At 44.1% G+C, this 108,850-nt stretch overlaps 4 protein-coding genes across 8 annotated transcripts; 1 reads left to right on the forward strand and 3 right to left on the reverse strand.

Annotated features, from left to right (window-relative positions):
• Positions 1-1,368: 1,368 nt before the first annotated feature.
• LOC115131577 (transmembrane protein 65-like) lies at positions 1,369-17,023 on the reverse strand. The gene is made up of 7 exons (XM_029663388.2): positions 15,780-17,023; positions 8,226-8,270; positions 7,623-7,690; positions 7,374-7,428; positions 5,760-5,802; positions 5,421-5,526; positions 1,369-5,249 (listed from the first exon to the last, which is right to left on the reverse strand). The coding sequence occupies exons 1-7, from the start codon at positions 16,036-16,038 to the stop codon at positions 5,160-5,162; spliced, it is 666 nt and encodes a 221-aa protein (XP_029519248.1). The 5' UTR covers positions 16,039-17,023; the 3' UTR covers positions 1,369-5,159.
• A 2,693-nt stretch (positions 17,024-19,716) lies between these two features.
• On the reverse strand, positions 19,717-26,371 carry LOC115131578 (E3 ubiquitin-protein ligase RNF139-like). Its single transcript, XM_029663389.2, has 2 exons — positions 26,042-26,371; positions 19,717-22,013 (listed from the first exon to the last, which is right to left on the reverse strand). The coding sequence occupies exons 1-2, from the start codon at positions 26,202-26,204 to the stop codon at positions 20,161-20,163; spliced, it is 2,016 nt and encodes a 671-aa protein (XP_029519249.1). The 5' UTR covers positions 26,205-26,371; the 3' UTR covers positions 19,717-20,160.
• A 3,153-nt stretch (positions 26,372-29,524) lies between these two features.
• LOC115132571 (NADH dehydrogenase [ubiquinone] 1 beta subcomplex subunit 9-like) lies at positions 29,525-34,603 on the forward strand. Of its 5 annotated transcripts, none has more exons than XR_010464330.1 (5): positions 29,526-30,169; positions 30,669-32,235; positions 32,846-33,339; positions 33,556-33,663; positions 34,173-34,603. XR_010464330.1 is itself a non-coding variant. In XM_065020472.1 (5 exons), the coding sequence occupies exons 3-5, from the start codon at positions 33,023-33,025 to the stop codon at positions 34,416-34,418; spliced, it is 363 nt and encodes a 120-aa protein (XP_064876544.1). In that variant the 5' UTR covers positions 29,545-30,169; positions 30,669-32,235; positions 32,846-33,022; the 3' UTR covers positions 34,419-34,603. The 5 variants fall into 5 exon arrangements, 1 of the variants encoding a protein (XP_064876544.1); XR_010464331.1 differs by having other exon boundaries at positions 32,846-33,031; positions 33,176-33,663; XM_065020472.1 differs by having other exon boundaries at positions 29,545-30,169; positions 32,846-33,031.
• A 140-nt stretch (positions 34,604-34,743) lies between these two features.
• On the reverse strand, positions 34,744-98,016 carry LOC115131579 (protein MTSS 1-like). The gene is given in 17 exon segments (XM_065020473.1): positions 34,744-37,302; positions 37,586-37,742; positions 39,707-39,865; positions 40,177-40,313; positions 40,316-40,427; positions 40,818-40,949; positions 45,210-45,420; positions 45,973-46,070; positions 46,297-46,404; positions 46,994-47,151; positions 49,831-49,842; positions 66,775-66,849; positions 67,479-67,570; positions 67,840-67,924; positions 88,716-88,789; positions 90,825-90,886; positions 97,547-98,016. Coding segments are annotated over 17 exon segments (2,370 nt in total). The 5' UTR covers positions 97,619-98,016; the 3' UTR covers positions 34,744-36,676.
• Between the last annotated feature and the right edge of the window lie 10,834 nt (positions 98,017-108,850).

Genomic DNA, 108,850 nt, shown 5'->3' on the forward strand with positions numbered 1-108,850 from the left:
ACCTTGTCAGCTCGGGGATTGTGAACTTGCAACCTTTCGGTTACTAGTCCAACACTCTAACCACTAGGCTACCCTGCCGCCCCATGTACTGTTATAATCTCCACCCAGCACAGCCAGAAGAGGACTGGCCACCCCTCAGAGCCTGGTTCCTTTCTAGGGAGTTTTTCCTAACCACCATGCTTCTACATCTGCATTGCTTGCTGCTTGGGGTTTTAGGCTGTTTCTGTGTAGCGCTCTAACATCGGCTGATGTAAGAAGGGCTTTATAAATACATTTGATTGATTGATTGTGACTTTACACATTGCACTCTTTTAGAGGTAGTTATCAAACCAGGCCAAAGACCCCTCAGACACCAATACTCCTTAACCAATCCACACAAATGGAATGGTCTACCTTATCAAAAGCTAGTCAATAAATATAGCAGCACAACATTCCTTAGAGTCAAGGGCAGTTGTGACATCATTTAGGATCTTTAAAGTTGCAGTGACACATCCATAACCAGAGCAGAAACCAGATTGCATATCAGAGAGAATACTATAGACACCAAGAAAGCCAGTCAGTTGTTTGAGTTTTTCCAACACTTTTGATAAACAGGGCAAGATAGAAATTGGCCTATAACAATTAGGATCAAAGCTTGATCTCCCCTTACATTGTGTACAGTCATTTTATTCATGTGTATGACGTAGGTAGATTCTGGTAGATCTGGCCTCTGGTAGGTTGCTGGTAGTTGATTGGCAGTTCCCTCCAGACTGGTGTCGACGTCCCATTGGCAGTTTGGAAGAGTTCTTTGTCTTTGGAGTCCATCCCCAGGAGAGGGAATGAGTGTGTGTATGTGTGTGTGTTCCTTTCTTGGCAAGTTTGTGTGTCCTCGCAATGCGTGTGTGTATGTGTGTGCGTTCTTGTCTTGGCAAGTCAAGGCTGTGTGTCCTCGCAATGTGTGGGTGTATGTGTGTGCGTTCTTATCTAGGTGTCCTCACAGTGAGTGTGTGTATGTGTGTGTGCTGTGTGTGTGGGTGTGAGAGCTATCCTGTATGGGACCTAACATGTTTTACTGTGAAAATACGTTGTTATGTGTTGTCTCAGTTATAGCAATGTAATAGCAGTAAGCTGGTCATTTGCATAAGAAATAGCACTTCCTTACACACCTGTAAAATACTGTAGAGCATTCAGGGGGTGGCCCCAACCAGGACTAAGACTTAGGTCCAGCAACTCTCAACCCAACACGCCAAATGTTCCGTAACAAGATCACAAGGTGTTGGATTAAGGTAAGCATACCCCTTTAGCCTGCATTTGCACAGGCCACATGCACAAAGGAGGGATGGGGAGGAAGGACAGAACAGTTTTATAAAAAGTATTAGAACCGTAAAACATTGTTTGCATGTTTTATTAAATCATTGTTGCAAAATACAAGAGCAGTCAGTCTTTTTACACAAGTATTTTCTCTTCAATGGTACAAGTATACATTTTAAAATGCAAACATGGCAGCATAGATACATTTTATGCACATGGTAGTGGGGAAGAGCATTGGACGACAAGTCCATATTTGTTTAAATGAATGCCGGTAGCTTTCTCATTAGCATGAGACTTTCTTGCATGTTCATTAATGGGGACAAAGAAAAAACATGACACAAGGACGAGAGATGGAGAAGTCTACTGAGATATCATGGTGGCGCAATAACCAATAAGGGAGAGCGAAGAGTTGGAGAGCAAGGACGGGGGAGATGGCTATTCAGATAATTGATGGAAATCAGACAAAAACAAAGATTCCACGGGAGGGTAAATTGGTGCAACAAGCAAGACCAGAGAACGCCAGGAGGAATAGCAGTAAGGGGAATGAGCCGAGGCAGATACAAATGTTTCAGCCACCAGAGGGCAGAGGTGAGGAAATTGTGCATGGCGATTAGTGCTAAAGAGAAGGATGTAGAGAGATCAAGACCAAACTGCAGAAATACTACTCACCCACAACAACATTCATTGCTTTCAAACAAAACTATCAAACCATTTGTTACACCTTGGTGCACACTTTCTTATTAGTCTGGTTGTGCTGCAATGGTGTTTTTACATCCAAGTACATTGCTGACAACAAAACTGCATTTAGCAGTAATAGTTTAAATAATAAAGGGTCATTATGAACATTCATGAGGAAATACAGCAGTGTGGTGAGGGGCATTCCAGTTTAAGTTCTGCATTTATTGAAATCAAAAAAGGCAAACTGAGAAAACAAATACCGATATTCAAATAGACAGAAAACAAATAATTTCCTTTCACACAAATGACTAGTTTGATTACATCTATTTAAAACATCTGATTTTAGACCACCATAAGTAAATGGTTGTCTCAGATAAACAAATTCGTAGCTATCCTACAAAAAGTATATAATATTGGCAACAAAATAGGTGCAGTAATTGCATTTTAAGAAACATTGTATTGCTCGTCTTCTGTCCACATAAATCCAACCTGTTTTAGAACACATACTGTAGTGAGTGCAGTTTTACGCTTAATTGTTCAGCTTACTTCAGAAACGGTTTCCTTAATTTCTCCAAAATAAAGCAGATTAGCAAACATTTACATACTAAAAATGACGCTTTCAAACATGAAGTTAAATACTTTTTCACAAAATAAAAATCTGTGTGCTTGTGTTTAAAAAGGTCAAAAAAATTAATAAAAATACAACTTGAGGCACTTCAATTGTGAAAATAGGCTTTGCTAAAATAATTGTGAAGGCTAGTTAGCAACAGTTAGCCAATTCAAGATGTTGACATCCTAGGAACCCACGGCATTATGCATTCTCAATGTAGTGTGTGTATAGTACAGGTATGTTTGTAACTTCTGAAAAACTGGGTTGGTAGTGCTATAAACAGCATTCGTGACCTGATTGTCAAATGATAAAGTAATCCCCTTTTCCTTGTTGACAAAAAAATTAAAAATCAATCATATATTGTACAGAAATTCCTCAACAAAAGACATATCCTTTGAAAATATTCTATAATGTACAAGCTAGTTCAACCGGTTGATGTTTCAATCAGAACAAAAATAAAATACCATCGAGGTAACAGTTTACATTTTCCTTGGTTTTATCTTTTGCCAAAATTGTGAAACTTGAAGACTGACAACATTATTTGTGTTTTCATTTCAGCTTCCAACAACTCCATGATAAAATGTAAACCAATTGACTGCAGTGTAGTCCATCAGTGGGCCAACAGGGATGAGTCTATGAGTAACTTGCAATAACTCATGATAATCACATACACTACCTGTCAAAAGTTTTAGAACACCTACTCATTCAAGGGTTTTTCTTTGTTTTGACTCTTTTCTACATTGTAGAATAATAGTGAAGACATCAACACTATGAAATATGTAACAAAAAAAGTGTTAATTAAACAAATCAAAATATAGATTTTAGATTCTTCAAAGTAGCCACCCTTTTCCTTAATGACAGCTTTGCACACTTTTGGCATTCTCTCAACCAGCTTCATGAGGTTGTCACCTGGAATGCATTTAAATTAACAGGTGTGCCTTATTAAAAGTTAATTTGTGGAATTTCTTTCCTTAATGTGTTTGAGCTAATCACTTGTGTTGTGACAAGGTAGGTGGGTATACAGAAGATGGTCTTTTACCAAATAAGGCTAAGTCCATATTATGGCAAAAACAGCTCAAATAAGCAAAGAGAAATGACAGTCAATTACTTTAAGACATGGTCAGTCAATACAGAAAATGTCCAGAACAGAATGTTTCTTCTAGTGCAGTCGCAAAAACCCATCAAGAGCCATCATGAAACTGGCTCTCATGAGGACAGCCACAGGAATGGATGACCCAGAGTTACCTCTGCTGCAGAGGATAAGTTCATTAGAGTTACCAGCCTCAGAAATTGCAGCCCAAATAAATGCTTCACAGAGTTCAAGTAACAGACATCAACAGTTCAGAGGAAACTGTGTGAATCAGGCCTTCATGGTCAAATTGCTGCAAAGAAACCACTACTAAAGGACATCAATAAGAAGAAGAATTGCTTGGGCCAAGAAACACGAGCAATGGACATTAGACCGGTAGAAATTTGTCCTTTAGTCTGGAGTCTAAATTTGAGATGTTTGGTTCCAACCGCTGTGTGAGATGCGGTGTGGGTGAATGGATGATCTCCGCATGTGTATTTCCCACTGTAAAGCATGGAGGATGAGGTATTATAGTGTGTGTGGGGGGGGCTTTGCTGGTGACACTGTCAGTGATTTATTTACAATTCAAGGCACACTAAATCAGCATGGCTACCACAGCATTCTACAGCGATACGCCATTCCATCTGGTTTGGGCTTAGTGGGACTATCATTTGTTTTTCCAACAGGACAATGACCCAACACACCTCTAGGCTGTGTAAGGGTTATTTGACCAAGAACAAGAGTGATGGGAGTGCTGCATCAGATGACCAGGCCTCCACAATCCCCCGACCTAAACCACATTGAGATGGTTTGGGATGAGTCAGACTGCAGAGTGAAGGAAAAGCAGCCAACAAGTGCTCAGCACATGTGGGAACTCCTTCAAGACTGAAGTTGATTGAGAGAATGCCAAGAGTGTGCAAAGCTGTCATCAAGGCAAAGGGTGGCTACTTTGAAGAATCTCAAATGTAAAATATATAACACTTTTTTGGTTACCACATGATTCCATATGTTATTTCATAGTTTATGTCTTCACTATTATTCTACAATGTAGAAAATAGTAAAAAAATGTAATTAAAACCGTTGAATGAGTAGGTGCTCCAAAAACTTTCGACCGGTAGTGTACATTGGTTTAACTTAATCTCAAACAAATGTTCAACCCATCAACGAAATCCATCCTGCGAAAATACCTTGCCATCAAATGCAACTACTTTATAAGCCTAATGGCTCATAATATATTTTCAGAAGATTATCTGGTAGCTCAGTTGGTAGAGCATGGCGCTTGCAGTGCCATAATAGTGGGTTTGATTACCGGGACCATCCGTACGTAAAATGTATGCACCCATGACTAAGTCACTGGATAAAAGCGTCTGGTAAATGGCATATATAATGAAATAGAGAAGGTTTTCAGAGATAGAGATCAACTAAAATCATGCTGCTGATGCTTGTTGCAATTGACGCAAGACCAAAAAAATAGTTTACATGCTGTTAAGAGTTTGGGGTGTTTGTTTGTGCTTATTTTTTCTTGTGCTCATCTTCATCCCCTAGGAATAGCAGGGGGAACATTCCGAGAATGCATCCGATTGTGACTCCAATGCCTTTTCCCTGAGAATATTGCATGTCTATTAGGTTATCATAACTCTTTGAACATGGATAACTAGTAACCCAGCCATCCTCTAAATATCTCAATTTATATATGGCCAGTTTCTCATAACCAGATTAAGATTTTTAGTCCAGTACTAGGCCAGCCCATAAAGATAATTTCTAAACACTCACCATGTGCGAGCTAACCCTGGTCTGCCACATGTCTGCCTGCTTGGGGGTCAAGTCAGGAACCTGCATTCCTAGCCTGGAAGCTAGGATTTCCACGTATCCTGCAAGACTGCCCACAGAAGGACAATATAAGAAACCTAGCTATGGTAGTCATGTACATTTTTTATTACCCTTCCATTTCAAGGTCAAATTTGAATTTTCACAGAAAAGAAATTCACACACTCATTTCATAATCATACCAGTCTACCCAGTAACGTGTACCCCCGAAATACTTGCACAGCTTTGATAGGTCTAATATTTAGACTGTGATAGAACTAACGGAGGAGTGGTTGGTCCTCTTACCCAAGGCCAGCCAGGTCTGAAACCAGATTCCCAAGAGCTGCAGCTGAAACAGAAGGGGAATAACAGGGATTTATGCAGTCTCAACCAAACGATTCTCAAAATCAGTTCAATATTTTTCAATACAACTGCTCCTGTTCTTTGTTTAAACATGTAACAATGCTGAAAGGCTGTTGATACTTAAAATATATATATTTTTTAAGTTCAGCCACTGTCTCTACAGTTTGCAATTAGATCAGTGTACTGAATTGTATTATCACTCCATTTCATTAGCATCAGGGAGCTCTCAAAAGTCAGCCACAATATTGACCAGCCCAAGGAACTACTTAGATCTGGCTGCTTAAAACCTTGACAGCATCGTGAAAACGCTGCTTGTGCATCACACTGGGATAAGGAGCAACCATAAATTGCACTGAGGTGAGGATGTGTAGTGGCACTATATAATAGCACTTGGTAAATTATGGATGAGATGAGCCAATTTCAAGCACAATGAATTCAAGTAGATCGATGTGTATTAACATGAGCCAGCATTAGACAGCGCTGACTATGAGAATTGGATTTGGCAAGCATCTATATGTTCTTGTACTCACTGATTAAACCATTATTTCTTGGATAGTGGTGATAATGCAAAAGTGAACCCCAAGGTGCTAGAGTGGTCCAGGAATTCAGTTCCACACACTAGTGTTGCATCCCGAAATGTGTTTTTGTTTTAGTGCACTAAAATGTATTTTTGGGGAGCATAAGCAGAATGTGAGTATCTCAGTCTAACGAATCCAAAACCTTGCAAAAGCAGTTGTTTGGGACTGATCAGATGTGCTCAATCAGTTAAATACAGATTAATTTGGCATGAGGGAAACATAGTCTACTCTAAACAAAAGCATCCCACAATTCTCGGGAGATGCTTTAGCCCAATTGTAATAGCTGCCGTAGTCATCAATGGAAAAAGCAGATATCAAATAAACAAAATCATTTTTCTCAGTTGAATTCCATTCAGGGACAGTAGCCTACATGCTTCCAAAAAAGTAGCCTACAAAATCCATCAGCCACCATAGTGGAGGGTAAAATGAATGCCATCTGTCACAGGATATGGAATATACTAGACTGGGTATACCATCATCACCTTCCAAATCAGATGGTCGTCCCAATATGTACTTTTGGTTTCACTCTGAAATTAGGACTGGGGTATCTTTTGATGTGGTATCCATAGCAACAGTTAATGTACCCAATTGGTAAGAGGCTATCTAGACTTGTTTATTTTTCTCTTTTGGTTATACTGTAGGATAATTGACCCCTGTAAGGGTGTTTTTTTTAATGTTATTTAACCTTTATTTAACTAGGCAAGTCATTTAAAAACAAATTCTTATTTACAATGATGCCTACACCGGCCAAACCCGGACGATGCTGGGCCAATTGTGAGCCGCCCTATGGGACTCCCAATCACGTCCGGATGTGATACAGCCTGGATTCGAACCAGGGACAGAAGTGACGCTTCCTACACTGAGATGTAATGCCTTAGACCGCTGCACCACTCAGAATGTTGAAGTATTCCAAATCGACCAATGTCCATTGAGGGAGCTGCTGCTACATTTGAATGTTCCAGATCACAATCAATCTTACCTGCCATGGTCGATAGTCCAAAGGTGACCCCTATAGACAACTCAATCTGGGTTCCCTAAAAGTCAAAAGCAGAAATATTATAATTGTTTCTTGGTGTTAGATATTCATGTTGACTTCCAAAAACAAAACAAATCTCAATTCATCCTCCCATAGACCTTCTACAATGTGAAATACAAAATACATTTCAAATGCTAATTTAAAACTAAACTATATGTAAATTCAACCACCTAAAAAAGTCATACCACTTACTGCCGCAATCATGATGGCATTGTCCAGGAAGCCAAAACCAATGAAGGGGATTGCATTGTGTAGGAGCACTGCAAGCAAAATTGTAAAGGATATTAAAAATAAAAATATTCTTATAGTTTGCTGCTAAAATCAATCTGTCTTGGGAGTTGTCTCCATCATATGAATAGGAATGTTCCTGTTGAGTGATGCGAGTGACTGACACTTACCCTGTCACTAAGTGACTCACACATGCTTGTTTGTGCCTGCCTGTACTATATGTTTATGGAGGCAATGTACTACTGACAATTTCTATACTGTCAAACAGCTTGGCAAAAACTAGCTCAGTACCACTGTTTGAAAGCTGACACTGTCATTTTCAATGGCTGACTCAAAGATTTCCCCACACACACTATATTGTTGGTTATTTTGAGATAAATAGCACTAGAGTAGAGCGACTGGGAAACAAAGCTGATAAGACAATTAGAGACTCTTTTCCAAGATGTATAATGTGGCTATGGAAGGGACAACCTCTTTGATCCCCACTGTGAAAACTTTTGAGCTATAAATATCTCTATGGTACAAAAAACATTTTATTCATAATTTGAGTGACAGTTTTCATCTTACCGTATCGGATCTGAGCTTGAGTAAGCGGTGAAGTCTCTTGCGTCTCTGAAAGGCAAGAACATCAAAAACAAACATTTATATTTGCAAAATTATGTGCACTTGGGGAGATCTTTCAGATCCTAATCCACCCTCATTTTTTCTCTCCCAGAAAGCTTGGCACAGATGTGTTTCTGCAAACATTCCAGCATATTATTCACTGTATAGGCCTAACGTTGAATGAACTACTCCGCTCTAGCCAAGAGGTGCCAATATTCAATGGGAGAAAAAAAATCTTGGGTAGGATATTCAGTAAATGTGTTTCTGTGTTTAAGAAGTTATTGTACTACTAGTCAGTCAGCTGTTTTGTGGGAGTGAATGTGGACAGGCATGGACGTCTCCCATTACTCATCATATAACGGTAGTTTTCCCCCCCAATTCATTAGTAGTAGTCAGGTGTTGGAACCGGTTTAGGGAACAGAAAATAAAAATTATTAGAGGAACAGAATCAAAACTGTAAATTAAAGTCCCGTCCCCCCTAAAGGCTTAGACTTTCAGGTTAAAAAGGAACGACATAAATCAGGTACTTTTTGGGGGTTCCAACTGGTTCAGAACTTTATTTTGCTGGTCGGAACAGTGGAACAGAAAACAAAAAAATAAATAAATGGTACTGTTCAGAACGAAGCGATTGGAAAATTATTTTTGGTTCCAACCCCTGGTTGTGATAGTAGCAGCATGGGTCCAGAATTGAAAGGTGATTTATTTCCATGTCTCATAAAAGAAATTGAGTTTGCAATTCCAGTTTTAGATGCATTTGGTCACTAGAGCAGGTTGCACTCTGGGACGGTGGCCAGGTGCATCCTGGGTGAATTATGGGAGACAAATGCCTTTAGCCCCAATTGGGTCCTTCATTAAGAGTTCAGTTTTAAAAACAAACACACAAACCCCAGCACAGCGCTAAGCAGATTCACAACTCTAAATGTGACCGTGGTTGGAATAGGTCAAAGATGCTCCCTTGAGACAGAGGGGTTGGGGCGCTATTTCTGGAGGGGTAACACAAGACTAGGGTGAGGTGAACCCAACTGACGCAGTTAAATGGGGATGGAAATACAATTGATGTCATGAAATAGCCTACTTATTAAATCAAAAGCAGCAGGCCAGATTGCTCATGAGTGCACAGCCGCTCATAAAAGAGAATAAGTTTTCAGTGTGGACTATAGAAGCCACAAACTTATGTTGCAACTGAAAGAAAAGTGCTCGAGGGAGCGTGAAAAATGGGATGTGAATGTCCAGAGCTTTTTACCTTTGTCGCTCTAAAACCAATAATAAACATGTTGGTAGTGGCTGAGGAAACAACACCATCTGGCACAACAAAGGCTTATGGTTTGATTTCATTTCTGTTGACTCAAAGACTGGGCAGATGGGAAAATATCCCAAAACTTCTATGACTCCAAAATTGATATCTGTGCAATCTGCAGCCAGTAGATGTTCAATGAGAAATAGCATAAGGCTACATATGTCATCTGCCACTCCAATGTCCTCCACTTCATTCATTTCGGAGGAATCAGTGAGACCTAGACAACATCATTTTAGAGCGATATCAACACTGCATTCTAAATTGCCTTTCTGAACAACTGGCACAGCAGGCAGCAGTGCTGCGATGATAGGTTGTTTCCCTCAGAGCTTAGCTGGAGTGGTGCATCTGCCTCTGCCTAATTACAGAGCTGTCTATTCATCTCGTCTGTGGCAATCGTCACCATCTGCCAGCTGTCACAGTTCTGAGGAACTGGCACTTCTCAAGCAGCCAAAACATCAGATAAGAGTAGCTGTACCTGCTGCTAGGAACCAAATTGGAGAAGATGTGCATTTGTGTCTCGTCTCTGATGGCCAATTTAATCTCCATAAAAGCAGTGAAAGTAAATATATCCTAAATTAAATTGGAGAGGAAAAAAGGAAATATGTGCCAAGATGTTTTGTTTGCCAGTGAACAATGGGCAATGCAGCCAGATACCATAGAGATTGTAAAATGACTACATAGCTCAAAAAAGCCTGAAATCTGCTAAAACGATTTGACTGAAATTGGAGTTGCAGACAAGACTATTAATTGCTTTTTAATGGCTTCTAAGGGAGGGAAACTGCATTTATTCAACACACTTCTGACCACTCCAAATTAAAAATCAACTTATTGGTATATTTGCATAAAATGCTGAGACATGGACTTGCCATTACAGATTTGGTGCTGGGTGAACAGACAATCATCCCTTGATCTTTTCATTATGATGCTTGGCACATAGTTGCATTCTTGTTTGGATAACAGGGTTATCATTTCAAAGAGACCATTACTACAACGCCATACTGCGTTGATATTCAATGCAATTTCTGTGTTAAAAGCTGTTTAAGCTGATGTCGTAATCACAAGGCTTACAACTAGTGACAAGATTGTCAAAAAAAATACGAAAGTTATTTGAATCACTAAGCGACTCTCCTGGGGATTTCCTGTTGAACATGAAGACAGGGTGACATGGAACAAGGCAGCAGTATCCTACATTCACATCTCATGACAAGTGACTACAGTGCATTCAGAAACTATTCAGACCCCTTCCCTTTTCCACAGCCTTATTCTAAATTGGATTATATATATATATTTTTTAATACACACAATACCCCAAGATGGCGTAGCAGTGGGATGTCGGTTTTAATTGTCTTGTCCCATCTATCGTTTTTCTTCGAATACATTTTTTATATTTTTAATCTCAATTTCCATCTATGGACTGAACATACTCTCCTGCAACCCACCTCACCCAATGTGGTATGGATCTGCTATTTTTTTATAGTTTAGAATCGGAACCCCCTTCAGGAGCTAGCCAGCTAACTAGCTACTAGTCAGTTAGCCACTGCTAGCAGTCATCACCGTTAACTCAGACATCTGCCAGCCTCAGCCCGGTCAATTCCTGCCAGTCTGCACAGCACGATATCAACCCAGAGCATATCGGACTGCCTTTCTCTACCACATCTTCGGATTCCTACCGCAAGCTCTTAACCTTTACTCTGGATCATCGCAGCTAGCTAGCTGCTATCCGAGTGGCTACTCCTGGCTAACGTCTCTATCCCGAAGCAAGCACCAGTTAGCCTGGTGCTAGCCTGGAGCTAGGCCCATCTCCCGACGACCCGAAGAGAGCCATCAGACAATTCCTGGGCCTCAATAACTTTTGCAAATTGGCCTGGACACTTTGCTGCCGACATGGAGCCCCGCCGAGCTATCACGACTGGTCTGCCGACGTAACTGTCCGAGGGGGTTTCAACAGGCTCTCCCGTTGCGATGTCCCCCTGAGGCCCATCTGCTAGCTGTCAATCGCCGTGTCACCAGCTCGCCTAGCTACTCACTGGACCCTATGATCACTCGGCTACACATGCCTCTGCCTAATGTCAATATGCCTTGTCTATTGCTGTTTGGTTAGTGATTCCCTCCCCCCCTTTTTTCACTGTAGAGCCTCTAGCCCTGCTCAATATGCCTAAGCTAGCCCTTTTGCTCCACCCCCCCACACATGCGGTGACCTCAACGGGCTTAAATGGTGCCTCTAGAGACAAAACCTCTCATCGTCACTCAATGCCTAAGCTTACCTCCACTGTACTTACATCCTACCATACCCTTTGTCTGTACATTATGCCTTGAATCTATTCTTCCGCGCCCAGAAATCTGCTCCTTTTACTCTCTGTTCCGAAAGCACGAGATGACCAATTATTTTAGCCCTACTCTTATCCTACTCCTCCTCTGTTGATGTAGAGGTTAACCCAGGTCCTGCAGCCTCCTGCATCCCTCCCATTCACCAGGCACTCTCATTTGTTGACTTCTGTAACCGTAAAAACATTGGTTTCATGCATGTTAACATCAGAAGCCTCCTCCCTAAGTTTTTTTTATTCACTGCTTTAGCACAATCCGCCAACCCGGATGTCCTAGCCGTGTCTGAATCATGGCTTGGGAAGACCACCAAAAACCCTGAAATTTCCATTCCTAACTATAACATTTTCTGACAAGATAGAACTGCCAAAGGGGGCGGAGTTGCAATCTAATGCAAAGATAGCCTGCAGAGTTCTGTCATACTATCCAGGTCTGTGCCCAAACAAATCAAGCCTCTACTATTAAAAATCCACCTTTCCAGAAACAAGTCTCTCACCGTTGCCGCTTGTTATAGACCCCCTTCAGTCCCCAGCTGTGTCCGGGACACCATATGTGAATTGATCGCCCCCCCATCTATCTTCAGAGATCGTACTGTTAGGTGACCTAAACTGGGATATTCTTAACACCCCGGCCGTCCTACAATCTAAGCTAGATCCCCTCAATCTCACACAAATTATCAAGGAACCTATCAGGTACAACCCTGAATCTGTAACCAAGGGCACCCTCTTAGATATCATCCTGACCAACTTGCCCTCTAAATATACCTCTGCTGTCAGGATCTCAGCGATCACTGCCTGTGTGCGTAATGGGTCCGCGGTGAAACGACCACCCCTCATCACTGTCAAACGGTCCCCAAAACACTTCTGCGAGCAGGCCTTTCTAAATCGATCTGGCCCGAGTATCCTGTAAGGATATTGACCTTTTCCCGTCAGTAGAGGATGCCTGGTTGCTCTCCAAAAGTGCTTTCCTCTCCATCTTAAATAAGCATGCCCCATTCAAAAAATGTAGAACTAAGAACATTAGCATCGAATAGCCCCCGTGATATGGAACTTTTCAGGGAAGTCAGGAACCAATATACTCAGTCAGTTAGAAAAGCTAAGGCTAACTTTTCAAACAGAAATTTGCATCCTGTAGCACTAATTCCCCAAAGTTTTGGGATACTAAAGTCCATGGAGAATAAGAGCACCTCCTCCCAGCTGCCCACTGCACCGAGGATAGGAAACACTGTCACCACCAATAAATCTACGATAATCAATCATTTCAATAAGCATTTTTCTACGACGGACCATGCTTTCCACCTGGCTACCCATACCAACATCTCAGCACCCCCTGCAGCAACTTAAGCATGGGAAACAGTGTTTAACTAATACTATTAGCATTTAGCGTAGCGCATTTGCATTTCCAGAGCTCTAGATGGGACGCAAGCGTCTCAAGTAGGAGCAAGAGGTTAAACCCTTTACAATGAAAATCTGTGAAGTTATTAGATTTTTTTTACAAATGATCTTTGAAAGACAGGGTCCTGAAAAGGGTAAGTGTCTTTTTTTGCTGAGTTTATGTACTTTCCCGAAAACATAGCAAAACGACAATCTGTTTCAGTAACTATCATTAGTTAGCTAACTATATAGCTAGGTGTCATCTAAAATAACGCTAATTTATAAGAGTTCTTATTTGATTGACAATAAGGATTAGCCACAATAGTGAACGCTGCGGTTAGCCTTCAAAATAAAAGTATGGCATAATTCTATTTGTATTCATTTGTATCACTGTCAGTGACATACTTTTATCTTGAAGGCAAACCGCAAATTACACTATTGTCCCTAATCCTTATTGTGGCTAGGTTCACAACACATAACCCGAGCCTCACTAGCCAGATGAAGCTAGCTGGCTGCTTATAAGGTTAGCTTTGGGCAACAGGGTTAAGTAGCTGGCTAGCTATTTCTTTTCATGAACTGAAGTTCAATTTCAATAGGCGAACAACAAGTGGCAACCTAGCTAATACTTACTCACAAGGATTCCTAAATCATTGCGAAGAATAATGAAAATGACTGCAGTTTCTACTGGTCATTGTTTTCAGGCTGGTTGTATTGGTGCAAGCTAGGTACCACGCTAAAGCTAGCTACTCCAGAAGTTGCGGTCAAACAAATTATGCTTTATTACCAACGCGGTATCGTAAACACATAGTTCGTGGCCGGTGTTTACAGAGTTTCTTTGTACAACTTTGACAGTGCTACCGTATCTTTTTTGACACGCAAAGACCCAAACAGCATTCCATAGTATGTATGTTGTGAAGCTAATAGCAGTGACGCTATTACTGTAACTCCGGTAGGGCAACATCTGAAAAATTGTGTACCGGTGCTCGACCAGTCGGGCAAAAGCCAATATCACCCACGACAGAGAACGGTTGATTGTCAAGGGCAATGAATTCCATTATCTTGGCTTTAATGGATTTTGCCTTTGAGTTGTCTTGCAGAAATGTTCTTACTCTTTCAAATGACTGCTCGATTCACACAGCAGACATTGTGTGGGCTAGGTTAGGAATGCGGTGTTGCACATGTAGCGCAAAATTTTATGTGGCGTCATTACGTCATATAGGTATGCACGGTAGCTTTGACATCAGTTTTTAACATTGCAGTTAAACTAGACATTGGGCCGAAACCGATGTTGGCATTTTTAGCTAATATCGGCCGATTCCGATATGTTCACCGATATCATGCATCCCTAGTAGAAATGGCAAGATAAATTGGCATTCCACATGAGAAAGTTTGCAGACACCTCATGTAGCATTTTACCGGTATCTTCAGGAGAGTAATGGCAGAAACTGCGAAAGCCAGCAGGGGCGGGAGGAGAATAGTTGGGTTCTGGTTACGTTTTTTTTCTCTTCTGCTTATCTAGATCTCTGACACCCTCAAGGCATCAAACCGTAAGCTTAAAGCATCAGACAAGCTCAATGGATATAGTTGATTTTATTAAAACACATAGGGTGTGTCTTATGTGGAAAACTATGAGTACATTTGTTTTTGCAATCGATTGGTTGAAAGAATAAATTACTTTCGGTCAAACAAGTTGTTTTTTTAAAGTCGGGGACAGCCCTAGTATTGAATTGGTCAAAAGTTTGGTATATGGTCCCAAATTCTTATCACGCAATAATTACTCCAAGCTTGTTGGATGCATTTGCTTTTGTTTTGGTTGTGACACTGCGGAGCCGGCCGAGAGATAACACTCAGAAAACATACCTCAATCCAGACATGATAAATGCATTGTATTCTGAATAGTCACAATATACCAAATATTACACGAGAAGTACCGTCAATCTTATCTGTTTCACAGTTGGGGTACGTTTTCCAAGCCATATCTCACGCTGGCTCTACCGCATCTTAAATCTAAATCTGGAATCCTATTCATCCCCAGTGCAGCTGTAAGCAAGGGGTCTGAATCTATTCTGGCTATAGAAATGGGAGAGGGGGCAGGTTACAGGCAACGCCTTGGAAAGAGGTATGAATCATAAGTGGCCTCCACGCTGGTGTCTCCTAACCCCACCCAAACGCCTTGTGAAAATGTTGCGTTCTATTTGAAAAGGAGCAACACGCCCACCATGATTCTCTATATATTTTAAGTATGCTTAAAAGATTAACGTTTTGACTTCAATGGCCTTCTTTTAACCTTGTTTTAAATAAAAACAAATCATGTTCAATGGTGGGCGAGCGTTGCGCCTATTCCCTTTCAATGATTGAGTAGGGGTGCAGCCAAAAAATGCACTCTGGTTGGGCGCCCTCCACTTATTTCTACTCATCTCTGAACGATTTGGACTATAATTTATCTGAACCACATCCATTAGTGACCCTTGAAATTGGACATAATTTGATTACAATAACTGTTTTTTTATTTATTTTTTATCTTACCTTGTGCTATAGCTATGGACTCAAAGCTCTGCAGTTCTTTGAGTAAACATGTTCTTTCTTTGGGGTGAAGGCTGTAGATGAATTCTTTTGCTCTTTTTGGAGAGTTCAGGTGCTCCCGCTGCTCGTTGAGTCCGAGCGTTCCCATCCAACAGCTTTGCACGTGGGACACCTTCAAAACCTTTCCGGCAGTGACACTTTCCAGCACTGCTCTTGCTGAGACTGTGTATCCTAGAGTTCTCTGAAGACAAAGCTTGAACATTGTGGCAAAGGGGGCAAATGTGTTGTTCGTACAAATAAAAAATGGTGTATCCCAAAAGCCTTCAAATAAGATGGATAGGTTCTCCTCCAGTTTGACATTGAACAGCACCGCCAACCAGCCAATTCGAAAAACTAGCTAGCTTACTGTACCAAGGTGTTTGCTGTAGTAACGTAAGTAGCCAACATTGAACGCGTTAGCGTAATCATTTGAGAGCAGTCAAACTAGCCAAACCACACTAGCAAGTAAAGTTAAACTAGCTAGCTATTATTGCCAAGTTGCAACGTTACTTTATAGATAAAGTAATGCCCATGCAAAGTGAAAGTCCACTCTTCTATTATTTTGGAAATACTAATGTAGTTAGCAAACTGCAGTCGACTCCTGTTGCATTTCTGGAATAATATATTACTAAATGTGTTTGGCAAGACAGCAGTTCGCGAAAGGAAAACAATAGCTAGCTAGCCAACTTAAGCTAATTGCACAAAACCGCATGTCACCAAAGACTCTGGCATGCCTGCCAATATGAGTCGACGATCCGTAAAGAAAATATTGTGGCGTCGGGTCCACACTTTTTGGCTTGAGAAAAAAAGCAATTTCACTGCAAACGTCCCTGCAATTCCTCAGAAAGTCTTGATATGGCCCAAAAAACTGATCTCAATGTTATGAGCCGAGTCGTCGACTGGAAGCCTTCCTCGATTACTTCCACTTGCGACCCATGTAGTTGTTTTTCTCCCAAATACAGTGTGGTTTTTCTTCTCGTGTTCTTCCTCGATCATCATTTACTACATTGAGCTGATATATTCATCTAGCTAGATTAATTATTATTGCTACCACGTCTCCAGAGATATTTGTTGGTCCAAGTTTCATCATGACTGAGCTCCGCCTCGAGTAGTGGTAAACCACATCTCCCAAAATGCAACACAAAACGTATCAAATTTAAATGAATCAGTCATTACGAAATTAAAATGTCCAATGTACATACATTCGGCTAAATGGGTTATCAAATATCAAACAACTAGGGAATCATCCCATGCTGTCTGTTTGTAAAGCAAAGTTAATAAAAATGCTGTAATGTTACCACCTTGTGGTTTAAAACGGGATGCGCTACTCAATTTATTTCGAGGCATTATTACATGAGTAGCCATGTGTGATCAGAAGTACCTTTGTTTTGCCAAAGAATGTGTAATAATGGCTGCATTGTCAAGTATCTATGTGAGGATTCAGCATTTGGTTTGAATTTGATTTGTGTGTTGTAGGCAGAGTTGGAAAATGTCGATCCCTTATCCCTGCTAGTTCCTCCTAGGTACTTGTCAAAACAGCTCAAAGTTCATCACTGCTCATATCATGCTGTGATGAAAAGGGTGCATTTACTACAGTGTTTGAAGGTATTCTTGGGTACTTACTGACCAAACCACTTTAAAGCTATATTGAAAATAACATTGTAAACTTTAGTTTCTCCGGAAGCTGTTGCCATTTTTAAATAATGTAATTTTAGTTGTGTTTTAAAACTGCAATAGAGTGGATTTAAAGCCCATTTATGCTTGATCCGACCATGTGTTCGGAGGCCTGGTATGGAGGGTGTTACGCAATAGCCAATCATCTGGAGGCATGCAGAGGCCAAATCAAGCTCTGTACGGCATCGACAGACACCTCTCAAATTGTGTAACAATGCAGAGGGCTCCGTGTTGACATGATTGGTTGACCGTAGGTGGGGCGATACGTCCTGTATAAACACAAACTCTCTTCCTTGACAATAGCTCTCATCCGCTAAACGCAAGAAGTGAAGGGGTGCAGAAAAAATATTCTTGCCTGAGTTACGGACACTATATCGGTCCACTAGCACTCTTAAAGTGAACTGACAGTATTTTATATTAAAATCTGTTCACACCCCCAGGAAGAATGACACCTTTAAAAAAAATCTGACAAGCAAGCACGTAGATATGGTCATTTTCATAAATTCTTAGAATGTTTGGGAATGACGTACAGTAAGGCATTTGTGAAAAGTATACATCAATATAGAGCGGGAATGCGGCCCTGCGTTTGTACAATTAATAGACAGTTCAGTGAATAAAACATCTGTCTCGTCCAGAAGTCTACGCAGACCGGTCCACCATAGCAAATTAGAGCTACAATAGGCATTTACGTAAACAAGCTATTTGCCACACAGGCCTCCCATCATTCACTTTGAACTGGACTGTGTGTTTACAGGCAGTTGCAACAACGCAGCCTTTAGATTAGAATGCATTCACCACAAGCCACAAATACACCTGAATGGATTTCTGAAAATATGTAAATACCACGGGAGTCCTCTTAGATTTAGGAACTTTACAGTCTTACTGATCAAACAACCATGGAAATGTAGTCTCTCTCTCCCTCAGTTATGCACATCAACAACAAGATAAGGCTAAACCATCTCAAACTTTCAGCAAGTTGCCCGTCAAAATTGCACTGGTAAATGGGGAATTGTAGCCTACTCGTCTTTCTGCAGCTTGCCTGCCAATGCATGAATTCTTGTCCCAACCAAACTCCCACGCTAACTGTCTAAAGTTGGCTAACTTTCTAGCTACTTCCAGACACAAATGAAGGAACGCCTTACTCTGACCATTTTAATCGCCCTAGTAGAGCTGGTTTGGCTGTTTACATCTTAACTATTACTTTTTTTGCCTATGTTTACTGACACCGGTCATATCTAGCAGTTGTTGTGCGTTCGTAAATTCAGTTATTCTGCGCCCTGACACACAGACGAGAGCGCTCTGAAAATCAGTGTAGATAGATAGCCTGAGTGAATTTGCGAATGCAATAAATGTACTAACTGGATAACAGTTGTGCAAGTTCTTGCTAGCTAACCAAATGACATCTGCATCTCTAGCCATCGAAAAACGTTATGAGGGGAAAAAGTCAGTCACTCACCCACTCCTCCAATGGCATGACATCCTCCTAGCAGCTAGCTAGGCTCAGTGTTTTTAACTTGGTACATAAATTGACACACTAGTTTATTAGCCATGGTAATGACTGGCCTGTGATCATTGCCCTTCGTTACATTCGTCCGTTTTTGTCCAAAATATTGAGTCATTGAAACTGAAAGTGCATCCCGAATGGAGGTAGCAAACAATGTACCAGGCCAGCTGTGATTTACAACCTGATAGCAATATTTTGTGTACTATCAAGAAATGTATTGGTGAATTATATTAATCTGGCAGTCACCTCCATCCATCTATTCTGCCAACAATGCCTAAGTGTACATCATGGAATGTTGAGTAAAATAAAACCTATTTTTAAAACCTCTTAAAGTTGGTTTTATAGCATAAACTGGGATTTTTTTTTTTTTTTACTGATATTAAGGTTTTTCTATTTCATATCTGCAAAGTAGTTAAAACGCTGTCAGTTCAACTTTAAAGGTGCGGTGCACTGCTTTTGTAAGAAGAAAAAAAAAGGCAAAAAAATATTGTTTTAAAATGGTTTATATTCATATTTTTCAGGCGGTGCTGTAGCACCCTCAGCACCCCTACTTCCCGCGGCTATGGCTACAACTATTTGAAGTGAGCTAGTTGAAATGCAGAGATCATTTAATTAACACATGGTCTGATCAAAACATGGTGCAATTTCAGTTTCAAGGTATGACTCAAACATCTGTTGAAATCGAGTAAAGTACAGTCAAAACACTAATTTGAATACAACATATTTTCTAAGGGAACGTGTTTTTATTACATGTACAATAACGTACACAATTTAACCAAGGTCACACAAGAGACCAGTAGTAATGATAAGAGGTATATCAGTGATTACAGTAGCACGTCACGTTTTAATTAAACCTCTTCTTAGCGCGGCGCTGCGGAACCCCTCTCGGCTCCCAGCTTACCTTCTTTCAGCAAAACAGCAAACACATGACCAACGGCATCCCTACAAAACACGAGGAATGTGGGTCTCACACTGAACTGCACCTCTTGGGACACCCAACCACCTAGGCACACTCAGTCATAGCAATTACACCTCTGCAGCTAGCCCAAAGACAAACAAGAAAGGAAACAAATCTAAAAAGAGAAAATAAATGACATCCCTGATATTGAGAAAATTGTTTTTAACTTAAATATATATATATTTAATATATTTCTCTCTATATTCTGATCAGTCCCCATTAGAGTCTGTGTCATCATTAATATAGTCTTCCTCTATAGGCGTTTCCCTGTTCTGTGTCCCCCACTCATCCTCGTCATACTCAATACTGTCATTATCCTCCAGTAGTTCATTCTCAGGCTCAGCCCCACCTGCGGCTGCTTCGTCCTCTGCCCCGCCGGGTGCTGCAAACTGGCCTAGATCCCCGCCTGGCGCCACGTAGCCGTTGTTGTTGGAGAAGGGTGCCTTGTCCCGGACCTCCTCCTCAATATACACCTTCTGGTGGCACATGGGACATGTGTCCTGGATGTAGAGCCACTTACGGAGGCAGAGTGCGTGGAAGTAGTGTTGGCATGGGGTGATGCGCGCAGACGTGGCAAACTCCTGGTAGCATATAGCGCAGACGTCCTCAATGTCACGCAGCTGGTCGCCCTTCACCTCCGGCAGAGAGTTTATCTTCTTGACGGCCGTACGCCGGTTGATGAAGGTCTTCCAGCCGTTCTTAGCCTGCAGGTAGATGTTGAAGTAGGCGTGGAGGCACATCATGCAGGCGCGGATCTTGCTGCCCGCCTCAAACATCATGGTGTAGGCACCGTTGCCAAACATGATGACGCCAAAGACAAACTCGATGATGCTGCCCATGGAGCGCACGTAGTAGACATAGTCGTCCAGCTTCTCCCACAACACGTTGTAGTAGCCATCCACCATAAAGAGGCCGTAGACCGTCAGCGACACCACCACCTTGAGGCAGAGCTCCACGCAGAAGGCAGTGACGGCGAACAGCCAGGTGTTGAGGGCATAGTGGTGCCACAGGGCATAGCTGAGCACAACAGGCAGCACAAAGAGACAGAGCGACACCAGCAGAACCGGAAAGTGGCGGCGGAAGGAGGAGACGTGCGAGGCACTCAGCGACATGAGCACGGGGTCCGTCATGCCATGGATGAAGTGCAGGATGGCAGTCAGCAGAAGGCACATGTTGCGGCTGAGCCGTACCAGCCGTTCCTCTGGGTCCAGACCACTCAGGCCCGTTTGCAGGGCCAGGATGAAGAAGAGAACGGGTGCCACGAAGCCCAGCCGCTTGTCCTCCTCCTCGGTGGAGCCGATGAATGCTAGGATGCTAAGCCCCAGGTAGTGTGCGATGGAGGAGATGACGGCGCTCATGCCCAACACTGTCAGCATAGAGTCACAGCCGCTGATGATGAGGTTGCTGAACAGGTCCCAGAAAACGTCCCACGTCAGGTAGCTGTGGTCGCCGCTCTCGTGCCGCACCACCTTGACCACGTAGACTAGGATGATGGCCTGCACTGTCATGCGTGTGAGCCAGAAGACACGCAGCACGTCCGGGAAGCGGATCCTCTTCCAGGTGTCCTCCACCAGAAGTTGCAGCCCGTAGATGCGGTACATGTGACGCACCAGCAGGTAGACATAGCGGCAGGAGTAGTAGAACCACTTGAGCTTAAGGGCCAGGCACACAGCTGTGTTCAGAGCCAGTGCCAGGCCAGAGGCCACCGCTACCAGTTGCCGTACGTCCACGGGAAGCTCGATTATGAGCCCCAACAGTGGAATCATGATATCCAGGACCATAAGAGCAGCAAACACAGACTGAAGGTTTAGCAGCACCACATAGCCCATGCCAAAAAGGAGTTGCACCACAGCCATGCCCAGCCATAGGGTGGGCCCATTTCGTGGGAGGAGTCTGAAGCCCAGCGCTGCTTTGTAGTAGGCGCTGTAGAAGTCTATGTGAGATGTGGCGTAGTAGTTGATAAGAACGGCCGCCACTCCCAGGAGCACAGCGAAGAATAGTGTGTAGACCTTGAATAGGGCCTTCTGTGATAACACCAGGACCACACTGGAGACCGTGATACCTGAAACAAATTGAAACCATATTGTCAACATACAAATTGTTTCTGCAGTGCATGCAACAAAAATGTTTTACCTTCATGCCATCACAAGAAATAAACCCCCTACTGTATAACAAGTATTGATTTATGATAAGGTTTAGATCTACAGTTAGCTGGAGAGGAATCAGTCATTTGGCAGTATCTTACTGTTTAGGCAAACTATTTGCCAGAAAATACCGACCCTACCATTAATCTTCGATGTATCCGTGTGGATAAAGGTCTAATGGAGTACAGTGGCATATCCCATCAATGCATCGAAGTATGTTTTCCAACCCATATCTCTCGCCGGCTTCATGGTGTCTTAATGTAACCATGATTGCGTTCCTACCCCAGTGCAGCTCAGTGTAAACAACCACAATGGTAGGGTCGGATTCTTCTGGCAAGGCAAACTAAAAATGTGTCTGAAAAACATTACATAGGTCTAAATGACATGTTTGCAAGGAGGGAGTAGTATGGTACACTACATGGCCAAAGGTATGTGGACACCTACTAGAACATATCATTCCAAAATCATGGGCATTATTATGGAGTTGGTCCCCCTTTCGCTGCTATAACAGACTCCACTCTTCTGGGAAGGCTTTCCACTAGAAGTTAGAACATTGCTGTGGAGACTTTCTTCCATTCAGCTACAAGAGCATTAGTGAGGTCAGGCATCGATATAGGGCGATTAGGCCGGCTCGCAGTCGGTGTTCCAATTCATCCCAAAGGTGTTCGATGGGGTTGAGGTCAGGGCTCTGTGCAGGCCAGTCAAGTTCTTCCACACCGATCTCGACAAATCATTTCTGTATGGACCTCGCTTTGTGCACGAGGGGCATTGTCATGCTGAAACAGGAAAAGGTCTTCCCCAAACTTTTTCCACAAGGTTGAAAGCATTTCCCTTCACTGGAACTAAGTGGCCTAGCCCGAACCATGAAAAAAAGCACCAGACCATTATTCCTACTCTACCAAACGTCACAGCTGGCACTGTGCGCATTGGGGCAGGTAGCGTTCTCCTGGCATCCACCAAACCCATATTTGTCCGTGGGACTGCCAGATTGTGAAGGGTATTCATTACTCCAGAGAACGCATTTCCACTGCTCCAATGGTGGCGAGCTTTACACCACTCCAGTCGACACTTGGCAATGCGGCTGCTTGGCCTAGAAACCCATTTAATGAAGCTCCCAATTAACAGTTATTGTGCTCACGTTGCTTCCAGAGGCAGTTTGGAACTCAGTAGTGAGTGTTGCAACCGAGGAAAGACGATTTTTACACTGTACAGCACTCAGCAGTCCCGTTCTATGAGCTTGTGTGGCCTACCACTTCACGGCTGAGCCATTGTTACTCCTAAACGTTTGCACTTTACAATAACAGGCAGCTCTAGCAAGGCAGAAATTCAAAGAACTGACTTGATGGAAAGGTGGCATCCTATGACGATGCCACGTTGAAAGTCACTGAGCTCTTCAGTAAGGCCATTCTACTGCCAATGTTTGTCTATTATGGAATGCCGTTTGGATAAAGCTAGCTGGCTGCTTATAACGTTAGCGTTTGGCGGTCGAACAAATAATGACTTATTACCAATGCGGTATTGTAAACACATTGTTCGTGGCCAGTGTGTGCTTGTTTGCATACTTTTTTAGTACAGTTTGACAGTGGTGGCGCTTGGCTTGCACGTGCACTATTTGACGTGTCCAATAAGCTTGTTGACCAATCAGGACCTGGGTATGACTGCATGTCATAATAATTTAACACGTTCATTAATTTTGTACATAGTTATTACACAGTGATTACGCTCACTCGTATTTCATATGTCACAACGATTCATCGATATGTATGCTATGATGCTGGTAAAGTTGTCTAGCGCACCTGCCCTTCCCCAAGCTCTGGACAGTGCTGGTCGTAAAAAAAGCTAGCTAGCTGATAGATGCAAACAATGTTCTTCCCCAAAAACAACAATCTGTTTCAGTAGCTGTATAGTTAGCTAGCTAACTGTATAGCTAGGTGTCATCTAAAATAACCCTAATTTACAAGACAGTTCTTATTTGATTAATGGTGGTCGGACCCATCTATGTGAAGCTAGCCACAATAGTGGACTTTGCGGTTAGCCTTCAAAATTGACAGTGATGCAATTGAATACAAATAGAATTATGTCATAATTGATCATGTTAAACGAGGTTGGAATGTTATTTGAAATCAAAAGATAATTTGACAAAAATCACAAAAATGCACTGGGGCATACTTATTTCACTGGTACATTACATTTAAGTCATTTAGCAGACGCACTTATCCAGAGCGACTTACAAATTGGTGCGTTCACCTTATGACATCCAGTGGAACAGCCACTTTACAATAGTGCATCTAGATCTTTTAAGGGGGGGGGAAGAAGGATTACTTTATCCTATCCTAGGTATTCCTTAAAGAGGTGGGGTTTCAGGTGTCTCCGGAAGGTGGTGGTCATTACCTATGGATTGTGGATCAATGAAATGGGGTATTAGTCTACTCAGTGACACCCAGAGAACATTAGTGTCGTAGCTCTTATTGCAGGACTCTGAAACATCTCAATTGAGACACATTTATTGTGTATTGAACACTATTCCAGAGGAAAAACAATACTGTGTTGATGTTTTGAAGTCTGATAACTCTGAGGACGTTGGGAAAAAATATTGGGTGTTGAGTAGACTGACACCCCATTTCATTGATCCCCAATCCTTAGGTAAAGCTGTACAGTGCAATATGAATGTCAATACACACAATATGCTGACTAGGGAGCTGATTTCACAGTCACACGATAAGAACTACAACGCTAATATTTGCGTAAACTCTTCACAGTTGTGTTCTGAGGGTGTCACAGAGTAGACTGATACCCCATTTCATTGCTTCACATTCCAACCTTGTTTAACATCATATCGTCTAATGATTTCACCAATTGTAACCTTCTGCATCGCTTTCAAAAGAGGTACTTTTATTTTGAAGGCAAACCGCAAATTCCACTAATGTGCCTAATCCTTATTGGCTAGCTTCACAACACAACCCGGTCAGGTCGAGCCTCACTAGCCAGATGATGCTAGCTGGCTGCTTATAACGTTAGCGGTTGAACAAATAATGACTTATTACCAACGCGGTATTGTAAACACATTGTTCGTGGCCAGTGTGTGCTTGTTTGCAGACTTTTTTAGTACAGTTTGACAGTGGTGGCGCTTGGCTTGCACGTGCAAATTCAGAACATACAACAGAATTGTGTTATTTGACGTGTCAAATTAAAAGCTTATTTAACGCGTCAACGAGTGTTATTTGACATGCATCTAAAGACCCAAGCGGCGTTCCATAGTCTACGGAGACTACATGCATGTGTGCTCGACTTTATACACCTGTCAGCAACGGGTATGGTTGAAATAGCTAAATCCACTAATTTGAAGGAGTGTCCACATACTTTTCTATATATAGTGTAACTTGTATACTAGGTAGGTAGGCTGTTTGTCACGCAAACATTGTGTTGGAAAAAAAGGCACATTGAGTTCTGCAAGCTAGTTAGAGGTTTGTTTGACATCTAAACATGTTTGTCTGACAGTATTGACAAGACAAAATGAAGGCCACACAATGAACTATTTGTCCTTTATGGACAACTGGTTTAGCTTATTCTTCACAAGTTTACTAACTACTTGGCCATAAGTAAAATATCTTAGGACACCTGGCTGTCATTCATTTGTTTGATAGACAGGCATATGACAAATATTAGTTAACGCGTTACTTAGTTGGCTAGCTAACTGTACTAGGAAACATACAATTCGTTGGGGTAGAGTTATTAGCTACCTAGCTGGCTAACAACTGCGCAAAACAAGGTCTTCGAGTTGGTATCGCTGGTAAATCGGCTTTGGAAGGAGTGGACTGTAGTCGAGGCCCTTCGCCATTTACGTGACGCGGCTCAGCCACCCTGATGTGTACAATAGTAACTAACTAGCTGTCAAGAGGGTGGTACTTGCTCGCATGTAGGAGTCCAAAACGAATAATTATCTTACCCATGACTCGGATTAAAATCTTCCCCGCTGTCCCGGCCCATCCTGACCCAGGATCATAGTAAGAGTTAAAAATGGCGTCGATAATAAAGATGCAAGGGACGCGAAGTGCCACATCCAGCACCGTCAAAGCTTGTTGGCCGATCCGGACATTAGCTGATGCCATGGCTTACGATGTAAGTCCTTGGAGGACTCTGTCACTCCGTTTTAGAGTTTAAAAACCCCAACTTCTGTCTTTTTTCCGTTTCAACTTCCCACACGTTATTTAACTGGGTCCGTACAATCCGCCATCTTCGCCTGTTGCTATGCAAAGAACGCGGAAGTTGCTAATCTTTTTGAACCCTCTCGGACACAGATAGAACAATGAGACACATATTTCACCGGATGTACAAATTGTGAAGCATCCGGTTGGCGTTTCATTTCCCTAAGCCCAGTGGCCGCCTGTGGAAAAGATGGAGCAAGATGGATTTGGCGAACATGTAGCGAATTTTCTCATATATGAAACATTTGATCTCAATACAGTTTTCTGTTTTCAAAACTATAATATGTTAAGAACAGAGTGGACTAAGTGTTGTAGATTTTACCCTTTGCCAAAGTTTCTAAAAGTTGCGTTTTTTAGAAGGGGTGCAAAGGGCAAATTGAGTTATTGCACACACGAACGTCACAGAGTAGGCGTTCCCTAACGGAAATATGCAAATACGCCATAAAACGCGGCAATAGGCTTTCGCTAGCTCGTGCTTGGCTCTGCCCACCTCATTGCTTGTTCTTCCCCCTATGATTCATTTATCCCATTTGAAACGACAGGCCTTGGCCTATCTGGCGTCAGTTATAAAAAATCTTTGCCTCGGACGTGAAAAGGTGTGGCCTGTGACATTGTCGACATGCCGTTATGGCACTTTCAAGACAACAGGGAACTCCGGGAAAAACCGAGGTCAAATCATAACGTCAGTGATATTCAGGTCTGAACGTTGGAGATCTAGAAAGATCTGTCGTTCTGCCCATGAACAAGGCAGTTAACCCACTGTTCCTAGGCCGTCATTGTAAATAAGAATTTGTTCTTAACTTACTTGCCTAGTTTTTTTTTTAAATGAACCACAAGTTGGAGATTTCCGAGTTCCCAGATGTTTTGAATGATATATTACAGCTGTTGAATATCTGTCTTTCAGCAGCTTTCAGTAAATCACTAATAACATTTTAATGTATGTTTTTGCAATCGATGATGGTTCATTTCCAACTCTCCCTGGAACATAATTAAATGCATGAGGGGGTTCTTGCTCAATCTCAACACACACAGATCAGTCAAATGACACTTGGCATGTTAATTAATTTAGGGGCCGATTCAGACTTAGGAAATGTACACCTTTCCTACACACCTCTCAATATTTGATATTCAGATAACCTTATCCAGTCACATAATGTGCTTTGCAGGTGTGGCTACCTTGCGTGCTCTCATCAATTTCATTCAACCACTGAAAACCCTCCCACTTACTGGCCAACAGATTTTCTCGTGGAGTTTTCATTCAATAGAGGTTTCAGCTGGATAGTTGTTTTAGATTCCGTCTCTCACAGTTGAAGTGTACCTATGATAAAAATTACAGACCTCTACATGCTTTGTAAGTAGGAAAACCTGCAAAATCGGCAGTGTATAAAATACTTGTTCTCCCCACTATCTTAAGCCATCCCTTTAAATACATTACCTTTTAGTAAAAATGTTGTCGACAGGCTCACTAGAATATATTGAGAGAACTGGGTTCATATTAGGGATCAATGAAAGAAAACCATCCATCTATATGCATGTTCGTCTCTGTTTCATCAAATTTAAAAATACTCATCTTGTAGATTGTTTAGGAAAGTATTTATGAATCATAAAGAACAGGTTTGGAGGGCCTGTTGTGAAAATAAAGAAAACGGTGGTTTGATTCATTCTAAAAATGGCCACAATCAGTTCTTCAACCCATGGTTATGTTGGAAGGTTAGTGTACATAGAATTATAAGAGAGAATAGTGTACAATAGTAGGCTATACCCTTGTCTATTGCCTGCACTAACCATGGAACTGTGTGATAACACAGCCAAGTATTGCGCCATGCGTCGGGTTGAAACTGTTACAGCTTGGTCTTCGCTCCATAGTGATTTAATTAGCCTGTCTTTTTTTATACACTGCTCAAAAAAATAAAGGGAACACTTAAACAACACAATGTAACTCCAAGTCAATCACACTTCTGTGAAATCAAACTGTCCACTTAGGAAGCAACACTGACAATAAATTTCACATGCTGTTGTGCAAATGGAATAGACAACAGGTGGAAATTATAGGCAATAAGCAAGACACCCCCAATAAAGGAGTGGTTCTGCAGGTGGTGACCACAGACCACTTCTCAGTTCCTATGCTTCCTGGCTGATGTTTTGGTCACTTTTGAATGCTGGCGGTGCTTTCACTCTAGTGGTAGCATGAGCCGGAGTCTACAACCCACACAAGTGGCTCAGGTAGTGCAGCTCATCCAGGATGACACATCAATGCGAGCTGTGGCAAGAAGGTTTGCTGTGTCTGTCAGCGTAGTGTCCAGAGCATGGAGGCGCTTCCAGGAGACAGGCCAGTACATCAGGAGACGTGGAGGAGGCCGTAGGAGGGAAACAACCCAGCAGCAGGACCGCTACCTCCGCCTTTGTGCAAGGAGGAGCAGGAGGAGCACTACCAGAGCCCTGCAAAATGACCTCCAGCAGGCCACAAATGTGCATGTGTCTGCTCAAACGGTCAGAAACAGACTCTATGAGGGCCCGACGTCCACAGGTTGGGGTTGTGCTTACAGCCCAACACTGTGCAGGACGTTTGGCATTTGCCAGAGAACACCAAGATTGGCAAATTCGCCACTGGCGCCCTGTGCTCTTCACAGAGCAGGTTCACACTGAGCACATGTGACAGGTGACAGAGTCTGGAGGTATTTTGTTTTTTACATTTTCATTGTTGAACATAAGACTGTACAAACACCAGGAAATCAGCTCCAAGTGATTTTAATTTAGAACATCTGTTCCCAATTGTTCCCAATTATTCCCACGCATAATAGAGACATGGCCGTGTACAAATGTACGTTGCGTGCTTCTTGCCTTCAATTTGACATATTATTTTTAATTAGGTTGATTGAATCGAGTTAATTAAGTTATTTTACCTGAAATGCACAAGGCCCTCTACCCCGACAATTAATCCACACATTAAACGGCCAACCGAATCGTTTCTAGTCATCTCTCCTCCTTCCAGCCTTTTTCATAGTTTAATTTATATGGTGATCGCATCTAAACTTTCATTGTATTACCACGACTATCGGCAAAACAGTTCGACTTTCAGTCACCCGCGTGGGTATAACCAATGAGGAGTTGGCACGTGAGTAACTGCTTCTATAAACCAATGAGGAGATGGGAGAGGCAGGACTTTCAGCGCAATCTGCGTCAGAAATAGGAATGAGCTCTATTTTAGCCCTTGGCGTCGCAGACGCTCGCGAGCAGTGTGGGTGCAATAATTTAATAACATGGATTTCTTTGCGACGCTCGCGCACGCGACGTGTCCGGCCTGGTCAGCAAATTGCCAAATCGCAGACGTCCAATGTCCCACAATCCTCCTCGCCGCCGAAGGTGACAGCAGACAGTTTAAAAAATATAGTGACACTTCTTACCTTACTCACAATCAAAAAGTATTGAGGCACTTTGAATCATGGTGTATTTTTAGGTAAACCAAAGTTGTCGTCGTTGGGATGATGTTCAATGCTCGTATCGATTGCATGGAACCAACTAGAACCTAATTTACGAGACGTCCCCGTTTTCCGGGGACAGTCCCCGCCTGGAGCCGTCCCCGGACATGTCCCCGTTTTTAACCATGCGTTAAAAACGGACCTCAAAGTGAAATATTTTACTTGGCAAGAAAGACCGGGCAGCAGAGCCTACCGGTTGACGTCTCAATCGCATTGTGTTTGTTTTGTCCAGCAGAGGGGGCTGCTCGCCAAAGCATCTTTAATTCACTCTTCTTCTACTAACTACGTGCTCGAGAAAGTTATAGAGAGAACTGCTGCGGAAGACTCGTCCAGAAGCTAGCAAGTGTCAAGTGAATCCACAACATCACCACAAACGTCTTTTCAAGCCAGGTAAATTACACTCGTTTGAGATACTAGCTAGTGATGTTATAATGTCACAATTTATTATATAGATCGATGATCTGCTCTAGAAGGTTTTAAACGCGTTATGCTAGCTAACGTTAGCTATGTAGACTAGGTTAGTTAGTTAGGTTAGCTAGCTACTGTTATGGTTGCTAGGTTTAAAAAAACGTTCACATGTAAACATTCAGTGGACGGGCTATTTTGAAAATATGATATTAAATGAATGCACAATTAATTACGAGAATATTTTTTGTATATTACAATTTTAATGGTTTGGCATTATAATAAGTAGTGTGAAAATATATTTAGAAATGTTCATGGATAACATTAGCAGTTGAGATAGGAGGAAAGGTAACGATATGGTTACAAAGCCTGCCAATTTATTATTCCAAACAATGTTTTTAAGATGAAATACAAAAATGAGGCAAGTAATGGGAATCTGTTAACCAAAATATGTTATCTAATTGTATGCTATTTATTAATACAGATTGGAGAGGAAGGAGAAGGAAAAATTAAGGGAGTAAAAAGAGTGAAGCAAGGAGAGTTTAGAAGAGTGAGGTGGAAAGGTGAAGAGAAGGAAGAAAAGAGGAGACTGATCAGGAAGACGATTGGAGAAGAAAAGTTGAGAGTAAGAAGAGTGACACAAGGAGAGTGAAGAAGAGCAGACAGAGGAGATACAATGACTCTTTCCAAGAAACGGAAATGCACTTATGAAAAACATGAGAGAATTTCCATTTATACGCTCAGGTCAAGACGATAGAATGGTTCACTGCACCCTTTGTAATTCCTCTCTTTCAATTGGCAGCCGGAGAAGAACGGCAGTGTAAAGTCATCCCAAAATGTAACCTGGAAAACATTCTTCTCTGCCGACAACAAATACCAACTTTGGAGGACTGAATAGGCTGGGGAGGGTCAATGTCCATACCAAAGTAAAACATTCTCTGCAGCGGGAGGTGATTGGCTTAGGTGGTCCTGCCCACATCATTCATAACACGGCCAGAACAGCTTTGGATATGATGTTGAGTACCTGCTCACAAAGATATTTGGATATGTTCATATTTTCACTGTCAGAGTAGAGAGACTTGAAAGCCTTTTGTGAGTTTGTTGGCCAGGAGTACCATAACATTTTAGGACACAGCAATGTTCGCTGGCTGTCCATGCTCCCTGCTCTAGAAAGAGTGCTGAAAAGGTATGTGCCATTGAAATCCTTTTTTCTTTCTGAAGACAAATGCCCTGTTGTCCTGCAAACAATGTTCGAAGATCCACTGACTGAACTTTAGCTGGCCTTTGTCCATGGAAACCTGACCGTATTCAGTGGCACGATCAAGATGCTTGAAGGCCAGGACCACTGTGCGGTGGAGTCAGCTACAATTCTGAGAAACGTTGAGGCAAAATTGACTGTAAGACGTGATGACAACTTCATTCCAGTTTGTCAGAGGACTTCTGAGAGAGCTAGAGGAAAATGGAGCCATGTCTAAAGAGAGCTTTCTCAAAACATCCCAATCGTTCTTCACTACGGCTGTGAACTACTTGCAAGCATGGGGAAAGCACACAGATAATCTAAAAGATTTACATCGTCTCCTTTTAAAAAGGCAACCTCAGCGTGAAGAGATCCAGAAGGCAGCAGGCACACTGCAGGAAAAATACCCCAATGTGACCATCAATGAGGAGGCCTTGTGTGACGAGGTTACTGGCCTGCAAGAGTTCCTAAAGGGGGGATCGCTTGAAGAATGGAAAACGTCTGAGACACCGCTTAGTCAGAGATGGAGCACGGTGGTTACCCACTTCAAAGAGAATGACATCCCGCACCCTAACCTGGCTAGATTAGCGTCTGTTGACATGTGCTGGAAGTAATGCACCAGTCGAGAGAGTGTTCTCCCAAATAAATGCTCTATGGACAGCAGCAAGAAATAGGTTCACTGTTCCTACCATCAAGGCCATGCTTATTGTGAAGACAAACTTCAACCTCCCCTGCCAGGAGTTCATGGAGAAGCTGGCCAAAGACAGAAGCAATCCTGAAGAAAATGCATTCTTCTGAGAAATATACATATTAGGTTGGTATAAGTATATTATGTAGTTACCAATCTCATCAGCATCTTATTTCTTTATTACATTGTAAAGCATTTCACATAGACTATTGTCTGTTTTTTCAATTTTCCTCATGATCTCTTCTGCTCTTAGTCTTCCCAGACTACCAGGACCACTGAATGGCTGTTCAGATCGGACAGTTCTGTCTTGTCTGTAGTGTTTCTGTAATATAGTTGTTTTCTCTATCACAGTGTGCCTGTTAGACTAAATACACGAAACCGGAATTGTCCCCCTTTTTTATCTCATAGATGATAACATTGGATATTTTAATTATATATTGACCGCCGTACTGGAAATGTCCCAGGTTTTAATTTCAGAAATCTGGTCAACTTAACCTAACTACAATAGCTAACTAGGTAGGTCACCCTCTGTTTTCCTGTGTGATTAATGTTACACTCGCTGACATGCCATCCAGCTGCTGGACAAACAAAAGTAGCTAACTATCTGTTCAAATCGGTGCTCTGTAACGGTACTCTTGATAGTGTGTCTAACGTTAGTATACACAACTGACTGAGTGTAGTAGCCTGTTATTGTTGACACTAACCGCGGTACTACCCTTACTTATTTGGTTTCCAGAGATAAAAAACGCTTCTACGCGAGATTGTGAAGGGCCCACTTCGACAAGGCCAAGGATGAGAAGGACATGGTCAAAGCCACTATGATGCAGGAGAGGAGGAAATCTGGTCTAACCAACACACGCAGCCTTACCTCTTCCCTGACTCTCCAGGAGGAACTTCCTATGAAAGATATGAAATGTACAAGGTAGCTAACTAAATTAGGATGTCCATTGTGCGTTGCGGATACATACAACTGATTCTCAAATATACCCCCAGCATGTTATTGCACCAACCTCGTGAAAGTGACAGGCACGTTTTAATTTTTGTCAAAAACAACTTTATATTGAAGGAGTGCCTTTGATTTGACGGCCTGCACATGCGCAGTTCGGTGCGAGAGACCGTTAGACCCTAGGATGTGTTTCTGTGCATGAGTTGTGCAACGCCCCCATGACATTGCCTACCAGCGTGAACTGGGATTTCTGTTGGAGAAGTAGTGTCTGTGATCTTCATACGGTACGATCTTTGCTTATACTGAAAAAAAAGAAAAGTGCCTAGTATAGTACCATACTATGATTTCTGCCAAAGGTCTGGACCTTATGGCACAGGAGGTAGTGTGCTTGCTCTAATTACTGGGCTGCTGATTCAATCCTCTTTGCTGTTGACCCTCAAATGCTACAATAGTGAAGCCATGCATTGTCTGTTTCTGATTTCTTGTAATTGTTTTTGCAGGTCCCTGAATGGTGTCTAGATCACTGGCATCCCTCAGACGGCCATGTATCCTACTTTGCCAAGAGGGAGCAGTGGAAGAACCTGCGAGAACAGAGCTGGGACAGAGAGGTAGGTCAGGCTACAGTCCTTTTTCCATAAACGGAATTCTGTCCATTCTTATATGTTCTTGTGAAAGTAACATTTTCTGTGCTAAACCAAGCATCAAAGTTAAAGAATGCATGGTTTGATTGTTCACAATTTTTTAAAACATTTACATTTTAGTCATTTAGCAGCTCTTATACAGCGGGACTTAGTGCATTCATATATCTTTGTATATGCTGACAAGTACACTCACCAATAACCTACATCCTCCAAAAAGTGCCTGAGTGGGAAGTCTGGGAACATTTAGATTTTATGCAATGTTCTTTCAAGTCATAATCAGGCTCTTGGCATATTTTCTTTTGAAGTTCTTCAATTACTCCCTTCCTGTTGGATTATAAATATGACAGATTAACAATGTTCATATTTAATGAAATAACCCAATGAATCAATTGAGTATACTCGCGTCAGATTGCCTTATTAATCAATCTACATGAATTGTTGAAATTTGCACTGTTGGTGGTGTCATCTCGATTCAGGTCCAGGAGCTGCAGGGAGTGACCCCTGCCATTGGGCCAAGTCGGAGGCCTTACCCCCAGTCCGCAAGAACTGCGACCTGCCCCCTCTGTGGTGGCAGTACGCCACCCGCCCCAGGGAGCGCCCCGTCTTTCAGCCCCCGGATGACACTACCTGGTAATAACAGCAAATGGCAGCTCACCACAGTACCTTCTACCACACAACAGCATGCAGATTCCCCTCCTTGTGAATTTACTGTCCCTCTGTAAAGATATTGATATAATGGAATAGTTTTGGAAGAGGTTGCAGTAAGCTTTGTCAGAAGGTATTCCACCCTGCCTGAATTGACAGTAATTATTTGGTTGTAAAAGCAGGTGACTTTCAAATGTACTGTAGCTGTTATTTTCCCTGTACAAGGACCTCTGTTTAAATAAATGAATATAATTTTGGGAAATGCTTGATGTCTCTTTATGCATTGTGGCGTATCTTGAGCAAGTGATACCGATTTTATGATCTCCATTCATTTTCAGGAAATCGTACGACAACAAATAAGACATTTAGAATGCAGAAAATCCCAAACACTTTTAGAACCTTTTTCAACAGACTTACATTCTGCTACATCTTTATTTTTAGCTGAAACAACTGTTACATAGAAAATAGGAGACAGAATTCAGGAACTGAACAATTATCTTAGAACGCCAGTGGCACAGAAAGAGGTCAACTCTGTCCAAACATGTTTCTAGGTCAACAACAGACTTGCAAGGCTAGAGTACTAAAGTGTATGTCAATCTATCCCAATCTGCATCCCAACGCTCCCTCCTTTCATTGCCTCTTTTCCCTCGTGTCAATGAACTTCAAGATGAACAGTTTACATGATATATATGACAGGTAAAAGTAAGAAGTAGGCCAAGACCTCTTGCATCTGGCCATGAAGGAAAGGAAACTGTTGCAGACCATTGGGACAAAACCTTGTATTTACAAGGAGTGAGTCTTTTACCATGACCAAAAACAAACGTATTACTTTGAACCATTTAGCAACGTATCGCTACATCAACGGGGGAACTACAGTATATTACATGGACTATCAGACCATTGTATAGAATAATTGAGTCAGGAGCTATACAGGATTTTCAGCGTCATGAGCATATTGTTGCATCGGCCACACTAGTTTCCCCTGTCTTGAATGGAATAATAATCAGGCTTCAGTCTTTATGCAGAAAGTCCAACTGCTCTTAAATGGGGGAAATGTGTTGGGATAAATAGGTAGGTTCAGTATAAAAACGAGCTTTGACACTTAAGAGTAAAAAATGTAAAATAACATGCATTACTCTATTTAGTTTAATGGGTTGTCTTGAAATTATGTTTGACAATACCCCTGTGCTACAGCTTACACACCACTAACTAAAGTATGGCGTTCGTGAAAAATAGTGGGAAAAAGAACGTTTTGGATGTCTACATATTAGGCCATGTCATCTTGTGAAATACTTTAGGTAGTCGTAAAAGTGAATTCTGACTTCATTCAGCTGACTGTGCTGAACACAAGCTAACACAAACTTGACTTTGTAACCTTTCCAACTCTTTTTATTTTATTTGTATTTTTTTACATTTACTAATACGATTAGTTTATTGTGATCGAATGAGTTGTAGTTACCAGTGATCACCACTAGAATAGCTTTCACAGAGTACTAGTATTTTCACAGCAGGACGAGCACTTTTTACGTTTTCCATTTACATTTGCGTATGAATCCTCTGTATGACATTTAGCACAGCATCACTTATATTGAAATAAATGATCAATCTAATTATAGAGAAAAACATGAAATTAAAGACTTCTATTCTATAACCACCAATCAATGAGTGCTTCCACTGACACCTGAGTTGCATTCAAGGTAGAAGCCTGTGCAACATATTACTATTGACAAATGTCACACCCGTTGACAACCACTGAGTAGATTAAGGATTGCAGGTCCTTGTGTCCTTTGTTGACTAAGAAGCTTCCAATTGATAGTGGGATGTATTTAAACGTATTTGTTCTCATTCTTCTCTATTACAGAAAAGTAAAATACCGCTTTCCATTGTGGTTATTTTCTTATGTACTACTTTCCTGCACACAATCTTACCTTTGTATGTATTTCTATCTCCATGAATGTTTGTTGTTGTTGCTATACCTTCTATGTGTTTTCACAGAAATTATTAACCCTATTCAGTAAAATAAAGTAATTTAAGTTAATTCAGCTCGAAGGCTTTTGGCACCTTTCATGACAATGTACTAAGAGGAGCATCAAACGCAAAACATACAAACGCATCAAAATATAAATATGTACATACAAATAAAAGATTTGATATTTTTCGTCATTTGAAAATAGTCAAAGCAGTTGTCAGTCCGTTCCCTCCTCCCTTCCTTTTGTGCATATTTTCACGCATCCAGACTTCCACCCTTTTCTTAAACCTATAGGGTGAAGACACTGAGTTACTGTATGTAGGTGATTCAATCTGCTACATTGAGCGGAAGCCCGACCTCGCACTCTCACACTATTCGTGGCGCTGACCGGTCGTTGGACATAGTCTTCTTCAGCTTGACCCCTCGCCGTATGGCCAAGAGCACATCTTCCCCCTCACCGCAGCCAGGCTCCTCCTCCTGAACCTCCGGCAGGGCCTCACGGTCCCACTCTGACAACCTGCTACCAGGCTGAGGTGGGGGAGTGGGTGGATCGGAGGAGGCCTGAGCATCCCAGGGTGCCTTGGGAGACACCAAGCTGTTGTCCCCCGCTGAAGAGAGTGGGCTCAGCGGTCCCCCTCCCTCGCCCTCTCCTCTGAAGAACAACCCGGGGTGCTCGGGAACAGTGGGCGTCTTGACAGGGATCATGGGGGGCTTGATGGGGATGGGGCCCAGACCCAGGCCCCCGGAAGAACGCCGCAGGTTGGGCTTGGAGGAGGGCGTGCGGCGGATGGTGGCCACCCCGGGGGTGACAATACTGCCGGGGGAGGGGGCTGTGGGGGGGATGCCCGCTGTGGAGGCCGGCCGCTTGGCCTGGAACATGCGGCGGTAGGACTGGCTGATGTCACTGTTGCGGGGGATGGTGGAGAACTTGTTGAAGTCGGGTTGGTCCGTCTCCTGGTCGCCACCCACGGAGAAGTAGTCATAGTCGGACACTGGTGAGATGATATGAGGATCATTGTCACTTACACTTTTAACATGCAGTACACTTCAAATGCACATTTTTCCTCTGTATAGACGCTGATAACAAAATGCCATTAGACAGAGGTTCAGATCCTGAAGTCAAAACATGACTATTACCTACTATTGCTCACTATAATTCAAAGTGAGTGGATCCCTATCAAATATCCCATACATTGACTTTATACTGTATATATTAAGAACTGATGTTGATTACCCCTAACATGAGGTGGGACACACACATACACACTACAGTACCTTGTGAGGGTATGGTGTCCTCAGAGCAGCAGGGTGTGGTGTTCTGGGTGCTGTAGCCACTGGAGCACTGCAGGGAGTCCCTGCTGGAGTGCTGGATATCTAGCTGCAACCCGCGGGCCAGAGCCAGGGCCAGCTCCTCATGGGCCTCCGCCTCCTCCTGCTGACACACATACATTAAGACATATAGCTTATACATGCAATATGGGCCCTATTCAGACTTGAGAGAAGTTGCCTTAAAAGAACAATTCCGCCACTTTTCAACCTCATGTTCATAATCTCTAACACCATACCACTGTCTACATTTCTGAAAACAGCGCGTTTCTATGATCTGTGGTTAAAAAGTTTAACTTTTAATGATGTCATCGGATAGAACTTTTTAACTTCAAACTTAGAAATATGCCATTTTCACATATGTAGACAATGGTATTTTGCAGGAGATAACAGACTTAAATAAAAACATATATATATAATAATAATTTAAATTATGTACAGTAAGTCCATGTTTTATTGACTTAAGTCCATGTTCAATCTACTTCTCATGTCAGAATTCAACCCTATATAAATTCACATAACAGCAAGCATACAGCAATATACAGTGCATTCGGAAAGTATTCAGAGCCCTTGACTTATCCACATTTTGTTACGTTACAGCCTTATTAGAGCATGTCAGGGCAAAAACCGAGACGGGATTGTGTCGAGGCACAGGCCTGGGGAAGGGTATCAAAAATGTCTGCAGCATGAAGGTCCCCAAGAACAGTGGCTCCATCATTCTTAAATGGAAGAAGTTTGTAACCACCAAGACTCTTCCTAGAGTTGGCCGCCCGGCCAAACTGAGCAATTGGGGGAAAGGGCCTTGGTCGGGGAGGTGACAAGGAACCCGATGGTCACTCTGACAGACCTCCAGAGTTCCTCTGTGGAGATGGGAGAACCTTCCAGAAGGACAACCGTCTCTGCAGCACTCCACCAATCAGGCTGTCATGTTAGAGTGGCCAGACATAAGCCACTCCTCAGGAAAAGGCACATGACAGCCCGCTTTGAGTTTGCCGAAAGGCACCTAAATACTCTCAGACCATGAGAAACAAGATTGAACTCTTTGGCCTGAATGCCAAGCGTCATCTCTGAAGGAAACCTGCACCATCCCTACGGTGAAGCATGGTGGTGGCAGCATCATGCTGTGGGGATGTTTTACAGCGGCAGAGACTGGGAGACTATTCAGGATTGAGGGAAAGATGAACGGAGCAAAGTACAGAGAAATCCTTGATGAAAACCTGCTCCAGAACGCTAAAGACTTCAGACTGGGGGCGAAGGTTCACCTTCCAACAGGACAATGACACTAAGCACACAGCCAAGACGATGCAGGTGTGGCTTTGGGACAAGTCTCTGAATGTCCTTGAGTGGCCCAACCAGAGCCCGGACTTGAAACCGATCAAACATCTCTGGAGAGATCTGAAAATAGCTGCGAAGCGACTCTTCCCATCCAACCTGACAGAGCTTGAGAAGATTTGTAGAGAAGAATGGGAGCAACTCATTGTGTGCCAAGCTTGTCGCTTCATACCAAAGAAGACTCAAGGCTGTAATCGCTGCCAAATGTGCTTCAACAAAGTACTGAGTAAAGGGTATGAATACTTATGTAAATGTGATATATCTGTGTTTATTTTTAATACATTTGCAAAAATGTCTAAAAATCTGTTTTTGCTTTGTCATTCTGGAGTATTGTGTGTAAATTGCTGAGGGAAAAAAATGATATAATCCATTTTAGAATGGATGTGGAAAAAGTCAAGGGGTCTGAAAACTTTCTGAATGCACTGTATATACTAAAAGCATATTTCACACCATATAGACAACTGCATTTAACAGTACAATAGACCTGGGTTAAATACTACATGAATACTATGTAAATATATTTTTAAAACTTAAGCTGTGCTTGATTGAGTTTTTCCTATAGTATACAGTAAATATTTGACATGTATAGAGCCCAGGTCTGTTGTACAATATAAACACATATATCGCATTCTAATGAAACATGGTCATATATACTGTACAGCTCTACATTTGGGGTATTGGTATTAGTATCCACATGTATCTGAAATTATGGGTGTAGCTATATTTTGTATATTTTACCTTGGCTGTTGTGACTGCGTTGGTTCCCTTGGCTCTCTGGGGCTCGTCCCCTGGTGTGGTGGCCTGGGGGCTGCTGGGATTTGGAGTCTCCCTCTTCTCCTTGGTCCTCCTCAGGGTGTTCACCATGGGCTGGTCATAGGGCCCTGGCTTGGCCCAGTCCTGCACAACACAGAAAGACAAAGCTCTTGAGCAAAGCCTACAAAGAATAGCTCTGCTCTGTTGTGTTCATTAAGCAGAAAACTGAAGAAAAAGGACAAACTGATTGTATAGCATTCATGCCTTTATGAATGACATATGACTTTATGCTGTATGACTGACTCCACATATAAATACTAGCATAATGTTACCAGAGTGTTTGCATTCTCTCTGTGATTCGAAACGTGTATCAGTGTCTGATCACCCACAGGGGAGACTGGAAGAGGAGAAAAAGAAGGAGAAAGAGGAGGCGGTTGATGATAGAATGGACGCACCTTCCAGGTGGGGACCTTGGAGGAGGGGATCATGCCCGGACCCAGGGCGCAATAGGGGGGGTAGTCGACCAGGAGGGCAGAACCTGGTCTCGACCATGCCCACACGGGGGAAGTGGGAGAGTAGGAGGGCGAGGCGAGGGGGTGGAGGGGGAGGATGGAGGGAGGTCGGGGTAGACCTCCTGCATGCCCCCGCCTGACAGATAGAGGGCGGTGGATGGCCCGTGATGTTGATGATCGTGCCCGTTTGACAGCTGAATGTGAATGGAGGACAAAGTGACACAACAATGAGAAATGATAATTCAAAGGGGCGGCTGCTGGGTATTAAACAATAAGGTGAAAATAATGCACACGTCTGAAATCAGATGGAATATAATTATAATATCAAATCATGGTAGCAGACACCTGTGTCACGTTCAGTAGGCACATTTTGAACCAAAGTGAAACGGAGAAGGTAGGCTACTACCTGAACTTAACCAATAAGAATGCTCCCGTGTTTAAGGCCGACTGAACATGACCCTGTTGTCTATGTGACAGGAATGAGGGAGGTTTGATCAACCAGCAAAACAGTGTACTTAATAATACTGCTCATGTTTAGGGGAGTATGTACGTATCTGAGTGTCTAAGCGTGTGTGTGTGTTCACCTGTTCCACCCTAGTGCTGGAGCAGGTCTCCTTAGAGGAGGCAGGTGAGGAGGAGGACGAGGAGGAGGAACAGCTGCCCTCACTGACAGGCTGGCAAGTCTCAGAGGCGGCCGAGGATGAAGAGCCAGAGGTCTACAGCAAAGCCGTGCAGCAGGAAAGAGAGGGACACACACACACACACACAATATATAAAGAAGCAGTTCAAAACAGACCAGCCACGAAGAGACGCGTAAAAAAGACAAGATGCACAGACAGAAGGACAGAGAAAAAAAGAACAGAAGAAAAACATTATGGATTTGCAACCTCAACAAGAAGGAAAACATATCATACTGTATCATATAAAAACTATAAGCACTACAGCAAAGCATGAAAGTTCTGCATATAAGTGTGACTTGTTACACACTAAACGGCTAACAATATGCAGATGCAGAGATTACTATTATTAATAAAGTCCATTGTATAGTCATAGGTGCTTAGCAATGTTCCCTCCAAGCTGAGCAGTTGCGCCGAGACTCCCGAGCAGCTTCCCCAGGACTGCTGCACAGGAGAGAAGCACGTGACTGAACTTCACTGAACTTTTCCCCTGTTAGTTAACACTATCAACGGTTCCCTTTACTGTGGCAATTGTGATCGAATGAACGCAATATTTGCCACTTTCAATAAAACATACCGAAACAAAACAAACTATGCAAGAGATGTTGTAGACAGAACACATCGGAGTAGGATTCTATTACATTGACGGCATAAGCTATCAGAGCTGCAGTAGACCTATATGCAAATAGACCATTGACCTACAGTTGAAGTCGGAAGTTTACATACACTTAGGTTGGAGTCATTAACACTAGTTTTTCAACCACTCCACAAATTTCTTGTTAACAAACTACAGTTTTGGCTAGTCGGTTAGGACATCTACTTTGTGCATGACACAAGTAATTAGTCCAACAATTGTTTACAGACAGAGTATTTTACTTATAATTCACTGTATGACAATTCCAGTGGGTCAGAAGTTTACATACACTAAGTTGCTGGAGGAAACAGGTACAAAATTATCTATATCCACAGTAAAACAGGTCCTGTATCAAAATAACCTGAAAGTCCGCTCAGCAAGGAAGAAGCCACTGCTCCAAAACCACCATAAAAAAGCCAGACTACGGTTTGCAACTGCACATGGGGACAAAGATCCAACTTTTTGGAGAAATGTCCTCTGGTCTGATGAAACAAAAATAGAACTGTTTGGCCATAATGACCATCGTTATGTTTGGAGGAAAAAGGGGAGGCTTGCAAGCCAAAGAACACCATCCCATCCGTGAAGCACAGGGATGGCAACATCATGTTGTGCGGGTGCTTTGCTGCAGGAGGGATTTTTCAAAATGTTATGGGATGCATTTTCTCCATTGTTTTTGATGGCAGGCCACTCTGGTAGGCCTACATTATAATCAAATAGCCACAGTATTCGACTTGACCACTGTTTAAACTGTCACTTAAAACAACAACTGCGCTTTTCAGCCATTAAAAGCCTTCCACATAGCACAGCATTTTAATGGTAATTAGAACTACATAGGGCATTGTTTGAGTTGAGCAGCTACAAAGCAGGCATATCTCCAGCCACCTGAGACCACACAAGCCTGACCTAACACTGTAGTTGTCATACAGGTATACAGTACATAAGGCCTTTACATGATCTATGTACAGTGATTAAACACACTTTGTGTGTGTGTGTGTGTGTGTGTGTGTGTGTGTGTGTGTGTGTGTGTGTGTGTGTAATCAATCAGACCCAGCTGTCTGTTGGGCTAGCTCCCAGCTGCTCACCCCTGTGGCTCAACTGGTCTAATGTAATGTAATGGGGGTGTGACTGAGGATGACTCATCGAGATCTATCTGCACAGTCTCTCACAGCGACGCCACCACTGCTGTCTCTAATGATCCCCGTTACCTAGCAACCTGGGAGGATTCTCTCTGACCAGTAACAAAGCCCAGGTGGAGAGAGTGAAGTGTCGGATGGAATACAATGTCTCTGTTACAGTCTGTGTGTGTGTGCATATATGTTTTAGTTCATATGTTACTTCTTCAGAGTGGGTTTGGGGTTTCTGTAATATGTCTGTTTGAGGGGTGTAGATAAAGCAGTCATAACATCAAAATTAGGGTCGACCACACCCCCATTCACATCGACGGGGCTGAAGTGGAGCGGGTCGAGAGTTTCAAGTTCCTTGGTGTCCACCTCACCAACAAACTATCATGGTCCAAAAACACCAAGAAAGTTGTGAAGAGAGCATGACAATGCCTATTCCCCCTCAGGAGACTGAAAAGATCCTCAAAATGTTCTACAGCTGCACCATCGAGAGCATCCTGACCGGTTGCGTCACCGCCTGGTATGGCAACTGCTCCGCATCCGACCGCAAGGCTCTACAGAGGGTAGTGCGTACGGCCCAGTACATCACTGGGGTTAAGCTTCCTGACATCCAGGACCTATATTCTAGGGGATGTCAGACGAAGGCCTAAAAAATTGTCAAAGACACTAGTCACCAAAGTCATAAACTGTTCTCTCTGCTATCGCAAGGCAAGCGGTACCAGAGCGTCAAGTCTAGGTCCAAAAGGCTCCTTAACAGCTTCTACCCCCAAGCTATAAGACCGCTGAACAATTAATCAAATGGCCACCCGGACTATATACATTGACCCTCCCCTTTGTTTTTACACTGCTGCTATTCGCTGTTTATTATCTATGCATGATCACTTTACCCCTACCTTCATGAACAAATTACCTCAACTAACCGGTACCCCCTGTATATAGCCTCGTTATTGTTATTTTATTGTGTTACTTAATTTAAAAAAAAAATATGAGTAAATATTTTCTTTACTCTATTTCTTGAACTGCATTGTTGGTTAACCTTTTTGGGATAGGGGGCAGCATTTTCACTTTTGGATGAATAGCGGGCCCAGAGTGAACTGCCTCCTACTCTGTCCCAGATGCTAATATATGCATATTTTTATTAGTATTGGATAGAAAACACTCTGAAGTTTCTAAAACTGTTTGAATGATGTCTGTGAATATAACATAACTCATACGGCAGGCGAAAACCTGCCAGGAAGTGGGACATTTGAGGTTTGTAGTTTTTCAAAGCTTGGCCTACCGAATACACATTGAGATATGGATAAAGTTGCACTTCCTACGGCTTCCACTAGATGTCAACCGTCTTTAGAAACTTGAATGAGGATTCTACTATAAAGGAGGTGCTCATGAGACCTTTTTGAGTCAGTGGTCTGGCAGAGAGCCTTGGTCTCATGACGCACGCTCCCGACAGAGTTACCTCTCGTTCCAGTGCTTTTCTGAAGACAAAGGAATTCTCCGGTTGGAACATTATTGATGTTTTATGTTAAACACATCCTAAAGATTGATTCCATACATTGTTTGACATGTTTCTAAAGGACTGTAATGGAACATTTCGAGTTTTTGTCTGGACGAAGTGCCTGCGCATCATGAAGATGGATTACTGGGCTGAACACGCTAACAACAAGTGGTTATTTGGACATAAATTATGGAACTTTATGGAACAAATCAGTCCTTTATTGTTGAGCTGGGATTCCTGGGAGTGCAGTCTGATGAAGATCATCAAAGGTAAGTGAATATTTATGGTGTTGTTTCTAACTTTGTTGACTCCAAAATGGCGGATATTCCTCTGGCTGTTTTGGGTTCTGAGCGCCGTTCTCAGATTATGCTTTTTCCGTCATGTTTTTTAAAAATCTGACACAGCGGTTGCATTAAAGAGAAGTCTATCTTTAATTCTGTGAATAACACTTGTATCTTTTATCAATGTTTATTATGGATGCTTTGGAATCAAAACATTACTGCACGTAAGGCGTCAACGTAAACTGAGATTTTTGGATATAAATATGCACATTATCGAACAAAACATACATGTATTGTGTAACATGATGTCCTATGAGTGTCATCTGATGAAGATCATCAGAGGTTAGTGATTCATTTTATCTATATTTCTGCTTTTTGTGACTCCTATCTTTGGCTGGGAAAATGGATGTGTGTTTTTTCAACTTGGCTATGACCTAACATAATCATATGTTGTGCTTTTGCTGTAAAGCATTTTTTAAATCAGATATGATGGATAGATTAACAAGATCTTTATCTTTCATTTGCTGTATTGGACTTGTTAATGTGTGAAAGTTACATATTTCAAAAAAATATTTTTGAATTTCGCGCACTGCCTTTTCAGCGGAATGTTGTCGAGGGGTTCCGCCCTAGAAAGGTTAAGGGCTTGTAAGTAAGCTTTTCACGGTACGTTCTACACCTGTAGAAAAATACAATTTGATTTGAATATGACCAGAGCCATAATTATTGTCACCATAAGTTCCTGTTCTTAGGCTCGTCTCTCTGTAGTACCTGTGGGTTGGTGTCAGAGGGCATGGGCGAGGGAGACTTGGACTGATAGGCATCCTGGGAGATGAAGCCAGAGTCATGGGAGGAGACACTGGAGAGGCGGGCGGGGCCTTGCTGAGGGAGGGCGGAGCTCCGGTAGCGGTAGTGGGAGGTGGGGGAGTGGCAGTGAGAGCCGCTGGAGCGAGAGTCGCTGCTGTTGACGCTGTTCAGACTACTGTGAGAGATGAGGAGAGAACACAGTCATTTGGTTACTACAGATATTGGTAACTGGTTCTCAACTGTCTTAACTAAGTAAATAGATAAATAAATATTGAGTCAAAACAATATTTACGGCTTTCCGTTTTTTTATCCGTTTACAAACCAGCTAAAATGTATCCAACCTTCCAGGAGAGCCAATGGTTTTCTACTGAAAGACTGTTACTAGGCACATTGCAAACAGCTACCATTTGAATATGTTACAGCGCCAGTCACAAGCAGAGGTTGCTAACAAGCTTGCCTGGAAAACAAATTGGATGGTCTCTCTGGCCCTAGTGCCTCACACAACAGGCCTCCTCGAAAATCATTGATCATTAACTCGTTCATTTCGGAGAGGCCACTGCGGCCTCACATTTGTAAACATCCCAATTATGGCAATAATGCCAAAGCTGCAGTTCCAGCTCCGATCCATCAGATGACGGAGGAGGACTGATGATAGGCGTCACTCCCAGTCATTACTATCAGGGGAGAGGTTTTGGTGTAGTGGTGATTATTGGGCATGCTCACTAACCTGCACATGCTGGACTTCCTGGATGCTATGGTGCTGGGGGAGGAAGGAGGGGTATGGTAGGACCAGCTGCTCTCAGATCCCTTCAGGTCCAGAATGACCTGGGAGGAAGAATGTCACAACAAGACAATTTATAAACCAAACATCTTGTAAAAAAAAGAGCAATTGGCAGCCCTATTTCTACAGGGAAATAGAGGTATTTACCAATGCACCTCCAATCATGTGAATCAGTAACACAGGAACACTTACAGATATCCAGAACACGAGTGTAACATGCAAAAAGAGGACTATTAGCCCTGTCCTGAGAGTGCGGACCAAATCACTGACCTGCTCGCTGGCGGGGGGCAGCTTGTGGGGGTCCATGGTCAGAGCCTTCAGGTCGTCAGTGAGGGTCTGCAGGTGAGTGATCTCCCCCAACATGGACATCTCCTCTTCCTGATGAACAAGAAAGGCGGGTTGGTGTAAGGGCTTGTGCTAACTTATAATTGTGGTATACACTTCAAATTTGAGCTTGTTCTCCATCGACTCAATAGTTCTACTTTTAGACTTCAGTGAATTGAAGCAGGTCATCCCTCTAATGGGATTGTTCTGAATCTCTTTGGAGAGCAATATTCAATGGCAATAGAACAACTTAAAATAGATTACATTAATCACGTTCACAGGTGCAGAGGAGAAGTAAACTGACCAGCATGGACTAGCACATATTGTGTATACTTACAGAATAAACATTTACTAACAAATGCAACACTTGGGTACACAAACACCTTCATTAAAAAAAATCTCCAAATAGTTCACTTTAAAAGGATGAGATGGTTGTTTGGACCGTCGAAGTGCACTGTATATTAACATCCATAACAAAGATGCTATTGGCTGGAACTCATTTGTTAGAACAACATGATTGGTTAGAATGTGTTGAAACAATTGTGTTCGCAGATTCTACTTAATTTCTACATATCTTCTTCGGCCCAGCAAACCCTAACAAATGACCTGTGTTTGACAACACAGGCTGTTGGTGGGGACTCACCACGACGGGCCTCAGCATGGAGACAAAGGTGCAGAAGCGGCTCCGCTCCTCCACCAGGGCCTTCCTGACCGCCTGCTTCTCTGTCTCCTCCAGAAGCAGGTACTTATCACTGATGTCCTGCATGGCATTGTCCAGCTGGGGCTGGATGTCCCCCCGGCCTGCGGCACGCACGCGCACACACACACACACACACACACACCACCTTTGTTAGTTTGATCCTAATTTAGGGTTAAGACAAGGTCTATCTGAGTACACAGCAAAATAAACTATTTTCAGTCTCAAGCCAGATGTTTATGACCGAAAGAATTCTGAGGTGAAAACAGGACGAAAAGTCACCAATGTCTCTTATAGATATGTTTTAATTCAATTGTTGTGGTTTTCAGTTGTCACCATCATCCTTAGATATATAGTTATATAGATATAACCATCACCACAGTCCCAACCATCTTTGTAATTACAATTCCAACCAATCCCTTGTACTACATCACGCTTAATCTTTTGATCACTAATTTATATCTATGAGCGCAATCCTCACAGTGCTATCTCAAGCACCAATCAAATCATGCTGTGGAACCGGTTGGTGTTTACATCAGGGTCACACCCTCACAATATTACACAAGCTCAGCATTCAGGAACACAGTGAAGAACCACAGCCCTAGGCAATGTACACAGAGTTAAAGCAGGATATTGTCCCCCCCCCCATTGAAGTGCACGCAAAACAGTGCATTGTTCTGAGTTTGGGCATTTTACCCTTTCAAAATCAACCACTTAATTGTATCAAAACTGTCTTTGGTTTTACTGACATTCTAAAATCTAGATGAGTCATATCAATGAATAAAAAAAGTGTTGGAATTCTCTTTCTTATTGGTCTATTAACTAATGTACAACGCACAATCAATGTAGATTAAGTATCACGGTGTGCTAAAATAATACAACTGTTGTCTGAACTGGTAAAGAAACGTTCAGTAATCTCCTCTGTAGGTTTTAGGGACGTAAACATGCAATTAAAATGTAACATTTCTCAGAAGAGCCAGTACTAGTTATGTGGTTAAGGCTAGATAGATGGAGGCTCTTCTTATTTTCCAGGGAAAGCACTGCAACGGAATTCCTTAAAGGGACACAGAACCTGAAGAATTTGGATCACATTCGGCATGTTGATGCTCTCCATTGCTCTCATTACACTCATAGGAATGCACTGGGGGAGTTTCCCTGCACCATATAATAGGCTAAGGAGACTATTGGACCAGAGTGCTCTGACCACATTTGAGGTTCCTCAGGGGTCAGTTCTCGGTCCTGTTTGTTTTGTCTTACGGGCGGGTTTGAAGGTGGAAATCAAACTATTTTGACGGTCAGGATAATATGGTCTTGTATACAATCATAACAGACATTTTATGCAACTAAAACAGACTGGTTCATGAGGCAGATGTCTCGTTTTTTCATGTGTATGGTGAATGCACGCCAGGGAGTACCATTCATAATGTTTTAGCATTCTATCACATTGAATATAACAACATTGGAAACCTCTACAAACATGAATGATATATGTCTAAAATCTACAAATTCTGTAAACAGGTATATCACAATACAAGCTGTACTTGGTTTCATAACAGGCAGAACATGGTGAGGGTGAGACATAGTGCAGGAGTCAGATCAAAACATTACTCTAAACAACAAGAGGTTGAAAAGTGCTCACAAGTCTATATCATATCAGAGCTGTCAGAGAAAAGGCCCTGATTGTTGGCTGTGACTGTGCAATACAGAAATGGCTCCTTTAAAAGTGGTTTTAGTGGAGATCTACAGGTAACTTCCAAAATAAACACTTGAGTAAATGAGGGACACAAAGTATATTGAAAGCAGGTGCTCCCAAACAGGTGTGGCTCCTGAGGTAATTAAGCAATTAACATCCCATCATGCTTAGGGTGTATAAAAATGCTCAGTTGCCCATTATTTTGGCTAGCATGGCTAGAAGAAGAGATCTCAGAGACTTTGAAAGAGGGGTCTCAAAGGAGCATACGTAGCAGGAAATATGTCTGGAATTTTCCAAAGGTCTTCTGGATTTCAATTAGATGTAAACACACCACCACCAATGTGCTGTAGCATATAAACACTGCTCACTATGTAAGATAGTGAGCGAAGGACAGTTTTGAGAGTGTGTGTGTGTGTGTGTGTGTCAGTCACCAGATCTCAACCCAATTGAACCCTTATGCAATATTCTGGAGCTGTGCCTTAGACATTTTTTCCACCACCATCAACAAAACCCCAAATGATGGAATTTCTCATGAAAGAATGGTGTCGCATCCCTCCAATAGAGTTCCAGACACTTGTAGAGTCTTTGCCAATGTGCATTGACGCTGTTTAGGCAGCTTGTGGTGGCCCAACGCCCTATTAAGACACTATGTTGGTGTTTCCTTTATTTTGGCAGTTACCTGTATGTTGGAGCCAGACAGATAATGAATTCCACAATTATTTAGTGATGCTGCCCCATTCCCGATCTCCCCTGATGATACAAAATTAAGCTGCAGCGAAAAGCCAAAGGGAGTCAGTGAGGTATATTTGGAAGCAGACCAAACTCATGACACAGTGAGGGTTGTGGGTGGGGGAGGGGACCTCAGGGGAGACTGGAAGAAGAAGAGAAGCAGGGACGAGGAACTATTTTGGGCATTCAGGAGATTTTTAACCCTTGAGTGAGGAATGTGACCTCACAATATGAAACAGACCAGTAGACAATGTGACAGGGAACGGTGACGAGACCACACACAGGTGGGAAAGGTCAACGGCGGTCAACAGGTCCACAGAGAACCGTGACACAAAGGGAGCTACAGGGGGCAGCGACTTACCGAACACGTCAGCTGGAAAGAACAGGGGCGTGATCAGATGCAACAATGGCAGTTGGAGTAGAAAGGAAAAATCTCAGTCAGTTTAGACCCAGGAAAAGGAGACCTGTTGTTAAATAGCTACAGGTTGCAGAATTGACACATATCCTTATTAACTTATGCATTGCGGAATATATTATATGTTTGGCCCAAAATCGTAAAGATATAAGGTCTGTAATAAAATCCAATGGATTGTTATTTGCACAATATAGTCCCATCTTAAATCCAGACAGATAACTTCCCAAAAATAACTGTCTCTTCTGCCTCTCATCCCATAACTATTCTGACCCTTTGCCATGTCACCTGGGACAGTATGAGATGTGTCTTGGTAGAATTCAGTATCAACGCTTTTGTCTCCTCCCTCCACCACCAAATCGGATTTACCTTCAAAGTCAAAGTCACAGAGAGCCTGGTTCCAGTCATAAGCAGTCCAAACCAGACACCAGGCATCGTCATAGTCACCATAAGCAGTCCAGACCAGACACCAGGCATCCTCAGAGTCACCATAAGCAGTCCAAACCAGACACCAGGCATCCTCATAGTCACCATAAGCAGTCCAAACCAGACACCAGGCATCCTCAGTCACCATAAGCAGTCCAAACCAGACACCAGGCATCCTCAGTCACCATAAGCAGTCCAAACCAGACACCAGGCATCCTCAGTCACCATAAGCAGTCCAAACCAGACACCAGGCATCCTCAGTCACCATAAGCAGTCCAAACCAGACACCAGGCATCCTCAGTCACCATAAGCAGTCCAAACCAGACACCAGGCATCCTCAGTCACCATAAGCAGTCCAAACCAGACACCAGGCATCCTCAGTCACCATAAGCAGTCCAAACCAGACACCAGGCATCCTCAGTCACCAGACACCAGGCAGTCCAAACCAGACACCAGGCATCCTCAGTCACCATAAGCAGTCCAAACCAGACACCAGGCATCCTCAGTCACCATAAGCAGTCCAAACCAGACACCAGGCATCCTCAGTCACAGGCATCCAAACCAGACACCAGGCATCCTCAGTCACCATAAGCAGTCCAAACCAGACACCAGGCATCCTCACCATAGTCAAACCAGACACCAGGCATCCTCAGTCACCATAAGCAGTCCAAACCAGACACCAGGCATCCTCAGTCACCATAAGCAGTCAAACCAGACACCAGGCATCCTCAACCATAAGCAGTCCAAACCAGACACCAGGCATCCTCAGTCACCATAAGCAGTCCAAACCAGACACCAGGCATCCTCAGTCACCATAAGCAGTCCAAACCAGACACCAGGCATCCTCAGTCACCATAAGCAGTCCAAACCAGACACCAGGCATCCTCAGTCACCATAAGCAGTCCAAACCAGACACCAGGCATCCTCAGTCACCATAAGCAGTCCAAACCAGACACCAGGCATCCTCAGTCACCATAAGCAGTCCAAACCAGACACCAGGCATCCTCAGAGTCACCATAAGCAGTCCAAACCAGACACCAGGCATCCTCAGTCACCATAAGCAGTCCAAACCAGACACCAGGCATCCTCAGAGTCACCATAAGCAGTCCAAACCAGACACCAGGCATCCTCAGAGTCACCATAAGCAGTCCAAACCAGACACCAGGCATCCTCAGTCACCATAAGCAGTCCAAACCAGACACCAGGCATCCTCAGTCACCATAAGCAGTCCAAACCAGACACCAGGCATCCTCAGTCACCATAAGTCAAACCATAAGCAGTCCAAACCAGACACCAGGCATCCTCAGTCACCATAAGCAGTCCAAACCAGACACCAGGCACCCTCATAGTCACCATAAGCAGTCCAAACCAGACACCAGGCATCCTCAGTCACCATAAGCAGTCCAAACCAGACACCAGGCATCCTCAGTCACCATAAGCAGTCCAAACCAGACACCAGGCATCCTCAGTCACCATAAGCAGTCCAAACCAGACACCAGGCATCCTCAGTCACCATAAGCAGTCCAAACCAGACACCAGGCATCCTCAGTCACCATAAACAGTCAAACCAGACACCAGGCATCCTCAGTCACCATAAGCAGTCCAAACCAGACACCAGGCATCCTCATAGTCACCATAAGCAGTCCAAACCAGACACCAGGCATCCTCAGTCACCATAAGCAGTCCAAACCAGACACCAGGCATCCTCAGTCACCATAAGCAGTCCAAACCAGACACCAGGCATCCTCAGTCACCATAAGCAGTCCAAACCAGACACCAGGCATCCTCAGTCACCATAAGCAGTCCAAACCAGACACCAGGCATCCTCAGTCACCATAAGCAGTCCAAACCAGACACCAGGCATCCCTCAGTCCAAACCAGACACCAGGCATCCTCACACCATAAGCAGTCCAAACCAGACACCAGGCATCCTCAGTCACCATAAGCAGTCCAAACCAGACACCAGGCATCCTCAGTCACCATAAGCAGTCCAAACCAGACACCAGGCATCCTCAGTCACCATAAGCAGTCCAAACCAGACACCAGGCATCCTCAGTCACCATAAGCAGTCCAAACCAGGCATCCTCAGTCACCATAAGCAGTCAAACCAGACACCAGCATCCTCAGTCACCATAAGCAGTCCAAACCAGACACCAGGCATCCTCAGTCACCATAAGCAGTCCAAACCAGACACCAGGCATCCTCAGTCACCATAAGCAGTCCAAACCAGACACCAGGCACCCAAAACCAGACACCAGGCATCCTCACACCATAAGCAGTCCAAACCAGACACCAGGCATCCTCATAGTCACCATAAGCAGTCCAAACCAGACACCAGGCATCCTCAGTCACCATAAACAGTCACCATAAGCCAAACCAGACACCAGGCATCCTCAGTCACCATAAGCAGTCCAAACCAGACACCAGGCATCCTCAGAGTCACCATAAGCAGTCCAAACCAGACACCAGGCATCCTCAGTCACCATAAGCAGTCCAAACCAGACACCAGGCATCCTCAGTCACCATAAGCAGTCCAAACCAGACACCAGGCATCCTCAGTCACCATAAGCAGTCCAAACCAGACACCAGGCATCCTCAGTCACCATAAGCAGTCCAAACCAGACACCAGGCATCCTCAGTCACCATAAGCAGTCCAAACCAGACACCAGGCATCCTCAGTCACCATAAGCAGTCCAAACCAGACACCAGGCATCCTCAGTCACCATAAGTCAAACCAGACACCAGGCATCCTCAGTCACCATAAGCAGTCCAAACCAGACACCAGGCATCCTCAGAGTCACCATAAGCAGTCCAAACCAGACACCAGGCATCCTCAGTCACCATAAGCAGTCCAAACCAGACACCAGGCATCCTCAGAGTCACCATAAGCAGTCCAAACCAGACACCAGGCATCCTCAGAGTCACCATAAGTCAGTCAAACCAGACACCAGGCATAACCATAAGCAGTCCAAACCAGACACCAGGCATCCTCAGTCACCATAAGCAGTCCAAACCAGACACCAGGCATCCTCAGTCACCATAAGCAGTCCAAACCAGACACCAGGCATCCTCAGTCACCATAAGCAGTCCAAACCAGACACCAGGCATCCTCAGTCACCATAAGCAGTCCAAACCAGACACCAGGCATCCTCAGTCACCATAAGCAGTCCAAACCAGACACCAGGCATCCTCAGTCACCATAAGCAGTCCAAACCAGACACCAGGCATCCTCAGTCACCATAAGCAGTCCAAACCAGACACCAGGCATCCTCAGTCACCATAAGCAGTCCAAACCAGACACCAGGCATCCTCATAGTCACCATAAGCAGTCCAAACCAGACACCAGGCATCCTCAGTCACCATAAGCAGTCCAAACCAGACACCAGGCATCCTCAGAGTCACCATAAGCAGTCCAAACCAGACACAAGGCATCCTCAGTCACCATAAGTCAAACCAGACACCAGGCATCCTCAGTCACCATAAGCAGTCCAAACCAGACACCAGGCATCCTCAGTCACCATAAGCAGTCCAAACCAGACACCAGGCATCCTCAGTCACCATAAGCAGTCCAAACCAGACACCAGGCATCCTCAGTCACCATAAGCAGTCCAAACCAGACACCAGGCATCCTCAGTCACCATAAGCAGTCCAAACCAGACACCAGGCATCCTCAGTCACCATAAGCAGTCCAAACCAGACACCAGGCATCCTCAGTCACCATAAGCAGTCCAAACCAGACACCAGGCATCCTCAGTCACCATAAGCAGTCCAAACCAGACACCAGGCATCCTCAGTCACCATAAGCAGTCCAAACCAGACACCAGGCATCCTCAGTCACCATAAGCAGTCCAAACCAGACACCAGGCATCCTCAGAGTCACCATAAGCAGTCCAAACCAGACACCAGGCATCCTCAGTCACCATAAGCAGTCCAAACCAGACACCAGGCATCCTCAGTCACCATAAGCAGTCCAAACCAGACACCAGGCATCCTCAGTCACCATAAGCAGTCCAAACCAGACACCAGGCATCCTCAGTCACCATAAGCAGTCCAAACCAGACACCAGGCATCCTCAGTCACCATAAGCAGTCCAAACCAGACACCAGGCATCCTCAGTCACCATAAGCAGTCCAAACCAGACACCAGGCATCCTCATAGTCACCATAAGCAGTCCAAACCAGACACCAGGCATCCTCAGTCACCATAAGCAGTCCAAACCAGACACCAGGCATCCTCAGAGTCACCATAAGCAGTCCCAGAACCAGACACCAGGCAAACCAGACACCAGGCATCCTCAGTCACCATAAGCAGTCCAAACCAGACACCAGGCATCCTCAGTCACCATAAGCAGTCCAAACCAGACACCAGGCATCCTCCGTCACCATAAGCAGTCCAAACCAGACACCAGGCATCCTCAGTCACCATAAGCAGTCCAAACCAGACACCAGGCATCCTCAGTCACCAGGCACCCTAAGTCACCATAGTCCAAACCAGACACCAGGCATCCTCAGTCACCATAAGCAGTCCAAACCAGACACCAGGCATCCTCAGTCACCATAAGCAGTCCAAACCAGACACCAGGCATCCTCAGAGTCACCATAAGCAGTCCAAACCAGACACCAGGCATCCTCAGAGTCACCATAAGCAGTCCAAACCAGACACCAGGCATCCTCAGTCACCATAAGCAGTCCAAACCAGACACCAGGCATCCTCAGTCACCATAAGCAGTCCAAACCAGACACCAGGCATCCTCAGTCACCATAAGCAGTCCAAACCAGACACCAGGCATCCTCAGTCACCATAAGCAGTCCAAACCAGACACCAGGCATCCTCAGTCACCATAAGCAGTCCAAACCAGACACCAGGCATCCTCAGTCACCATAAGCAGTCCAAACCAGACACCAGGCATCCTCAGAGTCACCATAAGCAGTCCAAACCAGACACCAGGCATCCTCAGTCACCATAAGCAGTCCAAACCAGACACCAGGCATCCTCAGTCACCATAAGCAGTCCAAACCAGACACCAGGCATCCTCAGTCACCATAAGCAGTCCAAACCAGACACCAGGCATCCTCAGTCACCATAAGCAGTCCAAACCAGACACCAGGCATCCTCAGTCACCATAAACAGTCCAAACCAGACACCAGGCATCCTCAGTCACCATAAGCAGTCCAAACCAGACACCAGGCATCCTCAAACCAGTCACCATAAGCAGTCCAAACCAGACACCAGGCATCATCAGTCACCATAAGCAGTCCAAACCAGACACCAGGCATCCTCAGTCACCATAAGCAGTCCAAACCAGACACCAGGCACCCTCATAGTCACCATAAGCAGTCCAAACCAGACACCAGGCATCCTCAGTCACCATAAGCAGTCCAAACCAGACACCAGGCATCCTCAGAGTCACCATAAGCAGTCCAAACCAGACACCAGGCATCCTCAGAGTCACCATAAGCAGTCCAAACCAGACACCAGGCATCCTCAGTCACCATAAGCAGTCCAAACCAGACACCAGGCATCCTCCGTCACCATAAGCAGTTCAAACCAGACACCAGGTATCCTCATTGTCACCATAAGCAGTCCAAACCAGAACTAGGCATCCTCAGTCACCATAAGCAGTCCAAACCAGACACCAGGCACCCTCATAGTCACCATAAGCAGTCCAAACCAGACACCAGGCATCCTCAGTCACCATAAGCAGTCCAAACCAGACACCAGGCATCCTCATAGTCACCATAAGCAGTCCAAACCAGACACCAGGCATCCTCAGTCACCATAAGCAGTCCAAACCAGACACCAGGCATCCTCAGTCAGAAACCAGTCACCATAAGCAGTCCAAACCAGACACCAGGCATCCTCAGAGTCACCATAAGCAGTCCAAACCAGACACCAGGCATCCTCAGTCACCATAAGCAGTCCAAACCAGACACCAGGCATCCTCCGTCACCATAAGCAGTCCAAACCAGACACCAGGCATCCTCAGTCACCATAAACAGTCCAAACCAGACACAAGGCATCATCAGTCACCATAAGCAGTCCAAACCAGACACCAGGCATCCTCAGTCACCATAAGCAGTCCAAACCAGACACCAGGCATCCTCAGTCACCATAAGCAGTCCAAACCAGACACCAGGCATCCTCAGTCACCATAAGCAGTCCAAACCAGACACCAGGCATCCTCAGTCACCATAAGCAGTCCAAACCAGACACCAGGCATCCTCAGAGTCACCATAAGCAGTCCAAACCAGACACCAGGCATCCTCAGAGTCACCATAAGCAGTCCAAACCAGACACCAGGCATCCTCAGAGTCACCATAAGCAGTCCAAACCAGACACCAGGCATCCTCAGTCACCAAACCAGACAAGGCATCCTCAGTCACAGTCCAAACCAGACACCAGGCATCCTCCGTCACCATAAGCAGTTCAAACCAGACACCAGGCATCCTCATTGTCACCATAAGCAGTCCAAACCAGAACTAGGCATCCTCAGTCACCATAAGCAGTCCAAACCAGACACCAGGCACCTCATAGTCACCATAAGCAGTCCAAACCAGACACCAGGCATCCTCAGTCACCATAAGCAGTCCAAACCAGACACCAGGCATCCTCATAGTCACCATAAGCAGTCCAAACCAGACACCAGGCATCCTGAGTCACCATAAGCAGTCCAAACCAGACACCAGGCATCTTCAGAGTCACCATAAGCAGTCCAAACCAGACACCAGGCATCCTCAGAGTCACCATAAGCAGTCCAAACCAGACACCAGGCATCCTCAGTCACCATAAGCAGTCCAAACCAGACACCAGGCATCCTCAGTCACCATAAGCAGTCCAAACCAGACACCAGGCATCCTCAGAGTCACCATAAGCAGTCCAAACCAGACACCAGGCATCCTCAGTCACCATAAGCAGTCCAAACCAGACACCAGGCATCCTCAGAGTCACCATAAGCAGTCCAAACCAGACACCAGGCATCCTCAGTCACCATAAGCAGTCCAAACCAGACACCAGGCATCCTCAGTCACCATAAGCAGTCCAAACCAGACACCAGGCATCCTCAGTCACCATAAACAGTCCAAACCAGACACCAGGCATCCTCAGTCACCATAAGCAGTCAAACCAGACACCAGGCATCCTCAGTCACCATAAGCAGTCCAAACCAGACACCAGGCATCATCAGTCACCATAAGCAGTCCAAACCAGACACCAGGCATCCTCAGTCACCATAAGCAGTCCAAACCAGACACCAGGCACCCTCATAGTCACCATAAGCAGTCCAAACCAGACACCAGGCATCCTCAGTCACCATAAGCAGTCCAAACCAGACACCAGGCATCCTCAGAGTCACCATAAGCAGTCCAAACCAGACACCAGGCATCCTCAGAGTCACCATAAGCAGTCCAAACCAGACACCAGGCATCCTCAGTCACCATAAGCAGTCCAAACCAGACACCAGGCATCCTCCGTCACCATAAGCAGTTCAAACCAGACACCAGGTATCCTCATTGTCACCATAAGCAGTCCAAACCAGAACTAGGCATCCTCAGTCACCATAAGCAGTCCAAACCAGACACCAGGCACCCTCATAGTCACCATAAGCAGTCCAAACCAGACACCAGGCATCCTCAGTCACCATAAGCAGTCCAAACCAGACACCAGGCATCCTCATAGTCACCATAAGCAGTCCAAACCAGACACCAGGCATCCTGAGTCACCATAAGCAGTCCAAACCAGACACCAGGCATCCTCAGAGTCACCATAAGCAGTCCAAACCAGACACCAGGCATCCTCAGAGTCACCATAAGCAGTCCAAACCAGAAACACCAGGCATCCTCAGTCACCATAAGCAGTCCAAACCAGACACCAGGCATCCTCCGTCACCATAAGCAGTCCAAACCAGACACCAGGCATCCTCAGTCACCATAAACAGTCCAAACCAGACACCAGGCATCCTCAGTCACCATAAGCAGTCCAAACCAGACACCAGGCATCCTCAGTCACCATAAGCAGTCCAAACCAGACACCAGGCATCCTCAGTCACCATAAGCAGTCCAAACCAGACACCAGGCACCCTCATAGTCACCATAAGCAGTCCAAACCAGACACCAGGCATCCTCAGTCACCATAAGCAGTCCAAACCAGACACCAGGCATCCTCAGAGTCACCATAAGCAGTCCAAACCAGACACCAGGCATCCTCAGAGTCATCATAAGCAGTCCAAACCAGACACCAGGCATCCTCAGAGTCACCATAAGCAGTCCAAACCAGACACCAGGCATCCTCAGTCACCATAAGCAGTCCAAACCAGACACCAGGCATCCTCCGTCACCATAAGCAGTTCAAACCAGACACCAGGTATCCTCATTGTCACCATAAGCAGTCCAAACCAGAACTAGGCATCCTCAGTCACCATAAGCAGTCCAAACCAGACACCAGGCACCCTCATAGTCACCATAAGCAGTCCAAACCAGACACCAGGCATCCTCAGTCACCATAAGCAGTCCAAACCAGACACCAGGCATCCTCAGTCACCATAAGCAGTCCAAACCAGACACCAGGCATCCTCAGTCACCATAAGCAGTCCAAACCAGACACCAGGCATCCTCAGTCACCATAAGCAGTCCAAACCAGACACCAGGCATCCTCAGTCACCATAAGCAGTCCAAACCAGACACCAGGCATCCTCAGTCACCATAAGCAGTCCAAACCAGACACCAGGCATCCTCAGAGTCACCATAAGCAGTCCAAACCAGACACCAGGCATCCTCAGAGTCACCATAAGCAGTCCAAACCAGACACCAGGCATCCTCAGTCACCATAAGCAGTCCAAACCAGACACCAGGCATCCTCAGTCACCATAAGCAGTCCTCAAACCAGACACCAGGTATCCTCATTGTCACCATAAGCAGTCCAAACCAGAACTAGGCATCCTCAGTCACCATAAGCAGTCCAAACCAGACACCAGGCACCCAGTCATAGTCACCATAAGCAGTCCAAACCAGACACCAGGCATCCTCAGTCACCATAAGCAGTCCAAACCAGACACCAGGCACCCTCATAGTCACCATAAGCAGTCCAAACCAGACACCAGGCATCCTGAGTCACCATAAGCAGTCCAAACCAGACACCAGGCATCTTCAGAGTCACCATAAGCAGTCCAAACCAGACACCAGGCATCCTCAGAGTCACCATAAGCAGTCCAAACCAGACACCAGGCATCCTCAGTCACCATAAGCAGTCCAAACCAGACACCAGGCATCCTCCGTCACCATAAGCAGTCCAAACCAGACACCAGGCATCCTCAGTCACCATAAACAGTCCAAACCAGACACAAGGCATCATCAGTCACCATAAGCAGTCCAAACCAGACACCAGGCATCCTCAGTCACCATAAGCAGTCCAAACCAGACACCAGGCATCCTCAGTCACCATAAGCAGTCCAAACCAGACACCAGGCACCCTCATAGTCACCATAAGCAGTCCAAACCAGACACCAGGCATCCTCAGTCACCATAAGCAGTCCAAACCAGACACCAGGCATCCTCAGAGTCACCATAAGCAGTCCAAACCAGACACCAGGCATCCTCAGAGTCATCATAAGCAGTCCAAACCAGACACCAGGCATCCTCAGAGTCACCATAAGCAGTCCAAACCAGACACCAGGCATCCTCAGTCACCATAAGCAGTCCAAACCAGACACCAGGCATCCTCCGTCACCATAAGCAGTTCAAACCAGACACCAGGTATCCTCATTGTCACCATAAGCAGTCCAAACCAGAACTAGGCATCCTCAGTCACCATAAGCAGTCCAAACCAGACACCAGGCACCCTCAGTCACCATAAGCAGTCCAAACCAGACACCAGGCATCCTCAGTCACCATAAGCAGTCCAAACCAGACACCAGGCACCCTCATAGTCACCATAAGCAGTCCAAACCAGACACCAGGCATCCTGAGTCACCATAAGCAGTCCAAACCAGACACCAGGCATCTTCAGAGTCACCATAAGCAGTCCAAACCAGACACCAGGCATCCTCAGAGTCACCATAAGCAGTCCAAACCAGACACCAGGCATCCTCAGTCACCATAAGCAGTCCAAACCAGACACCAGGCATCCTCCGTCACCATAAGCAGTCCAAACCAGACACCAGGCATCCTCAGTCACCATAAACAGTCCAAACCAGACACAAGGCATCATCAGTCACCATAAGCAGTCCAAACCAGACACCAGGCATCCTCAGTCACCATAAGCAGTCCAAACCAGACACCAGGCATCCTCAGTCACCATAAGCAGTCCAAACCAGACACCAGGCACCCTCATAAGCAGTCCAAACCAGACACCAGGCATCCTCAGTCACCATAAGCAGTCCAAACCAGACACCAGGCATCCTCAGAGTCACCATAAGCAGTCCAAACCAGACACCAGGCATCCTCAGAGTCATCATAAGCAGTCCAAACCAGACACCAGGCATCCTCAGAGTCACCATAAGCAGTCCAAACCAGACACCAGGCATCCTCAGTCACCATAAGCAGTCCAAACCAGACACCAGGCATCCTCAGTCACCATAAGCAGTCCAAACCAGACACCAGGCATCCTCAGTCACCATAAACAGTCCAAACCAGACACCAGGCATCCTCAGTCACCATAAGCAGTCCAAACCAGACACCAGGCATCCTCAGTCACCATAAGCAGTCCAAACCAGACACCAGGCATCATCAGTCACCATAAGCAGTCCAAACCAGACACCAGGCATCCTCAGTCACCATAAGCAGTCCAAACCAGACACCAGGCACCCTCATAGTCACCATAAGCAGTCCAAACCAGACACCAGGCATCCTCAGTCACCATAAGCAGTCCAAACCAGACACCAGGCATCCTCAGAGTCACCATAAGCAGTCCAAACCAGACACCAGGCATCCTCAGAGTCACCATAAGCAGTCCAAACCAGACACCAGGCATCCTCAGTCACCATAAGCAGTCCAAACCAGACACCAGGCATCCTCCGTCACCATAAGCAGTTCAAACCAGACACCAGGTATCCTCATTGTCACCATAAGCAGTCCAAACCAGAACTAGGCATCCTCAGTCACCATAAGCAGTCCAAACCAGACACCAGGCACCCTCATAGTCACCATAAGCAGTCCAAACCAGACACCAGGCATCCTCAGTCACCATAAGCAGTCCAAACCAGACACCAGGCATCCTCAGTCACCATAAGCAGTCCAAACCAGACACCAGGCACCCTCATAGTCACCATAAGCAGTCCAAACCAGACACCAGGCATCCTCAGTCACCATAAGCAGTCCAAACCAGACACCAGGCATCTTCAGAGTCACCATAAGCAGTCCAAACCAGACACCAGGCATCCTCAGAGTCACCATAAGCAGTCCAAACCAGACACCAGGCATCCTCAGTCACCATAAGCAGTCCAAACCAGACACCAGGCATCCTCCGTCACCATAAGCAGTCCAAACCAGACACCAGGCATCCTCAGTCACCATAAACAGTCCAAACCAGACACAAGGCATCATCAGTCATCATAAGCAGTCCAAACCAGACACCAGGCATCCTCAGTCACCATAAGCAGTCCAAACCAGACACCAGGCATCCTCAGTCACCATAAGCAGTCCAAACCAGACACCAGGCACCCTCATAGTCACCATAAGCAGTCCAAACCAGACACCAGGCATCCTCAGTCACCATAAGCAGTCCAAACCAGACACCAGGCATCCTCAGAGTCACCATAAGCAGTCCAAACCAGACACCAGGCATCCTCAGAGTCATCATAAGCAGTCCAAACCAGACACCAGGCATCCTCAGTCACCATAAGCAGTCCAAACCAGACACCAGGCATCCTCAGAGTCACCATAAGCAGTCCAAACCAGACACCAGGCATCCTCAGTCACCATAAGCAGTCCAAACCAGACACCAGGCATCCTCAGTCACCATAAGCAGTCCAAACCAGACACCAGGCATCCTCAGAGTCACCATAAGCAGTGCAAACCAGACACCAGGCATCCTCAGTCAGCATAAGCAGTCCAAACCAGACACCAGGCATCCTCAGTCACCATAAACAGTCCAAACCAGACACCAGGCATCCTCAGTCACCATAAGCAGTCCAAACCAGACACCAGGCATCCTCAGTCACCATAAGCAGTCCAAACCAGACACCAGGCACCCTCATAGTCACCATAAGCAGTCCAAACCAGACACCAGGCATCCTCAGTCAACATAAGCAGTCCAAACCAGACACCAGGCATCCTCAGTCACCATAAACAGTCCAAACCAGACACCAGGCATCCTCAGTCACCATAAGCAGTCCAAACCAGACACCAGGCATCCTCAGTCACCATAAGCAGTCCAAACCAGACACCAGGCATCCTCAGTCACCATAAGCAGTCCAAACCAGACACCAGGCATCCTCAGAGTCACCATAAGCAGTCCAAACCAGACACCAGGCATCCTCAGTCACCATAAGCAGTCCAAACCAGACACCAGGCATCCTCCGTCACCATAAGCAGTCCAAACCAGACACCAGGCATCTTCAGAGTCACCATAAGCAGTCCAAACCAGACACCAGGCATCCTCAGAGTCACCATAAGCAGTCCAAACCAGACACCAGGCATCCTCAGTCACCATAAGCAGTCCAAACCAGACACCAGGCATCCTCCGTCACCATAAGCAGTCCAAACCAGACACCAGGCATCCTCAGTCACCATAAACAGTCCAAACCAGACACAAGGCATCATCAGTCACCATAAGCAGTCCAAACCAGACACCAGGCATCCTCAGTCACCATAAGCAGTCCAAACCAGACACCAGGCATCCTCAGTCACCATAAGCAGTCCAAACCAGACACCAGGCACCCTCATAGTCACCATAAGCAGTCCAAACCAGACACCAGGCATCCTCAGTCACCATAAGCAGTCCAAACCAGACACCAGGCATCCTCAGAGTCACCATAAGCAGTCCAAACCAGACACCAGGCATCCTCAGAGTCATCATAAGCAGTCCAAACCAGACACCAGGCATCCTCAGAGTCACCATAAGCAGTCCAAACCAGACACCAGGCATCCTCAGTCACCATAAGCAGTCCAAACCAGACACCAGGCATCCTCCGTCACCATAAGCAGTTCAAACCAGACACCAGGTATCCTCATTGTCACCATAAGCAGTCCAAACCAGAACTAGGCATCCTCAGTCACCATAAGCAGTCCAAACCAGACACCAGGCACCCTCATAGTCACCATAAGCAGTCCAAACCAGACACCAGGCATCCTCAGTCACCATAAGCAGTCCAAACCAGACACCAGGCACCCTCATAGTCACCATAAGCAGTCCAAACCAGACACCAGGCATCCTGAGTCACCATAAGCAGTCCAAACCAGACACCAGGCATCTTCAGAGTCACCATAAGCAGTCCAAACCAGACACCAGGCATCCTCAGAGTCACCATAAGCAGTCCAAACCAGACACCAGGCATCCTCAGTCACCATAAGCAGTCCAAACCAGACACCAGGCATCCTCCGTCACCATAAGCAGTCCAAACCAGACACCAGGCATCCTCAGTCACCATAAACAGTCCAAACCAGACACAAGGCATCATCAGTCACCATAAGCAGTCCAAACCAGACACCAGGCATCCTCAGTCACCATAAGCAGTCCAAACCAGACACCAGGCATCCTCAGTCACCATAAGCAGTCCAAACCAGACACCAGGCACCCTCATAGTCACCATAAGCAGTCCAAACCAGACACCAGGCATCCTCAGTCACCATAAGCAGTCCAAACCAGACACCAGGCATCCTCAGAGTCACCATAAGCAGTCCAAACCAGACACCAGGCATCCTCAGAGTCATCATAAGCAGTCCAAACCAGACACCAGGCATCCTCAGAGTCACCATAAGCAGTCCAAACCAGACACCAGGCATCCTCAGTCACCATAAGCAGTCCAAACCAGACACCAGGCATCCTCAGTCACCATAAGCAGTCCAAACCAGACACCAGGCATCCTCAGTCACCATAAACAGTCCAAACCAGACACCAGGCATCCTCAGTCACCATAAGCAGTCCAAACCAGACACCAGGCATCCTCAGTCACCATAAGCAGTCCAAACCAGACACCAGGCATCATCAGTCACCATAAGCAGTCCAAACCAGACACCAGGCATCCTCAGTCACCATAAGCAGTCCAAACCAGACACCAGGCACCCTCATAGTCACCATAAGCAGTCCAAACCAGACACCAGGCATCCTCAGTCACCATAAGCAGTCCAAAGCAGACACCAGGCATCCTCAGAGTCACCATAAGCAGTCCAAACCAGACACCAGGCATCCTCAGAGTCACCATAAGCAGTCCAAACCAGACACCAGGCATCCTCAGTCACCATAAGCAGTCCAAACCAGACACCAGGCATCCTCCGTCACCATAAGCAGTTCAAACCAGACACCAGGTATCCTCATTGTCACCATAAGCAGTCCAAACCAGAACTAGGCATCCTCAGTCACCATAAGCAGTCCAAACCAGACACCAGGCACCCTCATAGTCACCATAAGCAGTCCAAACCAGACACCAGGCATCCTCAGTCACCATAAGCAGTCCAAACCAGACACCAGGCATCCTCAGTCACCATAAGCAGTCCAAACCAGACACCAGGCACCCTCATAGTCACCATAAGCAGTCCAAACCAGACACCAGGCATCCTGAGTCACCATAAGCAGTCCAAACCAGACACCAGGCATCTTCAGAGTCACCATAAGCAGTCCAAACCAGACACCAGGCATCCTCAGAGTCACCATAAGCAGTCCAAACCAGACACCAGGCATCCTCAGTCACCATAAGCAGTCCAAACCAGACACCAGGCATCCTCCGTCACCATAAGCAGTCCAAACCAGACACCAGGCATCCTCAGTCACCATAAACAGTCCAAACCAGACACAAGGCATCATCAGTCATCATAAGCAGTCCAAACCAGACACCAGGCATCCTCAGTCACCATAAGCAGTCCAAACCAGACACCAGGCATCCTCAGTCACCATAAGCAGTCCAAACCAGACACCAGGCACCCTCATAGTCACCATAAGCAGTCCAAACCAGACACCAGGCATCCTCAGTCACCATAAGCAGTCCAAACCAGACACCAGGCATCCTCAGAGTCACCATAAGCAGTCCAAACCAGACACCAGGCATCCTCAGAGTCATCATAAGCAGTCCAAACCAGACACCAGGCATCCTCAGTCACCATAAGCAGTCCAAACCAGACACCAGGCATCCTCAGAGTCACCATAAGCAGTCCAAACCAGACACCAGGCATCCTCAGTCACCATAAGCAGTCCAAACCAGACACCAGGCATCCTCAGTCACCATAAGCAGTCCAAACCAGACACCAGGCATCCTCAGAGTCACCATAAGCAGTGCAAACCAGACACCAGGCATCCTCAGTCAGCATAAGCAGTCCAAACCAGACACCAGGCATCCTCAGTCACCATAAGCAGTCCAAACCAGACACCAGGCATCCTCAGTCACCATAAGCAGTCCAAACCAGACACCAGGCATCCTCAGTCACCATAAGCAGTCCAAACCAGACACCAGGCACCCTCATAGTCACCATAAGCAGTCCAAACCAGACACCAGGCATCCTCAGTCAACATAAGCAGTCCAAACCAGACACCAGGCATCCTCAGTCACCATAAACAGTCCAAACCAGACACCAGGCATCCTCAGTCACCATAAGCAGTCCAAACCAGACACCAGGCATCCTCATAGTCACCATAAGCAGTCCAAACCAGACACCAGGCATCCTCAGTCACCATAAGCAGTCCAAACCAGACACCAGGCATCCTCAGAGTCACCATAAGCAGTCCAAACCAGACACCAGGCATCCTCAGTCACCATAAGCAGTCCAAACCAGACACCAGGCATCCTCCGTCACCATAAGCAGTCCAAACCAGACACCAGGTATCCTCATTGTCACCATAAGCAGTCCAAACCAGAACTAGGCATCCTCAGTCACCATAAGCAGTCCAAACCAGACACGAGGCACCCTCATAGTCACCATAAGCAGTCCAAACCAGACACCAGGCATCCTCAGTCACCATAAGCAGTGCAAACCAGACACCAGGCATCCTCAGTCACCATAAGCAGTCCAAACCAGACACCAGGCATCCTCAGTCACCATAAGCAGTCCAAACCAGACACCAGGCATCCTCCGTCACCATAAGCAGTCCAAACCAGACACCAGGTATCCTCATTGTCACCATAAGCAGTCCAAACCAGAACTAGGCATCCTCAGTCACCATAAGCAGTCCAAACCAGACACCAGGCATCCTCAGAGTCATCATAAGCAGTCCAAACCAGACACCAGGCATCCTCAGAGCACCATAAGCAGTCCAAACCAGACACCAGGCATCCTCAGTCACCATAAGCAGTCCAAACCAGACACCAGGCATCCTCAGTCACCCTACCTTTCTTTGCCTTCTTCTGCAGCTTGAGAGTGTCGGAGGATTTCTTTTTGATCTCCTGACGGGCTTTCTTGTACTCTGTGGAAGGAAGGGAAACACCGTGGACACAACGTGTCGCACATTGCCATTGTCAGTGCTTTGAAGTGCGGCGAACAACCGAAACGATGGCGACTCCTTAAAAAAAAAAAAAACATCTCATTGATCTTTGTTCTGAGGGACTCGCTTCCTGTCGTAACATCAGTATGACAAGTGGTGACTGGAATCAAACCCTGCAACGAGGGACTGCTCTTTTTTTTCTCTACGGGGGAGAACTGAACTCCCAGGTTGGGTATTATTCAGCGGAGAGGGGGATTGGGTTTGAAGTGGTTAGTCGAAGCATATAAAAGCACTGTTGAACTACAGACTAAGTAAAGTAATTCCTTTAAACACAAGGGAGTATGAAGTGCGATATCTAGCTAACCAGAGTGCTACTGCAGTAGATGGAGGTGATGAGTGTATGCAAATTATACTGTACGACTGCAGGCAATAATGGGGTGAAGGAATAGAGTGTAGTGTGGAGAGGTTTGAGAAAGTGTATGTGGTAGAGGTAGTTTACTGTGTGTGTGTGTGTGTGTGTGTGTGTGTGTGTGTGTGTGTGTGTGTGTGTGTGTGTGTGTGTGTGTGTGTGTGTGTGTGTGTGTGTGTGTGTGTGTGTGTGTAGCCCCTACCTTTGGCGTGGTCCTTGTCCAGCGTGTTGGCCACTCTCTTCCACTCCTCCATCTGGTCTTGCAGAGGGTTAATCAAGCAGTCGATGAAAACCCTTGGGGTGGGGATTACAACTCAAATCAAACAGAGTGGAGAATAACGATCCTTAGCAGAGATAATGTACAAAAGACATTTTTGGGGTTGTGTTCCTCTAGGCGTCTGGTGTGTGTAGGCACTGTAAAGCAATTTAATCTCCTCATTTCACTCTGCTTATTTTATTTCACTCTCTGCACAATATGAGCTAATGAGCGCATTCAGACAGATAGAAGGATGGAATAGAGAGAGAAAAGGCAGAACGGAGAGGCGGAGATGACGGTGACTCACATGGAGAACTGCCTGAGCTTGGCCTCGATGCTCCGGTGCCTCATACACATCCTGGTGAGGGCTGAACCGATGTCTCTGGTGCCGCCTGAAACCAGACCAACAACACAATCTGTCAGACAGAGATGGTTGAAGAGGGATCTCATCTCACGTTATGGTTTGTAATGATTTGCTATTCCCTAGACAAATGATTGAAGGTTGTTGTCGTTATTGAACAGGTTCACAAATGTATCCATGAGCAAAATCACAAACATTCAGAGGATGCGTAGAAGTGCTTTCATATTAAACTATGATATCACTGATATGAACATTTTACAGCCGATTCCATTGTCAATCGCTTTGTGTTACAGCTTCAAAGAACTGATAGAGATGTAAGAGCGCAACAGTGAAAACTGCAGTAAGCAAAATACTACAAGTATCTCATATGCTTTATCCCCGAGGACAACATCTATGACTCATAGTGTCCTTATATGTAAATGAACAGGAGAGTTAGTTTCACAGTGGAGGGCTGAAGCAACAGAGGTCCTTTTGACAGGGGTCAAAAGACAGGCAGAGCACATCACTTAGCTGACATGGTGGTTTCTCAAAATGATACTACTTTTAACACACCCGTCCCATTTGGCCTGGTCTGTCTAAGTCTAGGACTATCAGGAGCTTGCTGGGGGAAAAGGTAGGACACGGTTCATTGCGTCACTCACTGACACACACACAGAGCTCTAATCACTTAAGTGTGACCGTTCGTGTTTTTTGTGAAAAGCAAACAAAGCCTATGACCTCACCTCTCCGGATAAAAAGGAGAGAGTAGAGGAGGAGGGTGTGAAGTGTTGAACGATTCCTCGCCAGAAGAAAAAGTAATGTCATCTTCCACAAAGCCCCTCTGGTTTCCCTTGACAGTAAAAAAAGCCCCACCTCTTCTCAACCCCCCCTGTACTGACTGACTAGGACTCAACAGTAGCAGACTAGTAGTAGCTAATAGCTATACAGGAACCATGGGACAGATGGCCACTCTCTCCCCCAGACAGAGACTCCCTCCTGGGTTATTGTTCCACAGATTCAGGCCTTACCCAGGCTGCTCTATGGGAGGAGGAAGTTCTTCAAAAACATTCCATTATAACAAGTGGGTGTGTGATTCAATGGTGCAGTGGACAATGGAATGGCCAGATACACTGTAGCTAATTTATTGAGTTCTGCATTGTATTGCTGCACTTGCTGATGGACATCATTTCAAACCGTGGGCAATGCAGAAAATAGCTTGTGCATTTAGTCATTACTGTAAAATAAAATAGTTTTTCAACAGTATTTTACCCAATTCAGTACATGCTCTTATGATGTTTCTCAAACCAAATACATTTCATACTCGAAATACATTTCAGCGGACTGTCACTGATCGCCTAGGAAGTACCGTGATATATTTCAATATCCATAGCTTGGGTTTAAGTCGATGAATTATTAAAACACCATTCATGTCTATTCATCCAACCATGAACTGGTGCTCACAATCATTAGTGGCCATGGTTCACATTCTAAGCTCCTTTCCATATCTTCCTCATCTATCATTCAGTAGGTTTCTGTGTATTGGTTGTCTGACTGTCGTCACTCTGTTTGCATGACCACTCCATCATCCATCTACTATTGCATTAACAGAACTGTAATAATGTGCTGTGGTTTGATATTTCCATATGTTATTGTATGGTGTGGTATTTCTTACCGATATTTCCATCTGCCGAGATTGGCCATGTAAAGCTATTAAAAATGAATGGGGGAGTTACATCTTTTAAGGGGGTTGCGATATTGTGTTACTGTAATGAACACGAGGGGAGACAGAGAGCTGGTTTCAAGCGCAGGGCGCAGCAGGTGTTTATTGCAAAAGACCACAGGAGGAGGCAGGTAGCTGGGTCTAAGGGCAGGCAGAAGGTCATACACAGGGGGTCCAAAGGGCAACAGTACAGGCAGGGAAAAGGCTAGTAACAGAGTCCGGGAGATCAGGCAATAGCTAGATAACAGGAAATCCGACAGGCTAAAGTACAGGCAGGGAAAAGGCAAAAGGCGTCGTTAGTGAGGCAGGCGAAAAACATCATACACGGGAGGAGTACATCACAGGGAAAACAGAGCTCCGAAAGACGTGTCACAAAACAAACAATACCTCACAGTGATGGGGTGCGAAGAACAGAAAAGTGTGAGATAATGACATACAGGTGTGTGAACAGGTGATTAGAATTCAGGCGATTGGGATCTGGAGAGTGAGCTTCGTTCAGGGGATCTGGGTGTTTGGGAGTGTGAACTGCGTTCCGGGGATCTGCGTGTGTGTGGGTGTGAGTTGGAAGCAGATGTTACAGTATTATGTAAAGATAGGATCTTAATTTGATCCCCCTGTTGCAGGATAACTTTTAAAACATGTAGTGTATTTGAGGTTTAAACCACTTCTGAAGATTGTAATTTCCACTTCGAAATGTCAGACTTGATTTCCCCTTACGAAAGAATGAATCAACGCCTATAAAAACGTCCATGAATTATAATCCACATAATAATTCACATTTCTTGTTGCTGCAGGATTATTTTCCTGCTGTAGCAAACTGGCTCAAATTAGGATCCTACATCTGTAAAGTGCTCCTTCAGTTCAACAACTGTTCGGGGGATAATGACTCCTGTCCTATTATGTATCTGTGTGTAACATGGAGCTCTTTATTTTCAAGTACCCACTGGACATCCAGATCTATAACTGTAAGTTTTGTCTCTTATAGGAGCGTATGATGCCAAACTCAGAAGTTAGCTGCAGATGGATTAATACAGTTGTATCCTATCCTATCACTCGCTCCACTGCCATTCAAATCTCTGCATTTCTGTAGAAGCAGTGAAAAGTTATGTTTTTCTAACATGAGCTCTTCAGTGCCTTGTCAATATGACAGGTCTCCAGCAAAAGGCCAGACAGCAACGACGGGGAAAAATAAAATTTTCCACCCCAGGATGCTCGAGGGTTGCCATGGAGACCGCGGCAGTAAACATAAATCTCTCTCCATCTCACTCCTTATCGCTCTCTACATACAGAACAAATGTATCGGACTTCCTCTGCTGAACAGCATCCATCTGTAATAAAGCTCCAGCTCCTCCCTAATGCATTATACCACAGTTCTGACCATTCAACTCTTTCTCAACACAGTCTTTCGCTCACAATCTTACATAGTGAGCAGTGTTTATATGCTACAGTACTTTGGGTGGTGGTGTGTTTACATCTAATTGAAATCCAGAAGACCTTTGGAAAATTCCGGACATATTTCCTGCTCCACGCACACAAAACACACACACACATGGGCATGCAGCCCCCCCCATCTCCTCACATCCCCTCCACACACGCACATACTGTCTCCTACTCCTAGTATGTGAAGTCCTGCCCCTACACTACCAGTCTCAGAAAAATCTCCTGACCCCCAAATCTATAAATAACCTGGTTGGTTGGCGCGGGGGCTCTGGTTGCCAGGATCCCTCATGAATAGCTGATGTATGGAATAGCACTCCTTATTAATAGCTGTGACATGGGGGCCCTGTGGCATGATGAGCACTGCATTGCAGCAACACCTTCCTTCTTTCTCACCCTCTCCTCACGCCCTCTCTCACCCCCCCCTTCCCTCTCCCCTTCTCTCACCTTCAGTGAGTTACCTCTTCTCTCCTCCTCTCTCCTCTCCTCCTCTTTGATGCAGGAGGAAGATTGCATCTGATGTCTCCATCTGTCAGTATGGTCGTTGTAGTATGACAGAGCATTTCAGTAGAAACATATAGACATAGCCTATTCATATTGAAGACAACTAGTACCTGTCTATGCTGATGTATCATTTGTAGATGACAAATTATTCACTGAGTGCTAATGAACTTGGTCGACAGACACTAACAACACTAACACTAACACAAATCCTTTTTATGAGCTTTGTCGTAAAATATCTACAAGGGTTTGGATCTAGTTGCGGAACAATCGGCCCAGAATAGTTTGAAAGGGACCTACAGAAAGCATGACTCCAATATACTACAAACCAGAAAGGAACCTACATAGCTAGCTACAGCATAGGCTCTCAGAGTGCTTGAAATATACAGAGCAATGGAAGCTGGTAGGGTTTGTGTGAAATGGCACCCTATTTTCTATATAGTGCACTACTTTTGACCAGAGCCCTGTGGAAAGTAGTGCACTATATAGGGAATAGGGTGCCATTTAGGATGTAGTTTAGTGCTGCCACGCTGTGCTGACTTTGCAGGCTGGCCAACGCCCTCTGGCCAAACAGGCCACATCTGACACACACGTATTGATCACAGCAGAGTTGGTGGCATTTTATTGACAATCAGCCTGATCGATTCACCTCTTTGTCCAGACCAGAGCCAACAGTTTAGTGTGTTTACCAACCTGTGTCGCCATAATTCTGTCTGGTCCAGACAAGACAGCCAAATGTAGATGTCAATGTATGTTTTTGGCCCAGGGACCAAAGTCGTTAAGCGCAATAGTTAGCTAACTGTGTCCGTAAAGATATGTATAGAGATTCAGAACTTTTGTGAAACAGCTGAGTTACAAATATATGACAAATCAAAATTGGACGGTCTTCAGAGATAGATGGGAGGGTTTGAGGGTAGCTGAAGAATGGGATTAAAAACAAACAAAAGATAACTATTGTAAAAGGCATTGTGTCCGTAAAATATATATAGTATGTATAGCTGGAAGTAGAAGCCTAAGTGTTATTGTCCATTAGTTCACTACAATTAGGGGATGGGTGGTAATGTGAGGGAAAAAATAAAAAATAATTGAACAAAATCTACATAGTATGTCACTGACTACTATATCAAGATCAGTGGGACAATCAGAGAGTGATGCTTTACGGCACATTCTTCTTCTAGCTATTTCGAATGTTGTTCTATCTGCTGTGTATTTCCTTAGGTTACTCTGAAAGCCCATTCAACCACCTGCCTCTATATTTCAGTGCATCAGCCTCCTCCTGAGTAGCTAACAGGAACGGAGCTGTTCTTTCCCTCTCCCACTGACGCTCACACAACGTGACAGGGCATGAGGAATGTGTGGTGTCTCTCAAGGATGCTGTGGTGTGGAGTGTGTGTGTGTGTGTGTGTGGCCTGGGATGGGCAAGGCAGGGCCGCAAACAAGCACAGACCGCAGGCATGAATACTCACCACACTGCTACTGGTAGTCAGACGCCTACTCAGGGAGGAAAATACAAACTGGAGATGAGAAACAGTCGTGTAGACTTTGTTTTGTCTGTGGTTTGTTTTGAATGGATTGTTGTGGGTGTAAATGTGGGAAGGCTCTGATGGGAGGGAAACTGAAACTGAGACTAAATTAACCCTAGCTCGGCTGAGCACCATATTTAAGCTACCAACAACCCAGCTTTTCTTGATCGTGAAACACAACACTGTCTATATATCTGCTTAGATACAGCAGTGTCCTACAATGGCCCTTTCATAAGACGGGAGTCTGGGAAGGCAGGCGGAACTGTCCCTGTCCCTCTGTGTTAGCCTGTGTTAACGTGTGACGCTACGCTAGTGCTAGCGCCATCCCAGCCTCGGCGCCGCAGGGGACTATAGCGGAGGCAGAGAACTGGGACGGGGAATTGGAGCAGATGAGGACATGGCCGAGGCTGAGAGATGGGGCCAGACGGAGCCATAGACCCCATGCTTACAACGGAAATGATGAGGATGGTACAACGTGGCAGTGGTTTCATTCAGTTCACCACCATGAAGCTAACTCTTTTAGATTTGATGTGTCTGGGCTTTGGCTTTGTTTTTTAAATCGAGGCAATTGTCATGAGGCCTATTGTAGCCAGGGAAATGGATAGAGCAATGTGGTACTAATCCCTTCCTCCACCAAATCTGACATTTTATTAACTTTATTAAGAAAGTAAGGAGTATAAGCCGCTGCCTTGAAATAGAGAAAAGTCACCCAAGGTCCGATGTTTTTAGCTAAACAGAACTATTTTTCACATTTCCTCACATTTGAGGAAAAGGTTGTGGTTAAAGTTTGCAAATTCTACTGCAAAATCGCCAGCGACACCACTATGCTAACAGTCGTGACAACCTGTGAAGTCAACAAAAACACCTAATTGTGATCATGTCACAATTACTGCTGAGGAAGCTCTGATTGGCTGAGAGACGATGGCCAGGTCCAATCATGACACAGTGGAATATCTGAAAGCTGTCAATATCAAATCCCTCTGACAGTCTTGGATGGTGTTACGTCAGTTCGTTACAGGCGACAAGGTCATCTTAACTCCTTTTAAAAATTCCTCACCCGTAGTGTTCCTCATCAAGACAGTGAGGGCGGAAACTAATGAACCGCACATTCCGAATAGCTTCAAGGGTGGGGGTACAGTCTTCACATTCCTCCAAGATTCTTTAAATAAGATCCCAAAGAACCCCCTAACCTCCTTCCCTCCCACTCATCATATCACCCCATTAGCCCAGTTTATAGCCCTGTAGAGCCCAGTCAACCTTCATACCATAGCAGGTGGTGTCTGTATGACTGTGCAGACTCTACAAGATAGACTGCAGTGCAGTCTGTATCAGACCTGGGTTCAAATAATATAAATATTATTTCAAATACTTAAGCTGAGCTTTTAAGCTGAGCTTGATTGAGCTCACCTGGCACAAGGGAACCAATGGTACTTAGTCCCAAAAGTGCAAAATTGCAAACCATGCCCGCAGGTTCAATCAAATCCTAAACGTATTTGAAACGAAAACAAATATTAGGCTATTTGAACCCAGGTTTTGGTCTCTATGCAACTGTGCAGACTATCAGATTGAAGAAGGCTCTCCCTTCTATATTAGGTACATTGGCACCTGGTGGTCCTGTAGCTGCCTGGGGCTGGGGGGGGCATAGAGACTGGACTACTTACTGACAGCTGAGAGTAGGGATGGTAGACAGGACGGCTATAGGAATGCAGGCAGACATAAAGCCCTAGAGGACGGGTAGGGCTGGCTGGGCCAAGGAGTTCGAAGAGACATCACAGCCTCTTGGTATTTCCTCATAAGGGCTTTTGAGGATGGCTCTATTTACTAAGAGACGACTGGGAGAGAGAAAGTGTCTCGCAAACTGTGAGGGTAAGACAAACTGAGGGCACATCTTGTGAAAACCAAAGCAGGCCACATGGAAGACTGTGGGACTAATATGAAATTCAACTGATGTTAAGTGCAGCAGTTAGGGTGTGGTTTCAAATAACATTCAGTTTGACAGGATTCTGTTTTCTTTTTCTTAATTGCAGTATAACTATGCAGGTCAACCAATCAAGACAACATTATGTATTAATCCAGTACATCCCTCCCATCATTGTATTCCACTCCAGGGTTGTATTAACTACGCATCAAATAGAAGAAAACGGACTGAAACAGGGAGGGACTACCTGAACTTGCCCAATAAGAAAGACTAGTTTTTGTTTTGTTTTCTGTTGCAAAAATGTTTTGCTACGGTGTGGCCAGATGAATATGACCCAGTTCTTGTCACTAGTCTCTAACCAAAATCAATTCCCTCATTGGAGCAGTAATCTGTAGCTAAAGCCACCAGTGAGGAAAGGAAAACACTTTTCCACTGGCAGCCTCAGTCACTACTACCCATTGGCATTACACTCATGGCTCTGTTTCCTGTGTGTGTACTGCAGCTGAATGCTAAAAGAATAAGCCCCAGAGTATCCATCACACACACACACACACACACACACACACACACACACACACACACACACACACACACACACACACACACTCTCTCTTCAATCTCTTCATTTGGTTCTCACTCCATTTGTCGTCTTCCAGCCCCCTGCCACAGAGGCCTAGTTCTCTTCTTTTCATCCCTCAGTCTTTGACACACATATCTGGGTCCGGGTCTGGGATTATTCACCGGACTTAATGAGCGACAATGTGACACCGTCTAGTCCTAGTTGCGAGATGACCCGGACCGCGGCTGAAAGACATCTAGGGCTAAAATAAATGTGGTCCTAATCCCCATTTTACTCATGTCTTTTATGGCCTACCCACATAACCAGGCCAAATCTGAACAAGAAGGGACACCGTTATGATGATAAGCCTATGTTGAGCTATCGTCAGGTAAAAGTTAATGGGCAGGAGAAAACAGAGCCATGATGAAATGAAGGACAAAATAAAGCGTCTACAACCTTGACGACCAGGGAGTAATGGAGGTTTGAAAGGAGAGCACTTAAAACGTAGGTTGTTCTTCTTAAAACCTAGACAATTCCACTGCACTGTACCTAGCCTTCGTAATCAGCTGTGATTAGCATAGTTATTTGGTGAGGCGCCGCTCGCTTTGTTACCCACCTTATCTCCCCATACGAGGGGCTGGTGCGTGGCACGCTTATTTTGGGTAGACGGTTAATTGGTGTTTATTCACTTTGAAACGCGAGTGAGGCGGTGGGGGTAACGTTACCGACGGGAACGCTTCCCGTACCCCACTCGCCTTTAATTAGCTTTCATTTATTGAAAAAACATTGATGTAATTCTTAGAGAGGTAGAAATGAAAAGGCCCTCCGACACAATGAAGACAACAGCCAACTCGTTTCACGCCAAAAATGATCCCAATGGAAACGGTTATATTAGAGGATCCTTTGAATGTGTCACTGTCCTCGTCCTCCTAGTTCCCTCCTTCATCCTCTAGTGCAGCAAGATATCATCCGGTCTGTTTCATTAATTCTGTTGGGGCTTTGAAATTAGACAGAGAAGCAGGATGGAGGAGGATGTAGGTCACATCCTGCTATCCAGTGTGCTTGCTTGCGCTCACTCACTCTCACTCACTCACTCTCACTCAGCCCTGCTAGATTCCTAATCAGTTCCTGCGCTATCGTCATGTCTTTTCCCATACACATGCATGTCTGATATGGAAATATCAGGCTAGCGCATCGGGGTTGATCGTGCATTGTGATCGTGCCCTCAGGGTAGCATAGATTTAATGAGGCCCAATTTCCGGAGCGGGACTGAACTCTTCTGACCGGCTGGCTTCTGGATCCCTGGCTAGCCTCGAAAGCAAAACGCCTACTAAACAAACCAGCCATGAATTCATCATATCAGACCAGAGAGAGAGAGAGGGGTGTTTTGTATTCAAGTTATTTTATGTCTATTAAGAGAATTGGGCCACAGCCAAAGTGTGCGTGGTCTGCATGGTTGAAGCCTGTTGAGGCCATGCTCTATAACACTTTAATAAACAGTGGATACAACTTGGAAATGAAGAACATTGGGAGTATGACAGTGCAACATCTACGCCCTGATAGGTACGGCTACTCCCAGGATCAAATGAACTCAGTTACTCCTCTTTAGAAGTACCCAATTCATCCCACTACAGTGTTTCTGAAGCAATAGAACATGTTTCCCTATATGTAGTCCCATCAAAGAAGAAAACTAAATGCATACAAAGTAACTCAACTGATTTCTGAATTCCCAGCAACCAGAGAAAGCACTTAATATAATACTAACGCACACGTCTTCATTGACTGTCCCAGAATGTGCACACTGTGATTCATATCACCGTTCCATCATGTTTACCACACAGAGCCTGCTTCAGGCACAACGCCACTCTATGTTTGGGCCTCCGCTGCCTAACCTGTGGCTTTGATCTGACGATAGCATCTAGTATAGCGTTCTATCTATCTAGTATATATTGGATCTAGGGCAATCTGCAGTATCTTTGGAATTATGCTCTCTCTAGCTAGCTGCCTGAAGGCTTGCCAACATGTGAGTGGCGCTGTTTGTGGAAATTGTGTCGGACGAGGTGTGTGTTGTTTGTGCACCACGAAAGCAGTGATGGATGTATTCTAACTGTGGTGTGCAACAAAGCACTGAGAAAAGGTTGTCAGACAACCCTACCCCCTTCCATACAGTAACCGTGTCCCTTCCTGAGGTACTCTCATTTTAAAATACTATGCTGCAGTGTTCTAGGAACATTGTATATTTAGGCTAATGTGAGACAACAACAGTGCATTTATGGAAATGGTACACCGTGAGAGTTAACACAAACACTACCGAGTTTACTGTAAACTGTCACAATGCGGGATTCGAATCCCACATATTCTAAATGGAACATAGTGTTTCTGAGGTAGAAGAGGTTAGCTGCTCTCTTTTACACTCCACCCAAGCACTATGTTCTGTTGCTACCAGCATTGTCTAGCCGAGCATCCGGTTCATGTTCAATGACAACATGTTTTGGCAAAAAGATAGGTGAAACTGGGAGTCGATCAAGAGATCAGTGACCTATCAACTTTGTTTTGACCTAAATTCAACGTTATTTTTTATTTGAATCCCGCAACTCAAAAGTCACAACCCAAGTGTGAATGATTGAATTATTGAGTGTGAATTATTGAAGAGCTATTCAACCTTTACTAGATGCTCTGTTCCCCTGGTGACCACTAAACTCTCCCTGGCATCTCTTCTCCCTGTGGGCTCTCACCAGACAACATGCTTCAGACAATGGACAATAGTGTATAAACAAGTAGAGTAGTATCTCATAACGTGGGCTTCACATTTCATGACAATGACAAGTGCCCTTGGCGATTGAAAGATCTTGTAGAGAGTTGAGAGCATCTTGTCGGGCTGTATCACCGCCTGGTATGGCAACTGCACTGCCCACAACCACAAGGCTCTCCAGAGGGTGGTGCGGTATGCACAACCCGTCCCCGGGGACAAATGACCTGCCCTCCAGGACACCTACAGCACCAGATGTCACAGGAAGGCCAAAAATATCATCAAGGACAACAACCACCCGAGCCACTGCCTTTTCACTCCGCTACCATCCGGAAGTCAAGGTCAGTACAGGTGCATCAAAGCTGGGACCGAGGGACTGAAAAACAGCTTCTATCTCAAGGCCATCAGACTGTGAAACAGCCATCACCAGCACAGAGAGGCTGCTGCCTACATACAGACTTGAAATCATTTGTCACTTTAATACATGGATCACTAGTCACTTTAATAATGCCACTTTAATAATGTTTACATATCTTGCATTAGTCATATATATATATATATATATATATACTGTATTTTATACGATCTATTGCATCTTGCCTATGCCGCCCAGTCATCCCTCATCCATATCTTTAAATGTATATATTCTTATTCCATCCCCTTACTTAGATTTGTCTGTATTAGTTGTTGTGGAATTGTTAGATTACTGTTACTGCACTGTTGGAACTAGAAGCACAAGCATTTCACTACACTCACAATAACATCTGCTAATCATGTGTATGTGACAAATAAAACAAATATTTTTTATTTGATTCTTAGGAGGTTTTTACCATGGAGCTCCTCATACATCTACACCTCTAACCACAGATCAGATTCCCCTACACCAACCTTGACCATTAGGAAGCAAAATACAATATCTGACCCTGGACCAGTTCTATCACCAACTTCTACCATCTACTCCATTGTGGCTACACAACTACCGGGCTATACTGGGCCTTGGTAACAGACCAACATTTTTACATTTACATTTGAGTCATTTACCAGATGCTCTTATTCTATCTGAAGATAGCTAAGTGAGACAACCACATCACATTCATAGTAAATACATTTTTATAGTAGATATCAACAGACGTAAGGTCGGTAAATTATGCTGTTTGATTCACACTAACGAGCAGAGGCGAGCAGGGCTTCATAACTAATTAAACGGGGGTGGGGGTGATGTGAAGTACATGAAAGAACACAGAGACTCACCTGCTGGGTGATCCTAGTTAATAATTCAAGCATGTACTCTGGCTGTACGGTCAGCTGGGGGAGAACATAGCCAAACACGCTACAGGAGAAAGGGCAACGTGGATAGTTGGATGCAGGTATTCAGCTATTTTCACGATCATCTTGGTAACAAAAAATGACAGTCGCTGTTTTATTACATCGATTGAGCGTGCTTCGCCAGCTACCCAGCTATCACACACTGCTTGCATGAGAATTAGATAGCAAAATGTTTGAGGATGCCACAATTGAGGGTGTTGAATGATAACAACTGGATTAAACAAAATGCATGCATGGATGAGAGAGAGAGAAAGTGTATGTGTGTGAGAGAGATAGATAGAGAGAGAGAGAGAGAGAGAGAGAGAGATGCGAAAGGAGAGTGCGAAAGGAGTCGTTATACCACCTTCTTACAGTATATCATATGGTGCCATAAGCTATGGGTTTATGTCAACACTTCTATCTTTCATACAGGCTACCACTGACCACTTCACACATCACAAGCAGTCTGAGAATACTTGTCATTTATGCCTCAGATCCTTCTACTAGCCTAGCCAACCATGTAAATTGCATCACACACATAGCACTGAATCTGCGGGAGGCATTTCATGTATGCATCTAGAGAAGCAGAGCACATTCCCTCCCCTCCAAACATACTGACAGTTGATCAAGTGCTCAGTGACGTCAGGAACTCCGCCTGCTGTTGCTATGCTACAGCCCACATCAGCCTGCTTGTATTTACATTATTACACACTCAATTAATGCCAGTATAATCTATATGGAGGGGGACAGGTGGGGCTTGTTGCCCTATCAACTCTGCCAGACCACACACATTGGAACACATTCGACTTTCCTTTCCTCATGTCCTTTCATTCGTGGCCTCCGACATGTGAATGCATGGAATATGATTTTGCCTTGATACATTCCCCTATGAAGTCTTTTCAGACCAGTAGGTGTGAAGGATGGGAGATGACGGAAGGAGGATATTTGAGACAAGTCCTTTCAGATCAGTGGAAGTAGAGGAAAGGAGACAAGGGTAGGAGGACATTTGAGACCGTTCGGGAACAAGTCCTTTCAGATCAGTGGCACTGAAGGAGAAGAGATGAGGTTAGGAGGATATGAGATTGTTGGAACGTGGCCACTGAGTTGAGCGTAGAGTAGATACATAGTGGTCTCCTGTTTCCCAGAGTACATTATGGGACATGGGTTCAGGGGTGAACGAGCCAGCCATGACACTATAGGGCAGTTTAGGCACGCAACAGGAAGAGACCTGGCCACACCATTGCCACAAACCGACTTTTCCGTGAACTGCAGGGAGAATACACTTTTAGGTCGAGTGCAACGCCTAGGATTTATCCCTCAACCATTACTTCATTATCTAATGGAATCTACTGAGGTTTCTCTAATTTAATCATTTATGATCTTGTGGCAAACAACTCATGTAAAATTATTCGGAAGAAACATACCCTTTGCTGTAGATTTCACCCACAGGGTAGCGGTGGGTGGGTCGGGAGTAGAGCTTCATAGAGCTACAAAGATTTGAGGTGAAGCTGTGGGCTTAGAAAGAGAGACTGCAGGGACTACAGGGAGGTTTACTTTGAGGGTGAGCTGCTAGGTTGAATGTTGTTAAAATTGGACAGTGGCCAAAACTGCCAGGTAAGTCTGTCAGGCTTAGCTACTAAGGAAAGTAGATTCAGCAAAATCAACCCAAAAATTGAATTAATTAACAAAATGTGATTTACTAAACTCAGCAAAAAAAGAAATGCCCCTTCTTCAGGACCCTGTCTTTCAAAGATAATTAGTAAAAATCCAAATAACTTCACAGATCTTCATTGTAAAGGGTTTAAACACTGTTTCCCATGCTTGTTCAATGAACCATAAACAATTAATGAACATGCACCTTAAGACACTAACAGTTATCAGACGGTAGGCAATTAAGGTCACAGTTATGAAAACTTAGGACACTAAAGAGGCCTTTCTACTGACTCTGAAAAACACAAAAAGAAAGATGACCAGGGTCCCTGCTCATCTGCGTGAACATGCCTTAGGCATGCTGCAAGGAGGCATGAGGACTGCAGATGTGGCCAGGGCAATAAATTGCAATGTCCGTACTGTGAGACGCCTAAGACAGTGCTACAGGGAGACAGGAGGGACAGCTGATCGTCCTCGCGGTGGCATACCACGTGTAACAACACCTGCACAGGATTGGCACATCCGAACATCACACCTGCGGGACAGGTACAGGATGGCAACAACAACTGCTCGAGTTACACCAGGAATGCACAATCCCTCCATCAGTGCTCAGAATGTCTGCAATAGGCTGAGAGAGGCTGGACTGAGGGCTTATAGGCCTGTTGTAAGGCAGGTCCTCACCAGACATTACCGGCAACAAACCCACGGTCAATGGACCAGACAGGAATGGCAAGAAGTGCTCTTCACTGACGAGTCGCGGTTTTGTCTCACCAGGGGTGATGGTCGGATTCGCATTTATCGTCGAAGGAATGAGCGTTACACCGAGGCCTGTACTCTGGAGCGGAATCGATTTGGAGGTGGAGGGTCCGTCATGGTCTGGGGCGGTGTGTCACAGCATCATCGGACTGAGCTTGTTGTCATTGCAGGCAATCTCAACGCTGTGCGTTACAGGGAAGACATCCTCCTCCCTCAAGTGGTACCCTTCCTGCTGGCTCATCCTGACATGACCCTCCAGCATGACAATGCCACCAGCCATACTGCTCATTCTGTGCGTGATTTCTTGCACGACAAGAATGTCAGTGTTCTACCATGGCCAGCGAAGAGCCCTGATCTCAATACCATTGAGCACATCTGGGACCTGTTGGATCGGAGGGTGAGGGCTAGGGCCATTCCCCCTAGAAATGTCCGGGAACTTGCAGGTGCCTTGGTGGAAGAGTGGGGTAACATCTCACAGCAAGACCTGGCAAATCTGGTGCAGTCTATGAGGAGGAGATGCACTGCAGTACTTAATGCAGCTGGTGGCCACACCAGATACTGACTGTTACTTTTGATTTTGACCCCCCTTTGTTCAGGGACACATTATTCCATTTCAGTTTGTCACATGTCTGTGGAACTTGTTCAGTTTATGTCTCAGTTGTTGAATCTTGTTATGTTCATACAAATATTTACACATGTTAAGTTTGCTGAAAATAAACGCACTTGACAGTGAGAGGACGTTTCTTTTTTTTGCTAAGTTTAGTATGTGATTTACCTGGTCAAAATTTGCACTGATATTTTCAAAAGGGCCTAAAAAAAACGAACAAAAACAAAGCACAAAGCTAAAACATGAGGTTGCCTCTACTTACATTTTACCTTTAGGTCTCCGGCATCCCCTTAGTAAGCCTTTGATATTATCGTAAACCCTTTGATTAACCCTTTGGAAAATAATTGGTTCTACCTTTGCACTAGCACAAATAATTCAACAAATCTACCCCTTTACAGTGAACATTTGCAATGGAAATCTCTTGAGATTATAACAATGCTTTGTCTTTCGCGATGCAGTGAATTTGATCTCTCTCTTTTGCAGAGATGAAATCATAAAAGCAGAAGCTGCCAAAGGAGTCCATCTGTACTGTTGACGACACCGAGGCCTTTCGTACTGACTGGCATGCCTGTCCTTCTGTCTGTGTGGGGACCACTCACTGTGCATCCTCCGGTGATCTGCCCACTTGCATGTCCTCCAGGGGACATAAACAAAAAGGCCTTGGCCGGCCACATCAAATCAGCTTATGGGCCGGTGTTGAAACTGTGGTCCACCAATTAATCTACATAATAACTACATATCATCTGTCTGAAGGTTTTATGTATGTTGTAGTACATTTTACAATCATCAATTAGGGCCTAGCATATGGTTTGATGTGGATATTCACATTTTCATATTCTCAGTAGGCCTTGTTTTTCAATTACCATTTTTGACGGTTGTCTCTAAACCTAAGGAGGTGGAACTCCATTCCCTTCAAATTTAACCACTGCATGTGACGTTGATGCAAGTCCTGCTGCAACAGTAATTTCTCCACTACATATCTTAGTGAATCATCAAACCTTTTCACCTCTCTCACTAAAATTCAAAAAAGTGGCAATAATGGATATTAACTGAAAATGATTTTATGTAGTTTCTTGTGATAGCCCTCTGTGACTTGAAAGAATATTTCTCAAAACTGTGATTCCTAAAATATGTGTCCCGAGATTTGGTCAAGTCTGTCAGATTTGTCTACAATCCTAAATGAATCAGGAATGAGCAGGGTCAACTATACCATAAAGACCCCTTATTCATGTCCTCATTACATGTAGTGCAACAAGACCACTCATGGTCTGTAAAGTTCTCTAGCTTTGATAGATTTAAACAAACAATTTTGAAATCACCGTGGTCACAATCCTAAACTGTCTGCCTGATAGAATATTAATTTTGGTTAAGATATGTTACTTTTAATTACGTTTTAGAGCCACAAAGCAATTCAACTGCTACTGTGTATACCACTTGAATGAAGAAGGAAACAGACATTTTTGTCTCCATAAAACATCAACTCTGTCAGATTTTTGTCTAACGTCAACTCCATCAGAGTGCTGAAAGATTTGATAAAATGGTTGTGTTTTTATTGGGGATTTTCAAATGAATAATTGGTGAATAATTTCCCATATTTTACAAATGTTTGTATTGCACTTTTATTTTTGGAGTAAAAAAATGTCTGTTTTCCATATCTGTTGTCAACTGATGGACTCAAAATATTGTAACCACTGTCCTGCAACATTTGCTTAAACAATTTGCTATGCTAGACCTAAGGGATAATGTTTGCTTTGTAAATGTTGTTTTATGTTCTAAATGTAACTAGCCCTGTAACATTTAGAGTGCTATAAAATAAAAATATGTTTGGAGATTTCTATTACTTATTTCAATCATCTCATTTTAGAATTAAACAATCAAGACCTTTAAACACTTGTTGGACCATTATGTTCAAAATGAAATGACTTTCATGGTGTCTGCCGGAGTTGACAAAAATCCAGTTAGTTGCGATTGATGAAAAATGTATAATAATTAGGAGGTTGTTCCTTTACATGGTGTGATAGACCAAAGTATAAGCTATCAAAATATATAATTTTACATTTTGTTAATACTAAGACTAATATTTGTGGGGGAAATGTTGAGATTGTTCCATCTTTCAAGGATCTCTAAGCTCTAAAACAGCAACATTTTCTCTCAGCCTCAGGGCAAAATGTGTAAAATAGCATGAAATAATCTATAATACTTCACAGTTTTTTCTCTGCCCCATGGGGGGCCTTCCTCGGACCTTGCAGGGAGCCATGCGAAACTGCGCTACGCCACTGTCTTTGTGCTGTCTTGGCCACTCCTAGTCTTTTTCACATGTATGAGCTGTCAAGGCAGCAGAAACAGATCTGGGACCAGGCTAGCCTTTTTACCTGCATGATCTAAACCTCTCAAAGGCAACACAGAATGGTTGCTGACATCTGGCGCGGCTGCTGCCACAACACCCCGAGCCTTTCAAGAAAGGAATCCTTCCTGGCAGTGGGGCGCCATGGCAACCACACCCACACAGTACATAGCAAATAGGTGGATATAGAAATAGAGCAGGCAGAATGACTGTGTCTCCAGATTTTCATATAAAGGCATTAGCAGTGCTGCGTCAGAGGAAGTAGGATAGATTTAGCTGTTGAATGCTTGTTGCATGCAAACTGAAATTTCAAATGTGAGTGTGCTAGAGTAGCAAACATGTGTTTAATACTTGCTTTTGGAAGTGATGACTGTTCTGTAACTTCTAGTTCTATGGTGCACTTAGCATTAGATTTGAGTGCCAAATGTCCATTAAATAACACAAAGGGCTTATTACATGATCTGGTGCAAGAAATCATCACCTTCACAAACATTGGTGTTCAGATCCATTGGAAATCGAAATCACATTTCCATCACACTGAAGGGCTCATCAACATAAACAAAGTCCTATGTCAGGTGTCATAACACACTTATGTCATACACTACACTTCATAATGGTCTACTTCTATTGCTTATGCTGCATCCCACTGCTGAGCAGCTAAGTACTCCTGCAGCATGGCTCCAGAGGTGGGACCAGCCCTCCTGATTTCCATACTTGTTGCCATGAGCACCGGTCTGGCTGTGACTAGCTGCTGTGTGGATGGACAGGACAGGAGCCAAGCAGATATGGCCACCCGCTCGTGACGGCCTCTTTGAGACGCAGATAGATATGAAAATGAGTTTGGGGCATAGCGTAGCTTACTAAAGGAGTCGTTCATCCTGGATTAAGGATAAAGGATAGAGGTGTGGACTTGAGTAGTGTGACTGTTTAAACTGGTAGTTTATAGACCATCTGGGCTGGGCACTGACAATTGTAGGCCTATCCTTTAGGAACCTTATAGTTACTCAAAGGCTGTGTGACTGCATAAGTGGATAATGGGTAACACGCATTGGAGCAAATGACCTTGTAAGACCCATAAGGCACAAACAAAGGGCACAAAGAAGACAAACATTAGTGGCCCTGTGTGTCCCATCAACAAAGCCCTGACTGGACGTTGTGTTGGGCCCTGACCGCGGTCACCACCCTGACCGTACGTGGTCATAATACGGCCTGTCTCACACCACACCCAGGCAGTCAGACCGAGTAATAAAAAAAGAAGGAGGGCAAGGCTCTGCTATTTTAGGTGTACTCCACTTTAGATTGAAAAATGTCCCTCCCTACACTCAGTCTATCTCCCCCGTCTAGGGACTCGCACACAAAGACAGCCAATGGTTAATCACGGTGCAGTGTGACGCATCTATGGAACCTGCCATAATGACGTTTTCATGTCTATGTGACAATGCCTGTTGACATGGAGCAAAGACAGACCTATCGCACAACAAAGACATCTGTAAACATACACATGCTGACTACACATTTGGACTACTCTGTGGCAGACAATCTCATCCCACTGGTTTTGCCTCGGGACCCAAATTGAACCAGGTTGTCTCAGTTGCGACCCAAAGTTCGCGTCGCGAAAAAGAATCGCCGAAATGCAATCTGGAAAACAATTCTTTATGCTATATTGGTATTATATGACAAGGGAACAACATCCCCACCTCTCATTGTCAATAATACAATTTTGCCCATATTCTTGACGAAGAACGTTAATAAACCACAAAGACCACAAAATCACCCAAAACACAGTGCTGCTAATACAATAGCTCTATTTTGAAATTGTTCAGAGATTAAATTATTTAAAAAACGTAAGTTACATTTCTACACACATCCTACCTAGTTTATGTCAATTCTTTACTCAGACAACCATGACATGTTCAAAACTTTTTTTTGAGCCACCAGTTCAGATTCTCTCTCCTAGGCAATACTACATAATAGATTTACAATAGCCTATTAAAAAATTGGTTTTGAAAGAAATCACATTGACAAACTGGATTGAGGTGCTCCGTGTAAGAAAATGCTTTATTCATTACTGCTGGCTATTTCCGCTGTGACTCCTCCCTGCGCTGGGTTGATATCCCCGTACACCTACACAGTTGAAAGGTATTGTCAGATGTTGACCTTTCATCCTCTGTGTTGAAAGGCCTTCAACTGTGGCTTTTGACTTGTGAGCGTCTAACTGACTGGCTGTGATAATACACAGTTAGAGGATATGAATACGTGGACATGTATTAATAGGGTTATGTAGCTTATGTAGGATTAAACTAAATCTATAGCAGCCAGAACCAATAAACATTATAGGACTGAATAAAGTGAGTGAGGTATTGAAAAGCGTGTATTTGGATCGGAAGGGATGAGATCATATTACAGAAGAATCAGAGGGGTTTTAATAATGAAATGATTTCTTTTACATATTGATACTAAAGGCCAATGCATTTCCTTTGTTATGGCCTAAAACTTTACTAATCGCTGCGGGTATGAGTCTGTCTACATGTTATTGAAACAGCCTGGACTCTTGACAGAGAAAGGAGGGAGAAAAAGGAGGAGAGGAGTGGAAAAGGAGGTCACCATTCACACTTCACTCTGTCCATTGTCGTGTATCCCACCTTACCACTTAAAGTGACAAAAGTCTCCAAAGGAGGAGTCCATTCTATTCAGGACATGCACTCTCTGTCGACTTCAACTGTAAACCCTCTCTTGAGGCGCTCAGTATCAACACATAAAAGTGGTCTCAAAACAAACCTGCACCTGAAGCGACGACAACCACAGTTCGCGGTCGTGTTTTTGTACCATCTTCTCGTGTTTACACTGGAAAAAGTTAAAGTGTTTGAGGGAACATGACAGTTCTAGGCACCAATTTAAAATGTGACACCCTTCACATTACATGACAATGCTCCACTGACCTACTGGCCCTTAAATTAGCTAAGTGATGAGTGACTGCCTGATTGTGGCTCGCTTTGTCACTGTGACAGTCAGTGATCATGACAGGGCTCTGTAGTGGGCAGACAGACCAACCCTGACCTAGCCACAAACCACCCCTTCCTGCATGTTACAACCACTCTGTCAACCACCTTATAACCACCAATACTGCTGATGGAAGCTTGACAGTTCAGGCTACTCCTTAAGAAGACATTCATAAAGCATTCGTAAGGCTGTCATAAATGTAATACGCTCACTATTACCACATAAAAGTGGGTATGGCCAAAATATTCACCACATCGTCAGTTAGGTAGTATCATGCCTTCAGAAATGACAAGGCAGCTCCAGTTATGTTGACATTTAGCTGTTTGTTGACATAGTGTATTAGGATACTCGGTATGTACACATCTGTTTCCAAGACCTGGATATACTGTACATGCATCCATCAATGATGTGGACACCTCAGGGTTCAAGTGTCTGCCAGCATGTCAGGTTAGAGGTTAAGAGGTTAATAGGAGGGTGAGTGAGCATGACTCTTAGTGGCTCTTTGAAGTCCAAATGAAAGGCCAAGTAGAGAGCTGGCTAAAGAGGGACATGGATCTTGTGATGTGGATCTTTGGAAATCATTCTAAATGATCAAGACAACCAGACTCATGTATAGAACATGAAAGACTACAACAGCAACACGGAGAAAACATGATTTCCTCTGGCAACACGTGTCCTTGGCATCACAACCAGACCCCACAATACCTCACTGCCATTCACCCTCCAAACCACACACACTTCATTGCCCCCCGGCTATGATGCACATCTGCTTACCTCTGCTGCCGGTTGCCAGATCAGCCACTTTCTGAAAGGCGTCCAGGAAGGTGGCTACCGCGACAACTGTCGTCCTGGAAGATGACATAGACACAGCTGGTCACCATTCTGATTGTTATTGACAGCAGAACATACCATATGTACAATATAGGCCAACAACCATACAACACTCATATTTACCACGGTTTGAATCACTTCACTAGTAGCCCCATATGCTCAGGGAAAGGGTTAGTAGGCTGGTCATGGTTGGGTCAGTGTTTCCCCTATAATTGTATAGGTGGGGTGGGTCCTTCCATCTAGCTCTGTTGCCCCCCCCCCCCCCCCCCATCCCCATATTTACACAATTTCAAACCCCCTTAGGTGGTAACCAAAAGCAACCACACTGCATGGGGGGACAAAAGTGTGGAGAAAGGGGTCACGATAGATTTAACCTAGATTATTGTTGGGGCCTTTTTACCTCTATGCTCTTGCATTTCTGTATTTTGAGATTATCATGCAGCCAGAGAAACAAATCCATTAGTAAATTGTCTGTTCCAGACCTTGAAATTGTATCAAGTAGAGACTGACCTTTGTTGACAAGAAACTAAGCTGAAATTGAATTCAGTAGGTAGGCAAGGTATCATCATCCAATTTGATGTCATAAATCATTTCAGGAAATGCAACTGAGCCACATGCTGCAGGATGGTACTCTTTTGTACAATGTGCAATCGAAAGGTTGCTTTTCTCTCATTCTTAATGAAGTAATGACTCATTTGAGCTCAGAAAAACACAAGGCTAAGTGGAGGCATGCATTCTTAGTTATTTAAAGCAGAGCACGGTAACCTAAAGAGTAGGCTTGTATATTCTACATTCAGATGAGGTACTTAAAAAATCATTTAGGTTTTATTTACACCCAATTAAAATTGTTGATGTTGTAGAAGGGTCCAGGCACTTGTTTTTGAGAAACTAAAAAGGACATATGTGGGTGTTTTTGGAGCATTTATTCATGTTTTTTCAGAACCCCCGTACTGCACAACGAGGATGAGGAAGTGAATCGCTAAAAAAAAGGGTCTGGACCCTTTTATAAGATGCCATTTAAAAAAGCTAAATTCTCCTTTAAAGCGATGTTAGGAAAACACCCAGACTAGATTGCACACAATTGGAACTGCAGAGGGTTTGGACATCTGCCCTTTGGCACACCGGAACTCACTTCCTTTCACATGCAGTTGGTGCACTGCTACTGTTTTAGATTGCAGAGGTGGGTGTCACGTAAGCACGTACATGCATGGTGCAGTACACAGATGCAAAGAAATGGCTTCACACAGAAGCTATTTTAGACACACCATTTTTGGGCTCCCGAGTGGCGCAGCGGTCTAAGGCACTGCATCTCAGTGCAAGAGGCGTCACTACAGTCACTGGTTCGAATCCAGGCTGTACACACCTGGCCGTGATTGGGAGTCCCACAATTGACGCAGCGTCGTCCGGGTTTGGCCAGGGTAGGCCGTCATTGTAAATAAGAATTTGTTCTTAACTGCCTTGCCTAGTTAAATAAAAAAATAAAAAAATAAAAGTGTACCATGTGGTTAAGAATATTCAACTAGAAAAATGCATGTACTGTTATTTTGCTCTACCTGTGGAGAGTAAATGGTAGGATTTCTCAGGAACACTTTTTTCCCACAACACCTCAGCGGGACGACGAAGTAGAGACGTTTTTCAGCGGGTTAACCCAGTGTAACCCTGGGTTGTAATAAAAGCTTCTGGCGCGCTGCGCTGATCTCGCGTGCCGAGATAATGACTTTATGATTTGATCATTAATCTAAGTTGATGAAAGGTTAATTTATTTTTTCTCTCGCATGACCTTCAGCTGTGACTGTGCACAACTGTAAGCCGGTGCCAAGCCCAATGATCCAGAAACACGCAGACAAGACCATGCCAGGGTGTGTGTGACAATCTTCTAGACAGATAACGAAGAACATTTGAAGAGGGATTAGGTTTTTTATGAGGAGGTTGAGTAAATGGAGGGTGTGTGTGCATGCGTGTGTGTATTCTGCTAAATGACTTAAATGTAAATGTAAATGTATTCGGAAAAATAGAGACACACAGTATGTGTGTGTTTGTTTGTTTGTTTACCTGAGCTGTGATTGTAGCTTCCCGGCCTTGCTGATGAAGTCATCCCACACTGGGTAACTGCTCTGAGGAGATAAAAGGAGAAAGTGTGAGGATGAAGTGTACACACACAAACATACTTATAATGCAACATGTCCGCAAGCTCATATCTGATCAAATCTCAGATAAAAGAGCAACAATGGGAGAGATCAATAAAGTGAATCCATAGACCCATACTGAGATTGTAGACCCCACTCTCACTCCATGTAAACAATAGCCCACATGCATATGATACAGTAAGGATCAAATTGGGTTCAATTGAAAGTCCCAGTACTGCATTGCGGTATCTCTGTTGAGAATGTAGGCTACCATGAGCAAAGTTGAACTACTGTAAACCGAAGAGTTCTAAAAAGTGGAATAGACTTCAAACATCATAAGAAGCCTTCAAGACGCTTCTCTTAGTTTTTCATCATCACAGAGGTTGACAGTAGGTTAGCCTGCCTGTTTAAAGACCTGTTGGCCTCCGGTTGAAGCACATAGTCCTCTCTTCCCAGGCCTCTAACATCTAAATGCAGGGCTGTGGTGGTTAAAGGCCAGAGCGGTCGCTAGCCAGCTATGGTCTGGGGGGCCATGTAGAAAACATCTCACCAGGGCAGTCTGGGTCTAGGTAAACAAGGCCTCACTACAGCTGGAAGGCTAGAGGCTGTGGAGGTCAACAGGTAACGAACGACCTCTATCTGGAAGTGACATGCTCGCTGAGTGGGCAAACACAAGTGTCTTCTTAGGTGTGTGTGTGTGCGTGCGCACGCACGTATGTGTGTCCATGACTGATGAAGAGATCTGCACAGGACGACAGGGGTTAAACCACTTAGGTGGGTTAATTCAATTCCAGCTCAATTTCCTCCAATCTTTGAGTAATATATGAACGTGGCATATTTTACATTCAAGATCAGCATTTCAATTCATTTTCTGAATTATTCAAATAACTGCCCCCAACCCTACTGTTTTAAACATAGAAAACACAGTAGGTAATGCTTACTATAGGCCTTTTTACTGTGATCGGACAGGATAGCAAACATGAGTTGATAATGGGGCCAAACAATCAGATTATGGGGCGGTGGGGTTAACCAGATAGAACACCGTCAGACTTGTCATTGTCAAGGTGATATTTCTTGAGTGATTGATTAGTGGCCGAGCCCAACCCCCCGGAGAGGAGTAATACGTGTGACGTGCGCCCCACTCGGGCCCCTTTTGTTCCTCCACAGCACTAGCCCTCCACTGTGGTTACCGTGACAACAGGACGGAGGCAATGACGCTGCACTTCAATCTCCCTGGCACCTGCCGACATCATTTACATCACCGGGCGAGGAATACCATGAAATACGCACTGCATGAATTCACCATGCCACCCACTTAATATGGCTTCTACAGTATGTGTTGATTTCCTACTGAGAGATCATTTTAGCATTGCATATGACATTTCAGATTCAATGCAAGGACTGTATAAACGCAGTGAATTTAAACGCATGAATCATGCAAACAAAAAGATCAGGCTTTGATTCAGGCACTTCTGATGCATGGTGCTCATCTCAGAAATGGGTAGAAAGAACATGGCTCCATATTCAACAAGACTTCTCATGGATCCATCAATTTATGGTCATAAACCCTAGAGCTCTGCTTTGTATCTCTTCTATCCATTTCCGTTCTATGGTTCATCTAGTAATCCCCCCCCCCCCAGTGAGAGGATTATTTTAGCCAGAGTGATTATGATGACCCGTCAAATACTGATTAATAAACCAAAGTAGGCCTTCATCCAATGCTTTCAATAGCATTACCTTCAACCTCGAGCCAACAGATTAATAATGTAATGGTGCTCAAACATGTATACACTGAATGGGTAATAGAGAATAAAACATTTTGAGCTGCTGCCCTCCGGAAGGAGATTAAGGGTCCCCACTGTTCAGTAAGAATAGGAGCAGGGCAAGTTTCATTCCATCAGGCTGCTGAACAGTGGGACATAGGACAGATGTTGACCCAATGCACAGTTGGACAGTATGCTGCAGAGACTTTGAATATGTGGAAATTTTTGTGTGTGACTTGTGTATTAACTTTCTAGTTTTCCATACTGCATGTACGTATTTGCAAGTGTATTTGTACGCTGACGTCCAAAAATAAATGTCCATGTAAATGGACAATAAAGTATATTGTATCGTATCATATCATATTATGGGCTGGTTTCCCAGACACGTTTTAAATCTAGTCCTAGACTAAAAATAGACTCTCCATTGAGTAGCGTATGTATTTTAGTCATGGAATAGGCTTAATTTGTGTCCAGAAACCAGCCCATGTTCATATAACTCACGAATAAAACATAAATGTCAACCTTTATAGAACTTTTATATTCTGACATTATTCAATTAGCACTGAATTCCATGATTTTTGTCATTCATACTGCAGTTTTTATACTCTGTTTAAAATACGCTTGGAGCTCAGAAAAAGCATGGGAAATTGGTTCCAGTTTACCAAATGAATGGTAATATGTCTGCTTACACAAAGAGATGTGTTAACAGTATCTAAATTATGTATTAACACTCACACACACACCAACCAGCACGCTGATTCAATTTAAGCACAAATATTGGCGAGCAAATATAGGCACACAGACAATCCCCACCCACACATGTAAACATGAGCCAGTAGACAAGAGTGTAATTCATGGTGCCCTTTGGAAAAGCCCTCCACCCACGAAAATGGTTTATTACACAGGTCCAGAGAAACATGTCTGAAATGGCTGTATAAGGCTATCATGAATGAACATACAGTGCATTAAGGAAAAGTATTCAGACACCTTGACTTTTTACACATTTTGTTACATATTCTTATTCTAAAATGGTTTCAATAGTTTTTTCCCCCCTCAATCTACACACAATACCCAATAAGGACAAAGCAAAAACAGTTTATTTTATTAGAGCAAATGTATAAAAAATGTCAAACTGAAATATCACATTTACATAAGTATTCAGACCCTTTACTCTGTACTTTGTTGAAGCACCTTCGGCAGTGATTACAGCCTTGAGTCATCTTGGGTATGACGCTACAAGCTTGGCACACCTGTATTTGGGGAGTATCTCCCATTCTTCTCTTCAGATCCTCTCAAGCTCTGTCAGGTTGGATGGGGAGCGTCGCTGCACACCTATTTTCAGGTCTATCCAGAGATGTTCGATCAGGTTTTTTTATTTTTTTTATTTCACCTTTATTTAACCAGATAGGCTAGTTGAGAACAAGTTCTCATTTGCAACTGCGACCTGGCCAAGATAAAGCGTAGCAATTCGACACATACAACAACACAGAGTTACACATGGAATAAACAAAACATACAGTCAATAATACAGTAGAACAAAAGAAAACAAAAAGTCTATATACAGTGAGTGCAAATGAGGTAAGCTAAGGAAATAAATAGGCCATGGTGGTGAAGTAATTACAATATAGCAATTAAACACTGGAATGGTAGATCGGCAGAAGGTGAATGTGCAGGTAGAGATACTGGGGTGCAAAGGAGCAAAATAAATAAATAAATACCAATATGGGGATGAGGTAGGTAGATAGATGGGCTGTTTACAGATGGGCTATGTACAGGTGCAGGGATCTGTAAGCTGCTCTGACAGCTGGTGCTTAAAGCTAGTGAGGGAGATGTGAGTCTCCAGCTTCAGAGATTTTTGCAGTTCGTTCCAGTCATGGGCAGCAGAGAACTGGAAGGAAAGACGACCAAAGGAGGAATTGGCTTTGGGGGTGACCAGTGAGATATACCTGCTGGAGCGCGTGCTACGAGTGGGTGCTGCTATGGTGACCAGTGAGCTGAGATAAGGCGGGGCTTTACCTAGCAGAGACTTGTAGATAACCTGTAGCCAGTGGGTTTGGCGACGAGTATGAAGCGAGGGCCAACCAACGAGAGCGTACAGGTCGCAATGGTGGGTAGTGTATGGGGCTTTGGTGACAAAACGGATGGCACTGTGATAGACTGCATCCAGTTTGTTGAGTAGAGTGTTGGAGGCTATTTTATAGATGACATCACCGAAGTCAAGGATCGGTAGGACGGTCAGTTTTACGAGGGTATGTTTGGCAGCATGAGTGAAGGATGCTTTGTTGCGATATAGGAAGCCGATTCTAGATTTAATTTTGGATTGGAGATGCTTAATGTGAGTCTGGAAGGAGAGTTTACAGTCTAACCAGACACCCAGGTATTTGTAGTTGTCCACGTATTCTAAGTCAAGGCCGTCCAAAGTAGTGATGCTGGACGGGCGAGCAGGTGCGGGCAGTGATTGACTGAATAGCATGCATTTAGTTTTACTTGCGTTTAAGAGCAGTTGGAGGCCATGGAAGGAGAGTTGTATGGCATTGAAGCTCGTCTGGAGGTTAAACACAGTGTCCAAGGAGGGGCCAGAAGTATACAGAATTGTGTCGTCTGCGTAGAGGTGGATCAGAGAATCACCAGCAGCAAGAGCAACATCATTGATGTATTCAGAAATACATTTGGTAAACTGGGTTCAAATCCGGGCTCTGGCTGGGCCACTCAAGAACATTTAGAGACTTGTCCCGAAGCAAATTCTGCGTCATCTTGGCTGTGTGCTTAGGGTCGTTGTCCTGTTGGAAGGTGAACCTCACCCCAGTCTGAGGTCCTGAGCGCTCTGGAGCAGGTTTTCATCAAGGCTCTCTCTCTAATTTTCTTTGTTCATCTTTGCCTCGATCCTGACTAGTCTCCCAGTCCCTGCAGCTAAAAAACATCCCCACAGCATGATGCTGCCACCACCATGCTTCACCGTAGGGATGGTGCCAGGTTTCCTACAGATGTGACGCTTGGCATTCAGGCCAAATAGTTACATCTGGGATTCATTCAGACTAGAGAATCTTGTTTCTCATGGTCTGAGAGTCCTTTAGGTCCTTTTTGGCAAACTCCAAGTGGTCTGTCATGTGCCTTTTACTGAGCTGTGGCTTCCGTCTGGCCAATCTACCATAAAGGCCTGATTGGTGGAGTGCTGCAGAGATGGTTGTCCTTCTGGAAGGTTCTCCCTTTTGCTCAGTTTTGCTGGGCGGCCATCTCTAGGAAGAGTCTTGGTGGTTCCAAACTTCTTAAATTTAAGAATGATGGAGGCCACTGTGTTCTTGGGGACCTTAAATGCTGCAGACATTTTTTGGTAACCTTCCACAGATCTGTGCTTCGACACAATCCTGTCTCGAAGCTCTACTGACAATTCCTTTGACCTCATGGCGTGGTCTTTGCTCTGACATGCACTGTCAACTGTGGGACCTTATATAGACAGGTGTGTGCCTTTACAAATCCTGTCCAATCAATTACAGTTACAACAGGTGGACTCCAATCAAGTTGTTGAAATATCTCAAGGATGATCAATTGAAACCGGATGCATCTGAGCTCAATTTCGAGTCTCATAGCAAAGGGTCTGAATACTTATGTAAATAAGGTATTTCTGTTTTGTATTTTTATATATCTGAAAAAAATTATAAAAACCTGTTTTTGCTTTGTCATTGTGGGTATTGTGTGTAGATTGATGAGGAAAAACATGACTTTAATCCATTTTAGAATAAGGTCTGAATACTTTCCGAATGCACTGTATTTCAGCCTAATGTTAGACAATTGAAAAACATTTGTTGTCATCAAAATCTACAAAAGTAGCCTATTTCTCAAATGGTTTGCCCTTAATTTCTCAGAAGTAATTTTTTGTTAAGCGGACTTGATTACATGGCTTTGCAAAAATGTCTCAAACCAGATCATGGACATCATGGTTTTCAGTTGGTTGGATTCCCAATCTAAAACTCTATTCTCCTACATCAAACATGTATCTACCACAAACCCAAATGGTGGCTCTCTGTTGTACTCAGCAAAACTTCACAGTTCACACCCTTTTGAAGTCATCTGCCACCATTTCCCCGCATTCCGTTATCAGAGGAACAGGTGGGAACAGGTGTGAATAGGCACTCTGCCACTTTGGGGCAAACTGGGGGCACAATCGCCAATCTGCTCATTCATTTATTTATTTTTATCACTGATTAATAGGCTAAGCATAGAAAATACAAATTGTCATGCTTCCTTCTGAGATGACATTGTGACACAAAATATTACGTATTTAATTTCTAACTGTTGAGTTTATGAGGAAGCTAAATAAAAGAGGTGCGTAGCCTAAAATGAGTTCCTGATCTCAACAGAGATACATATGTTCTTGCTTTCCCCAGAACAAGAGTCAAGGGGAAACAAACCTTCGTAGGACATGCATTTTCTGCTACTTGCTTGACGTGGATTAGAGCGTTCTATTCTAATCCATATCCTGGATCATTTAGCCGTTTATATGCACCCGCTCAATGTCAATGAATCAGAACACACCCACCATGCGGACGGACCTATATTCTATGCAGTCCCTCAGTGAGCGCAATTTAATAGCTAGCCTAAATGTACAATTAGCAAAGCATGCAGCCTAGGCTGTACACAATAATTTCCCAGACTGCCACTCTTTGAATTTATATGGTTATCTGCAACATCAAATGTAATTGCATGCCATTTATCTATCACAGTCAATGTCACACCGATTACAGTAGGTGTCAACATATAAGGGCACGTACTGCCATAACAACAAAACGTATTATTCTATAGAACATAAAATAAGACAAACAATAGCCTACGAAGCCTAAATAAATATTAAAATACACAAATAATGAATTAGTCCCCAAGGTGTTACCTTCATGTCGCCTATCACTGTTTGAAAAAGTCCTCCGAGTGCACTGCATTCTCTTTCAATGACAGTCTCCATTTTCAGCACTGTATGGACTGTTTATCTTGCCAAAACTGTAGTGAAAATGTGTTTTCTGTTCTCCAATACTGACTGAAAAAGAAACTCAATGGTAAAGTCTCTTTTAATGGCAAATATCCTTTCAAAGACTTGCTGCAGTATCCTTTATGCCGCACTCCCGAACGATGGAAAGCAAAACAGCGGTGAGATATAAACCCCACGTTAGTTTCCACACAGAGATAAATTCCATGTTTTTGCGTTTAAGACCATACTGAAAGAAGAATAAAAATATGAACTCATAGAGAAAACACCAGGTGTTGAAAACCGTGAGATAAAAACGAAAACAATTCGAGGATTATCACGGCATAGTCGAGGGTTCATGAAGTTTCTTGCCACAGCTGACATACGAATTGCAAGTGTTTTACCCATGCGCGTGAGCATGCGAAACTTGGGCGCGCGTCCGCGTCGCCCCTCCTTTTGAGGCTAGCAGTCTACTAGGCTACTGTACTTCCATGCATGGTCGTGAGTGGATCATAATAAAATACAAAGGGTGTGGAAAAAACTAAACAGTATATATGTTTTTATATCACATCTAATACAGTCAGTAATCCTTAGATGTCATGTGAGATTTAGATTTCACATGTCATAAACGCATAGTAGGCCTGTCTACATCAGGGATCATGAAATACAGTAGATTAAGTCGTGCGCCGATTTTTTCTTCAACGGATGTTCAGGTGCCAGAACATAATTACAAATAATTTGTAGACTGCAAATTGACCGCAATAAACACCGATAGATATAATATTTGACTAAAACATAATAATTTTAACCTTGCTTACATTTGTATAAAATCACATCAATTATATTTCTCTGTTATGCGTGGGAATACTTTGGAACAGATTTCCAAAATTAAAATCACTTGGAGCTGATTTGCTGGTGTTTTTACAGTCTTTTATGTCCAACAAAAACAGATATATACTGAACAAAAAATATAAACGCAACATGTAAAGTGTTGGTCCCAAAATTATCCATCCACCTGACAGGTGTGGCATATCAAGAAAGTGATTAAACAGCATGATCATTCATTACACAGTTGCACCTTGTGCTGGGGACAATAAAAGGCCATTCTATAATGTGCAGTTTTGTCACTCAACACAAAGTCACAGATGTCTCAAGTTTTGAGGGAGCCTGCATTTGGCATACTGACAGCAGGAATGTCCACAAGAGCCATTGCCAGAGAATGAAATGTTAATTTCTCTACCATAAGCCACCTCCAATATTGTTTTAGACAATTTGGCATTACGTCCAACCAGCAGACCACGTGCAACCACACCAGCCCACTTCTGGCTTCTTCAACTGCAGTATCATCTGAGACCAGCCACCTGGACAGCTGATGACACTGAGGAATACTTCTGTCTGTAATAAAGCCATTTGTGGGGAAAAACTCATTCTCATTGGCTGGGCCTGGCTCCGCAGTGGGTGGGTCTAGCTCCCAAGTGGGTGGGCCTACGCCCTCCTAGGCCCAACAATGGCTGCGCCCCTTCCAGTCATGTAAAATCCAAAGATTAGGGCCTAATTAATTGATTTCAATTGACTGATATCCTAATATGAACTGTAACTCAGTAAAATCTTTGAAATTGTTGCATGTTGCATTTATATTTTTGTTCAGTATTTATACAACCTTTTTTTGGGGGGGGGGGGAACTTTGGGGGAATCCTGGCCTACATCATGTCCAACAACTATGTGTATTGTGATTGAACCAGGGACAACTCTGTCAGACAGAGCCATAGACCTCTAGCTATAGTCATCAGCAGGCTAATTTGTCAAACTAGTAGGCTCATTTGAAATATGTGATCACTTATACTTGTAATCAGTGGCGGTTCTAGCTTGTATGGCTCCCTGGGCGAACTCCCCTTCAGCCCCACAAAAAAAGCACCATTCTGCACTAACTGTAATTTTTATTCAGACATTTGGAACAACACAAATAAGTAATCATAACATTTAAAATGATATAAATATAAATATATATGCAAAAATAAGACTAATAAATATTAAAAAGTGACAATAAAAAGGAGAATCGAATTATTACACTATTACCCCAATGCCGACAAAAATCACACAAATAAAACTAAATTGCACAAATCCTAAATCACACAAATAAAGAAATACAATAACACACTTATAAAGAAGAGAACCTGATTATTACACTATTGTACTTCAAACAAGAAATGTACAAACTAAATTGCACAACTAATTGCATTAGTACTGTAAAAAGTTAGAGGTGCGCTATTTGATAGATTCCCCCGCTCCCCCTAGCCCGGGCTTCCAGTGGGAAGACCTGAGGTCAACCTACCCCTACCTACAGGTTAGGAACAGGGAGAGAAGGGATAGCTACAGGTTAGGGACAGGGAGAGATGTGATAGCTACAGGTTAGGGACAGGGAGAGAAGGGATAGCTACAGGTTAGGAACAGGGAGAGAAGGAATAGCTACAGGTTAGGAACAGGGAGAGAAGGGATAGCTACAGGTTAGGGACAGGGAGAGAAGGGATAGCTACAGGTTAGGGACAGGGAGAGAAGGGATAGCTACAGGTTAGGGACAGGGAGAGAAGGGATAGCTACAGGATAGGAACAGGGAGAGAAGGGATAGCTACAGGTTAGGGACAGGGAGAGAAAGGATAGCTACAGGTTAGGGACAGGGAGAGAAGGGATAGCTACAGGTTAGGAACAGGGAGAGAAGGAATAGCTACAGGTTAGGAACAGGGAGAGAAGGGATAGCTACAGGTTAGGGACAGGGAGAGAAGGGATAGCTACAGGTTAGGGACAGGGAGAGAAGGGATAGCTACAGGTTAGGGACAGGGAGAGAAGGGATAGCTACATGTTAGGGACAAGGAGAGGAGGGATAGCTACAGGTTGGGAACAGGGACAGAAGGGATAGCTACATGTTAGGGACAAGGAGAGGAGGGATAGCTACAGGTTGGGAACAGGGAGAGAAGGGATAACTGCAAGTTAGGGACAAGGAGAGAAGGGATAGCTACAGCTTAGGGACAGGGATAGATGTGATAGCTACAGGTTAGGGACAAGGAGAGAAGGTATAGCTACAGGTTAGGGATAGAAGGGACAGTTACAGGTTAGGGACAAGGAGAGAAGGGATCGCTACAGGTTAGGGACAGGGATAGATGTGATAGCTACAGGTTAGGGACAGGGGTAGATGTGATAGCTACAGGTTAGGGACAGGGAGAGAAGGGATAGCTACAGGTTAGGGACAGGGATAGATGTGATAGCTACAGGTTAGGGACAGGGGTAGATGTGATAGCTACAGGTTAGGGACATGGAGAGAAGGGATAGCTACAGGTTAGGGACAAGGAGAGGAGGGATAGCTACAGGTTGGGAACAGGGAGAGAAGGGATAGCTACAAGTTAGGGACAAGGAGAGAAGGGTTAGACACAGCTTAGGGACAGGGAGAGAAGGGATAGCTACAGGCTAGGGACAGGGAGATATGTGATAGCTACAGGTTAGGGACAGGGAGAGAAGGGATAGCTACAGGTTAGGGACAGGGATATATATGATAACTACAGGTTAGGGACAGGGATAGATGTGATGGCTACAGGTTAGGGACAGGGATAGATGTGATAGCTACAGGTTAGGGACAGGGATAGATGTGATAGCTACAGGTTAGGGACAGGGAGAGAAAGTATGTAAATAAATAGAATTCCATCTCCTTTCTAGCCATAATTCTTTGTCATAGTAAATTGACACAAAGCTAAACCAAGTTCCATTAACATAATACAGTGGTAAGCCAAAATGGGCAATGTTTTCACTATCCTATTTTTTTATGTTCAAATGAACAGTACTGTATAACCAATGCAGCTATGGCCACCTAGCGGTTATTCTAGTAACACTATCTCCATCAGGTTTCAAGTTTTATTAGTTGTACTGTATGTACAAGATACACATGGTATGTACAAGATACACACTGGCCAATGAAATGCTTACTTGCAGGTTCCATCTCGACAATGCAACAATACAAATAAATAATAAAATACGAACATAAAGGAAATGGTTCAGTAAAATATAATAAAATGTTTAGCATATATGTAAGTATAATACAGGGAAGCACAATTTGTCCAATATTTACAGTTGTTTTTGGGAAGGGGGGATTGGCAGGCAAGTGTTAAAATTGTGCAGTATTTAGCAATAATAATATGATTCTGGTAGAGTTGTGATGTGTATGTAGCATGAATGTGTGTGTGTGTGTGTGTGTTTGCGAGAGTGAGTGCATGTGTGCTAAGGTGTGGACAGTGCCATGTTGCCATGACATCAATGGGATGAGGATCAGTTGTTAAACAGAGCCAACCTCCTGTACCACATGTCAAATGGAATGCCAGGTAGAGCTGAGCTTCAGCACCAAAGAGGAGTAGAGAAGTAGAGTACAAAGTAGGTTAGAGTAAGATAAACCAAGGTTAGGGTTGGGTTGGGGTTGAGGGTTAAGGTTGAACTGGGGTGTGAACATGAAGCTAGGGTTTGGGTTGTGATTGAGGAAAGGGTTGTAGTTGTCGTTGAGGCTAGGGTTAGGGTTGAACTGTTAAGGTTGAACTGGAATGTGGACATGAAGCTAGGGTTAATGTTAGGGTTGTAGTTGAGGCTAGGGTTAGGGTTGAACCGGGATGTGGACATGAAGCTAGAGTTAAGGTATAGGTTTGGATTCTGGTTATAATTGGTTATGAATGAGGGCAGCTATGAATTGTAGTGTACCACAGACTACCACAAGAGGTCCTCACATGATTGCAAAAGTGGCATAGGCTACAAGAGCTACTGTATTTTCATCACAATCAATCACATTAGGCATGAAATATTGATAGTAAAAACACATTGAGACTGAGATATCAGATTTTTGTGGGATCTAATTGAATGTAGCTTGTTCCCTTAGGAATATGTCATTTAATAAAATTAACACTTGTGGAAAATCTCACACCATCCACATAGTAGTCTGCCATTTACTGCACCTCAGCCTCAAGGCCTGTTGAATATTCTATGACTAGAAAATAACATGTTTAATTTCTTACTGGAGGTCCCATGTTTTGTGCCATCAAGCCAGGTGTAATAACATTTACTACATTTTGTATCTGATGATACTTTCACTCCCAGCTTTTAAAAAGTATTATTAGTGCACACAGGTATCATAACTATAGCGTATGACTCAAACAGAAAACTCAACTTCTCTCACTGCAGGAAATGTGTTATCAATGTACACTCAAGCTTCCCCCTTGGAAGTCAGTATCCCAACATAGGGTTCTGTTCATTAACACACACTGTAGTAAAAAGTTTTGCAACATGAAACATTTGTCATTGGAGGACCCTGGCAATAGGTCAACAACCATAGAGAATCGAAAGGCACATCATTAGCTCCAGGCTATCAGCGAGTATTACATAGTCTTTAATTTAGCCATCAGACTCCACCAGCTCTATTTCTTATTATGTGGCACAGCTGCAGAGCCCCCAAACAGCATCCCTATGTTGGCATCCCCCTCTCCAAATCCGTGCTAATAATCCTCCCATCATCCCTTGGTACAGACATCTTGATTAGAGGCTGTCTTCATTTCCTCTATGGCTGTTCTGTGTTGGCACAGGCTCCTCTGATGCATTTGAGAATGGCTTAGTCCGAAAGGGAGGCATGCAAAACCAAAAGAGGCCCTGGATTGGCACCTTAAATACAGAGCCGGTTGAGTTAATGACAAAGAGCACACAGCATCATTACGGTCAGTTCCGGCTGGGCTGGATGAAATAACAGGAATCAGACGTTTGTATGGGCCAGTGGTGGAAAAAGTACCCAATTGTCATACTTGAGTAAAAGTAAAGATACCTTAAAAGAAAGGTGAAAGTCACCCAGTTAAATAATACTTTAGTAACAGTCTAAAAGTATTTGGTTTTAAATATACTTACAGTGGGGCAAAAAAGTATTTAGTCAGCCACCAATTGTGCAAGTTCTCCCACTTAAAAATATGAGAGGCCTGTAATTATCATCATAGGTACACTTCATCTATGACAGACTAAATGAGAAGAAAAAAATCCAGAAAATCACATTGTAGGATTTCTAATTAATTTATTTGCAAATTATTGTGGAAAATAAGTATTTGGTCAATAACAAAAGTTTATCTCAATACTTTGTTATATACCCTTTGTTGGCAATGACAGAGGTCAAACGTTTTCTGTAAGTCTTCACAAGGTTTTCACCCACTGTTGCTGGTATTTTGGCCCATTCCTCCATGCAGATCTCCTCTAGAGCAGTGATGTTTTGGGGCTGTTGCTGGGCAACACGGACTTTCAACTCCCTCCAAAGATTTTCTATGGGGTTGAGATCTGGAGACTGGCTAGGCCACTCCAGGACCTTGAAATGCTTCTTACGAAGCCACTCCTTCGTTGCCCGGGCAGTGTGTTTGGGATCATTGTCATGCTGAAAGACCCAGCCACGTTTCATCTTCAATGCCCTTGCTGATGGAAGGAGGTTTTCACTCAAAATAACATGATACATGGCCCCATTCATTCTTTCCTTTACACGGATCAGTCGTCCTGGTCCATTTGCAGAAAAACAGCCCCAAAGCATGATGTTTCCACCCCCATGCTTCACAGTAGGTATGGTGTTCTTTGGATGCAACTCAGCATTCTTTGTTCTCCAAACACGACGAGTTGAGTTTTTACCAAAAAGTTATATTTTGGTTTCATCTGATCATATGACATTCTCCCAATCTTCTTCTGGATCATCCAAATGCTCTCTAGCAAACTTCAGACGGGCCTGGACATGTACTGGCTTAAGCAGGGGAACACGTCTGGCACTGCAGGATTTGAGTCCCTGGCGGCGTAGTGTGTTACTGATGGTAGGCTTTGTTACTTTGGTCCCAGCTCTCTGCAGGTCATTCACTAGGTCCCCCCGTGTGGTTCTGGGATTTTTGCTCACCGTTCTTGTGATCATTTTGAACCCACGGGGTGAGATCTTGCGTGGAGCCCCAGATTGAGGGAGATTATCAGTGGTCTTGTATGTCTTCCATTTCCTAATAATTGCTCCCACAGTTGATTTCTTCAAACCAAGCTGCTTACCTATTGCAGATTCAGTCTTCACAGCCTGGTGCAGGTCTACAATTTTGTTTCTGGTGTCCTTTGACAGCTCTTTGGTCTTGGCCATAGTGAAGTTTGGAGTGTGACTGTTTGAGGTTGTGGACAGGTGTCTTTTATACTGATAACAAGTTCAAACAGGTGCCGTTAATACGAGTGGAGGACAGAGGAGCCTCATAAAGAAGAAGTTACAGGTCTGTGAGAGCCAGAAATCTTGCTTGTTTGTAGGTGACCAAATACGTATTTTCCACCATTATTTGCAAATAAATTCATTAAAGATCCTACAATGTGATCTTCTGGATTTTTTTTCTCATTTTGTCTGTCATAGTTGAAGTGTACCTATGATGAAAATTACAGGCCTCTCTCATCTTTTTAAGTGGGAGAACTTGCACAATTGGTGGCTGACTAAATACTTTTTTGCCCCACTGTAAGTATTAAAAGTAAATGTAATTGCAAAAAATATATTTAAGTATTAAAAGTCAAAATTAAAGTATAAATCATTTCACATTCCTTATACAGTACTAAACAAACAAGAGTGTCTCGATTGTCTTGTTTAAAAAAATATATGGATAGACAGGGGCACGCTCCAACACTGACATAATTTACAAACTAAGCTACTTTTGGGTGTCAGGGAAAATGTATGGAGAAAACACTACATTTTTGTCTTTAGGAATGTAGTGAAGTAAAAGTGGCCAAAATTATAAATAGTAAAGTACAGATACCCCAAAAAACGTTTACTTAAGTACTTTACACCACTGGTATGGGGGAACCCACCTGTAACGGCAACGGGGGAGAGAAAATAGACTCACTGTGGCTGGTGGTGGAGGGATCAATGGGGAGGACAGGCTCATTGTAATGGCTGGAATTAAATGAATGTGACAGTATCAAAAACATGCTAATTAATGTTGTCCGTACATTTTTTTAGTGGGGAAAAACAATTATAAACACAACTTTTGGTTGTATGTATTTGCTACCATCCCATTCATTACATTCCACCCACTACAATCTATTAAAATCTTGTCTAGCAGTGTGGTGGAAGATCCATCCAGGGAATAGATTGTGACATGTTATTTTCAGGTTTCAATCTTTGGTTGCACATGCCAAACCGCTATGGGTCACCTAAGGAACAGGGCATAACCACAATTTAATTAACCAGGAGGTAATATCTGAAATTGATTTTTTTGTGTTCAATTGATGGCCTCTTCTCTAACAATGGCAGGGCCAGGTAACTCACACAAATTATCATGGAACCTACCAAGTACAACCCTAAATCCGTAAACACGGGCACCCTCATAGATATCATCCTGACCAACATGCCCTCTAAATACATCTCTGCTGGCTTCAACCAAGATCTCAGCGATCACTGCCTCACTGCCTGCGTCCGTAATGGGTCCGCGGTCAAACAACCACCCCTCATTACTGTCAAGCGCTACCTAAAACACTTCAGCGAGCAGGCCTTTCTAATCGACCTGGCCCGGGTATCCTGGAAGGATATTGACCTCATTCTGTCAGTAGAGGATGCCTGGTTATTCTTTAAAAGTGCTTTCCTCGCCATCTTAAATAAGCATTGCCCATTCCAAAAATGTAGAACTAAGAACAGATATAGCCCTTGGTTCACTCCAGACCTGACTGCCCTTGACCAGCACAAAAACATCTTGTGTCGTACTGCATTAGCATCGAATAGCCCCCGTGACATGCAACTTTTCAGGGAAGTTAGGAACCAATATACACAGGCAGTTAGGAAAGCAAAGGCTAGCTTTTTCAAACAGAAATTTGCATCCTGTAAGCACAAACTCCAAAAAGCTCTGGGACACTAGCATTTTTCTACGGCTGACCATGCTTTCCACCTGGCTACCCTTACCCCGATCAACAGCTCTGCACCCCCCACAGCAACTTGCCCAAGCCTCCCCATTGCTCCTTCACACAAATCCAGATAGCTGATGCTCTGAAAGAGCTGCAAAATCTGGACCCCTACAAATCAGCTGGGCTAGACAATCTGGACCCTCTCTAAAGCTATCCGCCACAATTGTTGCAACCCCTACTACAAGCCTGTTCAACCTCTCTTCCGTATCGTCTGAGATCGGAAAGCTGCCGCGGTCATCCCCCTCTTCAAAGGGGGAGACACTCTAGACACAAACGGTTACAGACCTATATCTATCCTACCCTGCCTTTCCAAGGTCTTCGATAGCCAAATTAACAAACAGATCACCGACCATTTCGAATTCCACCGTACCTTCTCCGCTATGCAATCTGGTTTCCGAGCTGGTCATGGGTGCACCACCAGCCACGCTCAAGGTCCTAAACGATATCATAACCGCCATCGATAAAAGACAATACTGTGCAGCCGTATTCATCGACGTGGCCAAGGCTTTCGACTCTGTCAATCCCCGCACTCTTAGCGGCAGACTCAACAGCCTTGGTTTCTCAAATTACTGCCTCGCCTGGTTTACCAACTACGTCAGAAAGAGTTCAGTGTGTCAAATCGGAGGGCCTGTTGTCCGGACCTCTGGTAGTCTCTATGGGGGTGCCACAGGGTTCAATTCTCGGGCCCACTCTTGTCTCTGTATACATCAATAATGTCACTCTTGCTGCTGGTGATTCTCTGATCCACCTCTATGCACACGACACCATTCTGTATACTTCTGGCCCTTCTTTGGACACTGTGTTAACAAACCTCCAGACGAGCTTCAATGCCATACAACTCTCGTTCCGTAGCCACCAACTGCTCTTAAATGCAAGTAAAACTAAATGCATATTCTTCAACCGATCGCTGCCCGCACCTACCTACCCCTCGAGCATCACTACTCTGGACGGTTCTGACTTAGGTATTTGTAGTTGTCCACATATTATAAGTGTCTGGTTAGACTGTAAACTCTCCTTCCAGACTCAAATTAAGCATCTCCAAATCAAAATTAAATCTAGAATCGGCTTCCTATTTCGCAACAAAGCATCCTTCACTCATGCTGTCAAACATACCCTCGTAAAACTGACTATCCTACCGATCCTTGACTTCGGCGATGTCATTTACAAAATACCTTCCAACACTCTACTCAGCAAATCGGATGCAGTCTATCACAGTGCCATCCATTTTGTCACCAAAGCCCCATATACTACCCAACACGGTGACCTGTATGATCTCATCGGCTGGCCCTCGCTTCATATTCGTCGCCAAACCCACTGGCTCCAGGAAATCTATAAGTCTTTGCTAGGTAAAGCCCCGCCTTAGCTCACTAGTCACCATAGCAGTACCCACCGTAGCATGCGCTCCAGCAGGTATATTTCACTGGTCACCCCCAAAGCCAGCTCCTCGTTTGGCCGCCTTTCCTTCCAGTTCTCTGCTGCCAATGACTGAAATGAATTGCACAAATCACTGAAGCTGGAGACTCATATCTCCCTCACTAACTTTAAGCATCAGCTGTCAAAGCAGCTTACAGATCATTGCACCTGTACATAACCCATCTGTAAATAGCCCACCCAACTACAGTTGAAGTCGAAAGTTTACATACACCTTAGCCAAATACATATAAACTCAGTGCTTCACGATTCCTGACATTTAATCCTGGTAAATATTCCCTGTTTTAGGTCGGTTAGGATCACCACTTTATTTTAAGAATGTGACATTTCAGAATAATAGTAGAGAGAATTATTTATTTCAGCTTTTATTTCTTTCATCACATTCCCTGGGTAAGACGTTTACATACACTCAATTAGTATTTGCTAGCATTGCCTTTAAATTTTTTAAACTTGGGTCAAACATTTTGGGTAAGCTTCCACATGCTTCCCACAATAAGTTGGGTGATTTTTTTTTGATTCCTCCTGACAGAGCTGGTGTAGCTGAGTCAGGTTTGTTGGCCTCCTTGCTCGCACATGCTTTTTCAGTTCTGCCCACAAATGTTCTATGGGATTGTGTCGCACTGCTTTGCTTCATCTTGGTCAGGTCGCAGTTGTAAATGAGAACTTGTTCCTAACTGGTTACATGAAATATTAAAAATAAAATAAAACTGACTAGTTATATAGCAGTCTATGTACCTCTTTGTACCTTGACCTATTTTTTTGAGAAATGATTTCTATGACCGATATCCATTTGTTTTAATGTTTCTTTTAAATGCTTTGAAAGCTTCAACTTCACTCAGGACAAGTACGGAT

Source organism: Oncorhynchus nerka, linkage group LG7 (genome assembly GCF_034236695.1).
Source record: "Oncorhynchus nerka isolate Pitt River linkage group LG7, Oner_Uvic_2.0, whole genome shotgun sequence".
Lineage (NCBI taxonomy): Eukaryota > Metazoa > Chordata > Actinopteri > Salmoniformes > Salmonidae > Oncorhynchus > Oncorhynchus nerka.

Excerpts from the sequence above, each read along its gene's own strand:
- LOC115131577 (XM_029663388.2), bottom strand. The coding sequence starts at position 16,038 with ATGTTCAAGCTTTGTCTTCAGAGAACTCTAGGATACACAGTCTCAGCA. Across the intron at positions 7,691-8,225 it reads TCAAGCTCAGATCCGATACG|TGCTCCTACACAATGCAATC; the intron begins GTAAGATGAAAA and ends TTTTGCTTGCAG. Across the intron at positions 7,429-7,622 it reads ATGCCATCATGATTGCGGCA|GGAACCCAGATTGAGTTGTC; the intron begins GTAAGTGGTATG and ends TTTGACTTTTAG.
- LOC115131578 (XM_029663389.2), bottom strand. The coding sequence starts at position 26,204 with ATGGCATCAGCTAATGTCCGGATCGGCCAACAAGCTTTGACGGTGCTG. Across the intron at positions 22,014-26,041 it reads GATTTTAATCCGAGTCATGG|GTATCACGGTCTCCAGTGTG; the intron begins GTAAGATAATTA and ends AATTTGTTTCAG.
- LOC115132571 (XM_065020472.1), top strand. Across the intron at positions 33,664-34,172 it reads AACAGAGCTGGGACAGAGAG|GTCCAGGAGCTGCAGGGAGT; the intron begins GTAGGTCAGGCT and ends ATCTCGATTCAG.